A 137,260-nucleotide genomic window follows, 5' to 3' on the forward strand; every position below is an offset into this window, starting at 1 on the left:
CCACGTGGCGGTCCCAGGCTGCTCCTCAAAGGCCCCTGTGCGGAGCTGGTCAGCCCTCAGCGCTCCCCACGGCGTCTGCCAAGCGCTTCCCCTGTGCCGGGCCCCCTGCTGGAATCAGAGGCGGGTGATGGGGTCGTGGGGGGGCCGGGCGGGTCGTGGGCCGCCCCCTTGCCCCAGGTGGCCGGTGTGGTGGGAGAAGGTGCGGGTGGTGATCAGGTGGAACCTCCAGACCGTCTCCTAGGCTTACTGGCTCCTCCTTGCCCTTGCTCTCCTCCAGGACACCTTCCCTGACCGCCAGGATGAGGCCGGGGCCCCAGCTAGTCACCCCTGTCTCCTCAGTGCCAGCTTAGGCCCTGGCGGGGGGCGGGGGGGGCGGCCGATGTCGTCCGCAGCGTGGGCATGGTGGACAGCAGGAAAGCCGGGTGGGCGGGCCCCTTTCTTAGACAAGCGGACGGTTTGGAAGGCGAGGGGGTCCTGGAGGTGCCACGGGTGGGGGGGGCCTCAGGATGACCTCAGGGCGCCGGGCGGGGTGTGCTGGGAAATGCTCATCAAAGCGCTGCCTTGAAGCATTAGCCAGCCAGACTTCGTGCCCTTGTTGGGAAGAGGAGGACACTGTCGGCCCCGAGCTGGTGTGAGCCCACCCTGCCCCCCACTGGGGTGGGTGGGGGTCCGCAGACACACAGCGTCTGTGCTAGCGGTCTTCCTGGGGGCTCACATCCAGATGGGGCCCCTGCTGCCTCGCCGGCTGGCAGACCCTAGCAAAAGAGGGGGGCCAGTAGACAGGGCACTGGCCTCTCCAGGCAGCATTTGGCTGGAGCTGGCGGGGCTGTGGTGGCCAGGGACCGGTGGGCATGTCCCCCAAGACCTTGCCCTGCCTTTGTTACCCAGAGGCTCCAACCCTCACGGTAGGCTGTAAGCAGGTGATGCGCTGGGGTTTCTCACCTCTGGCCGGCCCTGCCCTGTGCCCTCCGTCCGGGACGGCCTCCCCACCAGCTGCCTGGCTGTCACACCTCCACCTGGCCCCCCTCGCCGTCGTCCACTCTGTTTAGTCCCTGGCACCCCTTGCCGCCCCCGGGGCCTTTCCTCAGTCAGGAAGGTCTGGCGAGATTTCGAGTTTCTCGCCAGATACCTAATGCCTCACCCCTCAGTTTCTGCGCCTGTAAAATGGGAACAGCGAGGTGTGAGGTCAGTCACATGGGCAGACGCCGCCCTGGTGCTCAGAAGGTGTGCAGAAAATGCAACTTCCCTCCTTCCAGCCTGGGCCGTCACCGTGGCACTGTGGCTCCTTGTTGGGGGCAGGGAGGGTTCCTAGGATGTGGGCGGTGGTCCTCAGTGGGGCCGGCACCTTCCGGGTCGTAAGGTGGTTTGGAATCTGGCTCCAAGCAGCCAGTCAGGCATTCCTTTCTCACTGTGCCAGCAAACTTGAGAGCCTACTGTGTGCCAGGCCCTGGTGAGCTGTGCTGGGACTGCCCTAGGGCCAGCAGTGAGTCGGGAGGAGGGAGATGCACCAAGAGCTCGCACACACGCCGGGTGCAGATCACTTCTGGTGACAAACGCGCTGGGGAGAAATGGGATAGGGTTGGGGGCTAGCAGGTGGCGGGGAGGGCGGCCCCAGGCAGGGCTGGTGTGGCTGTGCCGGGCCTCGTCATACCCTCCCTCGCTTGGGACGGCGATGCGGCGTAGCCGATGGGGCCGTGGGTGCTGCCGGACGTGTGTCCAGGAGCTACTCTGCCAGGTACCGAGGGCGGGGCTTGGAACAGAGGCGGCCCTGCTCTTGGGGCCCCTGCCCTCAGCGTCGGGTGTTCAGGTGGGTGGGGGGGAGGGCCGCGGGGCCCGCTGGGGGCCCACGGCTCAGCCTCTCCACCTGCTGTTTTCCTGACCAGGAAGCTGGGCCCGGGGGGACTCCGAAGGCCAGAGGGAGTGAGCACAGATTCCTTTGTGCAGAACGTGGCTCTGTCCACGTCCCCACGGACCAGAGTGTCTTCCTCCACCGCCACTCTGGGAGGCAGGAGTAATAGCCCAGCTTATAGGTGGGGAAACCGAGGCTCAGAGAAGGCAGTTGCCGGGGCGTGCTGGGTGCCTGCTGTGTGCCAGGACCCTGTCCTGATCTACACCCGTGGCTATGGGAAGCAGTGTCCACCTGTCCTACAGCAAAAGGCCGAGGCTCAGCAAGGCTCCTCGCTTTCTGAGGTCACGTGGCCTTCAGGTGGTGGTGGCTGAAGGAGGGAGGCCCCTCTGTCTGACCCTGCGTCTAGCCTGGTGACCCCAGGCCCTCGGTGGGCTGGGAGGTGTTCCTGTGGGTGGGCTGGAGGGCCGGCCCAGGTCAGGGTTGGTGGGCGGTGCCCGGCCAGGCCCAGCTCCCGCCGCAGTGACCTCTCTGCTACCTGGCTGTCCTGCCCTGGCCTGGGGCCCATCCCCGCCTCTGCCCAGGCCTCAGCCGGCCGCCCAGGAAACGGGAAGGCGAGAAGCTGAGTGCGCGTCTCGAGCCAGGCAGGTGTGGTGGGTCCTCTTGGATATGGGGGCTCAGTGGGCACGGAGGCGGCTGGAGCCTCTCCTCTCTGAGGCCACCGTCCATGGGGACGGCTGGAGTTGCTCTGCAGCTTATCAGCCGTCAGCGCTGTGCCCTCACGCTCGTCCTACAGCCGTGGGTTCTCGGGCCTCCAGAGACACTGACCCCTCTGTGTCCTGGGCCTCCCGGCTGCCACCGTCACTGTGTTCCTCCCATGTGCCCAGCCCGAGCTCGGCGGTGTCCTACATGGGATGAACTCAGTGTGCAGGACCCTGGAGACTCTTGCAGGCCAGCAGGGAGGAGGGCCCTGTGTCCTGTGCTCAGGACCTGTCTGGTGGTGAGGGGCCGCGCCTGGAAGGTGGCTTCAAGGTCTTGCTCTCCTGCTGGGTGACCCTGGGGGTGGGCGCCATTGCCAGAGTCTCTGTTCTCCACCAGCAAATGAGGGCTGGGCCAGATCAGTGAAGGGGCGGAGCAGAGCCTGCAGGGGTGTGGCTTCCCTGAGGTATGGTCCTAGAAGGGGGAGCCTCAGGGGGACGGCCCCCACTGTAGGGAGTCTGGGGGGCTCGGGTGCACGGCTGGGGGCCGATGTGCTGGCTGCCAGGGCACAGACGAGGACAGGTCATTGGCTGCATGGCTTTGGGCCAACTCTTCTCCTTTAGGGTCTCGGTTTCCCCCTCTGCAGACGGGGGGCTCTGACCTGCCGTCTCCAGCTCCTCTGTCCCCACAGCCCCCCCCCCCCCCCCCCCCCCCGGGAGCTGCAGTCGCTCGTTCCCACGGCCTCCCTGGTCACAGAGACCCCGAAGCCAGGGCTGGCCCGGTCAGTGGGGGCGGGCGGACAGGCAGGCGGCCCTGCCCCGTCCGCTTCCCATGGGACTGGCGCTCCAGCCACTCTCCTGGCCCTCGGGCCCCTCTTGTGACTCAGGCTTCCTGGAAGAGGCGCGGGAGCGCACAGAGGATTCCCCGCCACCCCACCCGGGGCTCCCGCCTGCCGGCCCGCCTGTCCCGTCACCGCCCCCGTGGCTGCACGCCGCCGTGGGCTCCACCTGGTCTACTTTCCTCCCTCCCCCAGAGGGTGCTCCTTTCTGCTGGCGCCCCTCCCCCATCACCTGCTGGTGTGGGCACACTGGCCCCCCCGGGCAATTCCCAGGCCCCTCACTCTCCTGCCTGGACCGGGGCCTGGGAATTGCCATGCGGGATTCAGGGGGTGCCTGGGGTTCCCCACAGTAACCTCACTGTCCCTTCCGCATGGCCCTCGGGAGCCCAGAGCCACGGTCCCGGCTCTGCCAGGTCTCTCTGGGTCACCCTGGGCCTGCCCCTGTGCTTCCTGGGCCTCGGTTTTCTTGTCTGGAGAATGGGGACGCACCATGGACCTGGCGGCAGACTGGGTGGGAGGTCAGACCAAAGACGGCAGCCTCGGTGGTGAAGCTTCGGCCGGCGGGCCAGGCTGCTGCCTCCAGCCCTGCGTCTGCTCTGTGTCACCAGGCTCTCGTCTACCCTCGCCGGGGGCCCGTGACCTCGGGAGGCGAAGCCCAGGTGACTTGGCTTCTTCATGTGTCCTGTGGTGCTCTTGGGCCTGGGGGGGCAGAGGCGGCATCTACTGCCCCAGGGGCTCACGTTGCTGGGGGGGGGGGGCGGCTCTCAAACGGGGCTCTCGTAGGTCGTTACGGTTTAATCCAGATTTAGTGGTGGTTCTTAGAAAACTTCAAACAGCCCAGGCAATTATAACCGCTGTGGGCGCTGGGTGTGCTGGCTTCCCGGGAACAGGCTGCCCGCACGCATTCCGCATTTCACTGGAAATTTCCCGTACTGTCGACCGTGGATCTCTCCGGAGGCAGCCGTGGACCCCGGCCCCTGGGTCTGGACGGACCCCTGTTGATTGATCAGTACCCGCCCCATGATCTCCATCTTGGCTGCTGGGTAGTCGGATGAGCAGCACAGCTTACTGGCTTGGCCCGGCCTCTGCCTCCCCGTGCCTCTCAAGGGGCCGCCCAGGCCTGCACTGGCCCCTGCTGGGGGGCTGGGGGGCTCTCTCTCTCAGTTAGAGAGAGGTGGTGCGGAGAGGGAGAGACCAGGGGTGAGCAAGACCCCTAGGAGACGGCAATCTCTTTCCTAGACTGTGTGGCCCTCAGACTTTGAGGAAGTCAGGGCGGCCTTCTGGAAGGAGGAGGCGCCTGGCCTGGGCTTGAGGGTTGTGGGCACCACAGTAGAGGGAGGGGCTCCCGAGGCTTAGGGCCCGAGTTAACAGTGTCACTGCGGCAGCTCCTGGGTCAGCCCGCTCGGGGCGGTGGGTCGGGGAACGGGCAGGGACGGAAGGCAGGTGCGTCGTGCCCAGCGCTCCGTCGGCCGGGCTTGTGTGGTCCTCGCCGAGTGGCCTGGAGCCAGGACTGTCGGCCCCTCCTTTACAGGTGTGCGTGGGGAGGGGGGAGCAGACCCCATCCCAGCACAGCCACCAGCCCGTCCTGCCTGGCAAGCCCTCCCCTCTCTGGCCTCAGTTTTCCCCGTCTCTGGAGTGGGGCTGAACGACCTGCCCCAGCCGTGGTGGGGGGAGACTGATAAAGAAAGGGCATCTGGTGAGCAGAGATCTGCTCTGCTTCTGGCCTTTGGCCTGACTTGTCCGTCTGTGCCTCAGCTTCCCCCTCTGTAAATGGGGGCGGGAAGCCCTTTTGTGGGGATGTCGGGAACCGAAAGAGGGGCAGTGGGTGCGGGCAGCCTGAGCCGCGTAGCGGGTGCCCCGCCGATGGGTGATGCGGATCCCCCGCCGGCTCTTCCGTGACCTCGGCGACTGGGACGTTCCCACGGCCGGGCAGCCACAGGAAGCCATCTGGAGGCCTTGTTTACCCTCCCCCGGCCGCCCTGGCAGGAAGTCACCGGAAGGGCTGTCCCGAGGGGCCCCCAGGCCTGTGAGGACAGCCGGTGGCCGGGGGTCCCCAGCGGGGCACAGAGGACTGACGGGGCGGAGCTGGGTGCTCCGGGGTCCCCTGTGGCGCGCGGGCTGGAGTGTGGATGGAGATGTTCATCGAGTGTGTGCATCTGTACGTCCAGCCTGGTGGCTACCCCTTCCCCGGCGTGCCTGTGGCCCCGTGAAGTCACAGCCTCAGCCCCGGGTGGCCTGCGTGATGGTCCGGGAGGGGTGGGGTCCAGGGAGCCGGAGGAGGGGCCCCTAACGCAGGGGGCAGGGGCCAGAGGGCGAGCCCTCGAGGCAGCTGAGGGTCCAGGAGGAGGTGTGTAGGGGAAGGGGGCCGGGAGACGGTGCAGGTGCAGGCTGTGGCCTCTGACGGGACTGCTGAGGGCGAGGGCGTTGGGGTGACGTAGAGAGGTAGGCGGGGCCTGGGGGCACGGATAGTGACGAGGGGTGGTCGTGGCCCGAGACCCTCGTCCCTCCACCCCCCTCCCCTACACCACCCTCAGCTCAGCCTGCAGCAGGGTCAGGGCCTGGGCCTCTGCCCCTCGGGACGTGCCCAGCTGCCCTGGCATTTGCGGCCCCGATGCCCACCGACCGGCCTGAGCGTGGCTGGCTGGGCCCGGAGACAGTTCCCACGGACGCTGCCAGCTGGGCTCGCCCGACCCGAGGAAGGACGCTGACCCCGGCAGGGCCTTGGCTGCTTTGTGCCTGCCCGGCCTCCCGCCTTCAGAAGGAGCCTGGTGGGCCCGGGGGTCAGACGGCCCTGCCTGGCCAGCCGTGGGGAGCCAAGGAGCACCCCCGCCTGGCTTCTTCCTGTCTTCCCTCCACTTTCTCCTCCCCTCCCTCCGAGTTCTCACTGCTTTCCCTGCCCTGTCCCCGCCTCCCCCACTTTGGAAGGCTCTGTCGCAGGGTCCTTATGGGCAGAGCCCTCCCCGAGAGTGTGCTGGGGTTTTGGGGGCAGGGTGAGTGTCTCCCCCACCCTTCCTGTGCGGAAGCGAGCGTGAGAACCAGGGCTTTGGGCGGGATCCGGGACCGGGGAGCACGCTGCCGGGGGTGTGTGTCCACCAGCCAGTCCTGGGTGAGACTGGATGTTCCAGAGGCGTCCCTGGGCTGAGGACGGGCAGCCGTGGGCCTGTCCCAGGAGGGTCACCGGCTGCTGCCGAGTGCCCGCTGCGTGCCAGGCCGACTCGTCTGTAACCCGGCACACAGCTGCCCCTCAGGTGTGGGTACCCCGTTTGCAGAGCCTGGGCCGACCCCAGGTCTGAGCGGCGGTGGCCTTGCCCCCTGCCTTGTCACGAGACACCAAGACCATCAGGACAGGAAGGGAGGAAGGGTGCAGTCTGTAAAAGATGGTTGCCGCGTGCGTGAGCAGGTGTGAGGGAGGCGGTGGCTGGTTCCCTGGGCCTCCTGGAGAGGCTGAGATGGTGGGAGAAGCCTGGAGGGGCGCCGGGGGCTCTGGGCCAGGAGTCCAGAGCCTGGGGAGGCCGGCCTCGGGACAGTGGCTAGCCTCAGCTCCCCAGTCCGCTTTCTCCTGGGTGCGGCGCGCTCTGTAGATGGTGCGGGACAAGGCGGGGCCCTCCGCCCGCCTCCCCTGCGGCGAGGGGGTCTGCGTGGCGGCTGGATGGAGGAGAGGAGATTCTCAGTGTGTTGGGGGGTCCTGTTGGGCAGCGGCTCCTTGGCAGCTGAGAGCCCCCTTCCTCTCTTGCTGTTGCTGGGGTCGTGACTGGTGCGCTCCCCGCCACTGGGGTCATCGCCTGGTCGCTGTGGCCAACTTTACGGTCATGCCAGGGATCGAGCTCTTCTCCCCATGAGTGCCCCTGGACCCAGAGCCCGGCCACGGCATCTGCTAGGTGCTCCTAAGGGTCCATGAGCTGGTGAGTGGGCCTCCAAGGAGGGGGGTTTGGACAGATGGAACCAGGGAGGAGTCCTAGGTAGCTGGCAAAGGCCTGGAGAGACAGCAATGGCGGTGTGGGGGCAGAGAGTGCTCCCGGCACGGGGCACAGTGAGGGCACAGGGCCGGAAGCAGGACCACGCACGGAGGCGGTGTGTCTCCAGAAGGGCAGGAAGGCAGGTGGGGCTGGAGAGTGGGGGAAGGCAGCCCAGCGGTAGGGCCTTCAGGGAGGGAGGCTTGGCTTTTTCCTTCCGAGTGGTGTGCCTGCCACTGAGGGCTTCGGCCCTGGAGGATGGGGTCAGCCTGGGTGCTGCCACGTAGGGAGGAGGGGGTGGGGCGGGGGTACCCACGACGCCACGGTGGGGACTAGCTCTGGGCACATACTCCCCAAACTCTCAGTGACCTCAGGTGGCCCGGGCACTGCTGTCTCACCTGTCACCATCCATGGGGACTCTCCTGCCCCACAATGGGGATTCTGGGGACTTTCTGTTTCCTCACCCGGTGCTTGATTCTGTGACACACCTCGATCTGGGCTTGCAGAGACCTGCCCGTGCCCTGCAGCGATTCTGAGAACCGGGGTCCCCCGAGCCTGCCTTCCCTGGGGAGCAGTTCCCTGCGGTCTCCCCTGAAGCCTGGCTCACCTTTCTGCCCCCTGCCTTTTCCTGCCTCCTGGCCTTTACTCAAGCTGTGCCTGGACACCCAGCCCTTTGCCCTTCTCAGGGGGATCTCTTGAGACAAAAGAGGGACAGCGTGTCCTTCCGTGTCCTGCAGGCCACCTGGTCCGGTTCTCCAGGGATGCCTGCACCTGCTGCTGGTGCCCGCATGTGGCCTGGACTCTGGGCAGTCACAGGTGCACGTGCAGATTTGTGTCTGACAGAGAAGGTGGCCCCTGTGGTGTCACCCCTTACAGCATCACTCGTCTTGCTCTCCTGCCTTGTTCCGGTGCTCCGTCACCACGGGCTGGGAGCACTCGGTGCCCTGGACCCTCCTCGGAACCGGCTTTGCCCCCTGCCGGCTCCCTGGCAAACGAATAAATCCTTGACCTGTGCTCACTCTACGTGTGCTGGTTGTGTTTGGAACTTCTAAAGTTGCTTTGACAACTGTCCTTTTTATTTTATTTGTTTTAAAGATTATTTATTTTTGAAGGAGAGACAGGGCGTGCAAGCAGACAGGGGAGGGGCAGAGAGAGAGAGAGAGAGAGACAGAATCCCAAGCAGGCTCTGTGCTGTCAGCGCATGGAACCCGACTTGGGGCTCAACTTCACGAGCCGTGAGATCGTGACCCGAGCTGAAATCAAGAGTCAGAGGCTCGACTGAGTGAGCCACCCAGGCGACCCTCTTTCCCATCCTTGAAGGCCAGCCCCGCCTGGCCTGGGACCCTGGAGGCGCTCCCCCCCCCCCCCCCGCCGCTTACCTGCCCGGCTGCCGGGACCTCTGTCCCTCCCTGGCCTGCCCGGTGCCCTCGGCAGCCTGGTGCACCCGAGGAGCCCGGGAAGGGGCTGACCAGGTGCTCCCACCCCGTGTGGCGACGCCCACAGTCCCGCTCCAGTGTGGGATCTCGGCAGAACGGACGCCTGTGGCTGTTTGTCGACCGGCCCCCGTGTCGTGTCCCGCACCGCTCCTGCTGTGCGCCGTCCCTGCGGGCGAAATGAGAACAGAACTGGAGGTGACCCGGACGCCCGTCCGCTGAGCACAGAAAAGCAGAGCGCGGTCTCCACATGGCGTAGGGATTCTCAGCCACGAAGAGGGTGAAGTCCTGACCCGATGACAGCACTCACGCCCCTAGAAAGCATCGTGCTGAGCGAACGGGGCCAGATGCCGGAGGCCACGTGGTGCCTGATGCCACTTATGTGAAACGTGTGCCGGGGCAAATCCGCGGGCGTGCAGTCCCGGGCACCGGACTGGCTGCCAGGGGCGGGCGGCAGGAGATTGGGGCCGGGCTGCGACGGGTGTGGGGCCGCCTGTTGGGGTGACGGAAATGCCCTGGAGTCAGGCGGCCGTGGTGGCTACGCGGCACCGTGGAGATGTTAGAAAATGCCGAGTAGACAAGTAGCGAAACGGCACGTGTCGCGTTCCGTGAATTTTATCTCGGAAAACAAATGTAACCAGCTCCCTGCCCCGCAGAGTCTGGCCTGAGCGGGTTCTCAGCTAAAGTCTGCAAAATAGGATTAGCCCGGCTCGGCCCCAGGGCGGCCAGTGCGCAGGGACTTCATTAGCGCTTGGAGGGGAGAGTGACGACGGGACGCCCGCGGGTGCTGGGCCGTGGCGGGGCTCAACGAGTTTGGGGAAGCAGGGTCGAGCCGCCCTCCTCCTGCCTGAGCACGGTGCCCGGCATCGGTGAGTCTGGCTGAGAGCGCGAAGTAGGCGGCTCGCGGACAGGTCTGTGTCGTCGTGCGGTCTCCTGCCCTCCCTCCTCCGTCTCCTACCGCTGCGGGTCTGCAAAACCCCGGGCGGCCGTGCACAGGGGGGTGGGGCTGTGGGGCCAGCCGGCCCAGCACCTCAGGCCCGTGCCCTGTACCGGGGCTCACAGAGCTGCTGAGGGGTCAGGCGAAGCCGAGTGGGCACGGGCTTTGTCACCTCGGAAGTGCGTCCCTTGCCCCCTTCTGTCCCTGTACGCTTGGCTGGGTCCAGCGAGGAGGGGGCTGCCGTGCCTGTTCACTCAGCCGCCTCTGGGCACTCCCGCCTGATGTGAAGAAGGGGCGGCCCCGGGGAAAGCGGGGGGCGGCGGTGGGGGGAGAGCCGGCAGTGCCGTGCCAAGTACGGGTCTGCCTGCTGGCCTGGTGACGCGGCCCGACCTCCTGCTGCCCCTGCTGTGCCCACAGCGGTGCCCAGAGCTGCCCGAGGGAGCCAGGGCCTGGTGAGGACCCTGGGCCGGAAGTTGCATCAGCCTCTCATTCATTGCTGGGGGGGGGGGGGGGGCTTCTGGCTCCCCGTGGGGGGCCCTCGAGGCCCCGGAGAAGAGGGGTTTCCCTTGGGTCGTTCTGCTGTGACGGTTCCCCACTGCGTCCTCTGGGAGCTGGACAGTGCAGGTGACCGGGTCCTGATGCCCAGCGCCCCGGGACGTGCCTTCTCTCTGGGAAGGCAGCTCGGATGGCGTGGGTGGGGCTGCAGGGGGGGGGCGGGGGGCAGCAGGGGCAGCGGTGGGGGCGGCATGGCTGAGTGCCTAGTGGGTGCCTGTAGGGTGCCTCCCCTCCCGTGGCCGGCACCTCCTCGCTGCCCTCTCGGGCTGGGCATCCCGCCTTGCTGCCCTCACGGCGGCCGATGTCTGCAGCCAGGAGCCGATCCCGCCACCCTCAGGTCGCCACGCATGACCAACACGGGGACGCCGGGGCAGGAGACTGGGGGTGGTGGCCGGTGTGGCCCGGCCCGGGCTCTGCCTCCGTCCCTGCGTGGTGGTCCCTCCACTGACAACCAGCCAGGCTAGAGATGGTCCAAGCCACATAAGATGAGCAGGAGGCAGGGAGGCCGGGCCGGGAGGCTCTCCTACCTTCGAGGCTGGGAGGCTGGAGCCTGGGCCTGGGCCGAGGTGGGGTTCTATGAGGTGCCCTCGCTGCTAGTGCGTGGTGTCAGAAACGTTCTGGAAGGGTGCCACTGGCTGCGCCCCTCCAGATCACTACGTCTCTAGAGGAATATGGGCTCCGGGACATTCTGCGGGGAAGAAGCCCTCGGTGTCCCCAGAATCGCCATCTTGAACGCGGGTTCTCCTGCGGGGCTCAGAGTCCCGTCAGAGCCCGTGGGGGTGTCTGGCACAGCAGAAACATTCCAGGGATCCAGACGAGGCTGCTTGGAAGGGAGGTGTCCTTCCCATTTTACAGATGATCAAATGGAAGCACAGAGAGGTTGAGGGATGTGCTCAGGGTCACACAGCTTGCCATGGGGGAGCCAGGACGGGAACCAGGCCAGACTCCCAAGCCGTTGACACTCTGGGAATAGTGGTCACAGCCTGAGCAAGAACGTGGGCAGAACCTCACCTGGGTCGGGCTGATGGGAGGGAGCTGTCCCCTCCCCTGGGCCCCTGGAGGCCCTGCCTGGCCTGGGTTTGAGGGGGAGCTCCGCTTCAGAGTCTCACGGCCTCTCTGGGCCTCAGGTTCCCGGTGGTTGGATGGTCACTGGCACCCGCAAGGCCGTGACCTGTAGAGGGTAGACGGAGGCTCGGGTTGGAGGCCGGGCGTAGTGCTGGCATCTCTGGGGTGTGGGCTGCACCGCGTGGGGTTCCAGCCGCTGAAGCGCAGGAAGCAGTGCCCCTCCTGCTGTTTCAGAGATGGGACACGGTTCTCTGTCCAGCCCGGGGCTCGGGGTGGCGGCGATGGCCTGGAAATGCCAATGGAGCCAACTGACATGCTAATGATGCCGGACGGGCTTCTGGAGAGGGAGAGAGGGCTCAGAGAGGGAAGGTGGCAGCTCAGGGGGGACCTGTGGGTCCCTCTGCTGTGTGTCCTGGGTGCAGCGGCCCGCCCCTCTCCGGTCCTTGGGGGGCGCCGGCGGGCGGGGGGCCCGTGTCTCACTGCCAGGCCGGCCCAGAAATAGCCGTGACCTTCCGCACCCAGCTTGGCAACGCCCGGGGCCGAGGGGCCTACGTGCGCCCGGCTGAGTCCTCACAGGGCGGTGGGGCCGGTTATTTTGGACGTGGCCTCCCGAGGCCAGGTCAGAGCTCTTTCCCGTGGCTCCCGAAGGCCCCTCTGACGCGCGTCAACCAGGGCCTTGGCCGGCAGCCCTGGCTACCTCCAAGATCTGGCGCCCCCTTCCTGCCCGCCTGACCCCCGGCGACCCCGGGTGCTGGGTGGGGGCAGGGCGGGGATCCCAGGGATGAAGCAGGCGCTGGGTGACGAGGCTTCCCGGAGCCCTGGCCTCAGTTGGAGGGCTGGGCCTCGGTTTCCCCATCAGGGGTTGGTTTAAGGAGAAAACACATAGAAAGTGTCCACCCGGGGCTGGCTCTGAATCCTGGCTCAGCCCCCTCGTAGTTGTGTGGCTTCAGGCAAGTCACTGACTGCGTGGCCAGCGTACTTATCCATAAAATGGGGCCTCAATGCACTTATCCGTAAAACGGGGCGATGGGTGCCTCCAGGACTGCTCTGAGGATGAACGTGGGCCAGGGCCCGTGCTGAGAGCGTCGTGTGAGGCTATGACATGGCAGAGTCCCTGGGCCTTCCCCATGTTGCCCTGGCGGATACTGGGCTTATCCCTGGGATGTGCCAGGAGTGGTGATGGCCCGCGGACCTGGGTTCCAGCTGGGCCACAGTCTCCTCTTCTGTGACACGGGCCGAGTGTGATGGCTGCTTCTGGCCAGGCTGCTGTGTGCGGGGGTGAGAAATGGCCACCACACCGTGCTGCCCCGAGGTCCGGTCACGCCGGGTCACCGCTGCAGACAGTGTCCCGCCACGGGTACACGGTGCTGGATGGGCACGGGGGATCGGCTGCTCTGTGGGCAGAGCCCCTCCCCTGCGGGTGCTGGGCTGGCATCTGATCCTGCTTCCCAGTTGGGATTGGGGTGCGCCGGGTGCAGCAGGGAGGGGCGCACCGTCTGCCTGGTGCTGGCTGCATGCTGAGGGGCCCCTCCCCCGGTCTCCTCACCACCCTCGGGGGCCCTGTCCTCGCACCGTCGGTCCTGGGCCCGAGGGGAACCCAGCGCGGCTCCTCCGTGGAGAGGGGCCGGGGCCCACGGCCCTGCTTGATTCAGGCGGGCAGCCCCGGGCCCTGCCCTCCAGGCCGTGTGACAACTCTACGGGCACCCGGGGGGATGGCACCCAGAGGGTGGGCCCCTCAGGGGGCAGTTCTTGTTCCCCTACCTTGTGAAGGTCTGTTATTTCCACTTTGTGCTGATGACTCAAAAGGCCCAGAGAGGGGAGGAGATGGGCCCAGGGGCACACAGCAGCCACAGGGAGGGATTCCTCAGTTGCCAGGGGTGTCTTAGCCTCCTACCAGCTGAGGACCCCCGGGGGACCTCCAGCTGATTCTGGCGGGAAGGGACTTGACCAGCAGCCTCCTGTGTGAGGTCACATTGACCTTGAGGGCTACGACACCCACCCCAGTTCTCAGAGGACCCCAGCTCCCTTTTGCCTGTTGAGGGTCCTGTGTGTGTGTGTGGCACAGGAGGAGCTGGGGTCTACCTGGTGGACTGGGGAGGCCCTGAGCTCTCAGGACGGCAGGGTTGGGGACCTCCGCATTCCTGGCAGGGGCTTGACCTGGGGCCTGGAGGGTGCAGGGGCCTCTCAGGGACCATTAGCTCCAAGTGGACCCATGAAGCGCCATGCCCCTCTGGGACGCCATGCCCGTTCTGGGCACCGGCCCTTGGGGACCTTGGGGACTTGGTGGCATGGTGCCGGGAGTCAGCGCCAGCCCAGGGGGAAGGCACTGGGGACTGTGGGTGCAGCTAGGGCGGGCTTTCCGAGCTTTTCCTCCTGTTAGAATCCTGAGGCTTAATAATTCCCAAGCGGACACCCTGTGCTCCAGAATAGTGGGCCGTGGGCTGGCGGGCAACCAGGCCTCTGGCACTGAGGGCAGGGGTGCTGGGGGCAGGGGGTGCAGCCGGGCCTGCACACACTGCTTCCCGCCACCCAGGGTCAGCCGGGCCTCGTGTGCCGATGCAGACGCCGGGGCCCCGGAGGGGGAGGCGGAGCCCGGAAATTTTGGAAACACGGATGAGTCCAGCCGTGTCCGTTCCAGGACAGGTGGGCTGGGACCTGGGGAGGGGCAGTGATGGCCCAGGGCCCACGGTGGGGGCTCCAGCCCTGCGAGTACAAAGGCAGGACACCGGGTCTCAGGAGGGTGGACCCCCTACCTCTGTGTGGAGGCCCCGGGCAGGGAGACCCTCGTGGTCTGACTTCCAGCCTGGGCAGAGTCCTCCGAGGCCCAGAGGAGGATGGAGCGTGGACCAGAGAGCATGGAGGGTGTGGAGGGCCACGGGGCGGGGGGGGGCCCTCGTGGCACAAGTGAGTGTCCGCATGGACAGAGCTGCTGCCGGGCTCTCGGTTACACTGGGCGGTGGGAGGTGAGTTCGAGCAGTCCTGTCTGCTGTCCTGTCCGCTTGGCGGCCCGCGTGGCCCACTTGTGTGCACTGATCCTCGGGCTCGTACCCCACCTTGGGCAGGTCCAAAGGGGACCGGTCGTGGCCCTGCCCTCCGGGGGCCCAGAGTGCTGGGACCTGGCCTGTGGGACTGGTCCAGACGGAGGGGAGGGGCCGGGAGGTGGAGAAAGGGCTGTGGGTGAGGAGAGGTTGGTGCAGTGAGGTTGGGAGAGGCCAGAGGGAGAAGAGCAGCCAGGTGGAGGGACAAAGGACGCAGGCCGGGTGTCGGGCGTGTGAGTCACAACACCTGGCCGAGGCTGTAGGAGGCACAGTGAGGGGCAGTAGAGGCGGACGGGCTGGGAGGCTACGGGGGGCTTTGGGGCCTGGCCAAGGCCCTGGGGAACCTCGATGGGTCTGACCGAGCCTGGAGAGGGCCTCCATCTGGGGTGGGATGACTGCTGGGCAGGTGCCTGGTGGGAATCCGGGGCACGTGGATGGGGGGATGCCTGGGCAGGGGGTGGTGATGGCTCTGGGCCATCGGGGTGGCCGGGGGTAGCAGCCCCTCCTACAGCCAGGAATTACCCCCACCGCTCACCTGGCAGGGAACAGGAGTTAGCCTGAGATGCCCCTCCCACCCCTATCCAGGGTCTGGGGAGAGGGGGCAGAGCCCTGGTGGGAGCAGGCACAAGTGACTCTGGCCGTCAGGGGCGGGGACAGCCCCTCCCCCTCTGGTGGGATTCCTGCTTCCTCAGTGCTCGTGCAGGGCCTCGAAGGGGGGGCCCAGGCTTGGGTGGGATGAGCTAACCCACCAGTTAGCTGGCTTCCTCACTTCCTCGTGGAGGAGACTAGGACAACAGGAAGAACTGAGCACTGAGCTCGTGAGGGGGGGGGGTCTCACAAGGGCTCTGGGTAAGCTGCGCAGCTTTCTGGAGCCCCAGAGCAATCTGGGGAGGGCACTGGGGGGCTGCTTAGGTTGGGGGCAGCCCGTAGAGGGCCAGGCCGTTTCTGTGTGGGGGTGTTGGGGTGGCAGGGGTACAGTGAGCACCCCGTCAGGCAAGGGAAGCGACCTGGAACCCCCTTCCCAGCCTGCAGCAGGCAGTGGGGGAGACAGGCCAGAGACCTGGGAAGCCCCAGGCTGTCCCTCTGACCCTTCACTCTGCCAGCTGCCCGGCCTGGGACTCTCCTCTCGGCTGGCTCTGCGCCCGCCCCTCCTGCCCCCTCCCTGCTCTGGCTGCCTTTGGATACAGGGCCCTGGGGACCGTTCTGCCTCCTGCAGGCCCCAGAGTCAGGCTCAGCGGGGGAGGGGGGCTCTCCTGCCCGTTTCCCGGGAACAGGGTGCTCGCCTCAACCTCAGACCCTCGTCCCAGCCCCACTCCCCTGCTGCCCGGCAGCCCTGGGAGGCGGGAGGAAGTATAGCAGGGGCCAAAGGCTGGGATCCTTCTGGGGCTGCCCCGGCCTGCCCCCGCCTCCCAACACAGTTTACCGGCCCATGATCTGGGGCCTTTGACGCGGGAGGGCGGGCAGCCAGGCGGGGATAAAGCTGGGCGGGGGCCCGGCGCCCCGGGACTCCAGGACCAGGAAGGTGGGTGAGTGTGCGTGCGCTCCCCGGCTCTGGGTCTCGTGGGGGTGGGAGGTGTGGAAGGTGGGGCTGGCGGGAGGCCTGGGTGTGGCTGCCCTTGGGACAGACCTCAGAGAGGGTGCGGGGGGGGGGGGGTAGCCGGGGGTTCCCGGGCCTTTGCTTGCTCAGCTCGCCTGAGCCTCAGTGGTTTCCTCCGTCAAATGGGGCCGGGGTGGCCCTGGTGATGGAACCTTCTCCTTCCAGACCGTGCCAGAATGGACACTGTCCTTCCAAGCTCTTTGATAGTTCAGTGACCCCCGGCCAGTGGCACAGGGGAGGGTGGCCTACCCTCCTGGCCAGCTGCACTGTTGATGGGCGGTGGGGTCCAGCCTGGCTCTTCTGCCCGTGGGGTGGGGATATGCCGAGCCTCTCTGTGCCCGTGTCCTCTCTTGTTAGAGGTAGGGGCCACATCATTGGTGATCATTTATTGTTAGCAGGGCAGTGAAAGGAGGTGCTGTGGGGCCGGCCCGCCGGGCCCTCCTGCCAGCAGGTGGGACCTGTGGTTGGTTCGGCCCTAACTGAGAGGCTGATCTGACCAGACCCTCTCCAGCAGGTGCCACGTTCTCCTTGACCCTTCCAGTGACTTGTGGGGCCATTTTAAACGCCCTTGTACAGAAGGGGTCCGTGGAGCTTCAGGGATGCAAGAACCCCTCCCCAGCGACTAAACGGAGGAGTTTATGGTCTATTCGGCCCTGAGAGTCCCTGGGCTCCGTCAGAAAGCAGGCTCCCGCTAGCGAGCCTTAGCATTCGTTGTCAGTAAGCGGCAGCTTGGATGGTCACTGGTTGTCATCTTGGGTTTGAGTGACCGCCTCGCCTCGAGGGTTTTGGAAGTATCCAGAGCTTTCCAGGTTGGTCGTAATTGTGAGCAAAGCACGAGTCTCTGGGCCCTAAGTTGAGGACCTGGTGGCTCTTTTCGTGGCTGGGCCTCCTGGCATCTTCTTTGGCTGCTCTGAAGGCCTCGTGTACCCAGTACCCTGGGCCCCGCTCGGCACAGGTGAAGTTTGCAGGATTCATCCCGGGGGAGGGAAGAAGGAACCCGGTTCCAGGTTGCTCTGCTCCTCCTCTGCCTGGCCTCCGCGTACAATGGGGCCCACGGTCTTTGGCCTCAGGTGGGAGTGTGTGTGTATGTGTGTGTGTGTGGAGAGGTGGGGGTGGTGGAGACTTGGGGCGTAAAATGGGTTCCAGAGCCGGCAACGGTGGTGGTGGGCACTCTTCTCCGGGGCTCCTGGAGGGGGGCTGCTGCGATGCGCATGGGGTCGTCCTGCGTTTCTCCCAGAGATGCTCGGCTCTGCTCACCTTTTCGGAGAGCCTCCCCCCAGTCTTGTTTCTGTCTGATGCCGTCTACTGCCTGCTTATTGTGTGTCCCCCTGATGGGGTTTTAGGGTGATGGGGGGGGTTCAGGGCTGACGGCCAAGAAAGAACTCTTGAGACGTCTTTGGTGCAAAAAGGTGGTTTTACAAAAGCATGGGACGGGACCTATGGGCAGTAAGAGTTGCCCTGGGGTTGTGACAGGTGACTCATTATATACTCTCAGGTTGGGAGGGGTCGGGGATAGGGTAAGTCTCTAAAGAATTTTGGAAGCAAGGTTTCCAGGACCTTGAGGGGCTAGGACAATGCCATTTATTACCGTTTAATAAAACCTCAGTCATGAGACCCTTCAGATGCATATCGGGGGCCATAAACCTGGAGTATGATTGCCAGCATATATCTTGGGGCAGTTGAGATAAAGGAAGTTGACTTACAGGGTCCTCGAGGTTGGGGCAATGTTAAGCCAAGCTTCCCTTTTGTCCCGAGCAAAGTGTCATCATCGAGGCAGCTGAGCTCCCAGAGGGAGGTCACCCTGCCTGTTTCAAGGACTTGTCAATGGGCCGTAGGCAGTAAGGGAACTTAGTTTTTCATTTGTCTTAGATTCCCACATCCCGATGGCAAGCACTTAAGCCCCTTTCCTTTGTTCTTGGGCAGCTAGGAGTGTCTGAGGAATATCCCACACATCCCACCTAGGGGGTGCCAGCCTGTATTTTTCCCTCTGCCTGCCCCACGCTTCCTCATCACCCCCACTGATCTCAAACCCAGACAGTGGACCCCCAGAGGGTGGGGTCATGGGGGTTCATTCACCCCTGATTCCCGCCCCCCCGCCCCAGTGCTCTCAGCACGGGGCCTGGAACAGAGAGGGTGCTGGGTGTGTGCACGTAGGAATGAAAACTCAGTGGGGAAAACCCCAGCAGTGAAGGCATCCAGGGCTTCCTGGAGGAGGAGGGGGGGGGGAGGAGGAGAAGGCCCTCACCTGGTCTGGAGGGTGAGGAGTATCTGGGGGCATTCTGGACAGAGAGAAAGGGTGACTGGAGGCACGAATCCTACAGGCCCCTCTCTACCTCCTCCTACCTGTGAGCTGAGCGTGGGAGGGACAGGGGCCAGTGGGCCAGGCTGGAAAGTCAGAACTTGGCTTGGGGCCGTAGGGAGCCACAGATAGTGTGTGAGCAGCAGCAGCAGCAGCAGCAGCAGGGGGCCGCTATTCTATCTGCTGGTCTCACTGTAGCGGGCTGGGGTGCTCGGGTGGGTGGGTGACATGGGCCCTTGATCCCAGGTTGAATCTGGGGCTGGAGGTGGCGTTGTCTTCATTGAAACCCACAACGAGCTGCCCTTTGAAAAGCGATGGCGTGTCATGTCCATCCTGGTGGGGAGAGGGGGCTGGCTGGTTGGAGGAAAGAGAGAGGGGGATTAGGGTCTGGAGACCCTCAAGGTCTCCGTCCTCGGATGGGGGAGCAGGAAACGTGGGTGTCCCTGAGTCTGTGTCTCAGGTGGGGTCCTGAGCGGTGCTGGGGTCGCAGCGGCTAGTGGCCTGGGCCTGCCTCTCAGGCCTGCATGGGGACGGGGTCAGGGACCTCGGGGGACGGCCAGGCCTGAAACTGTGGAGGGACTGTGCCCGGCTGCGTGGGATCCCGTTGGCACTGACAGCTGGGGCTGTGGCCGCCCCCGGCCCTGTCCTGTGCGCTTTTCGTGACTGAGTTCACGATTCCTGACAGTGTCCTTGTGAGGCAGCTTCTGTGGTCCTTCCTCCTTGCAGATGAGGGGACAGGCACAGAGAATAAGTGCCCGTGGTCACCTGGTCAGTAGCAATCTTGCTGAGGAGCTGGGCTGCTGTGGGTACAGGGACAGGCAGTCAAGGCTCGGTCAAGGCATGGGGGTAGGAGGGTCCCTCGGGTGGCCCCCGCTCCGTGAGGATCAAGCTGGAGCCAGGGGAGGGGAGGCTGGGCAGGTTGAGGTCCCCGGAACCCCAGTGGCCAGCTTTGCGGGTGGGCCAGGTGTGACTCAGGCAGCTCAGTGGCGGGCGGTGCTGGGAAATGCCACATCTGAACCCCGTGTGCGACAGCTTAGGAAACTGAGGCACAGGATGGAGGGAGGTCTCTGCGAGGAACCCAAGGGGCTTAGCTCCAGGAATGGGGTGACCCCTGGCTCAGTAGTGCTGCCTGCATGCGGGGTACCCATGGGGTCAGGCTTCTCAGGACAGGGGGACGGAGGGGTGGCCGGCAGCCCCATGTGGGGGGCGGGAGAGGGTGGGCAGGCTGCCTGTTCCGGTGGGTGCTTCCCCTGTATTTCCGATCAGCTCCGTGCCTGGCACTGGGAGATGCTCAATAAATATTCGTACATGGGATGAATGAATGAATGCATGACTGTGTCCCTTCCCCCTCAGGGAGTCCTGAGGTCTGGAGTCAGAGCAGGGGAGCTTCAGGGGCATGCAGGTGGCTGAACACACTCAGAGCCCGCGCTGAGGTGGGGGATGGGCAGTGGGGGTGGGGGGTGGGGCTCCAGACAGAAGTGGGCAGTCCCTCGCGTGCTGGATACACGGTGGCCGGTGTGGCGCCGTGTGATGTCACAGGCAGCCCGTCAGCGGTGGCCACACCTTCCAAGCCACAGAACTCCCCCATCCTTGTCCCCTGCTGGGAATGCCCAGGGGCGGGGGCGTGGACCGGGCTGGCCATTACCAGGGAGGTTCTTCTGGCACCTGCTGGGTGAGTCCCGTCTAGGCGACGGAGGCCTACGGTGGGCCTGCCAGGCTCCGGATAGCCACAGGGTCGAGGAGTCCCAGGATGCCCGGTCTGGCTCACCCGGCTGCCTGCCCACCCAGCCACTCTGTGCCCGCCGTTCCTGACAGCTGGGGTGGAGCCCAGCAGGCTCGCCCGAGCTCTTGGGGTGCCCACCTGCCTGCACGTGGGTCCCTGGTGGAGCTGCGGCCTGCCCACCCAGTGCTGGTGGCCGACGGTCCTCGAGGGCGGCCTTGGGGCCAGCCGCTTGGTTTGCTGAGCCAGCACCACGCCCCCCGGGGCACCATCAAAGCCTCTGGTGTGATGAGGGGGGCCCAGCAAGGCTGAGGGGCAGCGGGCCAGCTCTGGGGAACCTTCTCGCTGGGCTCTCCTCCACCTCGCGATCCTGGCGGGTGGGACAGGTGGCCGCCCCCGTGGAAACCGAAGCCTGCTCTCCACGGCTCTGCCTCCAGGTCGTCGCCTGGGTGCCCCGCGGTGACCGGCTTGGAGCTGGCACCGGCTCGGAAGGTGGCTTTCCTCCCTGGCAGTGTCTCCGTTTGTAGAGGAGGCCGCGCGCCCCACAGAGGGCAGGCCCTGGCTCCGGCTCGCACGCGGGGGGGTGGGGGGTCAGGGCAGCGGGTCAAGCCCTGATGAGGCTCCAGGCGTCAGGAGCGTGCCGGTGCCCCTGCTGCTGGCCGGCTGCTGCAGGAAAGCCTTCCCCGGTCACCTGAGCCTCCGGCTCTGCCCTCGGAAAGGCCCACTGTGCTGGCTTACTCTGCTCGGAAGCTCTCCTCCTGTTGGTCCCCATCCCGGCTGTGGGCACTCGGCAGGCACTGGAGGCAGGAACCGGTTGTTGGGGTTGCTGCCTGAAGGCAAAGAGGCACTGCCAGGGAGTAGTAAGCTCCCTGTCGCTGGAGGTGTGCAAGCTGGGCATTAGGTGGCGTGCATGACCTTTGAGTTTCCTCTGGACCTCACGGGGCTGAGATCCCGTGATGGGTTCTGGACATTTCTCACATCTGGACCTCCGCCCAGAACGCTGGGTCATTTGCTCCTTCCGTAAACAAGTGGGGAGCCCTCTTGGTGCCAGACGCCGTGCGGGAGGCAGGCTGGGCCTGGGACACTCTGCTCTGAAGGGCATGTGGCCGAAGGGAGAGTGGGCCGGACAGGGAGGGGGAAGAGGGTAGCAGTGCTTGGTCAGTGAGGGCGGCTGGCCCCTCCGTGCTGCTGGGTGCAGGGGCGGGAGGGCTCGGGGAAGGTTTCCTGGGGGATCAGGGTGGGCTCGGCCTCTCGGGACCCCCCTGCTGGCCCCCCAGCAGCATGTGGACTTGGGCTGGCTCTGGGAGCCTTCCAGGAACGGCTCCTGCTCTGATAAAAATAGACTTCTCCGAAGGGCTTGGTGTTGTGCCAGCTGCCGCAGGTGCCCCCCCCCCCCCGCCCCCCGGCCTGGCAAGAGCGGGTGCCCCAGACAAGGGGGGAACCGTGCTGCTGGGCCCGGGTTTGCCTCCCGCGCGGCACGGGGCTCTCTGCGTCTTGGGTGAGGTATCGAGAGCGCGATGGGAACTTGTAAGGACAAGGAAGCAGACGAGGGTGGTAGAAACAGCCTGCCCGGGGGGCCCTTCTGCCCGAGGGCCAGAGTCGGCGTGAGCAGGCTCTTTGCGGCTCAGCAAAACGCGGCCCCAACCATGGTTCTTCCGCTTGCTGGCTGTGTGACTTGGCGAGTTACTCAACCTCTCTGACCTGCTACGTTGTATCAGTACAGCGAGGCCCACGCGTCTTGCCCATGGGATGCAGCGTCCGGCACAGCATCGGAGGGAGCAGACCTTCCGGAAGTGGCCAAGCTGGGATACCGGTGGTGGTGGGGGTGTCACTGGGCGCCCAGAGATGGCCTTCTGGAAGGTGCTGCTAGAAGTGAGGTGCTCAAGCATGTTGGTGCCGGACGGAGGCAGGAGGACAGGAGCCCTTGGCCTGGGGTCCTCGAGCTGTTGGGCGGGCCCCGGGCTCGGGGCGGGGGGGAGTGTGTGTACCTGTGTGTGGGGGCTCCTGTGGGGCCTTTGCACCCAGTACACAGTCTTCCTGCCTGCTTGCCTGGCTCAGGGGTGCGAGGAGGCCAGGGTCACGGGCATGGCTGGTGCTCTCGTCCCCAGTGTGGGGACAGCCTGCGGGAGTGGGGGGGGGGGGCTGTGTTCTGGGCAACCCCCCTCCCGCCCCTGCCCGGCCCCGAGGCTCTGACTGCTGACTGCAGGGGCCAGGCTGGCTGCTCAGCTGGGTTCCCAGTGAGGCGAGGCCTCCTGGGACCTGGTGTGCCAGGGCCGCCCGTCTCTTCTGGGGGCCTCTGGGCTGGCTGGGGCAGGTATGGCCTTGATGTGAGGCCAGCCTCCACTCTTGAGGCTCGAGGTCTGGGGAGCACTTGCCTTCCTTACGTGGTGCTCCCAGGAGGCGAAGCCAGGACCCTGCTGGTGGGGGTAGGCCGGGACACCCAGACGGTCTCACCTGGGAGCGTCACAGAGGGGCTCTCCTGAGGGGAGGTCTGTGCTGAGCGTTGGAGGATGAGGGGGACGTGGAGACAGCTCTCCGTGTGGCCTTGCGTGGGCTCCTAGCCCCCGTGCCTCAGTTTCCTCACCTGCACACACCAAGGGGGTGGGCTGGATGACAGCCCCCCCACCCCCACCCCCCCAGCAGTGGTGAGGACTCTGGGAGGAACAGCAGTGTCCCGCACACAGCCAGGCCCTCAGGAAGTGGGAAAGCCCTCGGGGTGCGGTCCGGGTGCTGGGCAGGGGTCTGAGCAGGTCAGGCGAGGGGCTCGGCCCTCACCTTGTGGGCGTCCCTGCCCCACGGAGTGCCCCACCTGCAGGCCTTGGCCGGTGCCCAGGTCCCCTCCGGCGCCAGCCTGTGTAGTCCCCTTCCGCCGTGGGAATCCCTCCCGCGAGATGGGGCCCTGGGGAGCCCCAGAGGGTGCCGCAGAGGGCCGGCGCGGGGGTGACGGGCTTGGGCTCCCGCGCACGGCAGAAGGCAGGCGCCTGGGCAGGGGCCCCGCCTCGCAATGGTCAGCCGCCCTCCCCTCTGCTTGCATTTCCCCTTCCTCCTGCCGCTTCCTCTCCCCTGCTCGGCCCTCCGCAGCCCCTTTGTTCGCCCGGGCACGCTGGCCGCCCCACCGTTATATTTAGGCGGCAGGTGTGGGAGCCACAGCAAGTCGGGTGGCCCTCCTGGGCACCAGCCGTCGCGCCCACGTGATGCCCGGGAGCTATAAATAGCTCCGGGCCGCGGGGCGCCCAGCATCCCGGGGAGGCCGACGAGCCCCGAGCTCCGAGCTCCCAGCTCCGGGTCTCGGCCTCCGCGCCCTGCCCGGCCCGCGCACGGATGGAGGCGGCGGCGGGACGCCTGCGCGCGCGCGCTTGAGCCGGGGTGAGCCGGTGCTGGCGGGGGGCGTGCCGGGAGGACCTCAGCGGCACCCCGGGGAGGGGGCCCGCACCCCTGGAACAGCTCCCCCCTCCCCCCGCGCCTCGGGGCTCACGCAGCACCGGACGTGGTGGCCCCCACCCAAGACCCTACGGGATCTGCCGGGTCCCAGCCCTGCTCCCACACTTCTGCTTTACTTCTGGGACCTCGGCTGAGCTCTAATCCTCTCGAATTGCCCCACATTGGGCAGGGGCCTGGGTCCAGAGGGGCTGGCCCTCGCCGAAGCGGATGCAAACTGGGCAGGCTGTGACCAGGAATGAGGGCTGTAGCCTCCCTGAATCTCTTAGAAACCGGGGTGGAGGTTGGTTCTTGCCTCCTAGACTGACTGAGAAAACCCACAGAGCCTGTCTGGTCAGGGCCCAGAGACCATCCTGCCTTCTCTCCCTGGCCCGGTTACTCATCTGCAAACAGGGACAACCACATGGTCCCCTAACTGGTCTCCAGCGGACGACCGCTGTGAACGCTCAGAGGGTTCAGTGCCAGCAGGTGGGGGGAGGCCGGCTGGGTCCCACGAGCTCAGGTGTGGGGCCACTGGCAGGAAGGCCCATGGGGAGACACCCAGCTACCAGCAGGGCTCTTGCCTCATGGTGGTGGGCGTGGGGAATGGATGCTGGAGAACTTGGTCGCCCCTGCCTAGGGGCCCTGGGGCCTCACTGAGGGGGTGTGGCTGGGAGGAAGGGCCTCTCCCTGGGGGGATGGCCACAAGGCCTGGTTGAGCTTTGTGGGAGCACCTGGGGCAGCAGGGGTGAGGCATCGTTGCCTGCTCCCCGCTGGGAGTGGGGGACCCAGACTCTGCACAGACCCCACCCCAGCCTGGGCAGTGATCGTCCGACCTCAGCCCAGACCTGTGACCCCATTCTAGCCTATATGCTGCTGCCTGTTCCCAGCCAGTCTAACCCCTCAGCTCTGCCAGTCGGGGACAACTTCAGGCTCAGGTGGATGGTAGTGTGGCCTTTCCCCGCCCAGCAGCCTTCAGCCCTGAGGACCTGTTCGGGGATCCTAGGCAGCAGGGCTGGGCCCTATGCTGGGGTCTCCCCGGGTGCCCAGAGGCCGGGGGCAGTGAGGGGGCAGGTCAGCCCCTCAGGGAGAGGCTTGTAACCCTGTGGTTCTTCGGGCCTTTTTTCTTCTTTCTTTCTGGTAAACACACACACACACACACACACACACACACACACACACTCGGGAACATCCTGCTGCCCCAGGAGGAACAGGTGTTTGTGTGTTCAGGGCGCCCGCGGCTCTCTCCTTCCTCACCTGCACTCCAAGCGGAGGCTTGTGCTGGGACAGCTCAGGTTTGGGGCCGCGGCTTCCTTCCCTCTGCCTTTCTCCCCCTCCGGGGACACTCCCCATTCGGCCCTCCTACGGCCATGGCACAGGACCGAGTGTGAGGTGTGGCACCTGCCCTAAACCTGGGGACACCTTTCCTGTCCGGGGGCCCAGGCCTTGGGCCCTTGCCGCACCTAGGCCGAGCCCCCATGGGCTCAGCTTGCCTGGCGGACGGCTGGAGAAGGGGGTGCTGGGACGGGGGCAAAGGTAAGAGGTGCTGGGTTGGGGAATGGAGGGCCTGCCCAAGCGAGCAGGTAGGGTGCGGCCGGTGGGGCTGGGGCCACTCCCAGTGGCCGGAGGGGTCCGATGACCACTGGGTCACAGCCTGAGGGGCTTCGGGGGTCATCTTGTATAACCCCTCATTGTGCAGATGGGGAAACTGAGGTCATTGGTGTGCCCGCGGTGTCCCAGCCCGTGTGGGGGGGTGGGGGTGGGGGTGGGGTTGGGTGCTCTTGCTGGGACCCCAGCCCAGGAACTTTGGGGCCCAGGGAGGGAGAGGGGGGTGGGTGGTGGTGCTCGATGGTGGTCTCTGTGGCCCGGCCGCTTCCCTCCCTGCGGCCATCGCAGTGTGACCCACTCCTGGCCACCTGCGCGGTCACACCTTGGCAAGCGTCTCGTAGCCAGCTGGCCCTTTGGCCGCTGTGGTCTGCCTCTGCTTCTCCAGCTCCCCGCGGGCAGAGCCCGGTTTGTTTACTCCCGCGCCCGGCCGGCCCTGTGGGTGAGCGGTGGAGACAGCGGAGGGGTGGAGGTTCCCATGGGGCACCCGTGAGACATGTTTAAGGTGGTTTGCAGCTGTGAGCCGGGCCGCAGTCCTCTCTCCCCGCTGTTTTCCCCGGTCACTTTGGCACCCACGCCTGAGCCCCTTTCCCTGGGGACTGGCCGCCCCGGAATGATCTGGGCTCAGAAATTCCACAGAGGCCCGGGATTCCACAGAGCAGTGTGGCTGGGGTGGGGGTGGGGTGTCTGCTGGTCAGCAGAGGGGCACCCAGGCTGGAGGGGGGGCAGCCTCTGTTGCTATGCAGACGGCCCTGAAATCTGCACACGGGGTTAGAGCCCACTCGTGCGGCGTGTGTCCCTGGGATCCCTCCCTCTGTCCCTTTTCACTCTACGCCGGTGGCAGTCGGGGCTGTGCGCCAGACCTGGTGGGAGCTGTCCGTCCTTGTGATCCCAGGTGGGGGAAACTGAGGGCAGAGGAGGGTCACTCGCTCAGCACGGTCCTGCGGCAGGGCCCCAGGGAACCATTGTCTCCCTCGCCGGGGTGGGCAGACTTGCACGTCTCAAGGAGACGGGGGCTCCCGGTGACGCCCTTTTCTGTTCGTTTCCTCTCCTGCAGACGTTAGCCTGCTGCTGAGCGGCCTGGGATTTATGGAGAGGACCTCGGGGGGGCAGCTCTGAATTCTGCCCGGGCCCAACATCGCCGCGACGCCTGCTGCCGAGGGGGCCTGCGCGCCTCTGGCCCTCACCATTGCCCTCGCCCGCCGATGTTCCCTGCTGTCCGGCACAGGGCCGGCTGTGCCGCCTGAGCCCCCGGGCGCCCTCCAGGACTCGCAGTACCCCGATGGGGTAACGTGACAGAGGCCCTGTGTGTCAGAGCCGCCCGCCCCCGCGGCCGCCGCCCGCCCCCACTGCCGGTCCAGTTCAAGTTCGGTTTTCCTTCGGCCCTTGAGGGTCTGGGGCCCGCCTTTGAGCGCAGGGGGCCGCTTGCCTGTCCACCGATGCAGAGGGGGCGTCCCCAGAGGCAGGCAGTGCTGGACGGAGCCACGGCGGCCCATTCGCTCCGGGCTTTTTAAAGTTTTCTTCGCTGGGCTTTTGGTTGCCCTTATTTTTACTTTTGCTTCTCTGGGGCCCGTGTCTTTCCTTTGCTTTGTAAGGAGCCGGACTCTGCTACTCAGCCCTTCCGCCTCCGAGGTGTTTGCAAAGCATCTCTGCGGCTGGGGCGGGTTTGCAAGGGGTTTCTGTGTCTCGATCAAGCCCAGGGATCTCGGTCTCCTCGGGCTGTGGGGGGGGGGCAGGCGGGGGCTTCTCCACTGCAGACCCCAGCCCTGTGTGGCCCCTCCCTGGGCCCCGCCCGGTCCTCGGAGGAGCATGGCCCGGATGAACCGGCCGGCCCCCGTGGAGGTGAGTTACAAGAGGATGCGTTTCCTGATCACGCACAACCCCACCAATGCCACGCTCAGCACCTTCATTGAGGTAGGTGGGGCCCGGTGGGGTGTCCGCAAGCCTCCCGAGAGCCGGCGGGGGGTGGGGAGCGGTGGACTTCGAGCCGTCAACCCACGCACTGCCTTGGGGAGCAAAACTGTGGCCCCGGTTATAGGGCCCCAAGCGGGAGCCCCGAGTGTCCTGGGGAGCTCGGTGGGAGGGCAGTCCTGGGGTCAGCAGCTCCCTGGAGGCCTGCAGGGCAGGACGGTGTAGGGCAGGGGGTAGGTGCTCCGTGCTGTGTAAATAGAGGCAGGCCCAGAGGTAGGAGAAGCGGGCATCACGCCCTCAGGACAGCACCTGCGCTGGAGCAGAGGCTGCACGGGAAGGAGGAGGGAGGGGTCCCGACGTGGGAAGTGGCTGTGGAAACAGCTCGAGGCAGGCAGCGAGGCCCACGGCGGCAGGCGGAGTGAAGTTCCATGGCCAGCCCAGGCTGCAGGAAGCCCGCTGGCTCTTAGGGAGCCCTTGGGTTAGGACCGGCGGGGCCGGAGGCTTCAGGGTGAAGATCTGTGGGAGAAGGGGCTGGGTAAGGGTCTGAGCTGGCCACAGGAGGAGTGGCCACCGTTGGCGTGACCAGAGGTGTTTGCAGAGCTGTGCATGGGTCTCAGACCCTCCTCCCTTCCCTCTGTGAGAGCCGCCCCGACCCCATGGTGCTTGTCATAATGAAACAGGGGCCTGGGCAGGAGAGGACCCGAAACACTGTATAGAGGGAGGCAGTGGGCGCCCTGCCATCAGGGGCCTGGGCCTAGACACTGCCAGGGGCCCTGCAGACGAGGGCTGCCCCTCTTCACAGCTGACACCCTTGAGGTAATAGCAGGACGTGGGGAAAGACTCAGCCCAGGACTCGGCACAGGACCCAGCCTGGGGTCAGGGTCTGTGTGTGACCGGGGTCAGGGCCTAGAGTTGCCACTCTAGGGGGCAAGGTCGTCTGTGGTGAGGGTCAGGGCTCAACCCTGGGCTGTGTGGCAGCCCCTTTGCCACATGCATAGAGGAATTCGGAGGTGGCCCTATGGCCTCTGGGCCCTGTCCACCTTCCTGTGCCCCCCCATTCTCAGAATCGCTGTCCTGCCTCATTGTGTCCAGTGTCCCTACCGCACGATGAGCAAGGTCTAGCAGATGGATGACTCGTCACTGCTCCCAGAATAGCTCTGGAGCAGGTGTGGTGGGAGTAGCCCCTGCTCGTGGCCCCCGTGGAGCGGACCCCCCGCGTAGAGGATAAATATAAACAGCCTGGCTATGAACTGCCTTGACCTTTCCTCTGGTAGCCTGGGGCTTCCCCGCCGCTGGTGCCCGGGGTCTTGCCTCCCGGCCGCCATCCGAGCAGGTGCCGGCCCTGTGCACCGTGAGGTCCCCCGCCCGCTGAGGCCTGCCCCCCAAGAGTCCGAAGGCCCTCGTGTGGGGTCCAGCTGTGCCCTCAACTGGACCCGTCCACGAGAGCCTGGCCAGGAGGGCAACTCAGAGTGGGGACCATGCAGGACCACATGCGGACCACAGTGTCCTGTCCCTGCTTGGGGACCCAGGAGCTTTGTCTGGAAAATGCTGGTACGGGGTGGGGGCGAGGGGGGGTTCCTGAGCACCCAGGATGATGGCAGAGATGTGCTGGGAGGCCAGGCTCATGGCTGGTTAGCCGCGATTGCAACGAGGGTAGGTGGGGACACCCTGCCCTCACCGGGTGGGCCCAGGGACCCTCGCCCAGAAGCATCAGGAAAGCCTCTTCTACCCACAGCAAGTCGTTGGGCCTGAAAGGCCACCCTAGTGGTTACTCTTGGCATCGGCCTTTCTGTTTTGTTGCGGGGGGGCCGCGGCCCTGCCCTGGGGGCCCCAGACAGGGGGTACCCACCCCGGACCCCTCAGCCCCAGCCCGGCCTGCCTTCGTCCTCCCTCCCTGCCAGGACCTGAAGAAGTACGGGGCCACCACCGTGGTGCGGGTGTGCGAAGTGACCTACGACAAGGCCCCTCTGGAGAAGGACGGCATCACCGTGGTGGTGAGGGTCTTGGGGCCCTGGTGGTGCTGCTGCTGCCCTGGGGGGGAGGTGGGTGGGTGGGGCCGGCCTGCATTGTGAGCTTGCCATGAGGTGGGCCTGTGGGGCCTCGCTAGGGCCACCTGCCCCCCCACCCAGGCGTGCTGGCGCCTGGGCCACGTGGCGTTTGGGCACATGTCTGGCCAGTGGGGCCCTCGAGGCAGGAGCACGCGCCCTGTGCACGTCCACAGGCATAGCTCATGTTGCCAGACCCTCCTGGGTCTGCCTGGGCTGCCGGGCACCCCCCGCCCCCCACCGTCACTGCACGGCAGCCCCCGCGTGGGGCTCTGTCATGGAGAAACTGAGGCTCGGGTCAGTCACCGTCTGAGGCTCAGCCAGAAGGTGCCAGAGCTGGGACCACGTGGGGGGGCACCTTCAGGATAGCACCCCACCCCCATCAGGTGGCGGGCGGGCGGGAACGAGGCCTCACCCTGCAGGGGTCCGAGCAGGGTGGGACAACCGGGGGTCCCACGGGCTCCGTGCCGGCTCCTCTGTGTCCGGGCCGCCTGGGGGCTCATCTCGGGCTTGTCGGTGTGGGAACCGTATGGGGAGGAGGGTAGGGCGGGCACTCCTGTGTGGCCCGTGGGGAAGCCATCCACGGAGGCCCGGGGGAGGGAGCCTTGGGGCTGTTTCTTTGGTCCCTTGGTCCCGGGGACCCGAGTCCAGGCGCAGGAAGGGACGACCGTGCTGCCACACGCCTGTGGGTCAGGCCACATGTATATGGCGCGTCCCCTAGCGCAGGGCTGCCCAAGGCATGGGGTGGCGGGGTGGGGGCAGCTCTGGGTCCCGTGGCCTCGGCCTGGATCCTCGCCAGAGGATCCCTTAGTTACTAGCTTCCCCTCAGCGAGCTGCCTCCCGGTCCACCTCGGGGGGCCCACGCGGATTCACCTTTGGTGCCCGAGGAGCGGTTCCCCTCTGCCCCGCGTGAATCTCCTTCACTGGGACCTAAGTATCTCTGTCTTCACGGCAGTGCCCTGGGCTGGGCCCTTGCTCCGGAGGCTCCCCACCTCTTCTAGAGCGCTCGGGGAGGTGGGCAGCACAGCTAATTTTTCGAAACCAAATTAATCCCTGAACATCTGGAGAGGGCCCAGCTGTCACTGTTCTGGAATCCAGCTCCCAGAACAACGGGTCTCACCCCTCTGCCCTCTCTTCACTCCTTCCTGGTAGCTGGGCTGGGCCTGCTGTGTGCGGCTGGGCTGGGAGCTGGGGACACAAAGAGGCACCTGTCAGGCACGTTTGTAGTCTACGCCCCTTGGGCCTGCCCACCCAGAGTCGCTCAGGCTGTGACCCTGGAATGAGAGCGTGGGCTGACAGGGAGGGGACATGGTCACCGTGCTCGGGAAAGGGATGGATGGGGTGTTCAGGGAAGGCTTCCTGGAGAAGGGGACATCTTCCTGGAGCAGAGAGGATGAGGAACCCCTCCGTGGGGACTGCCTGCCTGGCCAGCTTCCTGCCCTCTGGGGCCTGCTGCCCCTCCCCTTCGTGGGGTCCCTCTGTGCTTCTCAGAGAGACGATCTTGTCTGAGCCACAGGCTGGCTGGCCCCGGGGGCCTCTAGCCTCACCGGCTGCTGCCCTCTGCAGGACTGGCCGTTTGACGACGGGGCGCCCCCACCTGGCAAAGTGGTGGAGGACTGGCTGAGCCTACTGAAGGCCAAGTTCTGTGATGACCCTGGCAGCTGTGTGGCCGTTCACTGCGTAGCCGGCCTGGGACGGTGAGCCAGCGGGCGCAGGGTGGGGCTCACGGGGACGTGGGAATCCCGAGGTCCACCTTGATCTCGGACGTGGGTGCTGGGCCCACATCACACGTGACCACGGGGTGGGAGTCCCTCCCCAAGTCTGATCCCTCTCCCTGCTGCTGGGTTGCGACTTTGTCCCTGTACTCGAGCCGGAAGGAGCTGCCACCCGCCCCCATCCCCGACCCAAAAACCCATCCCCCCAACAGCCACGTATGACTGTAGTGATCCGGGCAGTGGCCCCTCGGTTTCAGGGCGAGGGCTGGCAAACGGGGTTGGTGGCAAGTATCAAGCCCTCATCCCAGGCCAGATGCACGCCCTGCGCTTTGCTCCTCCTCTGGCTCTCCTGCATGTTTACACGTGGGGAGCCTGAGGCTCAGAGAGGGTGACTGGCCCACCTGGGGCTGCACAGCAGGTGGTGGGGCTGAGCTGCTGCCCGTGCCCTCCACAGAGGGGAGGTGCTGGACAGCTTTTTGGTGGATGTGAGGGTGAAGGCATCGCTCTGCGCCCTCGGCAGGCGGCCCGTCGGGGGAGGGGTGGGGTGCTGAGGCTTGACCCAGCCCCGGGTCTGTCCCCAGGGCTCCGGTCCTCGTGGCACTGGCTCTCATCGAGAGCGGAATGAAGTACGAAGACGCCATCCAGTTCATCCGACAGTGAGTGGCCGGGGGTGGGGGTCGGGGTGCAGGCCAGTTGGTGTGCATTTGGGGGTCTGGGTTTAGGGGGTCCTTATCCTGGACTCCCCACCCTTGCCGGCAGGCACTCCCAGCCCTTGGCCACAGGGTGACCTCCGAGATGCCCCCAGTCCCACGCAGCCTCATTCTGTAGTATCGACTCATTTGTGAGGGCCCTGCAGCCAGGCCACGTGCCCCAGTGGGGACCGGTCCCTGTGTGCGGCCCCTGGAGCTGGGGGTGTGGGGTGAGGAGGGGCCCCAGGCCCTGTGGTCCATGGCCGTGTGAATGTGGACAGGCTGTGGCACCCGGCAGGTCCAAAGCCCAGCGACTCAGCACAGCTTAGACTCATCCTTCACGCATATGGCCCTTGGACGTGGTTACAGGGGGCTCTGCTCAGGGAGCCTGGGCCCCCAGGGGGGCAGCCCTTCTCCAGCGATGCCTGTCTCGGGGCCGGAGGGGCTCTGGAAGCTTTGCCTGCAGAGTCTCCTGCACTCCCATTTTGTGGGCCCCAGCAAGCGCGTGGCGACGCCTGAGGTCGTGGGTGGGTGGGTGGGGACGGTTGACTTCCTGAAGTGCTTGGTGGGCAGCCTTAGGGGTCCCCATGTCCTGTCATCTGAGGCCCTCACTCCCTTCCTGGCTGCAGGGCTGCCCGGGCGTCACCCTGTGACCCTGTAGGAGCCCGTGGCCTGGGGGTGGGGTGGTACCAGGTAAACGAGGAGGGCGGGTACCATGGGGGGACAGGGCTCGGGAGCTAGCCTGCAGGAGGTGACCCCAGGCCAGGTGAATACTGGTAGCAGCGACAGCAGATACGGGAAGGGTGACATCAGCACTGGGAAGGGCCCGGGAAGGGCCTGGAGGTGAGGCGAGCTCTGCCTGGAGCTCCCCGGGGCTGGGCAGGTGCTGAGCGTGCCCCCTGACCCCACCCCATCCCGTCTCCCCAGGACCCTGGGGCTGGCTGGGCAGGTGCTGAGTGCCCCCCCCCCCCCCCACTGACCCCACCCCTGTCCTGTCTCCCCAGAAAGCGGCGTGGAGCCATCAACAGCAAGCAGCTCACCTACTTGGAAAAATACCGGCCAAAGCAGAGACTGCGGTTCAAAGAACCTCACACACACAAGACCAAGTGCTGTGTCATGTAGCCCAGGGCCTCCGAGCAGGGGCTCCGCGCCCGCTGCCGCCTCACCTCCTCTCCCGGCACCTCGGCACCCCTGTGTCCCCTGGGCCCAGCTCGCCCTGCGTGCCCTCTGCCGTCTCTTCCCGTCTGGTCATCCCTGTGTCTCCGTCTGCCCGTGTCTACCACTTTGCAGACCTGCCCTTCCCTGTGTCTCTGTGCCCTGCGTCTCTGCGTCTGGGTCCCGGAGCCCCGTCTCTCTCTGCGTCTCTGGGTGTCTCTGCCTCTCCCCGAGTCTGATGTCTCTCTCTTCCTGGCTCTGTGCCTGCAGCTCTCTCTCTGTCTGAGGCTTAGCTGGGGCGCCCCGGCCCAGCCCTCCCACACTGTCCCCTGGGCAGCTTTCCTCTCAGGCTCATTTGTTAGGGGGCAGGTGTATTTTTTAGCCACTGGGCCTGACCCCTCCTCCATCCTGACCTGTTCTTGGCACTTCCAGTTACTGGGTCTGGAGACGGTCAGATGTCCTGGACACCGAAGGCAATAAAATAGGACTCTGTGGCTGTGTGTGCGTTGAGAGTGGGGTGCGGGGCCGGGCGGGGTGGGGGGCGCCTTGGGAGACTGGGTGGGGCCCCTGGAGGCCACTGCCCACCCCCTGACCCTGACGCCTTCCTGCTGGCGGCACTGGGGCTCCCCCTGGTGTCTGTGCTGGGTCCCTGCGCTCCCTGGATTAGGGGCCCGGGCCGCGTCCCTGATCCAGCAGAGTGAGAACCTCTCTGATGTGGCCTGTGTGGGGCCCTGCCCAGTTGCCTTGACATTTTGGGGGGGGTGGCAAGGCCGGGTCACCAGGGCTGCTCCTCTGCAGGACAGACGGGGACTCACTCGGTAATTCCTCAGGGCCTCGTGTCCAGTGGGGCGGCTGCTCCTGCCCCTACCAGGTGCCCTCGTTTCAGCCTCAGAGGCCGGGAGAAGGGTGCAGGCGGTGGTGGCCACTTGGCTGAGGTGGAGGGACGCCCCATGCCATCAGCGCAGGGTGGGGAGAGGAGGCCACAGGGACACGGGGTGAGTGAGTCTGAGTGTACAAGAGGCGGAGGCCGGGGCCTGCCTGGGATTGCCGTGCTCAGGTCTCCCAGAGCTGGGGGCCCCTGCCTGGCTGAGGAAAGGGGCACGGCCAGAGGAGGGGCCCAGGGCTGGCCCGGCTGGCTGGTGTGGAGCGTCTGGGGGTGGTCTGTGCCCGGCAGGTGCTGGGAGCCACCTGTGGATACCACCCAGAGGCCTTCACGGATGGCATTTCTCCCAGTTGCTGGGACCCAGTGCCCATTTTAGGGGTCACAGCCCCGGGCCTGGCATCCAGGCCGCCCCGTCCTTGCGTCTGCCTGGCCTGAGACTCCCTCCATCCCACTCTGGGATGGGTCCGTGGGGGAGGGCTTACCTAGCTGTCCGGATGTCACCCCTTGTCTGCTTCCCAGGTTGGAGGCACACCCAGGAAGGGCAACGTCAGGGCCTTGGCACAGATTTGCATCCTTGGAGGCGGGCGTCCCCTGCTAGGGGCCATCCCACTAGTACTCGAACAACAGGCCCCGGTGAGGGGGGCGGTCTCTGGGGGCTGCTCCCTTCTCGGGGACCAGGGGTGTGGCCAGCAGGGACACAGGCCCAGTCCCTCAGTCTCCCCACTGGCCGGGCAGTGAACGGTTGCCACTGGTGTCGTTAATAGGGCACCGCCTGTGCGCCCGGCTCTGTAGAGCCCAGCTGCCCTGCTAGGTAGGAGTTGGGACCCTCCCCGGTCCCAGACTCAAGGCTTGCCTGGCACCGTTGGCTCCAGGAACCCACCGGGTCCAGGCCCACCCAGCTCCAAGCTTTCTTTCCCTGAAGCAGACTTCCCGGAGGAGGGTGTGCAGGGGCCAGGCGGTGAAGGGGGTGGGTGAACCCAGGGAAGGTCCCCCTTTTAGGGGAGATCGCACCCGTGCCCAGAGACCACACCCACCAGGCTGGAACTAGGGGACCCTGTAACCCGCTCCGTGGTCCCTAAGGAGCACATCCCCCATGCCCAGCCAGGGGGTTGGAGCACCCAGGGAGACCCGTGCACAGGATGAGAGTTGTGAAAGGGAGAGCCACCCCAAAGTCGCTCCTCAGGGGGCTTTATTCAGAGACGGACCGACGGGTAGGATGAGGGCCGCAGGCCCCAGCCCTCTCTGGGCTCCTGGGTGGAGAGGGGCCCCCGGCTCTATCAAATGGAACACACCTGAGAAGGCTAGTAAATGCGTGCTCCAGGAAGGTCGCTGTATTTTTTTGACGCACCATCCAAGTTTTGGGGCCCCCTCTGTGCCAGCCCTGTGCACCCGCATCCCTGCCCCAGGGCGCTCACAGTCGGGGGGGGTGGTGAGACAGCCTGGGAGTTTGGTGCAAGGGTTGGGGGGGTGCGGCTTAGGCTCAAGGTGGGCTGAGGAGGGGCTGAGAAGGGGGCTCCCTCTGGGGGGGACATGCAGGCTGGTCCTCGAAGGATGGGGCAGTGTGGAGGCCCCTGGGGGAGGAGTGGGGGAGGTGCTCCGGATGGAAGGAGCTTCCTGAGCAAAGGTGTGGAGGGGCTGTGTGCGCACTTGAGAGACAGGGTAGGTGGGTGGCCGGCTGGTCGAGTGGGGGGTCCTGAGAGACTGCCTGGGACTCAGGCCCTAGGAGGAACTTCGACAGACCGGGGAAAGGCCCATCTGCCCATTTCACATGTGGGAAAACCAAGGCTGAGAAGGGAGGGCCTGGCTGAAGGCCAGGCTGGTCTCCAGGTGGCTGCATGGGAGGTGGGGGTGCTTGCCAGAAGGACCGTCTTTGGACTCAGTCCTGTGAGGGGTCCGGGGAGGGAGGTCTTTCTACCCATTTTACAGATGGAATAGCTGAGGCTCAGAGAGCTGAGACCCTTGCTTCGGGCCATACACAGCTCACCCAGGCCCCGCTGGGGGGGTCTGGCTCTGGCCCAGCCCTGACTGGACTCAGGAGGCAAGGGGTCATGGTGGAGGGAGACCCTGAGTCACCTGGACTGAGGGAGACCAGCCAAAGGACCGTTTCCCCACGGCCCGCTCCTCAGTGACTATTAAGCTCCAAACCAGAGACAAACTGAGGACTCAGGGGTGGGGGTGGGGGGGCCTTGGTAAACGGCTCCATTCCACGGTGGCTGCCCTTGGACAACCTCCTCAGTACTCAGACCCTGGCGGACCATGGCTCCACCTGACGTGGACTCCACCTGATTTCCGCTAGCTGTCATTTGCAGGACCCTGCACAGACTTCACAGTTTGCCTCTGGGATACCTGGTCTGCCCCCTCTACTCTAGGCCTGCCCCTGTTCCCTAGTCCTGCCGGTGTCCCATGGGCTTGCCTCGGTCCTCTGGGGTCACGAGATGGCGGGCAGGGAGCTGGCAGGTGTGAAGGTTCTTGTTGAATCTACATCTTTTTTTCAAATGGAAAAATCTTATGCCTCCAAGCTCCGTGTGGACGGGGCAGGGTTGACCAATTCGGTGGGCACAGGGGAGGAGGAGGGTGAGGGAGGACGGCTGGAGGTCACTGCGGTCTGGCGGCCATCTCCTGAAGGAAAGACAGCTGCCTGCTGGCAAATTCCCGGATGCCGGGCTCTGGGTCTTTTTTGAGATCTTCAAAAGCTCCAGGGGAGGAGAGACAAGTCAGAGGTGCCCCGGGGTCCCGTCTGCCCGCAGCCCCACCCTGGTGGAGGGAGTCCGAGGGCCCATGCTCCCGGACAGCATCCCCTCCTTCCAGCAGGGGTGGGGGCGTGGCAGGACCACACCCGGACCCCAACTCCTCTGCCTCCCCAACCCCACCTATTCCTCGCCCCTCACTTTTGGGTGCCCACCCACAGCCTTACTTTATTGGAGCCTCGGGTGGAGTGAGTGGGTGTGAGCCCCATCCCACAGGTGCCCATCTCTACCTCTGGAGGTGTGGGCTGGGGGTCCAGGGCGGGGGGAACCTCCAGAGGTGGGGTGGGAGGTGTGGGCTGGGGGTCCTGCGCGGGGGGACACGGGGCTGCTTACTGCAGAGCAACAGGTTTGTGTCCATGCTGTTCACCACCTGGGACACGGCCTGGGGGTGGTAGCAGATGTTGTACCCTGCGGGACAGATAGAGGAGCCCGCCAGTGGAAGAGGGCTTGCTGGCGGGTGAGCGTCAGACCCTCTCCAGGCCTTCCGGGGCCCCTCACCCACCACCTCTCCTCTCCTGCCAGCAGACCTCGAGCTGCGCTTGCAGTAGCCTGGCAGGTGCTGGCGGGCCAGACCAGGGCAGGAGAGGGTCAGGATGCTCAGGCAGGGCAGGCAGGAGGGTCCCGGAGCCCGGCCGCCCCTGCTCACCTATGAAGAGCGCAGCCCAGGTCTTGATGTGGTGGTGGCGGCTGTGCAGGTAGCTGAGGGCCTGCGCCAAGTGGATGCTGAACTCCTCCTGGCTGTGGGTCATCTGGCCGGAGGACAACGTGCCCTGCTTGCTGGAGCAGGGACTAGTCCAGAGCCCCAGCCCAGCCCCGCCCCTGCCAGCCCCGGGAGCTGCGGGTGCCGTGAGGGACACAGCGGCGCGCCAAGCCTGGAGCCTGGCTCCTGGCCCCGCCTCCCGGCCCCGCCCCGGCCCCGCCTCTCGCCCCCGCCCCAGGCCCTATCCGGCAGGCCCCGCCTCCCGCCCTCGCCGGGGCCCCGCCTCAGCCCCGCCCCGGCCCCGCCCCGCCCCAGACCTCTCCCAGGCCCCGCCCCGGCTCCGCCTCCAGGCCCCGCCCCCGCCCCAGTCCCCGCCTCCCTCCCAGCGGCCGGTCCCGCGCGCCCCAGGCCCCTCCTCACCAGGCAGGTCCAGAGGAAGTGGCGGGCGCTGAGGCCCCTCTCCCAGGCCAGCGTGCAGAAGAGGGTGTGCCGAGGCCGCCAGCGGAGCAGCACCGCGCAGCGGTACAGGGCGAACTTGGCATGCTGCGGGGACAGCCGCGGGAGGGGTCACCTGCCGCCTGGGCTGTCTGGGCTGGAGGTGTGTCCCCCCCCGCCCCCCTCAGACCACGAGCTTCCGGTGGGTCTGGGGCCCGATGCCGTCCTCCCCCGCTGTAGTCTCAGCCCACCCTCGGCCTCTGGGGCAGCCCCGGCTCCGGCCTCAGTGCCTGGCTCCCGGCTGCTCCCAAGGCAAGTCTCCCATTCATTTTGGAAGCTGCCGCTCGATGCCTCTCTTCGGCCGCGCTGTGTCTCGTTGGCCTCAGCACGGGGCACGGCTGGCACATGGGAAAGCCTGACCATTGCACCAAGTTCAGCGAGCAACCCGAGCCCCCGCCACGTGGCAGGTGCTGCGGACACGGCAGAGACTGGAACAGGCCGGGTCCTGCCCACACAGAGCGCGCGGCGGCACGCGTGCACGTGCGTAAGCGCTCGTATGCACGTGTGTGCGTGCGCGTGCACGCGCACGGGGCGGACCTCAGTCATGGACACCAATGCCGGTGGCCACACCTGCTGCCCGAGAGCAAGGCTGCTCCCTGCCGCCATCTGCACACCCTCAGCCCCGCCAGGGGGAAAGCCCGGCAGCGGGCACTCACCTTGACGACGGCCGGACAGCGGTCCTTCAGGTGCAGGAGCAGGGGCACCAGGCTCTGGTGCACCTGGGTTCGCAGGCCGATCAGCTCCCTGCCTGCCGTTGCTGCCACCAGGTCCCCGAACAACGCCATGGCCGCCGCCCGGATCCCGTCCCGCTCCTGCAAGACGGGGGCTCAGAGCCGCAGCCAAACTTGCCTGGGGCCCCCACCCTGTGGAGGGGATGGGGCTCAGGTGCCTCAGCCGAGCCCTCTCACCGGGTCTGGGGCCCCTGGGCAGGGCCGTGCCTCCCTCTCAGGGCCCTTCGCGGGTCCCAGACCCTCCACCAGGACCTGAAATCACTTCTCTCTCCCTCGCAATCTCACCCCGACCACCCGAGTGTCACGAGAGTGGTGTGTGTGGGGGCGGGGCGTATCCCCTCTAGTTCCCCAGTGAAGGGACACAGTCACCGCCAGCTTGCGGGGCGCTTCGGGAAGGTGCAGCGGGTGGGGCTGGAGGGCCCGAAGGGCGATGCTCTTCCAGCCTCGTGGAGAAGGGGGCCGAGCGCCACCTGGCGGCCAGTGGGCCCAGTGCGGCCCAGGTGCGCCGGGTGCACATCCAGGCGTCCGCCTTTGGGGCTCCTCTCCCCAGCCCCCAGGCCAGAGGGCAGAAGGGGAGTTGGGGGGGGGGGGTCCCTCTGCCTTTGAGGACCTGGGGTAGGCACAGGAGGGGGGCATAAGCAGGGCGCGTGCCCGCCTCCGCCCGGGCACACTCACGTCGTCGAAAAAGGAGCGGGCGTTGATGGCCACCCGGAGGCTTTGCGCGGCTGCGCCGTTGGTGCCCAGGCGGTGCAGCACGTCCGACACGGTGCCCATGACCCGCACAACCACCTGCTCGCTGTTCTGGAAGAAGCCGTTGAGAAAGGCCGGCATCTGTCTTTGGAGCAGGCTTCCCTGGGGGGCAGGGGCGCCGGTGAGCCGAGGGTGCCAGGAGTGGGGGCTCCTGCGCCCTACCCCGGCCCTGTGGAACAATCTCAGGCCCTCCCTCCGATGCCCCTCCCCAGCCCCCATCCCGGCTTGGGTGTCTGCCCGGCATAGTCCCCCTAACTCCGCTGGGATCCCGCCCTGGCTCTGCACACAGGGCAGCTGTGCTCCTGCCCTGGTCTGCCCCCCAGGAGCAGTGTGGTCATGGACAGGGCTTTCCTCTCTGAGGGAGTCCTCCTGGGGTTAAGGGATATTAGCCCTGTGTTGGGTGGCTCCCAGCTCCTTCTTTTTCCAGTCCCCATGCTGGTCAGAAGGCCCCCCACTGGAGACCACTCTTCCCTTCCTCCGCCTCACCCTGCCTTCACCCCTGTTCCCGGCCTCCCAGTGGGCCAGCCAGGGAGGGCCCGGGGACAGGACGAGACAGGGTTGGTCAGCTGTGCACAGACTGAGGTCACTGGTTCTCTAGTCACAGGGAACTCGGGTGCACAGGAGGTGGTTCCGGACCTCCTACGTTACAATGACCACTTCCCACTTGCCCACTACTTTAAACAAGACTGAATTCATTCTCAGCCAGTTCTGTCTGTGCCTCTTGTTGGCCTGGTGCTCGTGAATTGTCCAGATGAACGGTTGGAGAGCAGCCTGTCGGCAAAAGGATGTTTCCTGCCGTTGGGCCCCTTATCAGTGATAGTGTGAAAACCAGGGTGATTTTTACAACTTTAAAACAAGTTTTCAGCCACCTCATTGGCTTCCTGAGCTCTGTTGGGTTTTACAATATTAACTTTTTAGCAAATGACTCATTTCACAGTAAAAACACTTTCTGCACACCTACAAGGTACAGCCAGGGTGCTGGGATGGGACTCGGGTTCTGGCAGTGAATGGGCAGAATGGGACTGTAATGGGAAGGACCAGAAAACAAACAAAGCACGCATAACACAATGAGTGTCAGAGGGTGACGAGCAGTGTGAGAGAAGATAAAGCAGAGGATAGAGTGAGCCATGGTGGAGGCCGTGGTGGAGGCTGGGGTTGTTACAAAATTTAAGTAGGATCAGAGAAGATGTCACTGAGAAGGTGACGACTGAGGAAATTCTTACAGATGTGCTGGAAAGGCAGTCCAGCAAAGGGAGCAGCATGTGCAAAGGTCCTGAGGCAGGAGCATGCCTACCCTGCTTGTGAGCAGAGGAGAGACTGGTTCACATCCTCACAGGAGGCTGCTGGCTGCTGGGTGAGCCTACACTGGAAAGGAGAAGGGGCAGCCATTGGGACCAGGGAGAGGGGTGCAGTGGGCTGGGGCAGATGCTGGTGACTTCAGTGAGGGCAGCAGTGGAGTGGGAGAACAGTCGGATTCTGGGTCTGCCTGGGATTTCTTGATCGCCTGGACGGCCCCCAGGTTTGGGGTCCCCATCAGCTGAGATGAAGGTTGCAGGAGGTGCCTATTTGTGGGGGGGACAGAGTTTGCTGTGGATGTGCTGAGTTGGAGATGCCAGCTAGGATCTGAGCAGTGAGTCAAGGCTGGCGTTCAGGTCTGGGGTTGGGATGTGGATCTGGTGGGCAGTGGGCCAGTAGATGGTACTTAAAGATCGGAGAAGGCCAGCAAGGGAGCGGCAAAGACGGGGAGGAGGAATGGACGGGAGTCCCGGGGCGCCATCCGGTGCCCGGCCAGGGACAGGAGAGACCAAGGAAGAGGCCGCCCAGGATGTGGGAGGGAAACCAAGCGAGCGAGGTGTCCTGGGCCAAGGGGATGGAAAAGTCACTCGGTCTGTGTGCTGACGGGCCCGATAAGGGGTCCCCCGGTGGGAGGTCACAGGACACCTGCACGAGAGTGCTCGCAGGCTGGCAGTGGGGGTGGGGGACGCTGCCTGGAGGGCTCCCTGCTTTACTCCACGGCAGTTGAGTATTTCATTAAGCATTGTGTTCGTGGCATCGTCACACAACCTCCAACGAGCACCAAAGGGCTGCTGCCAGGAGGGCTCCTGCCACAGCTGGCCACGTGGTGTCTCCGTGCCTCCTGGCAGCCCGGGGCGACCGCTTGGCCAGTCGGACTGGAGCACCTGTGGGTTGTGCCCTCAAAGGGTGGGGTGTGCCTGCTGGCTGGAGTAAGGTGGTGGCCGTGCAGACCCTCCCGGGAGGGCAGCGCCCAGGGGCAGGGGTGCACAGCGAACGAGGAGGAGCAGATCAGGACGGCCGCGTCCCTGGAGAGAAACGCTCGTCCACCCTGTTTACGCCGCAGCTCACGTGGGTCTTGGGCACGTGCTACATTCTGGCCTCCTAGTACACGTGCCGCTACCTTGCCGGTGCAGTTTGTGTTTGGCGGTAGGCGGAGGTGGCCACGAAGGCACGCACCGCTGAGTGGGAGTGGTCCTGTGGGTCCTGCAGAGGGCGCTCCTCTGGTGTGGGGGCAGTGACCGCTGAAGACCCTCAGCCCTGGGCCCTGCCGCATCCCTGCCCGGTTCAGCCTGTGCCGTCCCCACACCAGCAGGCCTCCTTGGCTGGCAGTGCTCTGGATCTGCCTTGTTCCCCCAGCCCCGCTGTGGCCACCGGCTCCCACCCCACTTGGGAACCATGCCCCCTCCCTGGCCCTGGCCGTCCTGGTCTGGCAGCCCTCCTCCTGTCTTATCCACTCCCCACGGGTCCCACCTGGTGTGGGGCATAGAGGAGGCACACAGAAGCGTCCTATGACGGGCCTGCAGGAACGGCTGGAGACGGGTGTGTGGATGACGGACCACTGACCCACTGACCCACTGATCCACTGACCGACTGACAGAGTGAATGAATGAATGATAGAGCAAATGGGAATAATGGAGTAAGTGAATAACATATAAAGAGTGAACAAAAGAAATAATGAAATAATGAGTCATAGATGAAGGGCCCAAGGAGCAAATGGATGGGTGGATGGGCAGGTGGATGGATGGTGGATGGATGGGTGGGTGGGTAGGTGGATGGATGGGTGGAAGGGTGGATGGGTGGGTGGAAGGGTGGATGGGTGGGTGGGTGGATGGACAGATGGTGGATGGACGGACGGTGGGTGGATGGATGGGTGGATGGATAGGTGGATGGATGGATAGATGGATGGATGGATGGGTGGATGGATGGGTGGATGGATAGATGGATGGGTGGATGGCTGGGTAGATGGATGGATGGATGGATGGATGGATGGATGGACGGATGGGTGGTTGGCTGGCTGGCTGGGTGGGTGGGTGCGTGGATGGATGGATGGATGGATGGGTGGATGGATAGGTGGATGGATGGGTGGTGGATAGATGGGTGGATGGATGGATGGGTGGATGGGTGGGTGGATGGATGGGTGGATGGATAGATGGATGGGTGGATGGGTGGGTAGATGGATGGATGGATGGATGGATGGATGGATGGAGAGATGAATGGGTGGATGGGTGGGTAGATGGATGGATGGATGGATGGATGGATGGATGGATAGATGGATGGGTGGATGGGTGGGTAGATGGATGGATGGATGGATGGATGGATGGGTGGATGGATGGGTGGAGGGATAGATGGATGGGTGGATGGGTGGGTAGATGGATGGATGGATGGATGGATGGATGGATGGATGGGTGGATGGATGGGTGGGTGGATGGATGGATGGATGGATGGGTGGATGGGTGGGTAGATGGATGGATGGATGGATGGATGGATGGATGGATGGTTGGCTGGCTGGCTGGGTGGGTGGGTGCGTGGATGGATGGATGGATGGATGGATGGATGGATGGGTGGATGGATAGGTGGATGGATGGGTGGTGGATAGATGGGTGGATGGATGGATGGATGGGTGGATGGGTGGGTGGATGGATGGATGGATGGGTGGATGGGTGGATGGGTGGATGGATGGATGGATAGATGGATGGGTGGATGGGTGGGTAGATGGATGGATGGATGAATGGATGGATGGGTGGATGGATGGGTGGATGGATAGATGGATGGGTGGATGGGTGGGTAGATGGATGGATGGATGGATGGATGGATGGGTGGGTGGATGGATGGATGGATGGGTGGATGGGTGGGTGGATGGATGGATGGATGGATGGGTGGATGGATGGGTGGGTGGATGGATGGATGGATGGGTGGATGGTGGGTGGATGGATGGCCGGAGGGGAACCCTGTGCCCAGACGTGTGTTCTCAGCCCGGCACTCATGGGCAGACACTCTTACGCCTCCCATTTCACAGATGTGGACACTGACCCAGGCCCAGAGAGCTGAAGAAACTCGCCAGCTAGCAAGTGCTGGAGGACAGGGTGGCCCTGGCGTCCTGGTGTATCACCTGGGCGCTTAACCACTGCACGGGACCCTGGGAACCCACCGTGGGGGCAAGGTCGGGCATCCAGGGCCAGAACGATTTTTGCCTCTTTGATGATGCCCCCCACCATTCACTATGGGAGTGGGCTGTTCCAGTGATGGTGGGTGCTGGGGGGGGGGCCAGAAGGGGATGGAGAAGACAGGTGAGCAGTGGGTGGGAGGGCCCCCGTCTCTGAGATTCTCGGGGGCGCTCCCCTCTGTGGACTGGCCTGGGTGCCACCTGTGGGCTCCCCCTAGGCATCTGTCATCGGCAATAGCACTGTCCCTCTCCGGGTGTGGACGATACAACGTCCCCAGGGAGCAGCCACTCTACCCCTTCCCCAACCCTGCCAAGGAACCATCCCCAACTGCAGTCCACCGATAAGGACACCGAGGCTCAGAGAGGTAAAGTCATGTGTCCCCAGCCACACTGCCGTGAGGGACGGAGCCAGGATTCCAACCCGGTAGGCCTGGTGGGCACGTGTGTGTGCGCACGCCAGCTCTGAGGCCCCTCGGGCCCTTACCTTCTCCGGGTGGAAAAGGATGTTTCCGAGGCCCTGTAGGCTCAACACGCAGACCTCGGGGCTGGGATCCCTGAGGCTTCGGGCCAGCACAGTCAGGACGGCCTGTCTGGGGAGCACCTCCAGCAGCGTGGGGCTGTAGAGGAACTGGGGCAGTCCCCGAGGGCGGGCGGGTCAGGCTCTCGTAGGGAGCCTCCGCGTGTGTCCGGGAGCAGGGCTCCAGGCCCGGGGTCTGGCAGGGGTGTTGGGGAGGGCAGCCACCAGCACCCCCGGGGGTATCTTGGTTAACAAGTAGTTGAATCCTCTTTCCCAGCTGGATCAACTCTTTGATGTCTCGCTGCGGAAACTGAGGCCCAGAGGGGGAAGGGGTCTTGCCTAATGTCACACGGCAAGACTGGGGCCAATGGCCTGGCTCACGGGACACCTGTGGGGACAGAGCCCCGGGGAGGGTGGCTTGGACCTCCCTGCTGGTGGCGGGTGGGGTGGCGAGTGGCAGCAGGCTTTGACTTGGGTTTCTCCCCACTGAGGTCAGTTAGGGACATGCCACACGGCACCCCCCCCTCCCCACCCCCTGCCCAAGCCCTGCCGTGGCCCCTGCCTCAGTTGCAAAGTCTGCCACGCCCAGCGCCTGTCTTGCTCTAACCTGTGCCCGGGCCACTGACGGGGGGGCTGCTAAGTGGGGGACCCAGCCCCAGACTGTGGACCGCCCTGGAGACGGGAGCGGGAAGGAACGGGTGTGAGGGGTCCATCTGGCGGGGCCTCCGCCCACGAAAGGTCCTGATGGGGCACCGAGGTGGCTGGAGGAGGGGGCTGGGTCTGAGGGGCTCCCCTCCCCCTGTCCAGGCCGCTACCTCGACGAGGATGAGGATGGCCGTCTTCCGCTCCCGTTTCTCCTTGCTCTGCAGGCTGGACAGCAGCTGGCTGGTCACTGCCTTGATCTGCCTGCAGTGGTTCTGAACCATGGCCCTGGGGCGAAGGGAGGAGGGCAGGGGGAGGGCAGGGGGAGGGCAGCGTGGCAGGCTCGACCTGGCGTCCACCCTCCCACCATCACCTGACCCAGCTGGGGCTGAGCGGCCAGAGCTGTCCCTGCGGGTGGGTGGGCCCCCATTCCCTTATGTCCCTCTGTACCCGCTGGCCACCCACTGGGTTCCGGGCCCGGACTGGGCCTATGGGACACGAGGAGCAGGCCCCTAGGCGGCCTCCGCAGGGGTGGGGCTGGGAGAAGACACCCGTGTCCACAGGCCCCCGGTGGGCGTGCACGTGGCCAGGCACCGGGGCACCGACTTCCGTGCCAGAGGGCCGTGTGCGCGCACGTGTGAGTTCGCGGGGCCATGCTCACAGGCGGACCCGAGGCGTCACTGTGGTCGATACACCCAGCTTCCTGGACAAGCAGTGGCCCGGCTCAGGCCCTGGCCCCTGCCCTGGCCCCGCTCCTACCTGGCGAGGAGACCCACGCCCTGCGGGTAGGTGCGGGTGGTGGCAAAGAGCTCCCAGGCGCCCCGCAGCTCAAGGTGGGCGAAGTCCTGCCAGTGCCCCGTGGTGGACAGCAGACCCTTCAGGGCCTCCAGCGACGTCCTGCCGGGGAGCAGAGGGGGTCACCGAGCCAGCCCTGCCCCCGGCGAGGGTGCCCTGCCGCCCTGGATGGAAAGGGACATTCCGGCTCATGTCTGGGCTCAGGGCCCCAGTGGCCTGGAGGCCTCCCTGGGGGTGAGCTGTGCTGGGGGAGGGGGCAGCGTGAGGACACTCGGGCCCGGGCCTGTGCCCTATGGTCAGTTGCCGGGGCCAGGGCCTGGAGGGTGCCCCCTCTAGGAGGGAGGGTCTGAGATGGGATTGGTGCACAGTCAGGGTCAGGTGTGCTTGGAGAGCCTCAGAGGACATGCATCGCGTCCGTGGCTGGCTCTCCAAGGCTGCAGCTCGGGGGACAGGGCTGGAGGGTGCTTCGGAGATCGGCGGTCTCCCAAGTCACAGGTACAGAGGGTCCCGGCTGAGCCTTAAAGGGATGGTGCCCTTTGAATGTGGGGCCAAGAATACAAAGAGGGCGCTGCAGGGAGGGAGGAGGAGAGCTGGGGGGTGTGGCGTCACAGAAGCCCAGACAAATGTCCGTTCGGCACTCCTGACACCCCTCTGCTTTCAGAGGACGCAGAGAAACCAGGTTCCGCTGGCCGCATGCACACGCGAACTCAAGAAAGTTTGCCGGACACACGGCAGAGCGGGGTGGCGAGCTCGAGATCCAGTGCCCTGTCTGTCCCGGTCACACGCCTGGCCGGGGGCAGCAGAGGAGAAGAGCAGCGAGGCCCCTGGCTCCACACCTGCACCGTGACACCTCGGTCACGGGCCTAGGGCTGTCCAGGCACTGCAGGCAGGACACAGGGCGAGGGCCCAGGAGGGCAGGCCCGGCCCCCCCCACCCTGCCACCCTGCGCCTCGTCACATCCGTCCTGGCCCCACGCGACAGGTTCGCATCGGCCTGGATGTGTGAGCCGGCTCCCGGAACGAGGCTATCAGCGAGGACCAAGCACGATTCTGAGCAGATTTGCCAAACCGAGTGTCCCGGGGTGGAATTTCCAGGGGCCCCAACCCAAACCCCGGAAGTGGGGCTGCTGGAGCCCACGGGGACCCTGTTTGATTCCGCGTTTTCAGGAAGCGCCACAGTTTTCTGAGCGGCTGCACCCCTGTACGTTCCCGCCACGGCGGTTGTTTTCTCGAGGTGGCCTGTGTCACCGGCCTCCGCCGCCTTGGCCGTGCGTGCAGATGGGCCGAGGCCAGCAGGGAGGGTGCAGGGGTGAAGCCTGCCCTGGACACTGGGCTGGATTCGTGTGTCTGACCTGCCGATGCCTCAGGCCCCGACTGCTGCTGTTCCCAGGAACACGACGCGGAAATGAGGCCCGGCCTCCTCTTTCCGACCTGGAGTCCAGACGCCCTCTCGGGAGTCCCCTGGTCACATGTTAGCTGCAGGAGGGCAGCGCTGGGTCTCCCTCACCTGGACATTGCCCACTCTGACCACCCATCCCCAGTGCCAGTTGGACCCTGCCACTCCCTCTGCATAGAGCCCTCCGTGGCTCCCCACTGTTCGGTGTGGAGGCCGCTTTCAAGGCCTCCTTCCTGTTCCCGCCCCGCTTGTCCCCTCCCCCCAAGCCTCTGTGCCCTCCCAGCCCCCACCCAGGGACCTCAACCATCAGTGAGGTCTCAGCCCAGGTGCTGGGTCCTCAGGGACTACACGATAGGTGGTCATCCTCTGTGGAGGTGATGACTCTCCCTCAGGGCACTCTGCACAGTGTGTCAAGCACCCAACTGTCACCGGGCTGTCACCCGACCCCCATGTGCGTTTCCATGGGGCTGTGAGCTCCCTAGCAGAGGGTCCCGCCTCTGGTGATGAGCGTGGTCTGGGACACAGCAAGCACCCGTCGATATTTAAGTGCTGCCAGTGGGGCACACAGTGGTCCCCCTGCAAGTGCTGACGAGGTAGCCCTTCTACCTCTCTTTTCCTCCAAGAGCCGCAGGGAGCATGGACGGGAGGCAGGGGCACCGCCGAGCCAGGGGCCAGGGGCCGGGCTTGGCCAGGAATGGAGGCGGGTCTGGGCAGGGCTGTGGGGGCCCCGGGGTGGTAAGGAGAGGACAGGCGGGACCGAGTCCTGTGCCTTCTGTCGGCCCCTCCCTGCTCAATCCCTGGGAAGTCACATCTCCCTGCAGATCCCAGGGCCCCTGCCCGCCGGGCAAACGGACAAGAAGATGCTGGGCCTGGGGTCATGCCATCAAACCCTTCACCTTCGCCTTGACCGAGGCCCGGAGTGTTGACCACTCGTCCAGGGCCGAGTGCTCACAGGGGAGGTTAGGATGAGGTCTTCGATCTCAGATCCGGGACCGAAGAGCATATCGTTATGAATTGCTCGTTTGCTCCTTGTCAACTGCCAAAAACCAGGACTGTGAACAGTGTTTTAAATAAAGAGCTTTACCTTGAAAGCTTAAAGTTTAAAAGACAACAAATTGGAAGGAGGTGAGAAACAAAAAGGAAGCACCAAGTACTGTAGGGAGGTTCCGAATGTTAACTTTACATATGAGCTTCCTAGAAGCCAGGGCAAAAAGGAAAATATGTTGGCTGTACTTAGAAGTGGTCCAAGAGAGTGTCTTTGAAATAAAGAGAAATCAGATGCCCCATGAGAATGAGAGAGTTGGTCCATGATGGAGAAACTAAAGGGATGAGAAGTCCTTCATGGGGCAAGACGGGTCCCAGAGGAGAACCCAGCCGAGAACTGACCAAAGCAGTTAACTCTCTAAAGAAAGAGGCTTTGTTTGTCAGAGATCCAAAGGAAAGGGACCCAGAGGGAGGGCGGTGGTGTCTTTGCAGCCCTGCTGGGGAAGGGGTGCCATGCCCACCCCCCACTTGCTGGTCCCAGAGGCTGGCCCAGCTTAGCAGGGTGTCAGAGACTTCAGAGGCTTGATCCTGCCTCACTGGGGTGCTCCCTGGTATCCGGTGCCACCCCCATGCTGCTGGGGGCACCACAGACAGGAGGCCTCTCAGCAGCGGGTGCCCCGATCCCCTCCTTGGCCTGTGTCCCCCTTCATGGTGCCACATCCGCCGGGCGTCAGACCCTGGACTGCAGCGGTCGCTGGGTAACAGTGGCTGCCCGTGTCCCCACCGTCCCGGACTATTTGCTGGCCCTGCTGCTGGTTGGCCTGCCCTTCCTTTGGGCCCTTCGGGTTTTCCTCCGGGCAAGGGGGGCTCAGGTCCTGTCCCAGCCCCAGGGAGGGTGTGGGAGCCCCACCCGGTCAGAGCCCCATGTGCCCCCGTGGCCGAGGCGATTGGCTCACGGGTGAGCATGTGATCCAAGACCGGCCAATCAGAGCCGGTGGACTATGCCAGGCAGGGGGGTCGGAGAGCCTGTCCCTCAGTTGCTTGGGCCACCTCCCTCCTCCCTGGAGAGGACTTGTCCAGAGAGAGGCTGCGGGGCTGAGGTCCGGGAGGGAGAGGCCAGTGCTGCCTGAGCATCTCCAGCCAGCTGGCCTGGGTAAGAAGCTGACAGGTGCCCCGGGGAGATGGACAGATACCCCCTCCCTGGGGGAGACAGACAGATATGTCCCTTGGGGAAACCCCAAGTCAGACAGACAGATACCCTGGTTCCTTGGGGGAGACAGGCAGGCCCTCTGCTCCCTGGGGGAGCCCCAAATCAGATGGACAGACACCTCTGCTCCCTGGGGGGGACAGACAGACACCCCCACTCCCTGGAGGAGCCCCGGTGAGACAGACAGACACTCTGCTCCCTGGGGGAGCCCTAAATCAGACGGACAGGCACCCCTGCTCCCCCCGGCGAGACAGACAGACACCCCGGCTCTCTGGGGGCTTCCGGTCTACGGGGCACAGATAACAGTTGTCAGGCAGTGGCCCTGGGAGGGGGAGCGGCAGGGTAGAAGTAGGACCACCGTTTTAGAGAAGGTGGTCGGAGACCCCGGCAAGAAGTGAGGGTATCGGGGGGAGCGGGAGCAGGGAGTGAGAGGCCCCGAGGCAGTCACACGCGGGGTCTAAGGAACAGTGGGGAGACGTCAGAGGCTGGAGCAGAGGGTGTGAGTGAGGGGCGTGTGACAGGAAATGAGGTCCCGGAGGCGGCAACAGGGAGCCAGAGGGAGAGGGGCCTCGGGGCCACTGCGAGGATCTGGCTTTTTCTGAATTAAGTGGGGAGAGGCTGGGGGTCATGAGGCCTTGGATGTGTTTTGACTGGGATCGGGCTGGGGCGCGGAGGGCAGGAGAGCGGCGGGGGGGTGGGGTGGGAGGTGGGGCAGGGGAGCTGGAGGCTGGACCCGGGTGGGCAGGGGCAGGGCTGGGGGGGGGGGGGTAGCAGACGGAGGGAGTTGGTTCATTGCAGCCCCCTCCTGGCCCTCCTACGTACGTTCTGGGAGGAGAACGTTTTTATTAGCTTATTAGGGAAGATTCATGCGTTTCGCACGGTTGATGTGAATAAAAAAAGAACTTTATGCACATTCGAATTCAGAAGCAATACGAGAAGAAGTGGCATTTTTTTCTCAGTGACGCGCCTTGGGGAGAGCTGTTAAAACTGACAAATTACGTGAAACACATCATAATACAAACAAATGAAAAGAGTCGGTCCCCGTGGGTTTTAAAGACTTGCTTGTTGGGTTTCTCAAGACACGACCTGGCGTGGAGGGAGGGCGCGGCAGCCGGCCCCAACCGTGGCTGAGCGCCACGGGGGCGCGGACCCTCCGACGCAGGCTCCGTCCACGCCGCTCAGGCCACACCCGCCCACGTCGGTGCAAAAGTGTACAGGGCTCAGAGCAATGCGCAAGGCGACCCGGAGGGGCGTCTGCCCTCACGGGCTCAGCGGTGGCCAGGGGGACACCCCTGCCATCCCACGGGCACTAGCTCAGCAACTCGAGGGCATTCTGTGTGTCTCTGGAAAAGCCTCTGACCCTCTCTGAGCCTCGGTTTCCTCATCTGTACAATGGGGGAGGACGAGAAACATCTCGCCGAACCCCCACAAGGACCACATTCAGGAAAGACCCGGTGCCCTGGTGTGGGCAGACGTTAGGTGCTGTGTCCTGTCACAGCGACCCTCGGGGAGCAAGTAAAGCAGCCACATGCCTGCCCTGAGTCCCTCCGCGTGACTGCGGCGCTGGCCGTGACGGTGCTCGGGGGTCGACTCTCCCCCCTGCCCACCCCAAAGCTATGTCCAGGTCCTAAACCCCATACCTGTGAGTGTGGTCTTAGTTGGAAACAGGGTCTTTGCAGATGCAATCGAGTTAAGATGAGGCCCTTAGGGTGGCCCTAACCCATCATGACCGGTGTCCTTACAAGAAGAGGGAAACTGAGCCAGAGACACATGGCCGAGGACACCAGGTGACAAGGGAAGCAGAGGCGGGAGCAACGCGTCCACAGGCCAGGGACACGGAGACTGCCCGCAGAGCCAGGAGAGGAAGAGGCAGAAAGCGTCCTCCCCGGCAGGCTTCAGAGGCAGCACGGCCCTGCCGACACCTTGAACTCGGACCCTGGCCTCCAGAACTGGGACAGTAGGTGCCTGGTGCCGTGGGGCGTGCCCCTGCTTTCTCAGCCCTGGGAGGTCGGGGTCTTTGCCTCACCCCTGCAGGCGGAGCCTGAACGCCCCCCTACCTCTGCGGACTGGGCGTGGCCAGCGGCTGGGCCTCCTGGCGGGGCTGGGGCTCCTCGGGCAGGTTCAGCTCCGAGATGTAGTGCGTCTGGGTGAGGAGGGCCAGGAGGAGCTCTGGGTAGGCCTCCTGCACCGCCTTCTTGAACTCTCCGGCAAACTGCAGCTCATGGAGCAAGTTCATGGCCTGGCAGGGGGCAGGGGACACGCTGTAGCTCCCGAGCCTGGGGACGGCGGCCCGAGGCTTCCCGTGCCCACCGGAGCATTCGATCCGGAAGGTCCTCAGGGTGGGGGGACAGCGCTGAGCAGTCAGGACAGAGGGAGGCCAGGGCTCGGGGTGTGGAGGGACACAGACAAGACCCCCCTGCTGACCCCGTGCTGCTGTGTGGTTTCTGGTGGGAAGGGCATTAAGGGGAGGGATGGGGGGCCGCACAGGCACGGGGTGGACCCCCCCTCTGCGGCCACGTTCAGACGGAATCGAGCCTGGGGGCTCCGGGTGGGGAGGGGCACCTGCGGGCTCCGGGCTGCTGCTCAGGGGGCTTTAGGGGTGGGGGGGGTGTCTCAGCCGGGGAGACAACAGGGTCGGCCACGGCGGCTGCCTCGTCAGAGTCCAGCCGCGGAGGACAGGTGTGGCCGTGCTAGGAAGTGAGCTCCCCGCTCCTGCGGCTGTGTAAGGAGGAAAGCTGGGCTGGGGGGATTCCTACAGGAGGGCGGGGGGTGCAGGAGGCGGCCTCAAAGGTTCCTCCAAGATCTACAGCCCCAGAGCCCAAGTGTGGACGGAGGGGTTCTCCATCGCCCCCCCGCCCCTGCTCTTCCTCGGCCGGAACCTGTCTCCTGGAGCCCCCCGGGCTGTGAGGCCACCCACACAGCGCGTCCGGCATCCTGGGGACACGCCCGTGTGACCCAGGGCCCTCAGCAGCCCTGCAGGACCACCGCCGTCCCACTTCAGGGGGTAGAAACGGGCTCCGTAGCCCCCCCCCCCCCCCCCAGGACGTGCTCAGCCCTTGGCCGTGCCCCTTCCCCGGCCCGGAGACGGGGCTCCCCCTCCCCCAGCCTGGAGCACAGCGGGTGCCCTGGATGCCACCGGCGTCTGCACACGGGAAGCCGGTCTGCCTGGTGGCGGCTGGGGGCCGCGTCGAGGCAGTGGCTGCAGAGACTCACGGTGAGCGAGCACAGGTAGGTCTTATCCTCGGGCGGGGGGCTGCCGTCTCTGGCCCCGGGGGGCAGCGGCCGCTCCTGCAGCCAGGCCAGCAGCGTGGCCACCACCAGGCGGCTCACGGGGCGCTCGGCCCCCAGGGCCCTCCACAACTGGAAGGCATGGCTGTGGGCAAAGAGGGGCCGTGAGGCCAGCCCTGCTTGTGCTCGGCCACAGCGCGGGCCACGGTGAGCGGGGTCTCAGGCGCCTGGAGTAGTGGGGGAAGGGGAGGGGGAGGGAGGAGGCTGGGCTGGATCCGGGGGCCTGGGGGGTGGAGGAGAGCATCTCGGGGTGACCACCTTCACCACGAAGGGTGGTGTGGACGGGTATGTGTGTGTGTGTGTGTGTGTGTGTGTGTGTGTGTGTGTGCGGCCTGGGGGATGTGCCATGGACAGTGGGCCAGCTGCCCCTGGTCCGTGCTCCTGGGTCTCACTTTCGGGGTCTGTCCTCCAGGCTCCTCGCACCCCAGCTACAGACTCTGAGTCTGTCTGTCGCCTTCAGTGGCTCCAAAGTCCAGTTGACCCCTGCCCTCCGACCTCTGCCGCTCCGGGCCTCCACGTGTGCTGCGAGCACTCCTTCCCCGCCCGGCCTGCACCCGCTCAGCCGTTGGCACTTCTGCCTGGAGGCCTGCCCCGGCTGGCTCCTCCTGGCCTGGGTTTGCTGGGGTCCAGCTCCCCGGGCCTGACCTGGGTCGAGTGGGGGCCATCAGAGCTTTATGCTAACTTGTGTTCATTTTGCAGATGGGGACACTGAGGACTGGAGAGAGAGAGAGAGAGGACTGCCCTGATCGGGGCCCTGCCTTGTGACAGAGCAGCTGGGGCTGGGGGCCAGGCCTGCCCGGTCCTGTGACCTTTCCACTTGGTCCGAGGCACTGGCCCGTGACACCTGGCGAGGCAGGGTGTTGGGGCTCCCGAGAGGTCAGTGACCCTGACGGCCCTCTGTTTTCTGTGCTACGGGGTCTGTGGGCCTGCGTGCTGGGTAGAAGCGCCTGGAGGGGCGGGGGTGGGGTCCGGAGGCCAGAGCGGGGGCCTGGATGAGCCCCCACCCCAGTGTTCAGACAGCCCTGGGCTGGGCGGGCACGACAGCTCCGAGGCTTTCTGAGACTCTGAAGCATAGGGTGGGGCCTAGAAAGAGTGCGGCCCTTGCTGTCAGAAGGACGTGGGCCCAAGTCCCTGCTCTGTGCCCTCACGGCTGTGTGACTGAGGGCAATTCTCTGGGGGCAGAGCCTGCCTGGAGGGACTTAGGTGACAGGCTTCTTCAGGAGCGAGGGCACCCAGAGGCCACGGTTTCTACTTTGCTCTGTCGGCACGTGTGTGCTCAGCACGGTCACGGGTGGGCAGTGAACTTGGGGACAGAGCAGTGACAGAATGGGTAAAATCCCTGCCCGTGTGGGAGCGACCCCTACAGCGCGGCTCAGCCAGCAAGCAAGGGCACGTCAGACCAAGAGCACAGAGCAGGGGAGGGGAGGGGGCCGCAGGAGACAGCGGGAGGGCGCATCTGCTGTGCTCGGTTTCTAGTGGGGCAGCGGGGAAGCCGTCCCCAGGACAGGACACAAACAAAGACCCGAGGACGTAAGGGGGGAGCCATGTGGCCCTGGCCTCTGGCCCCGACTCAGAGCCGTTGTTGGTATGTTCAGGGCCAGCATGGTCGGGGTGGAGAGAGTGGGCCAGCTCACGACCTTATTGGCCACTGTCAAGGTTTTGGCTTTGACTTTGAGTGAGATGGGGCCACCGGAGGGCTTGCAGCACAGGAGTGAGGGGGTCCGACTTACTAGTGAAGCCCTGTTCTGGCTGCTGAGAGGGAGGGGTGGACATGGCCAGGGACTCCGTGGCAGCCAGCGATATCCTGACTAGGATGGTGACAGGGCTGGGGACACAGGGGTGAGGGGGAGGGTGTGCTGCTGGGATCCTTGAGGATGGGTCTGGGTGTAGACAGGAGAGTCAAGGGGACCCTGAGAGCTTTGGCTAGAGAAACTGGGTGACAAAAGGGACAATGCGAAAGAGAAAAAGTTAAGGCCCTACAACAGAAAAAGGAACCCACCCCCCCAAACACTCGAAAAACCCCAACTGGAGGACACAGGCCCCTTTCACTGCCATGAAGACACAGAATCTCCTAAATTATCTGGACTTTGCTACACTAAACAGAAGAGGGTGCCATTGAACTTGGAATCCTACAGAACACGCTACTAGGGTTTTATAGGAACGGGAACAAAACGAACAGGTCCACAGAGGTGTTGCAACAACAACAACAACAAAACCAAACCGAGAAAGACGGTCAGTTCACAAGAGAGGAAACCCCTCCCTAAAGAGCAGCCCGGGGCAGACAAGGCCGTGAGGCCACACGGCCCCTGCAGCCCCACGGACTCCAGCCGGCACCGACAGATAGGAAAAGCCACCTCGAATTGTCGCTTCAAAAAAAAAAAAAAAAAAAAGAAAAACCGCAGCGAAGAAAGGAAAAGGGAGTGGACTGAGTTCCAGGAAGAGGTGGGAGAGACGACATCATCTCACAGGTGGAAAAAACGCAAGACGCCCAGAGGGCTAAGACGGAAGCTGAGGGGCATTGAGGAACAGCAGAAAGATGGCCAGGGGAGGAGCAAAGAGGACAAAGTACTGCAGACAGAGGGCGGGCCAGGGACAGACGGACGGCACTCCGATTCCCAGTCTGGAAGGAGAAACGCAGCAGGGGATCGGAACTGATATTTGAAGCGATGACCTAGAGAACTTTCCAGAAACAGTAACAGCAACGGCAGAAGGCCTAAACCTACATAGTCAAAGAGTCTACCAGGTCCCTGCGAGAATTAACACAGAGTGATCAACTCTGAGACATTTCTTAATAAAACAGTTACATTTCGAAGGTAAAGAAACACGCTCCAAGGTGTCCAGGAAGAAGGACCTCTTGCAGGGGCGCCCGGAGGGCTCAGGAGGTCGAGCTTCCGACTTCGGCTCAGGTCATGATCTCGCGGTTCGTGGGTTTGAGCCCCGCGTCGGGCTCTGGGCTGACAGCTCGGAGCCTGGAGCCTGCTTTGGATTCTGTGTCTCCCTGTCTCTCTGCCCCTCCCCTGCTTGTGCTCTGTCTCTGTCTCTCAAAAATAAGTAAACATTAAAAAAAAAAAAAGACCTCTTGCAAAGGCAAACATATTTACAAAGGCAAAAAGATTACTGTCATTAGACTTAATAGAAGAAAGTGTGAACCAAGGATTTTATGACCAGCCAAGCTGTCCTTCAAGGCACATGACTTGTGACACGCAGGTGCCCAGGGCAAGCTGGAGCTGGCCCCCCCCCCCCCCAGCCTGTCAGAGACGGGCTCGTCCACTTAGGACAGGACTAGGGCTCTCCAGGGGAGGCGAGGGGGCGCGTGTCGGGGCCAGAGCTGAGCTGAGTGCCGACTTTGGCCAAGTGAACATGTGCAGCTGAAAACACAGGAGGAGAAGAGGGGTGGCACAGAGGACATCAGTCTCGCTGCTGGTTTTATGGGCAGGTGGCCGGGAGGTAGAAGGTACCCGTAGAAGATGGATAAAGCAGACTACGAAAGGTGAACCCATAAATGGAAAAAAGGATTAAGGATCATTTTCTTAAATGGAAAAAATGATTAAGGATCAAAGACCACATCTCCCGTAGAAAAAGAAATAGAACAAATAAAACACACACCAGGACGGGATATGAGGATGGGGTAGAGACTCCACAAGCCAGTCGTATCGATCAGTGTGGAGGAAGGACTTAGCTCCCTGGTTAAAAGAAACAGACTTCCAATTTGGATCACAAATCGAAACCGGGCTCCACGCTGTCTGTGGGACGACAGACACACGCGGGGCCGACGCGGAAACGTAGGCGAGCACAGGCGCACCTGTTGTCCCGAGAACAGACACAGTGGGCTGCGGGCCCTCGGAGCATTACATGTGACAGGGCAGTGCACTCGATCATGCCCAACGTCACGGCTGCTCAGGAAGCTGTGTGTCTGCACAGATCCCATGACAACCACCTTTACGAGGTAGAAGTTGCGGGAGGCGGAGGGGTCCGTGGATAGAAGTGCATTAGAAATGACTCCAGCGTGCTGTTCTCAGAACGAGACAGATCCAAATGGACATCGGTTAAATACATATACAACACAGTCAATAGGGCAACTCTGAGGATACGCTTCAAGCTCTGCGCCTGACGATGGAAAAGACACCTTCTTCTCGGGGGCCCGGACAACATTCGCAACGGCTGTTCAAAAGATCCTCAAATTCCATCAAGCAGGTGACATTCTCTGTTCCCAATGCAAACAAACACACACACACACACACAAAACAAAGCAAAACAAAACAGACCCTCCAGAACCCTCGAAATTACGAACAACAGCGTGGAAAGCGGAAATCTTTCTGGAAACAAGTCTCGGGTGCTGGGAGCTGGAGGGAGCTCTCTTCCGGTGCCTTCTGACTCCTCAGCGGAGTGGAAGCAAGGCTGGCAGCCGAGTGCGGTGTCAGAGGTGCGGGGGAGTGGGGGGAGGGTGTGGAGAGCTGCAGGAAGGTGGCCGGGAATGAAAAATGTGTGCTTTTTCCTCAGGGGCAGGTGTGAAGGTGGAGTGCAGGGTTGAGGGCGGGGTTTCTGGCAGCCGAGTGTGGCTGGCCCGCCTCCAGACTCGGGGTGGGGGGTGTCTGAGGGCTTCGAGAGAAAGCCAGCCCCACCCAAAAGGGCCGCAGTGACCACCGGGGTGGGGGAGGGAGAGGAGGAGTTGGCTGGGGTCTTTCAGGCGCGCCTGGGGTCCACGAGGCGACAGGTGACAGAGGCTGGGCCGGGGTGTCCTATGTGGCACGGGATGGTGGGCAGTGGCCCCCCGGAGCCGGCCTCAGGAGGTGTGCAGGAAGCGAACAGATACGCAGGCTCCCTCCCTGCACCCAGGCCTGTGGGGGTCCCTGTGGGCCGCTGTGAGGGGGCAGGCAGGAGGGAAGAGCTGGGGGTGGGGCCCTGTTCCCCGCCCGGGGGAGGATGGAGGGTGGGGCCGGGCACCTGTCCAAGGGTATGGAGGGGTCCAGGAAGGTGGCCACCAGCTCCGAGGTGTGGTTCCGGGCTAGCAGGGTGATGGCGTGCAGGGCGACTTCCTTGGCTTGGGGGATGTGGACAGAGCAGAGCTGCAAGTGAATGGCTCGGCCCAGCTTGGCAACCTGTGCAGGGAGGCAGAGGATATAGGGGGGAGAGCTGGTCTGATGGGGGAGGCCAGCCCTGCCCGGGGAAGTCTGAGGGGAGGCACGTCCCCGCCCCGGATGCCTGGTCAGAAGGGGAGTCCCAGGCTGAGGGGAGAGAGGTCCCACCACCTTTTCCCCTGGCACGAGAGGCCCTCCAACTCTGTCCAAACATTGCCCAGTCACCGGAAGGCTCAGACACACCGGCCTCGTCACCTCCCGAGCAGGCCACTTGGGCACACGCTGTTCTGGGAGCCTGGAACGCCCCTCGCCTTCCACTTTCGGTGCCCTTGCTCACCCGCCTGGGGCTTCCCCATCTGCAGGACGCGTCATCAATCGTCCTTTTCCCGGGGGCCACCCCCACCCCACTGGGTGCAGTTCCTATGTTGTTCAGTCCTTATCTGTCCGTGTCTGCCCTGCCCATTGGACCGGGAACTTCTGGAAAGGTCTGTGCCTTCTCCTCCCCCATGTGCTACGCCAGAGCCTGGAGCAGTTGTCCCATCAGCGCCCGTGTGCCTCACGAGCCTGCAAACACCACTCAGGGCCCCAGGACACCTGCTTGGGCCGTTCGTTCATTCGTTCATTCATTCGCTCACTCATTCATTCAGTGGAACTTGTCAGGGTGGGGTCTGTGGCTCCCCCATCGGGGCTGAGCTCGGGGACGCTGCCTTGGCCCAGAGACGCTGGCTTCAGGTGCTGGCTGCCGGGCGTCCCTCTGCCCCCAGACCCGTCCCGGCCCACCCTCAGCGGGTGCCCCGGCCCTCTCACCGTCTCCAGCTCGGCCCCGTGCTCCTGGATGGCGAGGAGCAGCATGTTGGCGGCCGCCTGCACGTGGAAGGAGCTGGGGGATCCCAGTCCGTCGATGGCTGTCCAGATGAGGTCGGTCAGCTCTGCCACCGTGAGATGCTTCATGACCTCCTGTACCGGCAGGAGTGAGGGCAGCCGTCACTGTGGGTCACGCGTGCCCAGGTGTCCGCTCCTGCCTTTGCTTTCCCTTTCCCTTTGCTTCAGGCCACTCGGGTTTCTGAGCACCCCGTAATTCTGAGCCCCTCTCCTCCGGGACCACACGTGATCACCTGCACATGTCTCTGAGCCAGCCACGGCCCGGGGGCAGGAAGGGAGAGAGTGATGCCCACGGTAGGGCAGAGGCATGGCTCCCTTCCTCACTCAGACCCAGTGCTTGTCCTGGGACCTGCACGGCCCCGCCAGCCTCCTTTCCTCCCCTCCTCTGCCCTGTCCTCGCCTCGTGGGCTTCCTCAGCTGCCAGCCTCCGTCCCGCTGGGTGCTTGCTCCCCAGGCCAAGCCCCAGCCCTCCTTCCATGATTTTAAGAAAGAGCACTTGAACTTCAGAGTTGTGAAGGGTCTTCAAGGTCACCTGGGTCACCCCCTAGGCCCAGAGAGGCGCGTGGATGCCCTTACCACGGCATAGGCTGGCTCCAGAGCCCAGGGCTCCCGTCCTGTGCTAGGGCCTCCCCAAGAGCCCAACTGGCCTCTGCCCGTGTTCTCCCAAGAGTGACTCTAAGTCCAGACCGTGAGCCGCTTGGGGTGATAAAGAGGCTCTGGAGGAAATGCAAGGTGGTGGGTGGGACCCCTGCTCCATAGCCTCAGACTATAGTCTCTGACAGCCCGAGGCTGGCCCGGGTGGAACCTTCCAGAAAGACTTCGAGCATTATTGCTCAATATGGTGGCCACCAGCCACACGTACCTATTTAAACTTAAACTTAACTAACATTTAAAACCTCAGTTCCTCAGCAGCACTAGCCACATTTCCAGTGCTCAGTACTGGGTACCTTGGACAGTGTGGACAGAGACACTTGTATCCTTTCGGAAAGTTCTACTGGAAGGCTCCGACTGGAGCGTCTGATAGAGGAAGATAGAATGCTGGTGACAGGGGCTGACAGAAAGGTTTGAAGTCTGAAAGGATGTTGAAGGAGGTAACATGTTTCTTTGCATGCTAGCCTATTTGGTGAAATGTTTGAAAGTCTGCTAGGATGTTTGTATTTTTATTGGATATAAAAATAAGTGTTAAATAACAGATGTTAGAATATTCATTAGAATCATTATTCTAAGATTTTGGTAAAATGTCTGTGAGAATATTAGGATTAGCTGCTGGTTAGAATGTTAAAATAATTTTAATAATTTTAATGGAATATTTGTAGCCCTTACCAGCTGCGTGCAAACGCTTCTTCATTTGGTTCAACTTGATGGGTATCTATCAAAGGCTGGCTCTACCACCAGGCCTCGCGCTGAGCCCTGGCAAGACCCTGCCTCTGGCCTGGAGTGCCCAAGGTCTAACAGGGGGAGACCGATCAGTACGCCAAGGACAGGGGTCTTTGTCAGTCATGGGCTCAACACCAGGAAGGGACGAGCAAAGTCACCAGGTGGAGACATCACGGACTGCCCACTCCGAACATGAGGCTCCAGGAAACATGGCTTGTCCAGTTAACGCCAGCATCCAGCCCACACTCAGTGCCTCAGACTCGCTCATGTTCAGAAGAGAACACAGATCAGGCACAGGATGTCACAAAGTTACGGGACCTCCCTGGGGTGATGAGAGGGGCCTTGGGGGAACTGCTGGGCTCCCCGAGGCTGCTGACCGAGAGGCTGATTGAGGTAGACCAGGTGACCGTGCAAGAGGAGACGTGCTCTGCCTTCATAGGAGGAGGGTCTGGCTTTCGGAGGGTTGAGAGGCCCCCCGGGAAGATGAGGAATTCAGGGATATTTCTGCAGAATTCTCATCCCGCAAAAGCCAGACTTACAGGGAAGGGTGTCTACCCTGGGAGCCGTCCCGACACCACCATTTACCGGGTGCTCATGGTGGCCAGGACTTTACAATGCCAGCCTGCTCATTTTACGGAGAAAGCTGGAGCTCAGAGAGGGGCGAGGGCTTGTCTAGGCTGCACAGCCGTGGGGGACAGAGCTGGGACTCAGGCCTGGGCTGCTGACCCCAGGGTCTGTCCCTGGTCTCTCCCTCCAATCCCCTCTCCCCCAACTCCCAGGTCCCAGGCCAGGGGCCACGGACTTCTCCAAACACTCTCAGTTAACCACCAGAGACACAGGTGAGATCCCGGCCTTGGTTTTTTAATACTTACTCCTGGCTCGGGGTCTGATCCCCCCAGGGGTGCAGTAGGGCCACCCCAACAGCTGGAAGCCCTGTGGTGGGGGGTCGGAGCAGAGCACGGCCAGGCCTCCCCCCACCCGGACCTACCCACCATTCTAAGGGCTTTGACCTTGATGACTTGGGAGCTGCCAAGCTGGAAGATGTGATCCTTCGGGAATGCCATCTCACGGGGGGTGGGGGGAGCTGTCTGCTGGTCTCCGCTGCTCCAGATGGGGGCCCCATCCTCGCTGGCCTGGGAGAGCTGCTTGGGGGCCTGCGCCTCCACGTTTGGAAGTTCCCTCGCTGGCCAGGGGCGGGATTGGGCGAGGGTGAGGGCGGGGCAGAGGTGGGCTGGGGTCTAGGTTGGGACAGGCAAGAGTTAGGGTGGGGTCGCGTGTAGCCAGGGTCAGGCCTGTGCCCTTATGGGGACGGGAGTGTGAGTGGGCCTGGGGGCGGGGGGCGTTCCAGGGCCGTGGCTGGGGTTAGAGGCGGGTTTGGGGGCAGATCTGGGAGGGGCTGTGTTCAGCAGTGTGGGTGTGGTCTCAGCTGAGGCTGTGGTCAGGGTGGCCGTGGGTCCACCGTGGTGGCCCTCGGAGGCTCACCTCTCTGGAGCATCAGGAGCTGGTAGAGGTGGCCCAACCCTTCCAGGCTGGAGTGCCGGGTGGCCTTGTCAGGGTCCTGGCACAAAATCCCCAGCATGCCCACCAGCTGCCCAGTCCTCCTGAAGTCCTCTTTGGCCTGCAGCGAAAGTATGGGAACCACAGAATCCAGACCCTACCGTGGGGTCTCCCCTCTGCTGTGCACTCACCCCAGCTCGGCCAGCATCAGAATGCATCCCCTCCAACCATGTGGCAGGGCTGGGACTCAGCTCTCGGGACCCCAGGCCCAGGCTCTGCCCACCCAGTCGGGCCGCTATAGTCAACAGCTCAGGGCACAACTTAAGGGGCTGACCCCAAACTCAGAAACGAAGAGAAAGAATACTTTAATGCAATATTTAGAAAAGTCAAAATGAATGTAATAATTCCTGATGCACACAGTTTCAAAACTGTACCTACAGACGGTCTGGCCCTGCATTACCACCACCTTACCTCATGGTGCTTCACTCTCCTGGCCCTAACCCCCGCCCTGGTTTCAATAAAACTTTATTTAAAACAACAGGCAGCCAGCCCACAGCTGCCGCCATTTGCTGAGTAGATTGCTTCAAAACACCACCTTATTTATCTTGATTGTGGGGTGTTTTGGTGTCTGGGTAAATTTTGCACCCCAGGTCAGCGCCTCACTTGCCCCGGTCGCAGTCCGGGTCCTGGGTTGCGGAAATCGATTTTGAATGAACTGCAGGCCCCTTGAGCCCCTCTAGAGGGGTCCCCCTCACCCTGAGAATGAAGGAGGCGTCTGTGCAGGGAGCGCTCCCTCCCGTCCTGCCCCCATGCCCACCCTCTCCGCCTTCATTAGAAACACACCCCGGCCGGGCAACGTTCAGAGAAACTAATTTTCTCAACGTCCCACGAATCTCCCTAAGGAATTAGTGCTGATTTTGGCTGATAAACGCGGAAGCGCTCATTCCCTGATGGTGCCGACTTCATTCAGCCCAAGGGCTCCAGCGACAGATGGCAGTTAGACTGTGAGGCATGACTCGCTGGGGGTCGCGGTGGATGGCGACTGTTGCCGCAGTCACCACTGACCTGGACTGGGGCAGGGCCGCACCCCTCTGAGGACTCATTTCCTCCCATTTCATGGGTGAGACCCTGAGGCTCAGCGCGTAGAGGAACCTGCCCGAGGCTTCAAAGCGAGTTGACAGGAGCCCAGCCTGCTGGGTCAGGGGTCCAGGCATCTGGGTTCAGAGCCCAGCTGGGAGGACCTGAGCAGGGGGCCCCAATCTCCGCCTGTTCCCTGGTGTGGTAGAAAGGGGGTTGCATGGGCGTGTTGTAGGGCACTGTCCTGGTGCCTCCCTGGTGGCAGAGGTCCAGGGGGCCTGGAACCCCACGAGCCCGAGGAGGGTGGCCTGGTTGGGGCCGCAGAGGGGCCGTGGGGCGCGGGGCCTGCGAGCTGGATACTCACATCCAGGTAGAGGTCGTGGCTCAGGAATCCGAGGAGGGCCACGCAGCTGTGCACAGCCCGCTGCCGCTCGTGTGTCTTCTCCGACGCCAGCCAGGTGTACATGTGCTGCGGGTGGGCAGGGGCAGAGAGGGGGTGCTGCAGCCGCGCACCCCCGCGTCCCCCGGCTCCGCGGGGGCCACCCCCTGCTCAGCCCTGGGCTCACCTCTCGGCTCACCTCTCGGCTCAGGCCCCGACCCCCAATCGGTTAGCTGGCCAGCAAGGCTCCGCCACACCCACCCTGGCCGAGACCACGCCCGGTCCAGCCACGCCCCTCACCTCCGGCCCGCCTCCTCAGCAGGGCCCTGCCCACCCCGACTCAGGCCTCGCCCACCCTGGTCCATGGCTCCCCAGGTCTTGCCCTCCCCTGTCCCTCTGCTCAGCCTCTCCTGACCCCTCTGCTCCAGACAGCTCTGCCAGAGAGGAGAGGTCGTTTCCTGCTCAAAGCCCCTGGAGGCCCCTGGGTTTGAACCCCTTTGGCGACACGCACCCCTGTACAGAACAGTGCTTTTCTGTGCGCAACATAATTGCACGGAGTCACAAAGGGATACAAACACATATTGAAGCAGTTACACTGAACAGTTTTAAGCCACATCTGAGCCTCTTTGTTAAAGCGACGGATGCTTATAGTCAGTGATTCTGACGTCGGATGCAGGAAACGGTATTTGGAGATTCTGTGACCCAGCGATGTCCTATGACCACATCTGTGACTTCCATCGGTGGCAAACACAGCCACTCCCGGCACTGCTGTGGTTTGTCGCCAACATTGCCAGGGGGAGGGGACACACTACTTTGCCGGTGGGGGGGAAGGGGGTGAGCGAAAATGCAGACATTTCCCCCACCCCCGCCAGGCACACACCTGACTTCCATCGGTGCACCCAGCTTGGGGGTCCCTGCTTCTGTGGCTCCCCTCGCCCCCACAAGGCCTCCAGGCTGGACCTAACCTAACCCAAACCCCCCTCCTCACCCTCAGCCGCCACCTTAGCGCCCTCCCCAAGCTGCAGCCATGCAGAATCTCTGTCTGTCCTGATCCTGGGCTCACACAGGCTGCTCACCCCTCGGCGGGGCCCTCTGCCTGCTGGGCCCTTCCCTTCCCTTCTCTACCCCATGACCTCCTCGGTCCTCATTCAGGTGAAGTCCACTGGCCCTGACTTCCAACCCTCCCAGCTGAGCCAGTGTCCTATCTCTGGTTCCTCCCCTGCCCCTGGACTGTCCCTGCCTGTTGACTGGTCTCCCTCCGGTCAAGGTGAGAGGGTGGGGGTGCTGGGCTTGTGAGAGCCCTCCTCACAGCTGGAGACATGGCTGCAGAACGAGGTCTCAGGGGAGGGAGGTCAGGTCCCAGCCTGCTTCCTCAGCAGCCCCCCTCAAGTGTGGCGCTCAAGGCCCACTTCCCACCAGGTGCACCTGCCGTCCTGCCCTCCAGTTCCCCCAAGCCGCTGTGATCCCTGAAGATGGACAGCCCTCAAGCCTCCAAGTTCATGGGCCACTCGCCACCCGGAGTTCAGACCCTGCCTCCTCCGGGCACCTTCCCTTGTCCGTCCTCGGCCCGGCCTGTGCCGGCCCCGCCCCTGCGCTGTGCCAGCCACCGCCCCTCACCGACAGCAGGAAGTGCAGCTCGTCGGCCGTAGGGTTCTGCATGATGAGGCTCTGCAGCATCTGGTCCAGGGCCTCCAAGGTCTTGTTGTAGAGGGTCTGTGCAGGGGGGTGGAGCAGGTCAGGGCAGCCGCCAGGCCCCGGCTGCGATTGCGGGCCAAGGCCTCCTGCAGGGCCCCAGTGCATTGGCCTCTCCCTGGTAGTGGTGCCCCTTCCTGCACACCCCCGTGGCCAGGCTGCACACCACGTGCGTTCACACCACATCCGGGAAGGGCCCCGGCACAAGCCCCATGTGGGCAGCTGGGAGATTGGGCGGGGGGCAGTCTGGGTCAGACCTGCCCAAGGTCACAGGTTTCTCTGTGGCCAAGGTAAGTTCCTTTGCAGCAGGGCTGGCTTCTCAGGCAAGCAACCTGCGCGAGACCTGGCACCCAGAAGGATCCTCGAGTGCTTGGTTTCCTGCTTTGCGGTCCCATCTTGAAATTCTTCCTAAGCTTCAAACAAGGGCCCACATTTTCATTTTGCGTTAGTTGGGGCAAATTACGCAGCTTGTCCTGCCTCCTGGGTCTCACACGAGACCCCCAATGTTTGCTGCTCGGCTCACCGGGCGTGCTCATGGAGGGAGCCAGCCAGAGAAAGTGCCCAGCCCGCCTCCTGTCAGGGTGCGTCAGAGCGGAGCCCTGGGCGCGGGCTGTCCACCCCCTGGGAGCCCTGGGGAACTCACTTCAGCTCTCTGAGCCCACCTTGGTCACGTGAGAACTGGTTGTGAGGTCAGCCCCACCTACTGGGTGCTGATGCACATTGAATGGGAAGGAGCAGGAGCCCCCAGCCTACCGTCTGGGACCCGGCTAAGCTCCCTAGGTGAGCCAGCCATGACGTTGTCATCTGGCAATGGGGGCACTTTAGGCTCCTGCAAGGTTGGAGTGGGGACAGGCCCTGGCCTTCTGGAGGTGTGGTGTTGTCCTGGGCCCAGGGCACCCCTTGCACTCTCCCCATCCAGAGTGCTTATCTGTCCCAGTCCAGTCTGGACCCGGCCAGGGGGCAGGAGTGGGGTTCTACCCCGACTCCCACACCAGACACTTCCATTTCTCTGAGCTGGTTTCCTTACCCTGTGGACAAGTGCTGCTGGGAAGGTGAGCTAACATACACACGGGGCCTGGCACAAAGCAGGTGCTCGGTTAACACCAGTTCCCTGCCCTTTAGGGTAAACACTCGGGTCGCAGGTGTTGGTGGTGCCCCAGGAGGATGGGTTTATGCCCTCTGCAGAGCCCATGAGGTGCGGAGGGGGGCATCCGGCCCAGTAAAGGATGGGCCTGCTGGGGCCTGGGTGGGGCGAGAGCAGTTAAGTAGTGAGACAGCTCAGGGCTGCTCTCTGGGCGGGCAGGGAGAGAGGTCACTTATACTCCTATTTGTAGAGCGCCCTGTGCACCAGACATGGGACACCAGTGTCCCCTTTTATCTGGAGAATTAAGTACTGTTAGCTCCACACTTACCACCCCCATGTCATAGTTGGGCAAATGGAGGCTTAGAGAAGTTAAGAAACATGCTCAGGGTCCCCAGCCCTATCCTATGGGGGGTCAAAGGCTCTGCCATCTAGCCTGCACCCCCTCCAAAGCCACGAACAGCAGGCAGAGCCAGATGCCTGCCCAAGGGGCCCCTCTCATTGGAGGGGTACATGGGCCAGCTTCACACCTGTATGTTGGGTGGCTCCAGGAAGAGGCAGGTGTGTTTCTTCAGGACGTCCATCAGTGGCAGGGCGAACACACTGCGGAAGCAGACGGACAGAAGCCGTGATTTCCTCTTCAAGTCCAGGGGCGGCCTCAGTTTACTGTTTAGAGGTAGAGGGCAGTGAGGGAGGGGTGTGGGGGCCGGTGATTGCAAAGGGGCCCCCAGCCAGAGTAGACCAGATTTGACAAGCCCCGAGCAGCAGCCCCTCACCCAGTTCTGTCCTTGACCAGAGACTCAAATATACACTTCTGCCTCGCTGGCCTACAGGGCCTCCTGGGCAGGTTGAATTCCAGGAGGGTTTGTAAGGGACTAGCATGGCCTGGTTGGGAGCAGGTGCTTCATAAGCCCTGTACCCCAGGCTCCCCTTTACTGGACAGACTGGTCTCATCCCAGCCCTGGCTACACCACTGGGACCTTCGGTGGCTCTTTTTGGGCAAATGATGCTCAACTTTCATTCTCTGAGGTGTGAATTAATCACAATAGCTATACTGTTTATTGAGAGCCTCTTACAGCCCTGAACTGGGCCCTGACCCTGGGTGGGGCTGGGGAGCGTACCAGAGGCTGGAGATGATGTGAATGGTCTGCTGGCGAGTTGACGTGCACAGTGTGTCCTGGGGTTCCTTCTCCATCAAGACCTGTAGATCCACAGGTGAAGGCTGAGTGACTCAGGCCTGGGCTTATCACACTTCTGACACCAAGTCTCATCCCTGGCTGAAGAACCCAGTGCCTGGCACCCCATGGCCCACGGGATCATGCTCCAGCTTCCCACCCACCCACGGGGGCCTCTGTGGCCTGGCTGCACTTAGAGAACTAGAGCACAGCCTTTAGAGTGAGACAGGTCACGTCTGCACCCTGACTGCCACATACTGGCTGCATGACCTTGAGCAAGTCTCCACACTGCCCCAAGCTTTGCTTACTCTGTTACTTAAATAACAGAGTGTTGTTGCACACATGTCAGGTGTGAAGCAAGGTGTGCAAAGCACAGTGTCTGAGTCACAGCAGGAGCTCAGTGAATGGGAGCTCAGTAAACTGTTATTTTATTATTACAGTTGTAATTGTCCAGCGGTTGTGTGTTTCCTCCACTACCCTGGGGTTCTGTAAGCCTGAAATCTCTAGTGAGCAGTGGTCTGAGCTGGGATGGTGCTAGCAGAATGGATGGTGCTGGCCTTTCTGGGCCTCAGCCACATCAGCTGGGAGGTGGACACAACTGGCCGGCTCAGGGTCACTGAAGAACCAAGAGAAGTGGGGGGCATGGAGCGCTCCCAGGTGCCAGAGCCTATGAGGGGCTTGGACACGCCCTAGAAATCCAACTTCTTTGCCCCTTTCCAACACCTGCTTCTTGTGGATGCTGCTGGCCTGAGGGAGGAGTCTCCTCCTTCTCATGGGTCCCCTTCCTCTGCCCCAGGACCTTGACTCACCATCAGACACTCAAGAAGCTCTGAGATCTGGGAGAACTCGTAGCTGTGGGCCCCCTCATTGCGGCTGATGGCCCCCACCAGCATGAAGATGGCGGTGAGGAAGCTCTGCTTCAAGGTCTCGTCCTGGCATGGGGGCATGGGGGTCAGGCCATGGAGCGGGGGATGGAGGGGGCATAGGACAGGCAGGAGAGAGCACCACCATCACATGTGGCTGCAGGGCATTCTGAGGGAGTACGGCAGAGATCTGCAGCTGGGCCACATAGGTAGGACTTTGAGGGGGAAGCTGTGTGGTTTTGTTTAAAAATGTGAATATGTTGACAACATGTCAAGGTCAGGAGTAAGAAGCCAATGTCTCGCCTCACTCGATGTGTGGCAACCCAGAGCCCAAAGATCTGAAGGATGTGATGGCCTGACCGGGCTGCCTGGTCCTCTTAGCCCCCTGGGGTGGACGCCCTGGGTGCAGAGTACAGAGTCAGCAGGCCATCATCCTGGGGAGGGGATGGGGCATCTCCGGGCCTTCCAACGCCCCAGAGTGAAAGCCAAGGAGAATGTGGGGGTGGGGCCACCACGGAAGCCCTCGAAGCTTTGGGTGGGACGACGGGGTGAGTAGGTGGGACAACGAGGAGGCCAGGCTTGGCTCCTCCTGATTTCAGAGTCAGGTAAGGGTGGGGAGGAGTGCCCCAAGGCCCTGGAAGGTCCTAGCATTCTCTGACCCAGGTTCTGGTGGGGCCTGAGCTGTGTCAAGGCTGGGCTCCAGAGGAGTGGCCCGGGGGAGCCATACCCAGGAACTGTAGTGGAAGTAGAAGACCATCCGTGACAAGATGTTGTCCACCCATGGGAGGATGTGCGCCTTGGCCTTGACCGCCATCTGACCGTAGGCGAGGAGTATGGTGCTGCTGACCCACCTCCACTTTGGGTCCTCTGATTTCTGACCCTGGTGGGGACAGAAAAAGGGCGTCAGGGTCCCCCTGGCCCGCCCCCGGGGGAGCGGCGACAGGAAGTACTCTGCACCCTAGCGGGTACTGCGGGCAAGGGTTCTGAGGGGTTGCGAGGCTCAGTTTACTGTGAGAGGAAAATAGGAAGAGTGGAATCGTCTCTCTGGGGGGTTGGAACGGGACTGTGGGGTCACCCGAGGTGTGTGCGAGGCACTCGGCTCTCCCAGAACTGGCCAGGGTCCTAGCCCCTCACGCTGCCTGCCTTGGCGTAGCCCCCTCCCCTGGAGCTGGGGGCCCACTTCCCCTTTGGGCTGCTGGGGGCCCAGCAGGCCATGCCTCAACCTAGGGAGATGGTAATGGGGCTCTGGACCTTCGGACCCGGGGTAGGCCCAGAGAGTGTGGGGGGACATCTGAGACACCTGAGGACCACCTGAGGTGGTCACCTGAGGACCACTTGCCTCCATTCCCTGTCAGTGACTAGGCCCCTTCTGAGGGCTGGAGATATGGGTTCCAGTCCCTGCTCTGTCACCTGCCGGCTGTGGGGCCCGAGGAGGTGGCCGGCCCCCGCTGGGCTGTCTGTCCTACCTGTGACTCTTCCCCCGTCTGTCCTGAGCTCCCTCATGCAGCCCCAGACACTGATTCTGCCTGCAGGAGTGACCAGGGGTGCAGCGAGGACGGGGGAGGGGGGGCATGCCGCCCATCAGCAGGGGCACAAGGTCGCCCTCTGGCCCTCGTCTCATGTTACAGGCAGGGCACGTGTCAAAAGGCCATTAATAAACACAGCGGCCAGCACAGCCACTGCGAGATGTCACCGGGGCACCTGCTGTGTGCCAGACGTTTCAAAGCCACGTTTCCATCCCAACGGCTGGGAAGGGAGGAATTGTTATTCAAGAGGAGAAACTGAGGCACGCGGGTCACGCTGCAGGTGGCACTGGAGGCCAGGAGGCTTGGTCCAAAGCCTGTGCCCCTAACTATCCCCAGAGGCCCTCTCGGACGCCCAGACCCGTGTAGAGGGTGGGGGTCCTGATGCCCAGCCCCTCGTTGAGGCCCCCAACCGCCCCAGAGCCAGAACCTTCAGGCAGAAGCTGTGGAGGCTCCATTTAACGGGTGTGCTCCGGCCAAACTGCTCTAGGACGGCCCAGACGTGGTCCAGGTGGCGGGTCGCGGCCAGCCCGACGGTGAGCGCGATACCCTACAGGTGCGGGGGAGCAGGGTCACCGGTGCCGGTCACAGGACCACGCCTGGACTCTCGCCTGGGGGTGTGGAAACTGAGGCCCAGAAAGGCAGGGGACTCGTCCAAAGTCACGGGGACCCCCTCCCAGCCCCCCCGCCCCTGCTCTTCAGGACATGCAGCTCTGGCCCAACCCTGTGAGGGCATCTCTTATGGGGGCGAGTAGGTGGTGTGGGAGGCAGGGGGGAGCGGTGACTCTCTGGAGGCCTGTAACCTCCCCCTGCCCCCACTAGCTCTGAGCCTGGGCCAGAGGAGGGAAGGAGGGTCCAGGAAATAGATGTGTGACAGAGGAGAGGACCCAAGTTATGGTAGGCTCAGTGTGTGACCAGGGTCAGGACTCAGGGTGTGAAAAGGATCAGGTGTCTTTGTCTGGCCCGACCAGGGCTCAGGGTACGAGCAGGGATCGGGCTAAGCTTGCGGTCAGGGTCAGGCGGCTGGGGGCTAGGCTGGGGGCCGGGTCCTCACCTCCCGCTGCTTGGGCCACTGGTGGGACGTGTCCAGGAGGGTTCTCAGGTGTGTCCTCACAGTGGTGGCATTGTCCTCAGTTTGAAGGATCAGCCCGTAGTAGATGAACAGAAAGGCCTGGGGGGAGGTTTGGCTTCTTGTCCTGGGTCTGACCCACCTCTGTCCACCCCGATGGCCTCCCTGGGCTCCTGTAGCCGTCCTCACGCCCCTGCTCTAGGACCCTCATGCCCCTGCCTAGTGTTGACGGGTTTCAACGGTGCCACATCAAATCTGGCTGCACAGGCCCCTGGCCCTTTGTTTCTTTCGGGTCTCAGTGTCCTTCTGGGGCCTCGGCCTTGCTTAGGTGGGCATCCTATGGACAGAGTCCCTGGGACTGTGTGGTGGGCACAGGGGCTGCCTGTGGGGGGGGCAGGGGATACAGGGGGCGATCCACCTTCTCCGGGGGCTGTTCCTGATGCGTCTGGTCAGGCTTGGTGAGGGCCGACAACAGCTCCCTGGACCACTTGTCCGTGTTCAGGAACTGGACGGACTTTTCCGCCATCTGTGAGCAGATAGGAGTGGGCAGGGCCGGGGTGGTCACTCCCTCCACCCCGCGGGCTGGGGCTGAGGCCTCCACCAGCCCCGGCCTGCCCTGGTCACTCAGAGCCCTGACTCCGTCATTCTCTTGCCTTTCTTCCTGAGTCTCCGGGGCCCGCCCTCTGATTTCCCTGAGATTCCCTTCCCTGGAGGTGTTCAAGGAGAGGCTGAAACCGGGAGCCTGCCCATGTCCCCGGCACCGGGCAGGGGCCCAGATGTCACAGATGCTCAGTGAGCGTCAGGTGAAGGCCGCCCGGCCGGAGTGTGGGTGCCAGGCCGTCTCCCGGCACCTGGAACTGTGCCTGGCACGTAGTCGATGCTCCAGTAAAATTGTTTTGAGTGAATGTGGGATCAGAGAAACGAAGGAGTGTGGCTTCTAAATATAAAGTCCTAGAAGTTTTGCTCTAACATATGACGACTACAAGATTTCTTTATTTCGGTGTTCCCAGATCCCACAGTTCAAGTCCGAGATTTTGATCCCCAGGTCCTTTGGGGCGGGGGTACCCCTTCTAGATATGATCCCAAGCCCCCAAATCTTTATAGAAAAAACAACTGATGGATGTGAAGGTAAACGTTTTCCGAAGTTTGTTCAGCAAAACCACCATAAATTCGGTTGAAAGATGCAGTAAATTGTGTTGCCTTGTGTTTTTGTTTCCTACAACCTCTTGCCAAGGGTTAATATCGATGATAACGAGCACTTCATAAGCTAGTAAGAAAAAGGCAACGGTCCGCTTAGAAATAGTGAAAGCACACACACGTGACAGGCTATCACCTCAACCTTGCTAATATCTGAGGAACGGAAATTAAGATGATATGAGATTGGCAAAAAATAAACTTGCTGGATGTCAGCAAGGAAGTGTCCTTCGGTGGGCAGGTGAGGGATCTCTATTTTTTTTTTTTTTGGTAAAGCCTTTGGCAGGCATCAATTAAAATTTAAAACGTGTGTACATTTCCCCAAGGGACTCCCTTTCTAGGAATTTATCCTAGAGGAGCACTCATAGGTGCCTTGGTTGGAGCACAAGGCACATTCTGTCGCGTGGCTAGATGCAAGCCCGCCGAGAGCGCCCCCTGCAGGTGGGACCTTTAGCGCCCTCTCCGGCGATGCTGGGTGGCGTAGGGTAGGGCAGGGTGGGGCGAGGCGGGGCGGGGGGCCCTGAAATGGCCTGAAATGGATTTCCCTCTGCTGTACTTCTCATCCCCGTGCCTTGCTCATTTTATAACTGGAGGTTTGCACCTCTACGTCCCCTTTGGCTATTTTCCCCGCCCCCCACCCCCCCTCCTCCGGCCACCAGCAGACCTCTTGGTGGTTGTGTGCATTTAGGAGTCTGGTTTGGTTGTTGTTTCCTTGTTCACTTGGTTTGTTTTCTTAGATGCCACATAGGAGTGAAATCATAGAGTATTTGTCTTTCTCTGTCTGACTTCCTTCCCGCAGCACAATACTCTCTAGGTCCCTCCGTGTTGTTGTCAATGGCAGGACCCCATTCTTTTTCATGGCTGAGTAGTACTCCGCTGTGTATAGAGACCCCTTCTTTATCCATTCTTCTGTGGACGAGCACTGGGGCTGCTTTCGTATCTTGCCCGTTGTAAATAACGCCGCAGCGAATGTAGCCGTGCAGGTATTTTCAGGTTAGTGTCTTTTCCCTTTGGATAAATACTGGATCATCTGGTACTTTTAGTTTTGTTTTTTTTGAGGACCCTCGGGGCTGCTTTCCACAGCGGCCGCGCCAGTTTGCATTCCCACCAACAGGGCGCGAGGACCCCCTCGGCTCCGTGTCCTCGCCAGCATGTGGTATTTCTGTTTTTTTTTGAGTCTGGCCATTCTGACAGGTGTGAGGCGGTATCTCATTGCGGCTTCGATTTGTATTTCCCTGACGATGCGTGATGTCGAGCATCTTTTCACGTGTCTGTTGGCCATCGATAAGTCTGGGTTTTAAGTATGTTTGCCGAGGGGGGCTTAACTCACAGTGTGAGGCATAGATCTTTCCCGAGCGGCACAACGAACTCTGACAGATGTGCCGACCCGTGCTCCTGTCAGCCCACCAAGAGCGAGAACACATTCCGCCCCCCCGGGGAGCTCGCTCACGGTCCTTCCTAGTCAATCTCCATCACTACAAAACTGCTTTGATTTCTATCACCGTAGATTGTTTTTGCCTCTTCTGGAGTTTCATAGGACGGGAATCGCGCAGTGCGTACCTCGTACTTCTGTGCATCTGGTGTTCTCAGCACGTGTCTGCCTCACGTGTCAGAAGTTCACTCCTCTCCGCCGTGTTTCTATCGTTCTGTTTCTCCTCTGTGGTGTCTTTCACTTGATTTTCAGGTGGACGCTTACCTACGGACTTTAGGTCTTTGCTGGGGGTCCTGCTCTGCCTGGCGCAGAGCACTGCTGTCTCCGGTCTGCAGCTGTTTGGGGTAGAGGATCTCCAGGGTCGTGGGCCGGTCCACACGGGCCCTGAGCTCTGCCCTCTGCGGCGAGCTCCGGTCTCACTGATGTCCTAGCTACACTTCCCTTTCATCTGAAAGCCCAGTCCTGTCCCCTGACCTCACTTTTGGGGTCTGCTGGATCAGTGCGTTCCCTCGTCCCCTGTTCCGGGTTGGGAATCTGCTGTTGTGTTAATCTGCACATGTTGTGTGTCTTGCTTTTTTATTTTTTAAAAAATTTTTCAGTGTTTATTTTGAGAGAGAGAGAGACGGACAGACAGAGTGCGAGTGGGAGAAGGGCAGAGAGAGACGGAGGCACAGAATCCGAAGCAGGCTCCAGGCTCTGAGCTGTCAGCACAGAGCCCGATGTGGGGCTCGAACTCACGAACCGCGAGATCATGGCCTGAACCGAAGTCAGAGGCTTAACCAACTGAGCCCCCTAGGTGCCCTGTTGTGTGTCTTGTTTTATAGATAAAGGCTATTGCTAATGGGGACCTTGGGACCCAAAGAGCCACAAAAATTGGGGGGTCTGGTCGGATCCTTAAAAACTGGTAGAGCGCCCGCCATGGTGTTAGGACAAGTTGGTCACAGAACGGGTTAGGTTGACTCTAGGTCACCTGCCAACCTCAAGACAATTTCCGTACAATGAAAACATGCACAGTAAAACATGCACAGTCCCCAACCTAGCAGCACATCCCTCTTGGGTATTACTTGGCTCTGAGAAACCCCAAAGGCTTAGCTAAAAAAAAAAAAAGCTCCTTAAGCCCCGAAAACTCAAGTGTGCCATCTTCTGTCATACCTGCTTATTTTATGTCTAAGAACTACGGTCCCAGAGCTATAAATATCTCCAAAAACGGCAAAATCTTAGTAAAAACAATCTAAAATTCCAATGGCCATTACGGAGAATGTTCAAATTAGGATTGTTTATTTCAGAAGTGGACTTGGAAACAAGGTTGCCCAAGATGACACGAACAGAATGGAATACTTAGTTTAATTATGATGCAGAAGCTTCCGAAAGGCTTCACGATTCCAGAAAAGCTCCATGCAAAGGTTCATTACAGAAAGCTAATGACAAATGAAAGACAGGTGCCCAAAACAAAAGGCAGGGAGCCTGACGCGACCCCTCCTGCTGGCTCCTTCCTCCCTGACCCGAGTCCTCATGCTTTGTGGACCCTGCAGACACAGTTACCTTTTGAAATAAAACCCCTGGAGGTCCAGGAGTCTCTCTCAGAGTCTTTTCCTCTTTGGTCAAAGGCCAAACTAAGGGCAATAGTTAAAGAAACTTCTAAGCCCAGAGAGGGTCCCCAGAAGTTTTCTGAAGAATTTAGAGTCCTTACCACGGGCTATGACCCAGGCTGCCAGGTCCGCGTCAGCGTGTGCACCTGCTGGTGGGCCCGGGGGGCCCGGAAGGGGAAACAGAGGCAGGAGGGTGTCATCCGAGGATGCTATTTCAGAGCCTCAGTCTTCGACATGGTCCCCTCATGGGCCACAAAAGAAGCGACGACCGCTCCCAAGCGGTGCCCAGAGCCCTCCCGGCCGCACTCACTGGTCTGTTACTCAAACGTGCAAACGAAAGACCGATCTGTGGCAGATTCTGAAGTCTGTCTGGAAGGGATCTTCCTACAGCATCCTGGGTTCCAGACAATAACGGAGGGCACCCAGCGTGTTCCAGCTTTTCCATTTGTAGGTGGATTATCTCCTGAGATTAGAGCGTTGATAAAAAGGCAGAAAATGGGACGGGAGGCCCCCTGCCTGACTGAACTCACGACCGGAGCTGGGGACTTTACCGTAAACAAAGGTCCGCCAAGCTGTTGGCCTGAGGGCTGCAGTGGCCTCAAGGTCAGGGGCCTGGAGCGGCACCTGGGCCTCCCGGGCACCCCGAGGCGCTGCCCCAGGGATTGACGTCTCCGCTGTCCCCGCAGGCCCCACGGGACTCGCCCACACCACCTCTCGGGTCCCCGTGCCCAACCCCGAGCCGGGGCCCCCCGTGGGCCTCCCAGGGCCGACGGGGATGGCAGGGTTCTCTGATCTCAGCAACCCCCTCCAGCAGCCGAGAGAGAGCCTAGAATTAAATTAGTGGGAAGCCTTGCCAAATTCGGGGATGTGCGAGAGCTACAGTCTCTCCTTAAACCCCGTTCCCCCAGGACAGCAAATCCCTCGGAGGAAGGTTTCCATAGTGAGGGCATCTGATCCAGTTTAGAGGGAGTTTCTGTCTCAGCCAGGGGCCTTTCCCTGGAAAACGCTCTCTTTTGTTGTGTGACCCAGGCCCTGACAACCTGTCCACCGAGACCTCCTTTCTAAATGCAAAGGGCCAGCTCACACGTTTTGCCTCTGCTGGAGACGTCGCCTTGGAATTTCCCGACCCACCCGAACCTTTTATGTTCTTTACAGTCTGTCCTTGACATACAAGAGGACAAACTACAACAAAAGTCCCTTAATTTAACTGAGGTGCCTGCAAGCCTGTGGGCCGCCTCTCAGGCTGACACTGGGAGAGTGAAAAAGGACAGAGTCTGTCAAGATCCAAACAGACATGGGATGCCTGGGTGGCTCAGTCGGTTAGGCGTCCGACTGGGCGTCCGGCTTCGGCTCAGGTCACGATCTCACGGTCTGTGGGTTCGAGCCCCGCGTAGGGCTCTGTGCTGACGGCTCGGAGCCTGGAGCCTGCTTCGGGTTCTGTGTCTCCCTCCCTCTCTGCCCCTCCCCTGCTCCTGCTCTTTCTCTGTCTCTCAAAAAACACATAAATGTTAAAAAAAAAAAAAAGATTCCAACAGACATAACTACACTTCTTCCCAAATTGCCTCAACCCCCATGAAACCCGAGGCTGTACAAGGCCTCGCACGGACGGCAGGGACCCCTGGTCGCCCAGGGGCTGATCGTCCCGCCCCAGCCCTGGGACAGGAGATCTTGCCCGCCCGCCCAGAAACCTAATGGACACAGTGGTGATGTGTCCAGCATTGAGGGCCGCTAACGAGACAGTTCCCCGTTTCCCAGTTGTTCCAAACCCGGACAGCGGACTCACAGGGGTTCGCTATTCAAAATGGTGGATTTGGCTCAGCTTCTCCGGCATCGCTGTGGACCCCGGCAGCCGATGTCAGTCAACAACATACCTGGACAGTTCCGTGAGGCCCCTTCTTATTTCCCCCGAGGGCCCCGTGGAGAGCGATTCACCCCCAGGTCCCTGGGAAATGGAGCCTCTACAAAGAGGAGAGAACGCCTTGCCGTGCTCAGCTCCCAACCAGATGTTCGTGAAGGGTTCCATGTATTTGCTTGAGGGACATAAAGCCCCTAGAGGGAAATCGCAACGCTCTCTAGACGCGGCTCCTGACCTAGGTCATGATCCAGGCGCTGACGGAACCCAGCTGTCCCCAGAAAGGATGAAACTGATCAGAGCATTTCCTGTAGGCACAGGACGAAGCCACAGCCTTGTGTATGTCGAGGCCCGGCTGCCTGTCACAGACCGTGGGCTCCTAATGTTTCTCCATTGGCTTTCCCACTCTCCGAACTTACTAAAATTCAGTCCCCGGACCTGTTCCTTGTGGGGGGGGGTGGTAAACACGAACAGGCTTTAGAGGACTTTAACAGCCCCCCCTCCCCCCCAGGAATGACCTGCCTCAGGCCCATAGAACTATTCAAACCTCTCCCCGGTTTGTGCCAGAAAGAGACAACCAAGTCCCGGGGATGCTCACACACAACGTGGTGGGGAGCACCGGCCTGTTGCTTGCAGCCTGGTTCAGGCGCTCCTGCCTCCCCGACGGCCCACAGCCTCTCGCTGGGGCAAGTGAGTAGAAGCCTGAGCAGATCGAATGCCAGGACATGACGCTCATTTGCAGACCGCTGTTCATCCCGCCATGTTGCGGGATGTTTTCTTTCTTTAAAAAAAATTTTTTTAATGTTTATTTATTTCTGAGAGAGAGAGAGAGAGAGAGGCAGAGAGAGAGGGAGACACAGAATCCAAAGCAGGCTCCAGGCTCTGAGCTGTCAGCACACAGCCCGACGCGGGGCTCGAACCCACAAACCGCGAGATCATGACCTGAGCCAAAGTCAGACGCTGAACCGACTGAGCCACCCAGGCGCCCCTCTTTTTTTTTTTTTTAAATATAATTTATTGTCAAGTTGGCTAACATGCAGTATGTACAGTTGGTTTTGGGGGTAGATTCCCATGATTCATCACGTACATACAACACCCAGTGCTCATCCCAACAGGTGCCCTCCTCCCTGCCCATCCCCCACTTTCCCATCCCCCCCCCCCCCCATCAACCCTCAGTTTGTTCTCAGTATCCCAGAGGCTCTTATGGTTTGCCTCCCTCCCTTTCTGTAACTTTTTCTTTTTTCCCTTTCCCTCCCCCATGGTCTTCTGTTCAGTTTCTCAAGTTCCACAAATGAGTGAAAACCTATGGTACCTGTCTTTCTCTGCCTGACTTATTTCACTCAGCATAATACCTTCCAGGTCCATCCACGTTGTTGCAAATGGCAAGATTTCCTTCTTTCTCATGGCCAAGTAGTATTCCGTTGTGTATACGAACCACAGCTTCTGTATCCATCTCTCAGAAAAGGCCATTTTCAAGCTGGAAATGCTGTTCCTGGCCGGTGAGCTGCTCAGGAGGGGGAGCCTCCCCCAAGCTAAATCCACCCACTCTGGGCCATCATCCGAGTGGGCCAGTTACCGGAAGGACAAACTGGTAATTCTCATGCTCGCAGCCGGTGCGCCTACAGGGTCGTCCATGTTTGGGGATGTTGTGCAAACAAATGGGTTTTCTTTGCGTCCCTTTAAGAAATTTCTTTGACTTGTACTCCAGATTTTATTATTTCTTTCCTTCTCCTTACTTTAGATCTCATTGGTCCTTTTTTTGGATAGCTTTTTAGTTTTCATTTTCATTTTCATTCATTAATTTTTTTCAGTGTACTTATTTTGAGAGAGAGAGAGTGCACACAGCTGGAGAGGGGCAGAGAGAGAGAGAGGGAGAGAGAGAATCCCAAGCAGGCTCCACGCCATCAGCGCAGGGCCCTACGATGGGGCTTGATTTCATAAACGGCGAGATCATGATGTGAGCCGAAATCAAGAGTCGGACGCCTAAACTACTGAGCCACCCAGGCACCCCGATAGCTTTTTAGATAATAGACTTTATACCTTTCTTTTCTTACATAGGCATTAAAAACACGAATTTCCTTCTGAGGTTGCTTTCTGTTGAACCCCACAAATTTTCACACGTTGTGTTTTATGATCATTGCGTTCAAAATCTTTCCTACTTTCTCTTGTGACTTCTTCTCTGACCCATGGGTTCCTTAGAAATGTGTTGTCTCCTTTCCAAATATTTGGGATTTTTTTCCAGATACATCTTTGCTATTGATCTCTGATTTACATTCTGGTCAGAGAATGTACTCTGTTTTATTTCAGTCCTTTTAAATTTATCGAAACTTGATATAGGGCCCAGCGAACGAGCTATCTTGGTGAATGTTCTATTTATGTTTGAAAGAAATGTCAATTAGATCAATTTGGTTAATTATGTCGTTCAAGGCTTCTCTATCCTTAGTGATTTTCTGTCTTACTTCTCTATTAATCATTAGCTGCTACTGTTACCACTGACGGAAACTATTAACTACACTGAACAAGGGCGGCCCGCGTACCGGGCACTGTGCATTACATCCTGTAGTCCCCTCTAAGCCTGTTTGCTCATCTGTGACAGTGGGACTCCTCCCTACCCCCCACCCACCTCCCAGGGAGAGCAGGTGCCCTGCTCCCCTGTTGCCCCCAGCGTCCCTCAGAAGGCCCCAGTGGCCGGGCTCCCCCCTACCTGGGCCAGCTGCTTTTCCCAGCATGCCTTCTGTCCCTTCTGGAAGATTGACTCTGTGGGAGAGAAGGGCCACGTCGCTGGAGGTCACATCTGACGCCCACGCTGGGGCTGGATCTCGGGCTCCTTCTCCCCCATCCCTCAGATACTGGACTGAGCCAGGGTGACATTGTCCTGCCTCTGCTTGTCCTGGCTTCGTGGAGGGCGGTGAACTGGGTGCAGGGTCTGGAGAGCTGGGCTGGACTTGTGGCCCTGCCACCCTGGCCTTGTGTCCTCAGGTCGGCCTTGTTGCCTCTTGGGGCCCCCGGCTCACCAATGGTGAATGGAGGGTTCCCTCCAGGCGTGGCCATTTGGAATGTGCCAGAATCCCCTCAAGGGTGGGAAAATAAAGCCCGGAGAGGGGTGCGTTGTGAGAATGGAAAGCTTTTATGGAACTTTGGAAATTCAACCTCGGAGGGAGGGCTGCCTTGGGGGTGGCCTGGGGGTCTCAGGGCAGCAGCATATTCCGCTCACACTGTGAGTGGACGAGTGTGCCTCAGTGACAGCTGGTGTTTGCCTCCCTCCGGGGGCTGTGAGCTCCTGAGGGCAGGGAGCCTGGCACAGGGCAGGTGCTCAGTTGGTTGCTTTGCATTATGCTAAACTCTCTCCTGGCAAGACCCTTCCCTATAGGGCCTCCCCCAGGGTCCTCAGAGACCCCACTGTCCAGGGCGACCCTCCCCACAACTCAGAGCCAGTGGCTGCTGTTGAAGCCCTGGGACCTGGACATCACAGGCCTGTGACATGCTGTTCCGGGCCTTCAGGCCCACCACACTGCCTCTGTGAGCTTGGTTCCTCTTCTGCTAGTGAGCAGGGGCACCCGCCTGTTGTGGTGACAGAGGACCAGGACCCTATGGCAGTGCTGGCCTCACGCCCATCCTGGGCCACCTCCTGGAGCCTCCTTGCCCTGTCCTGCTTCTGTCCAGGCCATTGTAGAAATGCTGACAGCAGGACCACGGGCCAATGGGGACCAGCTGGCGGGCTGGTGGTCTCCTTTCCTGGGGGCCTTGATGCGGCCCTGGCTGGCCATGGGGAGGGGGCTGTGGGGGGGGGGCTGGGGCCACATCCCGTTCCTCTGGCACAGACACGTTGTGCAGCCGATGCCTGGCCCTACGTGTGCCCCGCAGGTCAACTGTGTTGCCAAACCCCCTTCTGGATCCTTCTCTATGATGCCACCCTCGGGGCCTGGGGGCAGAAGGTGGCCAAGGCGAGGCTGGGGGGTGCCTCAGGCCTCTAGGGCAGGACATACCGTTAGAGGTCAGGATGCCCATCACGTAGAGCCGGCTGCGGTGCGGGAAGACGCCTGTCAGGACCTCGGTCTCCAGGTGCTGGGCCACCACCTGCCACGAGTGCCTACAGATGGCCAGCAGCACGTTGCTGGCCGCGTCCTGGTACACCTCTTCCAGCTCCTGGAGGGCGGGGGGCAAGAAGGAGGAGTGGGCACTTGGACAAAGCTTTGGCTTTTCATGCATGAGGTCTGGTTCGGTCGGCAGGGCCGCTGTGGTCAGCCCACATTTTGGATAGAAAACAGACCAAGGTGGCCCAGCATACGCCAGCTGAGCTTCTGTCCCGGGGCTGAGCTTCCCGGGACCCTCAGCACCCCTGGTCCTGGGATAGTTCCAGAAGCCCGCTGTGCTTCCTGCTTCTGAGCCTGGAGCACCGCTCCCGCCCACCTCGTCCATCCAGATCTAGTTCTTTTTAGAGCAGGCCCCGAGGCCCCCATGTGGGACGTGGGTCCTGCAGGCTCCAGTCAACTGTCCCCTCCGGACAATGTCACCTCCTTTGATGACCCATCCGGGTGAATTCAGAGCCACGGTTTCTGCCTCTCGGGCCTGAGGGCTCAGGGTCAGCTGCTCGGGGAAGAGGCCCAGCTGGCAGTCCTGCCTACTTACCACCAGCTAGTGGGGCGGTGGCCTCGGGCACAGGGGAGCTCGCTCTGTGTCACCACACCTGGGGCCTTTCTCAACAAAATTTTGGTATGTCTTTTGATGCTGCTCTAATCTGGGTTCCTCTTTTCTCCGAGGTTTAGTGGGAACCATCAGGTGCTGTCCACGGCTGCCGGTGTGAGACGGGAGGTGCTGTCACAGGACCACCGCCGGGTGGGGGCCAGGGGTCTGCCCTGCGTCTGGTGGCGTCTAAAAGCTAAGAGGTCTCGGGTCCCTCCCTGTGTGCCCTGCGATGCTGTTTCAATCATCATGTGAGATCATTCTGTCGTTTATAATTTACTCAAAGTGTGGGTATGAGGGCTTCTCATTAAGAGGGTGGATTGAAACTGCTTTTGCCCTTTCAAAAAAACACCTTGACTAGGCCACACTTAGGAGTTTTTTTAAAGTTTACTTATTTGTTTTGAGAGAGAGAGAGAGATTGCATGAGGTCTAGTGGGGGAGGGGCAGAGACACAGAATCCCAAGCAGGCTCTAGGCCGTCAGCCCAGAGCCCGACGCGGGGCTCGAGCCCATGAACTATGAGCTCGTGACTTGAGCCGAAATCTAGAGTCAGAAGCTTAACCAACTGAGACACCCAGGCAACCCCCCCCGCCCCAAGGAGATGCTCTAAGAAGTTCAACAGCAGCCACATTCTGGAAGCTGGAGAGCAAATGAATGACAGTAATCGGTGAGCAGTAGGCAGCATCGGGCAAGCCCAGTGTCACCTGGCCAGGTCTGCCCATGGGTGGGGGGGACTCCGCAGGGCACGTGTACCAGACCTCTGCGACCAGGGTGCCGGGGGAGGGTGCAGCGATTCAAGAAGGCGTCAGGCGCCCAGATGCTGTGCCCGCTGCACACCCAGAGGAGTTTGTCTCCAGAGGCTCGGTCTCCAGAGGGGGCAGGCGCAGGTCTGGGACGGGAGGCCAGGGCCCCAGCGCTGCCCCTGGGCCTCACACCTCCGGGCCGGGCACGGTGCTGGAGTCTTCTCTGGGAAATCTGGGCAGCCCAGGACGAAAGCCACAGAGGTTCTGGCACGGGTGGTGGGCAGCCGTGGGCTCCCTGGTGACTCTACAGTGGACCCCAAATCCTGGCACCCGCCGGTGCATTCAGAGCTCCCTATCACCGCTAACCACGGGCAGACAGCCACGCTGGAGATGATTACCATCCCCACACACCCGACGAAACCCGGAAAACTGCTACCGGGAGGAAACACAGGCCAAACGGAGAGATGAAAACTTCCAGCAAAGCTGTCTCTTTAATATCCCGAGAGATCAAAGCAGGTATTGTATCCACAATAAAACAGCATGATATGAAAGTGAACATTCTGGGCCCAAAATCAAGATCGTGGGACAGTTGAAGGCACGGGGCAGAGCTGGGGACTCCACAGAAGGTCTGGAAGACAGCGCGTCCTCAGAGAGCCGAACGGAGGACAGAGAGCTGGTGGAGGAGACACCAGAAGAAAGTATTAGGGAGGACTGAGCACCCCGCACCTGTGCGTCCCTGAAGCCTTGGGGCAGAGCAACGCGGGGGACAGACGATACTGTCAGTGAAATAAGTGAGAACTTTTCCAGAAGCAAAGGTCCCAAACAGCCAGCCAGACCGTGGGGGGCGGGGCCAGAGCGCACAGTGGCCACGGAGAGACCCAGAGCCAGGCGCACCTCGGGGAACCGCGGGGCCGGCAGACGCACGGAGGACTCTGCAGAAGGCTGCGTGCGGGTAAAGGTCTCATGTCCGCAATGACTTTGGAGTCTCTACGGTTGCACCAGAGGCAGTGGGGGGACCACAGGGCACCACTGCCAGCATGACAATGACCTTGTCGAGCAGGAAGGAACTGAGCGTCAGAGCAAACCAGCAGTTTATTTGGGGCCTTTAGGAATTCCAATCCGGGAGACACAGATTCAGGAGGAAACCGAGATGTGCCTGGAGCTGGAAGAAAGAGCTTACGAGGCCAAACCCCGCAGGAGTTTTGGAAGAAGTATGATTGGTGTAGGAAAACCCCGCAGAAGCTGTTTTGAAAGAAGTATGATTGGTATAGGAAAAATAACGTTGGTCTACACAGGATAGGTCGCTGTGCCGGTCGCCAGGTCGGAGCTCAGCAGCATCAGCCTCATTCTGGGAAAAACGCAACACGGTGTGGCCGTTTGTGGTCAACGTGGCCTGAAGTCCAAGCTGATCCAGGTGAGCACGTGCGTCAGACCAACCTCCCTGGTGGCCACTGGTTCTACCCTGGCCTTCCTGACTTCATTTCAGATGTTTCTGTCCTCGGTCTCCAATGCAGAGTCCGGGGCGAAACAGAAGGGAGAGATTTCCAGAAACGCGTGGTCTCGACACTGCACTTCCCAAACGCACACTTTCTCAAGAAGCTGCCGGTGGATGTGTGTCCCAAAGCAAGAGATCAAGCCAGGAAGGAGGAAGGCTTGGGGGACCGGAGACACCGTCCCCGGTGGGGATGGGCTGCGGGGGTCCCAGACTGGGCTTTGGACGCCCAGACGCGCTCGGCCGGCCGGGACCCAGGGGATGATGTGCCTGTGCTCCTCTGTGAGTCCTGGACCACGTCCTGGCACCTACAGGGGGGCCCGCACTGGCCCGCGCTGGAGAGCTGGCGGTGGGCCGCTGTGTGTGTAGAAGCAGGAAGTGCCGAAGGGCCCTGCCGCGGACCTGCCTCAGAGGCGCTCTTGTCCACCCCCAGGGAGGCTGGGTCAGGCTACCACCCAGACACCGGTGGGCCCTGTGTGTCCCAAAGCCTGGGTCACCGCTGCCTCCCCCGCTCTATTATTACTGGTTTGTAAACTATACACAGGTAACACACTTCACACGACGACTCAGGTTAAAAAGAAATCACAGGGACCCCTGGGCTCAGTGGGTTAAGCATCCGGCTTCGGCTCAGGTCATGATCTCGCGGTCCGTGAGTTTGAGCCCCGCGTGGGGCTCTGTGCCGACAGCTCAGAGCCTGGAGCCTGTTTCAGATTCTGTGTCTCCCTCGCTCTCTGCCCCTCCCCCGCTTGCACTCTGTCTCTCTGTTTCTCTCTCAAAAATAAATAAACATTGAAAAAATTTAATAAAGAATTTAGAGTCCAAATTTAGAATTAAAATTCTTTTGGGAAGAGAATACAGTGGCTTTGAACTTCGTTCCCTGCCTCTGTCTGCTGCCCACACCAGGAAGGAAGACTTCTTTGTTGGGAGCACGGAGATGGCCATTTACCATCTCATATTACTGCCTGAGCCTCGGTCCCTCCTTCCGTAAACGGGGGTCATAAATACCTGGTGGGAGTGTTAAATTATACCTTTTCCCACCCCGTGGAGTGCCGAGGCTTGGAACGTGGTGATGGGCCTTGGTGACTAGTCACTAATTTGCTGACTAGTCCACTGTGGGCAACCCTGGGCTGGTCTGTCTGAGAGCCACCGGCCCTCAAGTCTCTGGAGTCGAAGCCAGCCGAGGCGGTGGGCAGGCCTGGGCCAGGTCCCTGGGCAACATCCTGGGGTAGGCGCGGTTCAGAACCAAACCCGGAAGTGTCCACCAGGCAAGACTCAGGAGGTGGTCGTGGAGGCTGTGTTACGCCTGGAGTACGGGTAGGCCTCCTTGCGGGAGGCCTCCCAGAGGTTGGTGGGGGGGTGGGCAGCCATGGGAATCGTGAAACCGGTGGTGGAGGGGTGGTCCCAGAGCCCACCCCAGGGTGGGGGCTGCCAGGAAGGGGTGCTAAGGGGCAGCTGACATTTGGTTCTTCCACTTATGGGCCCTTAGACTCAGGCCATGAGCTCTCCAAATCTCACTTTTCTCAACTGTAAAATGGGTGCCTGAGTTTGTCCCTCTGAAGGGACTGGTGTTAAGAAAATGAAAATGGATAGAAATCACTTAGTCAACCACAGGCCGGGACATCTCCATTATTATTTGGGGGCTGGGGACAGCAGCTTGCATTCCCAGAAGTGGCCTATCTGCTGGCAAGGGAGGCCCACCGTGGACTTAGTCATGTTCTCCAAGGCCAGCTTCATGAACGTCTTCTCCCAGGCCTCCTCCAGGGAGTTGCTGGCTTCGATGGCTGCCTCCAGGGCCTGGAGCAGCCAGAACTTGTGCCGGCAGGACATCTGTGGGGGCAGAGTGGGCAGAGGCTCAGAGACAGGTGGGGTCCGGTCACACAGGGAGTGGCCACCAGGGAAAGCCTGGGTGTGGGGGTGCCGAGGGGGCTGAGGAGGCCAAAGGGAGAGGGTCACAGTGGATGCACTTGGCCATTCATCTGATAAGTATTTAGTGAACACACACTATAGGCAGGCCTCGAACGAGGTTCTGCAGAGACAGACAAATAAAAGTTTGTCTCTATCTCAAGAACAGTTATGGGATTTTAAAAGCATTCCACCTCTAAAGTCTGTTCATTCATTCATTCATTCACTCATTTGTTAAAACTCAATCAGATCTTCCCCCTAATTACCCATCCATCTATCTGCCGACTACAAACCCACCCATCCATCCATCTATCCATCCACCCATCCAGCCAGCCAACCATCCATCCATTCAACCATCCCTGCTACTTAATTTCTCTGTGACTTTAGGCAAATCACTTTCCTTTCCTAAGCCTGTTTCCTCATCTATGGGGGTCATAATATCTACATCATGAGACTATTCTGAGGGTGGTCAACACATGGTCCACCTTCTTCCCTCCCTGCTCAAGCCATTAGAGATATGAGGAGACTGACTTGCCCCAAATCAAGCAGCTGTACCAAAGAGCCAAGATTTGAACCTGCCTTGGGGTCCAGCCCTCCCTCTGCTTCCATGCATTCCCTCCAATGGCTCAAGCAGCTCCTACCTCTGGGTTGTTCACAAAGTAGTCATGGATAGTTTCCAGCACCAGGTTGGGGGCCTCGTGAGCCATGTTCTTGATCTTCTTAATGATGTACTTCAGGCCTCGAGGGTCTGAACCATTCAGGTCCTGGAGCATCTTGAAGCAAACGGCTAAAGGAGATGGAAAAAGGTGTGAGGGTGGATAGGCTGTGGGGAGGTTACACTGTGCTAGCTGGAATACATAGGCAGGGAAGTGGTAGGGCTGGGAATGGGAAAGAGTGCCTTGAAAATGAAGACTGAAGAACTGAATATATTGGGAATTCCTGGGCCTCTTGACTGTCCAAAGAGTCCTCCTGGAGTTTGAGATAGGATAAGAAGCAGGAAGACAGGCAGGTTTTCACACCCTTATACACCTGTACATATTTCCATCCATTCATTGATTCAACCACTTTTTCATCCATCCACTTATTCATTCATCTATCATCTACCTGTCCATCAATTCATCTCTCCATCCACCCACACATTCATCCATATGCCTATTTGTCCATCAATTCATCCACCTGTCTGTCCATCTTTACACTCACCTACCAGTCCATGCATTAGTAAATATATCCATCTATCCATCCATCACCCATCTGATCACAAATTCATCTATCCACTTGTCTATCCACTAATCCATTCATAAGTTTATCCATCCACCCATCACCCATCCACCCACCCACCCACCCACCCCTCCACCCCTCCACCCCTCCATCTATTCATCCTTTAACTCCCTCACCTTCCATGTTGTCATTCAACATTCAATGTTGTTCACTCTGTGTGGTCATAGGACTGTGTGTGTGGGCTCAAAGAGGAGTCAGGACCCAGCTCAGTTCTGAAGGAGCCCCCAGCCCATGGGAACCCTACTCAATATCAGTGGACTCTGGTTCTGTAGTTGTATAAAAGGCCCTGGGCACACAGAGAGGGCAAGGATAATACATCCGCAAAAAGATGGAGGGACATTCAGGACTGGCCACTTGGAGGAGGTGGCAATTTAACTTTGCCTAGAACGATGAAGTCATGTTACCCTTTGAATGAAGGGAGAAGCATTCTTGTGAAAGGATCAGGCCTAAGCTGAGGTCCTAAGGTGTGAAATGGTGTGGGAGAAAAATGGAAGGTGAGGTGTGAGGGAGGGAAGTTTTGGGCTTAGGATGGAGCTTGAGGAGGCATGAAGAGGCCAAGGAGGGTGTGTAGAGCTCTCTCCTGAAGGTCTCACTATGTCCACAAGATCCTTGACATCCCCAAGTTCCCCAGGTGGGTGGATTCCCTCTGGCCCTCATCCCTAACATTTTTGGTGCAGGGACATGATAGGGTCTGCTGGAACCTGACCGCCCCATCTCCTGCCCTGGTGGAGTCCCAGGGCTGGTGATCACCCGCACTGTAGGCTTCTTCCATGAACATGTTGTGCTCCTTGGGCCCCACGGCAGCCTGGCTGCTCTGTGACTTGCAGAACATGATGGTGGTTGGGTATCCCTGTCTGTCTTTGCAGGAAGTGTCCTGAGGTACCTTCAGGTGAGACAACTCCATGGATTTGGAGACATGGGAGGACGTTCTGAAATGGAAAAGAGGTCCAGGATGTATGTAGGCATCCTCATGTGCATTCATGAATGCAAGCCCAGTAGACACTGAGAGCCATGTTGGTCAGGATCAGGCTTGGCAACATCCTTGCATGTGTCTACCTTCTGTTCAATGGATTGGCTAAACCCTGGGAGTAGGGAAAGGGTCTGAAAGCCTCAGGGATGCTGTTAAGTAGGCAGCACTTACTGTGGGTCTGGAGAGGCCTGACTTCCCAGCAAGTGCTGGTGGCACAGATGTGGCTGACAGGACCTGGAGGGCTCAGGGTATGGCATCCCCAACTCTAGCTCTTGCACTGACTTGGGGAGCCAGTCTTCTCAGGGTCACACACAAGACTGTCCTGGCTACCCAGATATCACCGAGGGGGTCTCTGGTGGGGGTCCAAGGGCTACAGGGCAGGTGGGAACAGGAGCCATGAAGATGTGCTGGACTACAACACCGTCTGTGCTCCAGACCTCCCCCCACCTCCTGGTGCTTGAGAACAATTATGTTTGCATGACAGAGATACTGAGAAAAAAACGTGTGGCATGGGCAAGGAAGGACATCGACCCCTTGAAGCTGGTTCCTTCTTACTTCCTTTTTCCCTTCTCTCCTTTTGCAAATGTGGGGACAGGATTCCCTCAGATTGTACTCATTGCCAGAAGGGCCAAAAAAGGAGGTATCCTTCATTTTGGGGGTGGTGCCCAAGCTGTTTGTCTCACGACTTCCTCTTGGACCCTCATGGCAGGAGTGGGTCTCTGCTCCACCTGCTCTGGGATCCCATTTCTCTTTCACTCTCAGTTCCTGGTTCCCAAATACCGACCACAGGCAAGTCACGTTCTTTCTACCCACTGAGGATGTAGCGGTGAGCAAGACAACAGACTGTCAACAAATTCAAAGGGTACATTCATGATATATTAGAAGGTGGTTCATCTCTTAACATGTACCCATTAATTTATTCTACTATGTGAGAAACGTATGTCAGATCATGTAGCTCAAAACCCTCTTGTGGTTCCCCATTGCACTCAGCAAAAGGTCAAAGTCCTGAAGATGGTAAATACGACACCCATACTGCCCTTCAAGATAGAGCAACAGAAACCAGATTCCCCCTCCTGCCTTGAACAACTCAAAAATTGGAAAAACATATACAAACCCACTAATATCAGATATTAGGCAACAAGAAGTGCAAGATAAGTATTCCAGAGAGGTGGAAAATCTGCAGGGCCGGCCCCCAAATCGTCATTACTTGCTGTCTGGAAGTTTCTAATTTGCAGGATGAGGGAGCCCAGGAAGCTCCGTGGGCCACTCGAGTGGAGAAAATGGAGGTGGAAGTTTGGGGAGGCCAAAGTGGCTTGTGTTTGCAGGGAAGAGTACTAGGAGACAACTGCACAGTGAGAGAAAGTGAGCACTGGAGGTTTGAAGTCTCCCCCCCACCCCAAGTCCTCCTCTGAGTGCTGGTTAGTGCATGTGGGAAAAGGGCCACCCAACAGGAGCAGAGGAAACACTCCTCAGAACTCACACAGGCTGAGAATAATTCCTTTTTTTTTTTAACAGCCACAGTGGAAAACTTCGTAATTCATACGGCACTGGGCAGGGTACTCCGAGTGGTATTATCTTGGTGATGAAGGAAAAAACAATCATCCTTAGACAAGAATGCTTTGGTGCTGCCTAACAAAGCTTAAAAGCAAGCCTCAAAGAGACCAAATTGTTTTTAAATGAATTGTGTTCTAGAACAAAACTCAGGAATATTTGAAAAGCACAGAAATATCCAGCACCCAACAAGGTAAAGTTCACAATGCCTGACATTGAATAAAAAACTACCAGGCATGCATGGCAGCAAGAAAGTATGACCCCTAAGTAGGAGAAAAAAATTAACTTACCAAAAGCAACACAGAAATGACACAAATGATAGAATTAGTAGACAAGGACATCAAATGTTATTGTAACAATATTACACATGTTCAACATGGTAGATTAAAACATAAGCATGCTAAGGAGAGATATGGAAAACATAAGCAAGATGAAGAATACAACGTTTGAGGTTAAGAATACACTGGATGAGTTTAATAGCAGATTAGACACAGTAAAACAAAGAGTAGTGAACTTGAAGACACTGCACCAGCAACTATCTAAAAATGAAACAGAAATAGAAAAAAAGACTGGAAAAAATGGAACAGAGCTTCAGTGAGTTGTAGAACAACCTCAAAAGCCATGGTGTGCGTGTGTAACGTGAGTCCTCGTAGGAGAAGAAAGGGAGACAGAAAACAATATTTGAAGAAATAATATCCGAAGTTTCCAAATTAATAAAAACTAAAAATCCCACAGATCCAGAAAACACAATGAACCTCAACTGAAACAAACATAAAGAAAACCATACCAAATGGCATTGAAATATAATTGCCTAAAACCAATGCTAAGAGAAAATCTTAAGAAAGAAAGCCAGATATAAAGCATGCATTATATGCAAAGGTATAAAGATACGAGCAAGAGTGTGGTTCTAGTCAGAAACAACGCAAGCCAGGAGATATGGAACATTTCAAAGCACTAAGAGAAACAAACCTGGCAAGCTAGTCAGAGAAAAACATTTTAACAATGGATGGTAAAACCAAGCCTTTATCATATGCACTAAAACTGAAAGAATTTATAACCAGCAGACCTGTGCCATAAGAAATGTTTGAGGATGTGTTTCAGACAGAAGGAAAATAATACCAGATGGAAATATGGACCAAAAAAAAAAAAAAGTGGAAAGGGTAAATATGTAAGTGAGTATAAAATATTCTTTCTTATTGTTCAAGTTCAAAGTAAAAATAATAACGCCTTGTGGGGCCTATAACAAATTTAGAAGTAAAATATATGTCAACAATACCATAAAGGCCAGGAGAGGGAAATGGAAATAAAATGTTGTAAGATTCTTATACGCTGAGTGGCACATTATCACTTAAAGGTAGACTGAGATATTGTAAAATTGTAAACTATAAGCACGAAAGCAATCACTAAAAAATCAAAGAGAGAGTAAACCAAAATATATGTAGTAATAAGCCAACAAAAGACATAGAATGGAATCATAAAAAATACTCAGTTAATGCAAATGAAGGCAGAAGAGGAAAAATAGAGCAAAGAAGAGAAGAAACAAAGCAAAAACAAATTGCAAGACAGTAGATTAAAGTGAAATCATATCAATAATCACATTAAATGCAAATGGTTTAAATATCTAAATCAAATAGCGGAGACTGTCAAGTTGAATAAAAAATCAAGACCCAAGTATATGCTGCCTATAAGAAATACATTTGAAATATAATAGACACAAATCAATGAAAAATAAAGGATGGAAAAAGAGAAACCACACTAATAACAATCTGAATAAAACTGGAGTGGCTATATTAATATCAGACACAGTATATTTTAAAGTATATAATAATATAGCCATGGATAAAGAGAATCACCTCAGGGGCACCTGGCTGGCTCTGTCGGTTAAGCATCCAACTCTTGATTTTAGCTCAGGTCATGATTCTAAGGTCATGGGATCCAGCCCTACATTGGGCTGGATGCTGAGCTTGGAACTTGCTTGACATTCTCTCTCTCCCTCTGCCCCTGCCCTGCTCATGCACATGCGCTCTCGCTCTCACTCTCTCTCTCTCCCTCTCTCAAATAAAAAAAAAGAAAATAAAAGAATCAGTTCATAATGACAAAGGGGTTGTTCATCAAGATGACTTGGCAATTTTAATTGTTCATGCACCTAATAACAGAACTTCAAAATACATAAAGCAAAAGAGATAGAACTGAAAGGAGAAATAGTTGAAGGATAGTAGAATCATAGTTGAAGATTTCACCACCCCTCTGTCAATAATTGATAGAGCAAGAAGACAGAAAATCATTAAAGATATAAAAGAGTTGGACAATACTCTTAGCTAATGTGATCTAATTGGCATTTACAAAACTCTCCATCTGAAAGCAGAAGAACAAGTATTCTTTTCGAGTGCATGTGGAACACCTACCCAGATAGATCATATTCTGGGCCATAAAACAGTCTCAATAAGTTTAGAAGGATTCAGATCAAACAAAGCATACTCTTTGGCCACAATAAAATTAAATTAGAAATCAATAGCAGAAAGATGTATGGGAAATTCCCAAGTATTTTGAAACTAAGTAACAATTGTAAATACTGCTTAGGTCAAGAAGAAACTGAAACAAAGTAAAAACTACTTTGAACTGAATGAAAGTGAAAACACAACATATAAAAATGCATGGGGTGCAGCTAAAGCAGTACTTTGAGGGAAATTTACATCATGAAAATTTATAGTATTAGAGAAGAATAGGGGTCTGAAATCAGTGACCTAAGTTTCCACCTAAAAAACTAGGGAAAAAAAGGGAAGATTAAACCCAAAGAAAGAAAATAATAAAAGAGCAAAAATCAATGAAGTAGAAAACAGAAAAGCAATAGAGAAAATCAGTAAAACCTAAAGCTGGCTCTTTGAAAAGAGGAGTGAATACATTTGATAAACCTCCAGCAGGCTTTATTAGGGCAAAAAGAAAGAAGACACAAATTATTAATATCAAGATTAAGAATAGATACACCATTAAAGATCCTACAGACATTAAAAGGACAATGAGGGAATATTATGAACAACTTCATGCCAATAAATTTGACAACCCAGATGAAATGGATGAATTCCTTCATCATAAGAGGACCAAATGCCGAAGCTCAATCAAGAAGAACTAAATAACCAAAATAGCCCATCTATTATAAACAATGAATTTGTAGTTGAACGTTTTCCCACAGGAAAACTTTAGGCCTGATGACTTTACTCTTAAACTCTACCAAGCATTTAGGGAAGAAATGATACCAATACTCTAAAACTCTTTCAGAAAATTAAAGATGAGAGAATAATTCTTAGCTCATTCAGTGAGGTGAGGTGAGCCTTAATATCCCGATACCCAAACCGAATAAAGGCCCTGCAAACTTTCTTCACGTAAAAATCCAAAATATATGGACACACTCATTCATCTACCATGACCAAGTGGGCCTTATCCTGGGCATGCAAAGCTTGTTGAACATTTGAAAATCAATGTAACTCCCAATATTGGTAGATAAAAGGAGAAAACCATATTATCATCTCAACAGAAGCAGAGAAAGCGTTTGAGAAAATTCAACATCCATTCCCAGTGAAAATAGGAATTAAAGGAACTTCCTCAACCCAATAAAGAATACCTACACGAATCCTATAGTTAATGTCATACTTAATGGTGAGTAACTTATAGTTAATGTCATACTTAATGGTGAAAGACTGAATGTTTTCCCCACATAATTGGGAATGAGGAAAGGGTGTCTGTTCTTACCACTTCTATTTGACAGGGTACTGAGGGCTTAGTCCATACAAACAGGTAAGAAAAGAAATGAAGAGTGTACAGACTGCAGAGGAAGAAACAAATGATCTCTACTTATAGAGGATGTGATCACCTAATTAGAAAATTCCAAAGACTCTATAAAAAAACCACCAAAACTGACCCGGGACTTTAGGAAATTTGCAAAAATAAAGTCAATGTACAAAAATCAGTCATATTTCTCTACACTAGCAATAAGCAGTTCGGAATTGTAATTAAAAAGGTGCTGTATAGGTAGCTCAGTTGGTTAAGTGTCTGACTCCTGATCTTGGCTCAGGTCAGGGTCTCACAGTTCATGGGATCGAGCCCCTCATAGGGCTCTTCCCTGGCAGGGTGGAGCCTACTTGGAATTCTCTCTCTCACTCTCTCTTTCTGTCCCTCCCCCACTCATTCTCATTATCTCTCTCTCTCTAAGTAAATAAATAAAGTTAAAAAAAGTTACCATATATAGTAGCATTAAAGACATGAGATATTTAGGTAACAAATAATTGCAAGGTTTGTGGGCTGTAAAATATAAAATAGCAATAAAAGAAATCAAGAAGACTTTAATAAGTGGAGAGATACACCATATTCATGGATCAGAAGACTCAATGGGGGGGGGGCGGGTGCGCCTGGGTGGCTCAGTCAGTCCAGCGACTGACTTTGGCTCAGGTCATGATCTCGTGGTTCATGGGTTTGAGTCCCGCGTCGGGCTCTGTGCTGACAGCTCAGAGCCTGGAGCCCGCTCCGGATTCTGTGTCCCCCCCTCTCTCTGCCCCTCCCCTGCTCATGCTCTGTCTCTCTCTGTCTCAAAAATAAATAAAAACATTAAAAAAAAAAACCCAAAAAAGCAGACTCAATACCGTGAAGATGCAATTTTGTCTAAATTTATCTAAATAGTCAATGCAAAACAGAGGCCAGAAAAAGACTCACACGTACAAAGCCAACTGATTTTTGATAAAGGCGCAAAAGTAATTCAATTAAGAAGTGTATTCGACACATGGCGTGCAATGATTGGATATACACATGCAAAAAATGGGCCCCACCCCATACTCCACACTGTGTACGAAAATGAACTCTAGATCGTAGACCTAAAATTAAAACCCGGAGTTCCAAACTTCTAGCAGAAAATACAGGAGAAAAGCTTTGTGATCTTGGGCTAGACAAAGATTTCTTAGGTGTGCCCTCCAAAAGCACCATCCATAGAAGAAAAAAAAAAATGAACGTTAAATTGGATGTCGTCCAAAGTAAGAACTTCTGCGTTTTGAAAGACATCTAGAAAAAACCAAAAAGGGAAGCCATGGATTTGGGGGGAAGATTTGCAAATCACGTGTCCGATAAAGATCCATGTCCGGACTACATACACGTAACTCACGAAACAAAAACTCAGACCCCAGCGCAAGCCATCTGATGAAATACAGACAAAAGATCTGAATAGACACCCCACCCAAGGAGATCCACATGACAGGTGCTCGACGTCATTCCTCATGAGGGAAACAAGTCAAAGGGGAATATTGCTACACGTCTACTCGAATGGCTAAGACTGGGGGGAAAAGGCCTGAAAATTCCAAGTGCTGGTGAGGTTGGGGGGTAACTGGCCCTTTCGTGCAGTGCTGGTGAGGACGAAAACTGCACGGCCGCGTGGAGAGGGGAGCTTGGTGTTTTCTTAGGAGGTTCCCCGCGCACTCTGCTGCCCCACTCCCAGGCATTCACTCCGATAAAATAACAACTCCCTTTCACACAAAAGCTGTACACGAATGTTTCTCACGGCGCTACCTGTCCAGCCTCAGCCAGAAGAAATGCACGTCCTCTGCCTGGTGAGAGCCTAAAGAAACTGTATTACATCCGCGGAAAAACTCACCGGCCACAGAAAGGAATGAACTGCTGAGAAACAACACGGGTGGGTCTTGACTGCATCCTGCCATGTGACAGGGACCGGCCCCTGAGAGCCGCGCACTGTATTGTCCCCTTCTTATGACTTCCTGAAGAAGGTCCAACTAAACAGAAAACAGCTTAGTGGTTTCCGGGGATGGGAAGCTGGAGGAGGCTTGGCTGCCTAAGGGGCATGGTGGATTCTGGGGAGGCAAAGCTGTTTCCTCTCTTGCTTGTGGTGGTGGTTTCACGTCTGTGTGACTTTGTCAAAACTTGCAAAGCGACCCACTGAGGACGGTGAATCTTACTGTGCATGAATTATAGCGCAATAAAAAAGAAAGCAAGATCTCTAAGAACAAAAATGATTTCGCCCCCTCTCCCATCTCATTTCTTTCTGCTTTACTCCACCCCGGTCACAGTGAGCTCCCGCTGCTCCTTAAACCACCAGGCACGTTTCTACCCCAGGACCTTTACACTGGCCGTCCCTTCAGTCTGGGGAACATCCTTCCTCCAGGTAGCTGCTTGGGTCAGTTTCTCACCTCCCTTGAGTCCCAGCTCAGTTGTTACCCCCTTGAGGAACTTATTTAAAATTGCAATGTACCCTTCACCCTGCCCTCTCTACCCCCCTACCCTCTCAACTTTCTTCCACGTCACTTTTAACCTTGTAACATTATATAATTTACTGTATTACACGGGTGGCGTATTGACTGTTTCCCCCATGGGAATGTAGCCACCAGGGCAGGGATCTTTACGTCTTGTCTCCAAGTCTATCCCCTAATGCTTGGAGCAGGGCCTGGTACCTCAACAGGTTCTCAGTAACATTTGTGGTCAGGCCCACCCTGATTTCTGGAGAAGCCCTGTGACAGCCCCCAGCTCCCCAGGACCCTGGGCCCATTGCCCGGAGCATGTGTCCTTCCTGCCTCCTTCCTCCTCCTCCTCTATCCCGTCCTCTTCAGGGCAAGGCACAGATGCCCCCCTTCAGCCTTCTTGGCTTGCAGAGAACATCCCGGGGTGGGGGTGCCTCCCTTACTGCTGACTAACCCCTGGCCCTTCCCCTTCCCCAGTGTCCCTGGGGACGCACTGGCCGTTCTTGGGTCCCCAGCATGTCCCAGGGAAGGCTGTCCTTGAAGGTCCACTGAACGAATGAATGAGAGGCTGAGTCCGAGGGCGGGCTGCCGGGAGGGCCTTCCCCACACAGTGGCTTCCTCCTCCTCCCGTCCTCCTGGGGCTGTTCCCGGCAGCCCGGCCTCCTCCAGCCGCCTTCCCGAGGGCATTCATGGTCACTCCACCCCATAGCCATGCCCCCTCCCCGCCATCTGCCTCTGGGAGCCAGGTGGCCACTCAGGGGACACTCCTGGGGCTGCCAGAGATGTTGCATTTCTGCACGTCGGAGTGTGGGTGACACGGGACGCAGCCAGCCCATCTTCAGGATGAAAGCATTTTCCGAGGTGCCGGGAACAGAGACGGGGTGAGGCCCTCGGCCTGCAGTGGCTGGCCACCTTCACGGTTCCCAAGCCCTCCCCGGGGGCGGCCTCGTTCCTTCAGGGAGGATTTATTACGTGCTTACTGCATACCAGGAGATGCTGCAGGGCCTGGGGGTTCGTCTGAACAGGACACACGGAAACCCCTTCCCTTGGAGAGCTTGTGTCCTGGGGGAGAGGCGACGGGCGGACAGGAAGCCGGGTGCCGTGCCGGCTGGGGACAGGGAGACCGCTGGGGTGCAGGTGTCTGACAGGTGCCTGGTGCGAGGGTGTGGGGTAGCCGAAGGGCGGAGTGGTGGATAAGTGAGACATTCTGGGGGGATGGCCACCCGCCCCGCTGCACGTGACGTCCTGCTGGGGAGGGGTGGGCGCCCCCTGGTCACCTCACCTCCGCCCCTCCGCCCCCCACCCCCATCACATCCGTGCCGGCCGCATACGCCAACCCCACGAGGTGCCGAGACACAGAGAGGTTCAGTGACCTGTCCCCGCACACGCAGCCTCTGCAGAACGACTCTGGTTCAGACCCAGCGCGAGCCTGAAGCCTGCAGCCTGGGGACCGTGGCCAGCAGAGCTCAGCGCACACTTGAACCTTCCTGGACGACCCCTTCTTCCTACCACCGGCCAGAAAACCAGCCGCTTCCCTGCCACTCCCAGAAAGTGCGGCCTTTCAGACCGAGGCCGGCTGGTGCCACCTCTGGGGGCGTCTCAGGAAGGGCTGGAGTCCCCGGCGCCCCTCCGCACCCGGAAGGCTCGTGTCACCCACAAGCACTTGGCCCGTATCTTGCCCTGAAACGGCCTCCTCGCCCTGTGACGGCCAAAGTGGAATATATTTTTAAATACAGAAGGCGACAGAAGCGTAGTCAGGCAAACAGCTGCAGAGGGGAGCGTTTTCTCGCCTTAGAAGAGATCCAAGATGCGGCAGAGGAGAAGACAGGCCTGACAACACACACGTGGAAACGACTGCACGCACACAAAAGTAAGTGAGTTCCAAACAAGCACAAAGCTGCTCCTTCTGGAACAGCTTCCCACCACGGGCATCGCACGCAGGACTCCTGCTTGGGAACCCGCCCAGGGATGGTCTGGGCGCCCAGGGCGCCCAAGGAGGGCCCCCCGGGGTCTGGGGAGGCAGGGGAGGGAGCCCGCCGGGCCCCGGGCACGGGAGGTGGAGCCGCCCTGGAGCACCCGTCTGGAGGCCGGGAGGAGCCTTCCCTAGGACGCGCCTTGTCTTTGCCGGGACGCTGGCCGTTGTACCACCGTCCACTGTGTGGATAAGAAGCCGAGGCTCGGGGAAGCAGGCAGACAGTCCGTCGGTCCCTGCGTTCACTCATGCAGCAGGCACGTGTGGACGGGGACAGTGACACGCTTCCAGCCACACCTCTGGTCCCCACAAGCTGTCAACCACCACCCCGCAGGGCGATGGCAAAGCCAGCACTTGGATCCAATATCCCCCCTCCCATCCTCCTCTCCACCAAGTCAGGAGCTGCCAGGGGGGCTCAGTCCCTATCCTACCCTCTCCCCGGCTGCTCCTGGCTGTAGGGACCCCTCTTTTCTTGGCTCAAGGCCTGGGGCTCAGCGCCAGATGCCCCCCGGGGTGCCCCTTGCTGCCCCGCAGGGAAGCACTGTCCCGAAAGATGGAGGGGCCGGGGCACCTGCGGGAAAGCAGGACATAGAGTGTCCCTTCTGGGGACACGTCCCCTCCTACATGTCCCAGCCTGGTGCTGCGCTGACCTGGGGTTCTGGGACACGGCTGATGACGTCCTATCGGCCGAGGCGTGGCTGTGTGACTTTTCTGAATTCTGCTCGTCCATGTTGGGGTGCAGTTCGGAGAACCCACAGGCCCCAGCTTCCAGCTCTGTCCTCATGCCCAGCGGGGCAGCCTTATCTCTGGGTACCCCCTCCCCACCCCAGCCAGCCCTGACCTCACCCCTGAGGTCACAATGGCTCCAGTGCTCAAGGCACCTTCCCAGGGCCAGCGCTTGGGCATGGCATGTGCATGTGTGTGCATCTGTGCTCCTGGTGTGGCCTTGGGCTCAGCCCTTCTGTCTCTGGTCCTGAACTGTCCCCTGTGAGATCCACGGAGCCCGCCCCGGCTGACACCTCGGCTTGTGAGGAACCCTGAGACCGAAGACCCAGCTAATCCTGGATTCCTGACCCGAGACACTGGTGAGATAGTGAATGTGCGTTGTAAGCCCCTAAGTTTTGGGGTCATTAGTTACACAGCAATAGATAAGTCACCCATGCTCTGCACTGGGGAAACGTGGCAGAATTAGGGTTCTTTGTGACCGCCCACCGCACTGGGCCACAGTCCAGTCGCAAGGCTGCAGGGCAAGCGTGGTCCAGAAGGCTGGCCGGGGACACCAAGCATGGCCCCTTGTCACCATATCCGGCTGTTGGAGGCCCTGCGGGTGGGGCTGGTGAGTGGAGGGCTAAGAGCCAGGACGCTGCAGGGATAAGGGGCTCTTGTGGGCCAGGACCTGCTGCTGAGGCAGCGACCTGCACCCCCATAACCATCTCCCTCAAGGGGTCCTTGAAGCCACACTGTGCACTCAGCCCCTGCGTTCTGGGAACAGTCTGTGCCCGGGACCAGGGCCCTGCTGGGGAGTCTCAGAGACGACAGCCAACCAGGGCTCACCCCTGAGGCCACGGGGGCCTCAGCACTGGCCCCTGGGGTTCAAACTCCAGCTCTGGTACTGCCGGCTGGATGACTTCTCTGAGGCCGTGACTGCTTTCAAACAGGGCGACAATGCCCACCCTCCCCCAGCTGGTTCTGACGTTCAGACTGCTTTTCCGTGAGAGGTGCTTGGTGCGGAACAGGTGCCCCTGCGGCACGGAGGCTGGGCTTTGGGGGCGGCATCCCCAGGTCTAACTGGGGTCCTGTGGGCCGGGTGTTTGGGTCCCCACCAGGTGGAGGGAGGAAACTGGCCGGCAGGGGCCAGGTGAGGAGGGAGCGTGCTACGTTTATCGGGGCCTCACCGGGTCCCCGGCACCCTTCTGACTATGTCACCTGGAGCCTTAAACCTTCCCGCAGGCCCAGGAGCTGGGAGCTGGGGTTCCCTCCGAGGCCCAGACAGGAAACCGCGCCTCGAGTCGCTCTGAAATGGAAAAGGTCAGCACGTATCCGGGTTTGCCTGGAGCCCTGAGCTCGAGTTCCTCCCCCCCAGCACCCTGAAGCGGACCGCTGAGAACCAGGCCCGTAAACTCCTTCGTGACCGAGGGGCCCTGCTGAGCCCGATTCTGCGAAGCTGCCAGACTGGGTGTTTGTAAGAGCCCCGTCTGGGAGAATTGTCCTCCACAGGCCCCGGGGCTGTGTCCCGGGCACCTTTGTGGCTGGTGGACTTTGCCGGGGATGTGCCCCAGCCACCCCCAAAACGGCTTGCGTGACTGTTCCTAAATACGCAGCAATTTCGAGAGTTGGTTGTTGAATACAGCCACAGCAGCTCACAATTAAATGCATTTTATTAACAACAGGTAATAAACACCCCAAACTCATCACTTCCTGGTCACTGGACCAGATCTCACTGTGCCCTAGGGGTGATCTACAGCTACGGGCCTAGCTACCGTGAGCCACCAAGCACCTGAGCGACTCCGTGAACACTGCCACCATCAGCCGCGGGGTGGGGGGATACTTTCTCCATGGACACCAACGATGCCACGGGCAGGGCCCTTTGGAGAGCTCCTTTTTAGATACTTGCCAGGCTGATTGGGCAAGATGGCCCGACCAGTCTCCCCTCCACTCGGGATCTTGGAATTGGGGCTGAGAGTGAGACCTCGGGGCTGGGAGTGGGGCCCCCTTAAGGCCACCCATCCCCCGCTCAGGGGTCCTGGCAGAAGGGAAGGGACAGAGGAGGGTACGAGCCCTGGGGGCTTTGCAGGTTCTGGCCTTGACCTTCCCAAGGCCCCAGTGGGCCTTTGGGGTCCCTGCAACACTGTAGACTAAGTTGCCCCCGGCCAACCTGCTGAGGCAGGTTTTCTGCAAACTCGTTTCCGAGGGAGAACTTTCCGGCAAGTCTGGCCCAGGTAAGCTGAAGGAGCTGCTTCAGAGGTCGTGCACTCCCGCCTCGGCAGGATTTGGGGGAGGCTGGATGTCTGGGGAATTCAAGCGTCACATCGGGGCAGATGGCAGAAGTTGAGCCTCTGTGGCTGGACCTCGGCCCCAGGGGACACAGGGAGGGATCCCTGCTGAGATCTGACCCTTGTCCGTCTCCCCTCACCCCTCACCGTGAATACGGCAAGATGTCAGGGGTCCAGTGCCGCTGGCTGGGCCGTGCCACGTGCCTGTGTCCCTTGGAACCTGTCAGGAATTAGGGAGCAGCGCCGCGGCTGGATGTGGGCTCCTAGACTGCTGCCTGCTTTTCATAGCTGGGCGTGCTCACGCCCCTGGATTGGGATGAAGCTCAGAGAGGGTGAGAACCTGGCTGGAGGTCACCCAGCAGGCAGTGGTGAAGCCGAGTTCAACCACAGGGCCCCACCCCCTCCCCCCACGGAGCTCCAGCTGGGGGTGCGGATGAGGCCTGTGGACAGTACGGAGCAGGCCCCAAGAGGCGCCCGCCTGTGCCTCCCCACGCGGCCGGCAGGTGGCGCTGCGGGCCCAGGCAGGCCTCAGGCAGCGTCCCCGCAGCTCTCCCAGCCCAGAAGGCGTCTGGGGAGGGGACCGTGGCATTCCAGGCGGCTGGGCAACCTAGGGTTGCTACCCACCGGGGGCCAGGCAGCTGTGGGAGAGCGCCAGCTCTCTCCCACCCCCACGCCCCTGCACAGGCTCCCTCCAGCTCCACTTCTGCTGGGCCCACCCTGGGGCCAGCAGCCCAGCCCCTGCTCTGCTACCCAGGCCCCTCCTCCCACCTCCTCCCTGCTCCCAGCTGCAGCCAGGTCCGCCTCTGAGGCTTTGTGCAGTGCCCTCCCCTGGCCCCTGGAATGCCCTTGACAAGATTCTCTGCTTGATCAGGCTCCAGAACCTTCTCCCGGGCCCATCTGCGCCCTCCTGCGCCCTCCAGTTTCAGCAGGGAGCTCCCATCCTCCGCTGCCGACATCTGGCCGCCCTCCACATCTGACCGGTTTCCTCATCCTGCCCCCCACCCCCACCTCTCCAGTGGAGGTCTGACCACCTGGCCTGGCTTCAGCAAGAATCCTGGCAGGGGGGTTCAGCCTGAACGCCTCCACCCCGGACGTCTCCTCCTGTCCATCCGCCGACCCATAGCCGCTGGTGCCTGGACGTCCCACGGCCCCTGCTTCATTCTGATGGAGACAGTCTTCCCCTCCCACGCGCAACCCCAGCGCCCGGGTCCCTGCACCTGCTGTGATAGTGCTCCCTAGAATAAATCAGGGTCTTCAACAAGTGTCATGAATATTTTTTTTTCTGTAACGCCCAATCCCTCCCCACCACACACCTGCTTTCCTAAAGAAACTCCTTGCACTCTCCTATTTGCCCTCAGAGACCCCAGCCCAGGTCACCTCCTCTGTGAGGCCACCCCTGCTTTCCCTGGGCTCCCATAGCACTCATCCTCCCTGCTCAGGTTGCTTCAACATCAACTCTTGGAGTGCCAGCTCATGCTGGGCCCCTCTGCGAGGCAGGGGTGTTGACAGAAGGTGCCAGGCAGACAAGTTTCTCTCCAGAGGACCCTCCCCCAGGAGCATAATGGCTACATCTGAACCTCGGACCTCCTCCCATGATGTTTAAACCCACGGAGCCCAGCGAGCCGGGCCTCCAATGGCCTCAAGTGCTGGCTGGGACTCCAGGCTTCCCTTCCTCTGGGCCTTGGACTCTGTGCCTCCAATTCTGGCCCCAGCATTTCTTGGACCAGGGAGTTACCCCTTCGCTGAGCCTCCTGTGGGTGCCAGTGAGAGGACCCGCCCACAGGCCCCTGTGGACCCTGGTCCCTGGGGTCAGTCGGTGCTGCCACCACACCAGGCCCACTCTGCTCTGCCCACACATGCAGCCCTCTGCCTGCTGGGACCCTTCCTGTCCCCCATCACCTGTCACTGCTCCCAACGCCTTTTGCTGATGGCCCTGGCCAGGCTCGTGTCTCTCCCCAGCCTCCTGGTTCTGGGGATCCCCCTGTGGGTTCCTAGCCATGGTCTCTCGCTAGACCCTCTGCCCCAGGAGGGTCCCCAGGGACCCTGTGTCCCTGCCGAGCTCCAGCCCGGGATAGGTGCCCATCACATGGGTGAAAGTGCCAGATGTGCATGGTGGAGGCTGCTCCAGGAGGGGTCCTGCTCCCTGTCTCTGGTCCATGTGGCGGAGTCGGCCCAGGGTCCGCAGACACCCTGGGTCCCTGCGGGTGCACGACCCAGGACACCCCCCACCCCTCCATCCTCTAGGGTCCGTTCCTCTTTCCAGACTCCTCTCTGAATCTTCCACAGAAAAAAACGGAGAAGGGTTTTCTCCTCCACTTTCTGAAAATGAGATTTTAAAAATAACTCAGAGGCAGTGGCGGAGACAAGAGGGGATTATGTGGGGGTTCGAGCCACACCGGGCAGGTCAGCAAGGCCTGCTCGCCCCTCCCCCTCGGCTCTCCCCACCCCGGGCCTCTCCCGACGTGCTGCTCTCTCTGCCTGGCCCCCTGGCCGGCCCTTCCTCAAGGAGGCGGGCATCTCCATCTCTAGTGATGGGGAGACAGCAGTTGGGGGGGTCTGCTGAGAAGGGAGGTGGTCCAGGTGGTGGGGCAAGGAACGTGTGGGCCGTGACTCTCAGCTGGAGAAGGGACTGAGAGTCCTATTGGTCTTGCCAGTCTCCTTGGTTCTCTCCCTTCTCTGGTGAGCTCACAGCTCACCAGCCCCATGGCCTCCTGGACTATTTCTTGTTCCTCAAACATTGTGTCTTTCCTGCCACAGGGCCTTTGCATAGGTAAAGGGTTTCTCAGACTCTCTTTCCTCTCCCTTCACGTGCTATACTGCCCTTACCCTCAGCTTCAATGTTATTTCCCCCAAGAGACTCTCTCTGTCCACAGAATAGTACAATAGGCTCTTTGTTACCACGGCCCTCCCACATCACCTGGGCACTCACTATTTCTGTGTGTCAGTCCCAGCCTATCTTCTTTGAGGGGCTCTGTGGCCACTGGCTGCAGGTGCCAGGTCATCAGCCGGTGGGATCGAGCCTTGGCGGCTCCCCGAGAGAACCACTTGCCTGATAACGCGCCCGATCAGCCTCCTTCCATCCCCTCCAGTGTGCCCTGGGATTGCGTCTCAAGTGACCTCGCGTCCTCAAATCATTTGCCTTAACGTCCGGTGGCAGGCTGAATAACGCCCCCCACCCCTTCCCCCAAAATGTCAACGCTCAAATCCCTGGAACCGGAAATTGTTATCTTATACAGCAGGACAGGACTCTGCGGCTGTGATCCAGTTAGAGATCTTCAGATGGGAAGATTATCCCAGATTTTCTGGGTGGTCCCTAAGTGCAATCGCACGAATCCTTCTAAGAGAGAGGCAGAGGGAGTTTAGATACACAGGAAGAAGAGGAAGCCGCGGGACCACAGAGCAGAGATTGGGGTGACGTGGCCACAAACAGGGAATGCCAGAAGCCCCCCCCCCCCCCCCCCCCCCCCCGGCAAAGCTGGGAGAGGCGAGGAACAGATTCTCTCCTGGAGCCTTTGGAGGGAGCGCAGCTCTGAGGACACGTTGATTCCGTCCCAGTGACACTGTCTGGGGGCAACTTGTTAGAATAGGCCTAGGAAGGAATACAGGGTGCTTCTGGGAAGCCCCAGCTAAGACACACCCGGTCTTGTCTTAATTATTGTGGCAGACTGGACGCTGTCACTCCAAATGCTGGCACCCGACGGCTCAGGTGAGGACGACATTTCCCAGCCTCTCCTGCGGCCAGGAGGGGCCGCGTGACTAAGTCTCACCCTGGAACGAGAGAACCGAGGGCAGTTTCCCCTCCTGTTCTCACAAGGAGGCTGGAGCCCTGGACTGCCCCTCACCCTCTCCCCGGCTGGGACACGATGGGGTGTGACGTCCCTCCCGGGGACACCACCGAGGGGGCGCAGCCACGGCCGGGGGGGGGGGGCGTGGGGGTGGGGGGCGCCCTGTGGAGCTGAGCTGTCTGCAGGCCTGGGACACGACGCTCCGTCTCATCGAAACTGCTGTGTCGGGGGCTCTTTGTTACCACGGCTTACATGTCACCCTGACTAGTACACCGTGGGGTCCTGGCCCACAGAGGCGCCCCGTGAAGGTCCGCACAATAAGAACGTCAGCAGCAATGGTGTTTGTTTCTCCTGTATTTGTTACCCCGTGAGACGGATGGCTGAGCCGCCACCAGAGCCGCCGTCTGCCCCGAGAGCCGGCGTTGAGTGGCCCCAGTGCCTGGAGCACGGGATGATGGGAAACGTGACCTGTCGAGCGACGTCCGGGCACCCACTCGCCCAGCGCGGACTCGGAGGCCTACGACCGGCTGTGCTCCTGCCCCACGGGTGCCGTGAGCGCCAGGCCCTCAGCCGCCCTGTCCAGCGGGGCCCGGCCTGGCGGGGGGCTCAGGAGGCGCTGGCGGGCGGGAGGCAGGGTGTGCCCGAGGAGGGTACTGTGCCGTGTGGGGGCCGACCGGGCACCCGGTCGCTGCTCCTCAGGACCCCGCAGGGGCACTCAGGGCCTAGACCCTGGAAACACGCGATGGGGCGTCCTGGCACTGAGCCACCGTCGGGGGGGACGGCTGTGCTCTGGGCCCACACTGGAGGGTACCCGGGGCGGAACTGCGTGATTCCGACTCCTGCCGGCTGGAGGAGTACGGGCAGTTCTGTCATTTTACGTTAGTGAGTGGCACACGCACACGAGGGCTTGCAGGAAAGATCTGGAGAGGGTTCCAGCCTCAGTCCCGTCGGCTGGCAGACTGGAGGTGCTTCAACCCCGCGATCCTGTCACGAGGCGGTCAGGAAGCCGGTCCTCAGGGAGGGGGCAGTTCTTTGTGACCAGTCGCGTTCCCGCTTTGCCACATTATACCCCCTCCTGTGCCGCACCCTAACTCTTCACTGACGTGCAGGCAGGCGGTTTCAGCCCTGTCTTACAGATGGGGAAACTGAGGCCCAGGGAAGTAATGTGGTTGGCCCAGCCTGCGGTGAGCGAGGCCTGCTTCCGCTCCTGAACCCCGTCCCCGCCCTGCCCCCTCCTCAGCTGCTTTTCTGAGAGTGGTGGCAACCAGTGAGGTGCAGTTCATTTGGGGGAGGGGGGCTCAAGGCCCTCCCGCTGGGGCTGGGCTGACCCCGCCAGGGCTCTGGGCTAGAGGAGGTGTCCAGGCCCGCTGGCGGGGGGGCTCCCAGGAGGCGATGAGATGGAACAGGAGCTCGCCGCGGCAACCGTGGCCTCCCCAACCTCTCACTCATGCACCTTCCTGGGCCGGAGGGTGGCGCTGGACCCAAGGTCTCTAAGCAAGGAAGGGAGAGTCCCCGGTGACTTCCAGAGGGAGGGCCAGCTGGGCCTTGGGGGGCTCTGAGGGGTATGGAACAGGCAGAGAGGGCTTCCTGGAGGAGGCAGCGTGAGCGAGGGCCTGAAGGATGGGTTTGCATTGTAGAGGAGGGTGGTGCGGAGGTGTGGAGATGCAGGAGTGAACCTGAGAGTGGCCAAGGGGCCAGGTTTCCAGAAGACCCCCTTTCCTCCCGCTGTCGCTGTGCTCTTCCAATAGTGGGCTGAGCATTATGACACACGGGCCTCGGCACGTGCAACCTTCGGTGCTGACGGGAGTTCATTTCTTGCTCACGTAACGGTCTGAGGCTGGGGGTCTGGCGCTTTCCGGTCTCCCTGAGAACGGCCTCAGTGCTGGAGATGACGCATCCCCGGGGTGAACCTTCCAAGAGCGGGGTGGGGGGGGGGCTGTGAGGCGGGGCCGAGGCCCTCCGCATACACCATGCACGTGTCACGGGCTACCTGCCCTATGATGACTCATGTCCCCACTCCCCTACCGGTGCTTGGGTCCATTTTGAGGGAACTCGAACTCATCAGGTCCCTTGAGGCCAGGGGCCTGGTTGGACCCATTTCAGGGGGGGTGCTGGAGCTGCCACTGATCCACGAGCCCTTGGACCCTGGGAATACTCGCGGGCTGCCTGCGGGCTGGCCAGGCTCGTCCCGGCTGGATTACGGCCTCTGTGGCCCCGTGAGCGTGCAGGGTGGGGGCCGTGGACAGCAGGCTGCGCTGTGCAACAGGGGTAGAAGGGGCGTGGGGGCCCTGAGCCGGGGGGGTTGGTTGGGAGGGGCTGAGAGGTGTCTGAGTGCCAGGGCGGGGTCGGATTGTTCCTGAGCAGGAAGGGGTGAGCCGCAGGGGTGCAGGGGGAGGGGGCCGCCAACCCTCCTTGACCCTTCTCCCTCCTAGCCCCAGCCCGCTTTCAGGTGGGGCCCCTTTAAATGCAAGGTTCTCTCCCCCTCAGAAGGCCCCTCCCCTGGTGTCCTGGGCAGCCAGGTAAACGAGCCTGACCCCCAGGTTGCGGGCATGGCTTCCCCTCATTCCGGGGCCCCCAGCCCGGCTGGTCTGGCCCCTCCTCCTGCAGCTCCTCCCGGTGAGTCACATGGCGGGGGGAGGGTTGGAGGAGAAGGGGTGTCCCTGGCATCCGGGGCTCTGAGAACGTGGGAGAGGAAGCAGCCATCCCACCCCCTCTTCCTGGGTGGGGGCCCTGCCAAGGTCACACAGAAGGACAAGGCCAGAGTGGGGGCACTGACCTCACCCTTGACGGCCCCTTCTTCCTCTAGGACCGCTGCCCTGCAGCCCTCCCAGGGGTCCTGCCACCCTTGGACCCCTGAGCCTGGAGGTGGGCCAGGGTTCTCCTCACTCTTCAGGGCCCCTTCCAGATCATTCTCTGCCCCCCCCCCCACTGCCTTCTTAAAACCCCAGTGCTGGACCCCCACTCCTCAGGAGTCCACACCTCCTACCCCTACTGGAGAGGGCAGTCATCTGTCCCCTTGAATTCTGGACTCCGGCCCTGACCCTCTCTCCATCTCTGTGGCCATCGCTTCGGTGATTCCTTCCCTCACCCTGGCCTCTCGGTTCCCCAGACTCCCCTCGAGCACTTGTCCCCTTTCCCCCACACCCACCTTTGCCCTGGTCATGCCCTTGGCCTTGCCAGCATCCAAACTGCAACCTGGCCCTGACCCCCTTCCCGGGAATCTCGGGAGCTGAGGGGCGAGCCACTGTCCACTGTTTCCAGCACATTCTTCCTCCTCCCACCTGCCCTGCCTCCCTCCCTCCCTTCCTCTGCTCATCCAGCTCTGAGCTCTGCCGTGATTGTCACACCCGCACACACACCCCCTTCCCTGGGCCCTCTGTTGTTTTATTGTACCAGCCTGGCAAACCCCCAACTCCCCGCCCCCGCCCCGCCTGCACCCATACAGCTGAGCCGAGCTGGGGATAAACTCAACCACTAATGCTCTTCAAATTCCTGACTGCGAGCCTAAGGGGCCTCGGTCTTCACATTGCACTCCTCCCTCTGTCCATGTCTCCCTCGCTCCAGGCCCCCACCTCCCCCCTTCCTCCTCACACTCGGCTGCTGGCCCTGCTCCCTCTTTCAAGAACCCAAAGCCATGGGAAGAGGACTCCTACGGGTCCCCAGCACCACGGGCACCTGCCCACCTGCACCTGTGTCCACGGTTCTGTCTGCCCCGGAGGCTCCTGTGATGCCCCATCCCTGCTCCCGGCCAGGCCAACGTTCCTGCCCACTCATGGCCACCCCCACCCTTCCTCTCCAGTAGCGTGACATCTTCTCTCCTTGCTAGATCTTTCCAGCAACGTAAAAGCTTGCTGTCGTATCCTATCTCTTGGCCCCATGTCCTTTTCAGCTATCGCCCTATTTCTCCGATCCCTGTTTATAGCAAGATTCCTCATACTTGCTGCTTCCTAGTCTTTCCTCACGAGCCCACTGGAATCCGCCCTTCATTAAGCAGCTCTGCTCAAGGTCAACCGTGACCTCCACGCTGCCAGACTCTGGGGGCAGCTCTGAGGCCTCATCTGATGGGACCCGTCATCGGCAGCTCTGGGCTCAGGAGCTCCCCTCCTCCTTGCCCTCTGGAGCCCCACGCATTTCCTCCCGCACCACTGCCTGCCCTTCCTCCTCTCCCTGGCCCTGCTGACAGGAGGGGGCCCCAGGCCCTTATCCCTTCCCACGCTCTGCCCCAGCTCCATATCCCAGGGGTCTAGCTCCATCCTGGAGCCCCTGCCCCGACTCCAGACTCAAAGCCAACTGTCCTCCCCTCCTCTTCTTCCTGGCCCGTCCAAAGGCAACCAGCTGCCCCAAATGGGGCCCCTTGCCCCAAACTGCTCCTCTCCTAGTCACCCCACCTCACCTCCTTTTTCTCTGGTTCCTTGGGCCCAGCGTGTTCTCCCTTTCTCGCCTCCCCCCCCCCCCCCCCCCCACCAAACTGTCTGCATCAGCAAACCCTGCCCTTCCTTCCTCAAGCCACATTCGCGGCCTGAGCACTTCCCACCACTGCTCTGGACGGGCACAGCCCCTCACCTGCATGGCTGCCCTGGCTGCCACATGGTCCCCTTGCTGCTGCCCTTACCACCTCACCTGTTCACACGCAACAACCAGGCTCACCGGGCCAAGTGCCAGTCAGAGAGTGGCATCCATTTGTGTGTGCCAGGGCCCTCCCCGCTCCTCTCCAAGGGGCTGCGTCCCAACTCCCCCCTCCCCTGCAGCTGTTTCTCACCCTGACTCACAGCAACACCCCACAGCCACTGGCACTGAACCCCAGCGGCTCTCCCAAGAAGTCTGCCCGGAGGCCGGCTGGGGGGCTGAGACACTTACCTTTCCAGCGGGGGTGGTGGGAGGCCCCCCGCCAGGCGGCCCGGGAGCTGTCCGTGGTGCTGACCACTTGGGTCCCCCTCTGGCCTCGCCCACAGCCCAGGCCCACTCCCACTATCACCGGGTGCCGGTGGCTCTGGGGCATCTCTGGGGCAGAGCTAGGAAGTCACTGTCCAGTGACACCATAGGTGTCACCGTAGGTTCATCAATGCCATCTCATTTGTGAGGGTGGCACAACAGGTTTGATTGTTCCCAATTTTTAGAAGGGGAAACTGAAGCCCAGGAAAGTTGTGCTCCCATCAGAGGCTTTCCAACAGACAGAGAACCATTTCACCTTCCAACCTGATCCCTCCATCCCCTGGGGCTGCTCGTCCCCCTGGGTCCAGGGTCACGGTGTCAGGCTGGGAACCGGCTGTCACCCCCAGCTCCTCCCCACCTCCATCTGCAAGGTCTGGCATTTGCCCCTCTGTTTCCTCCCAGCTAAGTGCTCTGCTGGCAGTGTCCTTACTTTGACCTCACCGGGCCCAGATCCGACCTCCAGGCTGGGCTCCCACAGTCCACTCTGTACTGGGAGTGACCACATCACCCCCTGCCCCATCCGCTGCAGTCTGTGAGCCCAGCCCAGCCTCCGGAGCCCGTTCAGGAGGCCCTGCCAAACTCCCCAGGCTCCTCCCTGCCTGGAAGGTTCCGCCCAAGCAGTATTGAGTGGCCTTCTCTTGTCTGCACCCTTCGGTGCCTTTCTGCCCTCCTAGCTGTCCGGGCGCTGTCCCCTCGGGGATTTGTCTCACGCCTCCCGAGTCAGTCCCGGGACCCCACCTCTGCCCTCCAGGCCCTCCTCGCCCCCAGGCAGGTTCTCGGGGTCCCTCGCTCTCTCCTCGCCCGCACACGTGGCCACTTGCCCTCTGTCGCTCCCGCGGCCACGGCCCCGCAGGTCCCGCCGCGGCCCCGGAGCCCCCCTTCCCGGACATCTACGGCGGGGACGCGCAGCTCTGGGCGGCGCACTTCCGCGGCATCGGGCGCGCCTACCGCGCGCTGGGCAAGGAGGACGACTTCGCCATCCGTGTGCTCACCGAGGACTTCACGCTGCCCTTCCCGTTCGCCTGGCCTCCGGGGCCCGACCCGGCCCGCGGGCCGCTCTTCTACGACCCGCACGACCGCGCGGGCTTCGACTTCCTGCTGCGAGGCCCGGGCGCGCCGCCCCCTGCGCTGCTGCGGCCCCTGCACGCCACGGCCCAGGCTGCGGTGCGCAAGCGGCGCCTGGAGCGCCTGGCCCTGAGCTACGCCAGCGCGGGCGCGCCCCGGCCGGGCCTGATGCTGCTCCCGCCTGGGCCCGGCGCCGCCTTCCCGGGGCCCGCGGGGCCCGAGCCCGGCACCCCTGGCACCCCTGGCGGCGCCCCCAGGCTGGGCTAGGCCGCGCCCCCAGGCCAATAAAGAGTTTCTCTGCTTCGCCAGCCCACGCTCTTTGCTGGACACACGGTGGCAGCTGGACCCCCGGAGCAGGGCGAGGGGCTGGGCCCTGCCCCCAGGCCAGGCTTGGTCAGCCGCGCTGCTGGGGAGCCACACAGGTCTCCAGGGGAGTGAGTGAAGGAGTGAGATCGAGATGACATCCGGGCAGGCTAAGGGACGGGACCTGGGATGGTGATGCTGGCGGCCGGCCCTCCACTCACAGTGCCTACACTCTGGGATCCTAGCCCCGGCCCCGTGGTGGGGAGTAGCGTGCCCATCCCACAGATCAGGACACCGAGGTCCTGGCTGTCCCAAGTAGCATCTGGGATCTGGTTCCCCATATATCCGACGTCCAGTTCAGCCGTGTTTCCGTTTTCCAAGACAGAGCGGCTTCTGGGGATCTGGGAGAGGGGAAGGGCAGCAGGTTAGCAGGGCAGAGAGAAAGCCCCCACCCCCCCAGCAGTGGAGAGAGTACAGAGCGGGTGGGGGAGAGGCCCGAGGGATGCCAAAACAGGAAGGTTGGGGGCACAGTCCCCACTCCCACTGCTGCACCCCTGTTGTCCTCCCCTGTTGGCTCTGGGCAGAGAGGGTGCCTCTTACTATGCCCCCCAGTGCCTCTTGGGAGCCAGAGCAACCACTGGTGAGCCGGCCTCCATCCCAGGGGCATGTCCCTGTGTGGGTGACAAGCCCTGGCAGAGGCCTGTCTACTGCGGGCCGGCTGTTAGCTGGGCACAGCCACTGCACGGGGGCCCAGACGGACGGTCGGCCTGGGTCTCTTCCTGTGGGGGTTGGCATAGTCCAGGTGTGCTGGGAGGGTGTGTTCTTACTCCAGTGCCATGGAATCAGAGTTCTTTTCTCCTTTCTTCTGATCTGGGAGTTATTTTTAGCTTCCCAGTCGTGGGCAGGAATGGTTTTTCCAGAGCCTCACTTGGTTTGCTGGAGAACCGGTGGCAGGAAATGCTCACCTCTGGAGGAGAAGGAGGTCTCTGGGCTCTGGAAGAGGGGCGTCCAGCTTCACTCTCCTCCACTGGTGGTTCCTTTAGATCCCTGCCCCCCCCCGCCCCCCCCAGCCTCCATCCGCCTGTGGATTTTGTCTTTTCCATTTCATTGAGATGCACAACACTTACTTTGTAATATTTATGCATTTGGCTCACAATAGGGCGACAGCAATTATGACATTAGGTATTGGATCTCCTATGTTATGTATTGATTGTTTAGGTTCACCCAGAAGCTGTCCCAAATCATGGGGTTGCGTGCAGTTTACTTGAGAGGTGACACACAGGTAGGGGAGTGAGGAGGTGACAGAGAAAGGAAAGAAGCAGTTAAGAGGCGTGATACCCAGCAAGTGAACACTCTGGGTGCCTGGGGATCCCGCTGGGGCATCAGCACTGTCCCGCCCCAGGGGCAAGAAAGCCAGGGATGTGTCACTGCCTCCTGGGGCGGTAACTCTGGGGGTTCAGCCTGCCCTGGGGGGGGTGTGTGAGCTTGCCCCTCTCACTAAACCGCAGAGATGGAGTTACCATTTAAAAACTCTTGAAACAAGTCGACAGAGAAATTTTATGACGATAGAGTGTAGTAACAAGAAAGCGAGGTTTCTATCTAGCGTTTCAAGTAGAAAAATCTCCTAGAAATGTACTTCCCATGTAGTTTATGAAACTACTAGTCAAGGACAGATTGGGAATAAAAACGCTGGTCCTTTACCACCACTAGTGTGAGAGGCATTGCCCTAGAGGACAAAGACCCTCAAATGAGTCCTCTAGGGAAGAAACAAACATGTTGAAAAAGAAAAAAAAGTGAGACGTTCAAGAAGTACTAGGATGAAAATGAATAGGACACATGGTATTTAAAACAGGGTGGTCAGGAAGGGCCTCTTGGAGGAGGTGGCATTTAAGGGAGATGGGAGGTTGGAAGAATGGGGAGGAGCCAGGCATGCGCACTCTGGGGGAGGAGCCAGGCACGTGGACTCTGGGGGAGGAGCCAGGCCTGTGCAGTCTGGGGAAGGGCCATCCAGGAAGAGGGGACAGCGTGGGCGAAGGCTGAGCAAGAAAAAAGAGCTTCAAGGGTCTAAGGGCTGCAGGAAGGGGCTGCGAGACCAGAGCCGCGTGCGCTGGAAGGGAGCCACAGGGACGGACGAAGAGCCATCGTCTTTACGTGGCCGCAGGGTTCTCGGGTCCCTTTTACAGGCACAGTGTCACCTCATCCTCTCTGCGCTTCCTTGAGGTCAGCAGACAGATGAGGACACTGAGGTCTAGAGAGGGGACAGGGCTTGTCCAAGGACACAAGCCCATGTGTTATTAGAACTCTGTGTTAAAACCATGGCCTGGCTCCAACGGGCTTAAAAACTACAAAAGGTTCAAAACTGGCTTATGTATCTGGAGGGTCCAGAAATAGACTGAGCTTCAGGTAAGGTTGGATCAAGGTCTCAAGGTTTGATTCATGCATTAAGTGGCTCAGCCCTGCATTACCTGAACAAATCCCCGTGGCCAGCACGTGGGGTTACCTTGGCTGGATTGTAAGAATTAAGGCCCGGAACACTGTGGTAGCCTAGGTAGGGGGAGGATGTCAGGGAAGATGGGGAACGACCACCGTGTCCACTCAGTCAGGAGGTGTGAGCACCAGGGCTGACATTTTCTGCCAAATCACACCTTTTTTCTTCCGGTTAGAAATGCTGCTCCCATGGAGAAGCACGGCCAGAAAAATGAATGTTTGCCCATTAGTGTAAAGCAGGGTTGAGAATCTAATTTGTTTTTTGAGCACCTGCTCAGTGCTGGGTCCAGTTCTGGGGCTGAGTGTTCAGGGAAGGAAAGACACTGCCTGCATCAAGGAGCTCAGGGATTGGGGGTTGGGAGGACAGCAGGACAACGCCCTGCCCATTGTCCCTTAGATGAGAGCTGCTCTGGGGACTCAGCTTCTCCTGCCTCTTTTCATTGCACAGGGAAAGCCATGGAGCCCTCAATTTGCCCTTTTTGCTCTGGCTGCTGGGATGCTCAGAGCACATTTGTGGCCCGATTGCTCTAACTGTCCTTAGGCACGATCCTGTGGGTCAGTGTGCCTCTCCTGTGTGGCTTTATTGTCCTCCTCGGTTGGCTGGCTTTCAAGTCTTAGCAGCTGGGGCTAGAATTCTAAGAATGACACTCGTAGTCATTTTTGTCAATTGGAAGGAAACGCCTTTTTGGTTCCAGATCCTGGATCCGGGTGGCAACACTTCACCCCACCTTCCTCCCACTGATTTGCCAGAAGACACTGCCCCCTTCTGAGAATCAGGCCGGGCGGTCTGTGCCGGGATGTTGTGGCTGTTGTGTCAGTGGCCTACTGCTGTGACACGGGGCGTGGTGTTCGCTGGGGTGGCAGTGGCTACAGGCAGGCTTTGGGGACGACAGACCTTGCTGGGATACTGAGTCACCTCCTCACTCGCGACCCGTGGCCAGCTTTTCCCCCGGGGCCTTGGGTCCTCAGCTGGGAGGGGGAGCATGGTCATGGGGTCTCCTTGTGGGCTGTGGGGGGGGGGTGTGGATCTCCTCGGTCGGGTCCCTGGGCTCCGCCTGGCCCAGTGGGATCCCGACAGAGAGAGGACAGCTGTGTCCACTGGGAGAGTGGACAGTCACTCGTGCCCTGTCTTAACCCAGCGTGGTCACCCCTCCTCTGTCCAGGGTCCTGCTGATGCCCTTGGGGCTGAGATGGCTGGCTCTTCCTCCCCGGGGACACACCTTCCTCCCACTGCCTTGCTCGGGGTGACTTCCAGCAGCCTTGCGGTTGGTGAGCATCACCTTTGGGGTGACAGCCCCTGGAGGGCAGGGATGTGACCTGTCAGGTTCACCGGGGAAGCCCCTGCTTCTGGGGCCCTGCTGGCAATAACGGGTGCCCAACTGGTAATCTCTGAATGTGTGAATACGGCCTTGCTGAGCGGAGGGCCGGGGTCCCCCCTCCCGTTCTGGGTGCAGGTGGGGCCTGCGGGGGAGGGTGGGGCTCAGAGCCCCCAGGCTGGGTCTTCTACCTCAGAGTCACCTCGGGCTTCCCCAGGGAAACAGGGGCGTCACACCCTTTGATATTTAAGGGAGGCAGCTCCCCGCTTGATTCCTGGGCTGCTGAGAACAGGGGTCGGGGCACCCCCACCCCCCGCCTCTGCTCTAGTTTCCTCTGGAACAGACTCTGAGGAGCAGCGAAGATGTTTAATTAATTGCAATTACAATCTTCAAAGGAAGCCGAGAGTTGAAAGTTGTTCCTAATTACTGTGTTATGATGTCGGCCGGCTCCCCAAATTGATTGTGTTAGAATTTCCGATGGAGGATTAATTGAGTCGCCGTGAGGACCCACTTGTGTCCCTCCCCCGTTAGATAACGCCCCTGTTCGGCCTCAGGAAAGGCGCTGGCCTGGAATGACAATGAGCCCTGGGCTCTTGGAGGCTGGAGGCAGCTGCCTGGATGAAGGGCTTACCGTCAAGGTCGAGGCGCCAGGGTATTGGGTGTGGGCCGGCCAGAGCAACTCCCTGTGGTTGCTCACATAGTTCACCAAAGGCTTCCGGTTCCTGCCTTCCGGAACTCCCCAGGGTGGGCCCGGTCCCCTCCCCCCACCCCCTCTGCATGGCGGGGTGACTGTTGCTGGCTCCCGAGTCCCGGTGCCATGACATCCGTCCCCTCCGGGCTCGAGCGTTTCCTGGCAGTGTGAGTCCCTCTGCCCTGGGGACTGGTGGTCCTGGGGATGGTGGCCTCCCCCACCGTCCCGAGGCCCCAGCGGCTTGTCCCCTGGTAGGTTTGGAGCAGAGGGACCACTCAAGAGCCCCAGAACATGCCTTCTTGTGGGGGCGGCGCCAGTCTGCCTCTTGGGGACGAAGAAGGCTTCCTCCTCGTGTGTGCGGCACAGACGTGCACACAGGACAGACAGGTGTATGCGTCATCTGTGGGTGAAAATTTCTTGCGGCAAATCAGGAAAGTGTCTGAAAGGGCCCCTTGGGTGTGTGGACTCACAATGCAGGAAAGGTTGGGAAGAAAGGTCTGGAAGGCTTAGAAAGATTGTTTGTCTGCTGTGAGTTGAAGTAGATTTGGGGGCGGGCACAAGCGGAGGCCGAGCTGCCAGGAGAATCCGGGTGAACCGGCTGGAGATTGGAGCGGAGTGGGTGGGCGCAGGGTTTCCTGAAGGTTGGACGGGAAGCGGAGGAGGAGAGCAGTCCAAGTTTGGGCTGGGGCGGGGGGAGGCATGGAATTCCACGAGCCCAGGTGGGAGCCCGCTGAAGAGGTGTTCTCTGCACGGCGAAGGCCTCCAGGCTAACAGGCAGGCTGAGTGGCTCAACGACCCTGGAGAGGGGTGCGTGGAGCCCTTCGGGTTGGGGGGCCCTCAGGCTTCTCGTCTGAGAAATGGGCCCCCTGACACCTGTCCCGGAGCCCGGTTCTTCTCTGCAGGGTGGGGACTGTCCCTGGCGGACCCGCTGAGGTCTGTTTCAGTCCCCGGGGCTGGGCCGTTGCCGGAGTGGCGAGTTCTTGTGTGGCCCTTTAATTACCAAGCACCACTGAGCCCCGAAATGACGTTAAGAAGAGGAGCTTCCGGCCCCAGCATCCCTTCTTTCCCCAACACGGGAGACTTGACAGCAATCTCGGGGACAGATGGGGGCCAGGGGGGCCGGAGAGCATCCTGCACCAGACCGGTGGGGCGCCATTGTTCCCCCATCGCTCTGTTGGGGAAACTGAGGAATGCCACGGTGACCGGGAGGACAGAGACCCAGCGGGTTCCTGGCTCCCGGTGCCGGCCCTGCGCGGTGGCCAAGCCCCCTGACCTTCTGAGCTCTGGCGTCCTCGGCTGTGAAGCTGGGGGATGGTGCCGTATTAAGCCGCCGTGGGGGCCGAAGGCGTGGGTGTGTGTCCATGCTCAGCCCAGGTCTGGTTCATCCGGGTCTTGGCCACAGGGCTCTGGGCAGCTGTGTCCGACGACGGGGAGTCCCCCGTGTGGACGGGCGAGCCGCAGTCCGCTGACCCCGGTCCAGTCGGTCGTCAGGGCCACGCCCGCGTCTCAGCTGGTTCCCAGGCCGAGCTAGGGCTGGAAAAAGTCCCAAGGAGCCTCCCCCACTCCCCTTGAACGTACATTTGTTCCAGATCCATGAATATGCGATTGTCGCCCACCTCCTCCCGGGAACTGTGAACTTCCTCCACTTCTGCAGTGAAGCTCTACATTAATCACGGCTAATTGCTAGCGGGAGTCGTTTATGTCAAGAGCCTTATTCCTGGGAATAAAGGGGAATAAAGGATGGCTCCTTTCAGGAAGCTCGGCGTTGCCCGGGAAGGAGCAATGCCAGACCCGGACAAGGCCCGGCCCCGGCCCCCTGCCAGGGGCTCCAACCGCATGTGACAAACGTGGGGCCTCTGGCCTTTGCCGAATCTTCAGGGAAATGAGCACATTCATCATGTTCACGCGTTTTTCTGAAGTTGTTGTGAGTTTCCTTGAAACCAAGGAGGGTTTTTTCTTTCTTTCTTTCTTTCTTTTTTTTTTTTTTTTTTTTCCTTTTTTTGGCAACAACAGCTGGGAATAAGTTGACACTTTCTAAAAACTGCCACTTATTGCTTGGGAATGGGGCAGGGGAGGCGTGTGCTTGCCAAGCCCCAGGCCCAGATCTGAGCTCGCACACCAGGGTCGGGTCTCCCCTGGCTTTTCTGGAGGCCCGTGCCGGAGGGCTGGTGGCGGAGCGAGTCCCGGGCAGGTGCGGGCTGGGCTCCAGGGCAGGCTCACCCACCAGAATCCAGAGGACAGATCAAAGGGACAGTGGAGAGGAGTTTCTGCATGTGCCTTGTTTTTCTTGGAGCCTGTCCCCCATCAGTTAAGTGCAGCACTGGGTCGCTATCTTCTTATAATCGGGGTGTGTGTGTCACGTCTGTTAATCCTGATGGAGGCCACACCTGTGGAGGCTGGGGCGTGAGAAAGATGAGCGTGCAACGCTCCGAGTGCCGTGTGCAAGAACTCGCTTGTGTCGGTGCACCTGCCTGTGAATGCTGGTGGGCTTGCTAGGGTGGATGCGTGTGTCTGTACGGGCACACAGGCGTGCATGTGTGTGCATATGTGTGTGTGTGTGTGTGTGTGTGTGTGTGTGTGTGTGTCGGGGCACCTGTGCTGGCCGTGTGTTTTGTATGCAAACAAACTTCACAATTCTGGAAGCCCCGCCCCCTCAGCCCCTCTCTGTTGCTGCTCTGTGATTTGAGGACCCTCTTACTGATGAGGAAACTGAGGCCGAGCGGGATGTGGGGAGACTTGCCTGGGGCTCCTGACGGGGAACGGCCTCCTCGGGGACAGCTGTGTCTGCAAGGCCACAGGAAGGGGCAGAAGTGGCAGAGGGGTGGGTGCGTGGGCAGAGCCATCACAGTGTGCTCGGGCCCCTCGTGCCTCCCTGTGTCTCTCCCTCCCTGTGGCACACCGGTGCCACCAGCTCTGCCCTGGCTTCGAGCCTTGTCGAGGCCGCCTCCCCCCCCACCCCTCCGCCCCCGCCTCAGCCCCGGGGCTGTGATGCTGGGCGTACAGCTGCAAGCCCCACACGTGGCCCAAAAGCGAGGTGTGGTGGCTGTCCTCCCTGGACCTGCTTCCCCGCGGGGGCCCGTCTCCTCGTGGACGTGGGGAGTCTCTGGCTCCACCGCACCCCCATACCCTGGGCACCCCCCTGCTGCCGTAGTGTCCCGATCGCACCTCCTCTAGACCACCTCCCTGGGTCCTCCCACACCCCAGGTTGGGATCCCCCAAGGCTCACTCTCCAGGGACATTCCCACTCTGAGTGACTGTCACTCTGTCACATGCCGTCTGCTGCTGGCAGGGCTGAGGCTGTGTGCGCGTGCACAGAAGCAAATGCTCTGCGGCCCGTGTGTTGGGGGGGGAAGCCGCCTTCCAGAACCCCAGGCTGGGGTAGGAGCTCCATTTCTTGCCCTCCACGTCACTGGGGGATGGCAGACAGGTTCCCACTGTGACCGATGCTGGCTGGGGGTTCAGTGAAGTGCGGAGAAGGGCCGGGATGCCACCTGTCTGTGCAGGGGACCTGCGCCCTGGAGATGTCTGCTGTGGGTGCGGGCCTGTAAACCCCCTGAGGGCCGGGTGGGCAGTCCTCTCTGCGTGTCAGTCCCAAAGCAGGGGCAGGGGGGTGGAGCTTGCCCAGCGAATGGAGGGGCTGGAGGAACAGTGGGGGACTGGCCTGCGTTCGAGGAGGTGCTGGTGTATCCCCTGGGCCTTCATGGGGCGGGTTTAGCCTGGCTCCCCGCTCCTCTGGGGCGGGAGATGCACCCCCAGCAGTTCTGGAGCCTGAGCGCCCGTAGTTTGGGCAGGAGCGGAGGACCTCCCGTCCAGACGCTCGGCCCCGGCCCCCTGGACAAGGCCCAGCCCCCAGGGGCATCTCGGGAGGCCTGGCAGCCCTTCCTCATCCTAGGGGACAGTTTGTAGAACCTTTTCCATACATCCCCGTGGCCGTGACCTGGTGAGAGAGAGCAGACTCCCGCCCCAACCACAGAGCCGGGCCCCTGCATCCGGACAGTGCCGGCCAAGCTTCTTCCATCCCATCCCCTGTCCTCCGTTGCAGCCCCGTGGGTCGGGGAGGCTGCCCTGGATCCTTGCCTCTCATCGAACCCCGTCCTCCCAGGACAGAGCCTGGGCCTCTGAGGCAGGAAGACGCAGGCTCACAGCCAGGCGTCTTCTCTTATTAGCCGTGCCGATCCAAGCACGTGTCTCCCTGCCCCGGCCTCTGTCTCCTCATCTGTGCGATGGGATTACACAAAGCCCGGGTGCAGACAGGACCCCCAGAGGACTCGGGGGCCCGGGTGGGGACCCCGGACCTGCCGCTCTGCCGGGAATCTCCGAGTCCCCAGGCAGTCTGGGCCACCTCCGCGACGCCTCAGAGTCTCAGCGAAGGACCAGATGGCGTTTTGAGCATTTTAATAAGAGCTATTTGCAGTGTTGCTGCCGTAAAAAAATTCCTGCTTAATGAGCAAACGCACGTCGGGAGCGAGTTAAAGGCGCTTGGATGTTTTAAATATTATGTACGTCGCGCTCGTGTTAACAAACCTGATTTTTAATTACACCTTCTCCTGCTGCCTGGCTGGGCCGGGGGTAGGGGAAGGGAGAAAAAAATCAGGCAAAACAAGTGTGGTTTTCTGTCAGAAGCGACAGCCAGTTTCTCGAGTTCTCCGCTTTATAGACATTCCACGGATGGCCACGTAGACACCGAGCCTGGCAGGGATGACCTCTGACCCCAGTCACACTCTGAGGCCTGACCTGGCTCACATGCTGAACCCTGCTCCTGGATGGAGGATGCACCCTGATCCCTGGTTGAACACTGAGTCTAATCCTGGTCAGGTACTGAGCCCTGGTCCCAGTCAAACACTGACCTCTGACCGAGGTCATAGACTGAGCCCTGACCGTGGGGACTAATTGAGCCTTGACCACAGTTACACACTCTGCCCTGTTCCTGGCCATGTTCTGATCCATGATCCCAGCTGTGGACTGAGCCTTGATCATGTTCATAGACTAAGCCCTTCCTCGTGCACTGCTGACCTCAGCTCCCAGGGTAGGTAAGTGTGGTGGGTCAGAGCACGCAGGGAAGTCCTGTGGGCCCAGGGAGGTGATCTAGGCCTCCGGAAGGTGTGCTGGGATGGGCTCCTTTGCTGATGGCTGACGTGACCCCTGGCTTTCCAGACACCAGAATGTCTCCCCACACTCTGCCCGTGACACTCCCTCCTGCTTCCCCGAAAGGAACCTGCGGTCTCATCGCTGGGGGCAGACGGCACTGTCACTGTTGTGGTGTGTGTGTTTAGTTGACCCGTGCGGGAGTGCGTGGCTGATTCCTCCAACCTCCCCGCCCCCCCCCCCCCCCAAGGGATTATCCTCCCTCCTTTCACAGATGATGAGACAGTAGCTCTGGGAGGTGAGCTCCTGGTCAGCACGGCCACCCTCAACTTCACCGAGACCTGCACAGGGTCCTTCCAAGATGGGGCCCCAAGGTGAGTGGCTCCCAGGAGGCCAGGCCTGTCAGTCTTGGGACAGAGCTGGGCAGGGATGAGGGGTTGATGCAGGGAGGGGTCCCTGGGTGAGACGGGGACAGTCCCACGGCCACCAAGCTTCCCCACCCCCATGTTCCTGGGGGAGTTCTGCTGAGTGTGCGGCCGGGGGCAGGGGCCTGGGGCTCTGTTCCAACACTGCCTGTGTGTTCTAAGATAGTGGGCTTTGGGTAGAGAGGCTTCCGCATGTTTCCTCTTGCTGGCCGTGTGAGCTTGGGGAGGCTACAGAACCTCTCTGTGCCAAGGTTTCCTCTGTTTGAGGGTTAACAACCACGCCCCTCCCTCATGTGGCGGTTGTAAGTGACAGGGAAAGCACACGGGTGACCCGTAAACAGAGCCCGGCCCTGTAGGGGTTCAGTCCCTCGGCGAGCCTGTGTCCTGGGCTGGGAGCGCATGCACGCTTCTTAGTGTCCCCAGGCCCCCAAGTGTGACAGAAAGGCTGCAGGGGGCTGCAGGTGGGTATTTCCCTTCTGGTAAAATGGCTTCTCCTGAGGGTGGGCTTGTTAGGGAGAACTGAGGGGTTGGCGGAATTTCAAAATGGTTCATACCTTTTTCATACCTTCCCAGGCCTTTCCTCCGACATCTACTGTGAGCATCTACCTGGCAGGGCTCCTTGGGGGCAGCAGTTCCTGGGAGTTTTGCCCCTGGTTCCTGCAGCAAGCAGAGTCAGGCACGCAGTGGGTCCCCAAGAAGGAACAGGTGCGTCCTGTCTTTCCCCCTTCCCGGTCCTCCGTCCCCACATGCTCACGCGGGCAGTGCTCCGTGCGGTCAGCAGTGACCGCAGGTGAATTTAGAACAGGGTGTTGGGTGCGTCTGCCCGGGACCAGCCACCCGGGGCCCTCAGGCTCAGTTCTTCACGACGGTGGACTCGGTCTTTCCGTGGGCATTTTCTGAGCACCTACTGTGAGCTGGCACGCCTTAGGTCCTGGCGACATACCGTGGATGCAATGCAGCCCCTACACGCCACATTCCACCCCCCCCACCCACCCAGTGCCCGCCTCTGCCGATGCTCCTGGGCCGTGGTGATGGCCGGGAGGACAGATGGAGGCTGCAGGGGGTACCTGATGATGTCACCTTGCAGCTGAGCCTCAGTGGGCAGAAGGAGGCACTGGGGACCCAGCATCCGGGCACAGGAAGAGCGGGGCGAATGCCCGAGGGGAGCCCGGAGGCCTGGGTCCAGGCTGGTGTGTGGCTCTGGGCCCCACATCGCCAGGCTCTGGGCTTGGATTCCACACGTGTGAGCGGGGGTGATAACTCACTCAGCCAGCCCCTTCCGCATGCCAGGCGCCGTGCCAGGAGGGACCAGAACAAAGATCCCTGCCCTCCCGGAGCATCCCTTAATCCCTCGGTTCTCAAAGTATGGCCTGTGGAACCCCGAGCGGGTCCCCAAGATGCTTTCAGGGCACGCACGGGGTCAGAACCCGCTTCACGTGGAGACGTTGGTCTCTTTTGAGTTGAGTTGACATTTGTGCAGAGAGTGGCCGGTGATGTGAACTGACGCGGGGGGCACAGGTCAAAGCCCTGGAACCGACCTTGGCTCACAGACGCCACGTTCCCAGGCGTGCACACCCACGCACAGCCCCAAACCGGAGTCCCTTTGCTTCAGATTGCCCGTGCCAGTGCAAGAGTCTGGGTCCTGAGCGCCCGTGTGTGTAAGCGTCCTGGGTGAGGCTCTGGGTGGGGTCCCGGCCGCTGAGTGGCCTTTCTCCCTCCGGACAAACCGTGCCCTGCTGGCTGTGCGGTGTGGCCTCGGCAACCAGGTCGTCAGCCCTGCCTCTGTGGCCTGGGTCCAGGGGCCACGGAAGGCAGGCCGGCGGGCAACAGGAGGGCGCCGGGGACAAGCCCGCCATCAAAGGGACCTGCACTTAGACCGACCGCCAGCAGTCCAGTGGCCCTGGCGGGCTCTTCCCGGGGGCCCCTCTCTGTGTCTGGAACATGGGGTAACTCCACCTTCCACCCGGCATTCGTAGAGGCTCTAACAATGGCCCCGATCGCACTGGGAATGGCACCTTCCTGTGAACCTTATGGAACAGGCCCTGGTGTCTGTTTTCGAGAAATTGAGGCTCAGAGTGGCCAGCTGTCCTGCCCAGGGCCCCGCGGGGAGTGAGGACTGTGGCCAGGCCCGCCCGACGCCCAGGCCTGTGACCCCTTTCTGAAGGGCGCCTGGTGACCCTCCCTGCCGGCTCTCTTCAGTGGGGTCCCCCCCACCCCACTCCGGTCGGCGGCTCAGGCCTCCGCAGAACTGTCTCTCTCCGGTGACTCCCCCTCAGTGCTGGCTCCCCGGCCGTTGCCATGGGAACCGCTTTCTCATCCCCACACGCTCGCTCGGGCTGCTGACGGAGGCTGGGTCGGACCGGCAGAGGGAAGACGGAAGACGGGCCGAATGAGCAGGGCTGAGGGGCCGGGAGCGGGGCGGCTTCCGGGTGGGCCGGGAGGGGCCGGTGGTCTCTGTGTCAGGGACAGGCAGGGACAGGCTCTCGGGGGCACGTTCCCATCATCGTGCCAGGAGTAAGGAGCCGCGCAGGCTGACCTCAGGGGGAGTGGCCGGGATGAGCAGTTGGCGTGGGACATCTGGGTCGTCACGGTGCTGTGTGATTTCAGCCGGGGGTCCGGGAACCCCCAAAGTTCACCCGCCAATTACTGCCCCCCTACCCCCACGGGGATCACATAGGCTGGACACGGATGGAGGTAGGGTGAGGACAGCGGGGCCACTCGGTGGCAGCTACCCAAGATCTCTGCGATCGGCAGGCTCTGGGCCAGGCCACGTAGGGCAGGTGGCTGGGACGTGAGCCCATGTGGTGGGGAGGCTTGTGTGGGTCAGGGAGCCAGGAGCCGAGGCCACTGAGATGGGAGCTGTAGGACAGGTGGCCATAGGACAAAGCCCACGAGGGGCAGCCTGTGCGGACGTGGGCATGAACTCAGGGGACAGTGAGCAGTCCCGTGCACAGGTGCTGAGGGGCCAGGCTGTGGGAGGCCTCGTTGGCCATGGGGAGCTCTGGATGGATGTTTTTAAAGGGTCACCTGGCTGCTAGGTATGGGCACAGGGCAGGGTGAGAGCAGGAGTGGGGCAGGGAGCCCCGGCCTGGGGTGAGGCTCTGCGGAGAGGGAAGGCAGCAGAGTGCGTGGGACGGCCGGGGCGGTAACAACAGCGGGGGGCTCCCTACGACCATGTCATGGAGGTCTCTCCCAGTAGCCCTGAAGGTGGCCTGGAACCAGGCGGGGGCCGCTGGAATGGACAGACCAGGGACAGGATGGATTGAGGATACCAATCCAAGGTGTCAGAACCCTCGCACAGACAGACGGTTGATGAGAGGGGGGTGCTGGAGGAAAAGGGACAGTCCTCTGGGCGGGCTTCCCACCGGGCATGGCGGGGCCGTAGGTGGGAAATGCACCTGTTACCCCTGGGGGAAGCCCTGGATCCCAGATTCCTCATCAAGTCCCAGGGGTGTTCCCCTGCCCCTCCGCCCAACCCCTCGGGAGACATTTCCAGCTCCTTCTGAGCCCCAGGCACCTTTGACCAAAACAGGGGGCTGGCCAGCTCTCCATGGTGGTTGGCCAGTCAGCGGGTCTGGCCCTAGAATCTCTGGAGGATGGGGCTCCTCTCCCTCCTGCCTCTGGACCCAGCACATGTATGGCTGTGCGTTGCCGTGGAGGTGAGGCCACTGGCTCAGGACATGGTCCGGAAGGCGGCCTGTGTGGGGAGAGGTCCTGTGTCGGCTCTGTTGGTGACCTTGGGAGTGACCACGAACCCTCATTGCCTAGCAGGTGGGAACCTGCCAGTGAAGGGCAAGAGAACAGCCCTTCCAGCCTTGTCTCCTGGGGTTTCAGGACATTTGTGGGGCCTGAGGTCCAACTGCCCCTCCTTCCGGCCATAATGGGGTAGGGCTGTCTCATCCCTGGGCGCCAGCGCTGCTGGAAGATTCTCTTTCAGAAGAAACAGACTGAACAAAAATAGCAGCCTGGAGGCAATGAACATATGCTGCCTCTAGGGGGGTGGCGGGAGGGACCGAGGCCCGTTGACGGGCTCAGAGCTGGAGGCCTTGAAGCTCGGGGGGAGGGCGTCTGTGTTGCTGGCACTGACGTGGGGATGGCAGACAGGAGCTGGTGCTTATGAGGCACCTACTGTGTGCCAGATGCTGCTGTATGCTGTGAGTCACTTCCCAAGGACCTGCCAGGCAGGTGCTGTTGTCCTCTCCCCCAGGCAGGGAAACTTAGTGGAGGGAGGCCAAGTACTGCTGGGTCACAAAGAGGAAGGGGCAGAGGTGGGCTGGTCCACCTGACCCCAAGGAGGATGGTGTGCTGTTGGCATGGGTGAGACAGGCTCACTCATTCACCTACCCACCCACCCACCACCCATCTGTCCAACTATCATCCACCCATCCATCCATCCATCCATCCATCCACCTACCCACTACTCATCCATCTATCCATCCACAACCTATCCATCCATCCATCCATCCATCCATCCATCCCCCACCCATCCATCATCAACCTATCACCCCTCTGTCCATCCATCACCAACCCACCCACCATTCATCCATCTATCCATCCACCCATCCATCCATCCATCCCTCCATCCACATACCCACTACTCATCCATCTATCCATCCACAACCCATCCATCCATCCATCCATCCATCCATCCATCATCAACCTATCACCCCTCTGTCCATCCATCACCAACCCACCCACCATTCATCCATCTATCCATCCACCCATCCATCCATCCATCCATCCACATACCCACTACTCATCCATCTATCCATACACAACCTATCTGTCTATCTACCCATACCCCACCCATCCATCATCAATCTACCTCTACCTCTGTTCATCCGTCACCAATCCACCCACCATCCATCCATCCATCCATCCATCCATCCATCCATCCATCACTGGCCTAGAAGCTGAATTCTCATCTCAAATGGGCCTGGCTTACTGTGTACCCTAGGCCCTGCCAGGGGGTTTTCTGGGCCTCAACTTCCCCATCCATGAAATGGAAGAGGTTGAAGTCAACAGGCAATTCACCAGAGCCCTGCAGAATTCTGCACACTCAGGCGCAGAGAGTGAAAGTCACCGCACGTGCCCTGCCCCCTACACAGGGGGCGGTCCAGCTCCTTAGCTTAGATCCAGAGCCCTGTGGCCTGGCTCAGCCCATTTCTCTCCTCCTGCCCTGCCTGCCTTTCTCTCCATCAGTCCCCGGTCAGGCTTCTGCTCGCTCTAACTGCAGGGTGTGCTTTCACCTTGGGGGGGGGGGGGCTCTGGAGTGCCCGCCAATGAGGTTTTTCCTCCACCCCTCCCTCCGTCTTCCTAGGACAGAGGTTCATGGCTGGCCTTGGAGCCAAGCTGCTCGACTTGCCTTCTGGCTCCGTTCATTGATCTCTCCGTGCCTCATTTTACCCATCTGTGAAATGGGGAGTTCCCACCTTAGCAGGCGTTGGGAAGATTCAGTGAGCCCATGGACCTGACATCCTCACGGCAAACCTGGTTCACACCGGTGCCCACACGTTGGCTGTTGTTATTAACATCCAGCATCTCCTGGGCACCCAGTGAGGGCTGGGCCCAGTTCTGGGGTCCAGGGATTCAGAGGTGAGTGACCCTCATTACGCCCCACCTTCGGGATTTCAGGTCCAGCTAGGAGCCTGACAAGCTGGGGGACTTCAGCCGTGCAGTGTGGTTAGTGAGTGGAGGCCAGGTGGGCAGCCCCACAGAGGGGCACCCGGCTCGGGCCAACCCTGCTCCATCTGGCCTAGGCTGCCTGCAGGGCTCAGCATTTAGAAATGGGAGTTTGTGTTGGTGAATCCTGGGCAGGGCTGGGGGGCTGCTCCGGGCTGGGGCTCCCCCGGAACGGCCCCCCGACTCTGCAACACTCCTGGAGGTATGGGAAGTCCGTCTGTCTATCTATCCCGGGTTCTACCTGCTGCCTCCTCTCCGGAAGCTCATTACGAGTTGGGGAGGGTGGGGCACGTTCTGGGGCCTCCTTTCAAAGGCTCTTCCGGGGGCCCCTGTGGCCTGAGCTGCTAATGAGAAGCCAGAAGCCACATGACAGGGAGGGATGCAAGGCTTTCCATGAGAGGGGGCCCCTCTGTGGCCTCCTCATCCAGAGTGGGGTTAGGAGGGTGGCGGAGAGTGGTGTCATCTGTTGCTCCCATCAGAGGAGGCTTATGGCAGCAGGGACTCTGAAGGAGCACCCTCAGTGTCTTCACAGCCTGTCACCACCTAACTCCCGTGAAACCTCCCACCTTTACCCTGGGGGATGTGGTGGCCCGGGTCCTGACTCACGGGGTGAGGAGCTCAGAGGCACCAGAACACCTCCTTCGCCCAAGCAGCCCCAGACTGGTCTTCTAGGACCTCAGAAGCCATCTAGAAAGATGATTTCCACACAGGAGGTCAAGCCGTGGGGAACTTGGGTGACGTCCCCAGCGCGTTAGGCCAGAAAGGTCCCAGAAATCACCGGGCTGCATGCTCTGGGCAGGGGCGGGGATGGGGCCAGCATTCAGTGGGCTGACCAGCTGTGGGGCTGTGTGTCAGATGGGGAAACTGAGGCTTAGAGGGCAGAGGCCGCTGGAGGGGACCGTCCCCTTGTCTGGGGGAGCAGTGTGTGTGTGAGCTGAGCAGGGGCTGGGGACCTCCTCCCACGTGTCAGGAGCTCACGGTCCGCATCTCGGTTCCTTGGCGACAGTCTGGTGAGACAGGTGCCCTTGCATCCATCCACCTTCTGGGTGAAGAGATAGAGGGCCGGGGGCTGTGATGTCCACCCAAGGTCACCCAGCTGTGCGTGAAGGACAGAGGGAACGTGAACCCACGGTGGCCGGGCCCCGAGCTTATGCCCTTTACACACACAGGCCCACAAACACACGTGGACACACACACGGATGTGCACTCACAGCCTCGCACATGCTGACACACGTGTGCGAAATTAACACCGACCACGCACACGCCCACACTCCTCACACACACGAACACGGGCACACACACGTACAAGCCAACTCCACATCTACTGCGCATTCCCAGCACAACGTGCACACTCACATCCCTCGTGGCACAGGCACCACACACGCACACATGCACACCTCATTCAGAATGTGCGCTTTGCCTGTCACACATGCCCAGAACACACGCGTGGACAGACAGACCACACGCGTCCCCTGAGATGGCAGAGACCCGAGTCTGGCTCACCTGGCTGGCCCGCAGGTGCATGTCAGTGAGCAGAGGGTGTCACCTTGCTTCCTTTTTCCCAGTGGGGTTTTTGGACACAAGTGGGAGAGGGGCGCTGGGAGGGGGGCAGCCTCAGGTGGCCCACAGCCGCTGCCTCTTCCCTGAGGGCTTCACCTTTGTCCTCCTGTCCCTCCCGTGACAGCTCAGACCCCAGTGGGCTCCTGTCTGCTAGAGGCAGCAGGTGGGTGGGCAGGCCCGGAGGGAACCAGCCTCATGCTGGACGTTTGTCACCCTGCCACTAGGTTTTCAATCAGCCAGCTCTGTGCGGTCTGGGGTGCTGAACGGGGAGTCCGTTTGGGGCACACGTGCCCCCCAGTGCCCTTTCGGAAGCCAACACTCTTGGAAAGAACCGGCATCCGTTGCTGGGCACTGACATTGTTTACTGCTGGAGGCCAAGCTGCCGAAAATGTGAATTTCTAATTAAAATAGGAATTAATCCTCTCCCCCAACTACCTGCTATCTCCAGCCAGATGAGCAAAAGTTTTATGCTGCTAATTAATGTAATCGCCCGTTAGCTTTATTTACATAAGCAGATATAATTCACACGGCTTTGCGGGAGCTGATGGAGAAGCGAAACACAGTTTTTTTAAGTTAAAGAAAATTAATTACCTTGATCCTCCCTCTTGTATTCTAATCACAGGCTTGCAGGGGTCCCTCTTTGGCGCTTCCTGAAGCCCCGGGTTGGCACCTTCTTTGATGAACGGGGAGCTTGTTCCAAAGGCAGGGGGGAGCGGTGAATTGCCGTGGCACAGCTTGGAGGGGACACCGCGTCCACACACGAGAGGCCCGATGTGTGTGATGATTATTTACGGTTTCTGGTGCTGGGGGTTTTGTTACCCTGTTAAATAGACTCTAAATACCACATTAAAATCTTGAAAAGTTCCTGGCAGATTCATAAATCACATCAACCGCTCTGGCATTCGGCACGTGTTCGGGGAGGCTCGATTGTGTTTGGAGACGGTGGCTTCCCTGGAGGGTCCGTGCCAGGGAGCCTCCTGGGAGAACAAGTGACAGCCGAGGTCTCCTCCCCGCAGGGCTGTGGGTGGGGATCCCTCTCTGCCTGGAGACTCAGCTGTTCAAACAAGCTGCCAGTTGCTGGTGGAGGTCTTGCCTCAAGAGTGCACAGGAGTTGTGTCCCTGGGCTGAGATCAGTAGAGCTGGTCTATTAGTCACCAGTCAGTCACTGGGGGGACAGCGCTCCTTGGGCCCCGGTGGGCACCACCGAGTCACGTGCACCGGCTCCCTGACCGTCGTGGTTTGAACCGTGCCCCTCCCCAAACCTGCGTCCAAGCACTAGCCCCACAGCCCAAGGGTCAGGGAGGGCTTCCCGGAAGAGGGAGACTGGGCCCCAGGCAGACGCGCTCTGCCCCATGTGGCCCTGGATCCCGTCCTACTCCTTCCCAGCCCCACACCTTTTCCTCGGCCACACCTTCCAGCTGGCCGCCCAGGACTGAACCCCTTACTGTGATCTGAGCCCAGCTGACGCCGGCCCGATGCACCTTCTCCGAGAAGCTTCCCCGAGCAAGGGGCCTGGTGAGCGGGGGGGGGGCTCTCCTTGCGTATCCCCGGGGCTCTGCTCTGGCCTCCGGTGCCCACGCTGTGATTTCCAACTGCCGTCTTCCCTGCCGCCTCCCGCCGCGTCCCAGTCTGTCCCCCGTGGCACAGCGGTGTGGCCTGCCGCACGGCCCAGCAGGTGCAGAAGCGGAGCTCTCCGAGGTGCTGGCCCGCTCTGCCCAGCACTGGGCACCAGGCTTCGCGGAGGCCTCCCGCCTTCTGGGCCTCGGTTTCCACACCTGTAATGCGGAGGAGGCGCCCTCGTCCTGTGTGCCTCGAGGCGGGGTGATCGGTGCGGGCCGAGGCCCCCGCCGAGTGCCCCCTCCCTGACGGTCCTTTCACCCCTGCCTGGGAGGTCACTGCCCCGGCTCCTGCCCACCTGCTGGCCTGTGTCTGGGACCGAAGTTCGCCGTGTGCCCTGAGGCCCCGCTTCCAGAGCGCCCCACGGGGTGAGGAAGGACGAGGCTGCTCTCAGGGGACGAAAGTCGGAGTAACTTTGAAGAAGCCCGGCCCCCCTTGCGGAGAACAGCTGCAGAGTCTCAAAGAATTTCCTCCCCCCACAGAGATTCTGGGGTGTTTTTTCCCCTCCTTGAATGAGGGAAAGAAATGATGCTGAGTGGCAAGTAATTACCCAAATTGAGGCGGAAATCAGCCATGAAAGGGGACAAATGAAGAGGAAACGTCCCCCCTCGGCCCTTCCTCTCTGCGCCCCACCTGCCGCTCTGCCTGCTGCCCCAGGCGACAAGGACGCCGTCCTTCACCCTTCGGAGGCCCCCGCCCACCTCTGGCGAGCCCCCGGTTCTCACCGCCCCACACCCAGAGGCGCAGCCCCCTGGCATCCCAGTCCTACGTGGTCTTAATTAAACGGTGGCACCCGTTCTTCTGTTTCCTGTCATGCTGGTTCCACTGGACACCGAACGTGAGGGCCCCCCAGCCCCCAGCGCACGTCCCTAGAGGCCTCCCCGGTGTGGAACCCGAGGCGCGTCCACAGGGGCGCGGGCACAGGCTCTGGAGAAAGCTGGCGTGCTCACGTGTGCGAGGGCTCACTCGGCAGGCCCCTCGGAGTCAGGCTGCTTAACTTCGAAGAAAACAGCTTAAATTTGTCTGAAGAAAGCTGTTTAACATTTTTAAAAATAGCTTTATTGAGATACGCTTCACGGACACCAGACGGTCCACCCATTTAGAGGGTGCGGTGGAGGGGATCTTAGTACATTTCCGGGGCCGTGCAGCCCTCGCCTTGGCAACTGGAGAACGTTTTCATCACCCCAAAAAGGAGCTCCGTTCCCTGAGCCTCACCCCCTCGTGCCGTTCCTGGCCCCCACCCGCTTTGCAACCCCGAGTCGGCTGACTGCCTCCGTAACGACGGCCCGTTGGGGACGTTTCGTGCGAACGTGGCCTTTTGTGGCCGGTCTGTGCCGCTCGGCGTGATGCTTCCCAGGCTCACCTCTCTGCAGCCGGTGCCAGGGCTGCGTTCCTCACGGTCAAGCAACCTCCGGGCCCCTGGATGCACCACCGGGGTTTTCCTCGCGTGGGGCAGTTGACGGACTCTGCCCCCGAGGGGCTGGGCCTGCCGGGAGCGCTGAGACACCTGTGCCTTCGGGTCTCGGTGCACACGAGCGGCGGTGCTGCTGGGCCACGCGGCAGCTCTGTGTCTCTCCACGTCCTCCCGGCACTCGGCTGTAGCCACCCTGGAGGAAGCGGGATGCGGGACGGATGCAGCGGCCCCCTTCCCGGGATGCGCCGGGGGGACCGGGGCACCGGCACGGCTTCCTGAGGGGAGTCGCGTCCAGGCCCTCACGGGGTGGCCCTCAGCGGGTCAGGTGGATGCAGGACTGAAGGAGGAGGGTGTGTGACAGTCAGGGGACTGCCCTGAGGCTGGAGAGGAAGACGGTGCTGGAGCGACGAGGAGGCTCAGCGGCTGTTGTCCCCGGAGCAGCGGCCGGCCCAGCGTCCACCGCGTCCTGGCTTGTCACTCTGACAGGCCCAGCCTCCGTTTCCCTGCCTGTAAAACAGAGGCCTCACAGGCTCGTTCTCTTAGGTGGGGCTCCCCTAAAAGCACGTTCTAAGCAAGGAATCGAGTGCACGGTGCTTATTTTGGGGTGTGCGGGATCCCAGGAAGCAGCAGTAGGGGGGCCCTCCCGCTCAGCGGTGTCTGGGGGGCTGGTCGCTGAGGGGTGAGCTGTCCGTGCGGCTGACGGTAGTGTCCGGTCCCAGGGAGGCGGGATGCCGAGGTGGGGCATCCAAGAGGCCTTCATGCTCTGTTTTGTTCCCGGGCAGAGGCTCTGGGGCGGGGGAGAGCCGAGCCTGCTGGAAACCCAGGTGCCCGATGTGGAGGCCGAGGGCCGTGGGGAAGAGGGCGCCAGCATGGGGACCTCCTGTAGGGCCACTGGCAGAAGGACTGGCTTTGGAGGCGGTGCTCAGGGAGCCCACGCCTCCTGGATCACTGGCCAACCTCAGTGATGGAGAGAGCAAGGTGTCTTTCTCGCTCAGGCAAGTTGGGCTGCGGGCCTGCAGGGGTGCGGCTAGGTCCCACTGGAAGGAACTGCAAGTTGGCTCCGGGCTTCGGCCCAGAAGTGACATGGCATCTCGCTGGTAGCCCGTGGGGAGAAGGGGGAGCAGACAACATTTGGGGAGCTCCCCTGCTCGAGTCACACGCGGTGGCCCGAGCCAAGGCCTGCCTCTGGAGCCTGCTTCCTTAGCTGCACGGTGGGGACACGGTCTCCTGCTGAGGCTGTGACCGAACACAATCGTGGTGCATTCAGCGGGTGCCTGATAAATGCTCAGTGCCCAGCACTGCGGTTGGATGTGGATGGGGGGAGCCCCGGAGCCCGGTTCTGCCCCTGAGTGAGGAAGGGCCTTGGCACCCGGAAGGCCCCTGTCACTGGCGGTGGGAGGGGTTCGGGCTCCTCTCCTCTCCAGAAAGTGACATTTGGAAGGAGGCGGGCCTGGGGCTCACTTAACATTTGAGTGCCACTGGTGAGTGCTCCCCGGGGCCAGCCAGACGCGTTCGCGGGGACATTAGCTAGGCTGCAGGAGCCAGCACAGAATGCACGGGCGGGACTTCGGGGCTCCAGAGGTGTGCTTAACGCTGGCACTCCGCTTCATCCTCCTGCCGAGCTCGGAGGCGGGGAGGGGTGGGGGGACAGGGGGCCGAGGAAAACGGCCTCCGAACCCGGCCCTCTCTCCTGTCTGCAGCCCTGGACCCCTGGACCTAACTCTCCAGGGCCGCACGTTGGGCGAGGGCCGACGCCCCAGCCCCACACCCGGCCGGCTGTCACCCCAGCCTTCCACGTGGCACCTGGCCTCCTCCCTCCAAACCCGGCCTCTCCCCTGTGGCTGCGGGCAGCTGCTCTTCTCCCTTCTCCCACCCTTTGGATTCTCAGGGGTCTTCTAAGCTTTGGGGTCCCAGGGAGTGTCTGCACTGCGGTTCCACAGGACTGCAAGGAGACGGGGCCAGTGGGAGGCCTGAGTCGCAGGGTGGCTCCCCTCTCTGTGCTTGACTCCTCAGGGGCATCACGGTCCTGCCCTCCCTCCAGCACCCCCTCCAGGGCGGCCCTAGGTGTTCTTCCGGGGCACCTGGAGGTCCCACGGCTGTGCACTCTGCTGGCACCTGGCAGGTGCTGGTGAGAGAGACAGGGTGGGGGGCACTGCTTCCCCAGCCGGGTGTGGCCCGTGCTGTGCCGGGTGCCTGTGAGACCAGGCCCTTCTAAGTGGTCTCTGTCAGCGCCACGTAGAGCCTGGGGGCTTCCTCAAGGACACAGAGGCTGATCAGTGGCCCGAGAGCAAAGGGCTTGGTGGCTCTGCAGTGGGAAGAGCCCTGTGGGCACCAGCCTCCTGTTCCTGCCTCGGAGAAGGCGGGGCTGACATCGCACCAGGCCTCACCTGCCTGCCCGGTTTCTTGTCACTGCCCAGAGGCACCTACGGTTGCAGGTAGGGGTGAAACGGGGGGCCTCTGCTGCCTCTGCGTCGCTTCTGCTGGGACACATTCCCCTCCCAGCTGGCAAGCAGGGCCAAGCATGCCTCGCCTGTCCCCGGCTGAGCCCCTGGGGACTGGGGACAGGTCCTGGCCTGTTGGTTCCGCCTCACGAAGGTCTGGTGGGGTGTGCATCACCCTGGAAAGCCTCTTCCTCTGTGTTTCCCAGGCTGACTGCCGGTCACTGCTGGTCACTGCTGGTCACTGCTGGTCACTGTGGCCTCACCTGTATCTCCAGAACCAGGACCTCCAGGAGAGAAGGCAGCACTTTGCACAGACCCTCTGTGGGGTCCCCATAGTGGATCCAGAGGCCTGTCCATTCCTGTCCACAGCAACTCTGACCCTCTGCTCAGGCCCTGGTGTGGCCTCAAAGTGCAAGGCGGGAGCCTCCCTCCTGTGACTCAGTGGGCCTGCCCAACCCCTGCTACTTCCGCAGGAGGCCCTGCCCCCTCCTCTGCAGGCCCACGAGGAGGGCCAGCTGCCCTAGGCCTCCAGGCCTTCTTCCAAGCTGATCTCTCTGCCCCCAGCACTGTCCCTCATCCTCTGCCCACACAGACCAGTACCAGGTCACCTCCTTCGGAGGCCTCATCCCGGCACCCGTGTGGGTGAACAGGTCCCTCTGCATCCCGCACGTCCACAGCAGGGAGCATGGAACACCGAGTGTCCCTTGTCCCCAAGGCTGATGGCACCGCCTTGCCCACCGGCTGCCTGCATCTGGGGCCTGGTCTGGATGCACGCGATCCTGTGGGTCAGGCCCTGGCCGGGAGCCGGCAGGGCACAGCAGCGAGCAGGAGAAACAGGTAAATGGAGTCGCGTGGAGGGCCCAGCGAGCAAACGAGCAAGGATTCCCCAGCCAGCGGTCAGTGCAAGCAGGGAGAGAGTCAGGGCGGGCGAAGGAGTCGGGGGAGGGCCTCTCACCTCTGCCCACCGCCGAGCACAGCCTGCAGGCAGTAGGCGCACAGGGCAAGCTGGGGAGTATAGGCTGTGCCCCGTCAGAAGGGCCCATTTGTCCGCCTGGCACCGGCCAGGGCCCCCTGTGCTCCGGGAGACACCAGCTCCCTGCCTGCCTCCCTCTTGCAGCCTCTTGTTTCCTGGGGCCCGGGCTGCACCCTGTCCGCCTTGGTCCTGGGGCCCGGGCTGTGCACTTCCACCTCGTTCCTGGGGCCCGGGCTGCACCTTGTCTGCCTTGGTCCTGGGGCCCAGGCCGTGCACTGTCTCCCTCGATCCTGGGGCCCGGGCTACACCCTGTCCGCCTTAGTCCTGGGGCCCGGGCCATGCACTGTCCGCCTTGATTCTGAGGCCCGGGCTGCACCCTGTCTGCCTCGGTCCTGGAATGCGGGCCGTGTCCTGTCCGCCTCGGCTGCACCCACGTGGGATTCCACGAGAGCCCAGTTGACCCCTTCTGGACTTGTGGGGTACGGCTCGGACCAGCTCCTGCTTGCTCTGCTGTGGGGTCCCTGCTTCTGCACCTGCTCTCCCTCTCTCCTCTCTGGATGGCCTCTCTGCCTCTCCTGGGACCCTCTGGCCCCAGGTCTCCCACGGGCTCCCTGGGGACCCCCAGCCGCAGCTCCTGGCTCTGCCAGGCCCTCCTCCTGCTCCCCTTCTGGAGAACAGCGGAGCCCCCCCACCCGCCTCCTGGGTCCTTCCCAACGTGTTGCCACGTCGAAGTGGGTTGCCGTGTCAAGCTGTCTGCTGACTCATCCTCCAATTTAACCTCATCGCATCTCGAGGTGAGTCACGGAGTTGCTCTGTGCGGTTTCTTTGCTCGGGTGACCTGAGCGCATTGCTCCACGCGAGTGGATGGCTGGTGGAGAAGGGCTTGTCCGGCTCCGAATCCGGGACGGCGCCCCTCCTGCTCATCTCCCTCGGAGCCCCCCTCCTTCATCCCTGGGCCCCCCGCTTCCACCGCCTCCTCACCTGGCTCCCCCGGCCAGCTCCCTAGGGACTCCCTGCTACAGGACCGTCGCTCCAGCCGCCCCACCCGCACCGGGGCCGTGTGGCCCTGGCTGACCCATTAGATGCTCTCCGGGACTCCGTGTGGAGTAGAGGGTGAAGACACCCGATCAGCTGGCAGCCCGGGGCACTCAACGGACGATCACCCGGTTCTTGCTAAGAGCCCCGCCTCCCTTCTTTTGCTCTGGGCAAAAGTGTCTGCTCTCTTTTGATTAGTATTTGAACTTGCAGAATGAATTTGCTGTCCTAACTCGAGCCAAATGGACGTAGCAGTGGCTCTAGACGATTCCGTTTCGTATCCTGCTCTCTGGTGGGGGCTGATTTTCATCTCATTGTGTGACACCCTCACCCCCCAGGGAGCGAAAGCTGCGTGGGCGGGTGCATTTGAGCGTGAGCCTGCCTGCCGTGCACACGCACGTGCCAAGGGGGAATAGTGTGCGTCTGAGTGTGCGTGTGCACACGTGTGCAAGCCTACAAGCAAGGACTGGTGCGTGCCTGGGCTGGAACGTGTGAGCGTGTACGTGTGGGGGTGTGTGGGGGCACACGCCCTTGTGAGCACTTTCCGCGGGGCAGAAAGCAGTAGGGGGTGCTCCATGGAAGGGGCAGCACCCCCAGCAGGACTGGCAGACATGAGGGGAGGCATCCCGGGGGTCAGGAGCCCTGGGAACCGAGGGGTGGGGTCAGCACCTTTTGACGAGTTGTAGCGTGACAGAGACCCCATCTGTCCCCCAGGTGGACAGGGGACTCCGCTTATCTACCGGAGCCACCTTCCTCACTGTCCTCACCGTCACTGTACCCGTCACCCACGGGCGGCCCTTCCCGGTTCACAAAGGGGATTTGCATCTGCTGTCCCATTTGCGTGTGCTCCTTTCGGGCAACGGGGCCCGCGGGGAGGGCGCCACACTCACTGTCTGCATACAGACCCTGGTACCACAGAGGGGTGATACTCCTTCCAGAGGTGGAGGCCCCCGGGCACCGTGCTGGACTGCCTCACAGATGGGCACTGAGAACGGACGGATGGACTGGGGAGAGCTTCCTGGAGGTGGTGGCTCTGGAATTAGGCAGCTGAGCGCCGAGGCTTTCGAACCCCGGCTCTAGCCACCCTGCTCTGGGGCTTTGAGCAGTGCTCTCCGCTCTCTGGCCTCGGTTTTGCCACCTGTAATGTGGGTATGACTTGCGCTTTGCCAAGGTTCTTCCTGCTCTGGGGTTTTGTGACCCGACCCTGGGGCGATGAGATGACCCAGGGCCAGCGGGGGGAGCGGGGGACCAGCTGCGGGCAGTGGGGCCGTGGCACCCGGGAAGGGCCAGTGCGGTTGTTCTCAGGAGGCTGCTGTCCTGAGCGAGCTGGGCTGGGCTGGTCCCCCGCCTGGTGTCTGCAGGCCGTGCTGAGGACGGGGAGGAAGGACGCCCCGGAGAGGCGCCGTGAGGGAATTCTCTCTGCTCTTTGCGGTTGGCAGCTGATTGCCTGGGGACGCAGGTGGCTGGGTGGCTGACCCGTTCAGCTCCCCGAGGGATCTTTCCACAGCCGTAGACAAGATTAAGTGCAGGAGCTGGGGCCACCCGTGTGGATCTTAATGGCTAACTTCAATTTGTGGAGCGTGAGCAGACCCAGCAGGGTTCAAAGAATAATCCATCTCAGGGGAGAAAGGTCTGACAACCATGTAGGCAGAAAGGCTTCTGTTTGGTCTCAGGGCTGTCGGTGACAACGGGGAGGGATCTGATTTCTCTCTCAGGGCGAGATAGTGGATTAGCACACAGAGCAAATGTTCAGGCCGTCGACAGAGTCTTGGAGACACTGTGTAGGACTACCATGTACAGTTGCTCAGGTTGTATACCTCACCATCCTAATGTGAATAACAACCCCCGTGCCATGTGAATTTGTTTTGTATGAAGTTTGAAACCACGGGCTGACACGTATTCTGCTGTGCCAGTAACTGCTGACGCTATGCTTCCTTTGGGCCTACTTTAGGCCCACCCAGTTCAAATGTCCCCACGTTCTGGGAAGCTTTCCCCGAGTCCTCTGGGTAAGGCTATGCTTTTAAAAGTTTATTTATTTTGAGAGCGAGAGCGAGCAAGCACAGGAGTGGGGCAGGAGCAGAGAGAGAGGGAGAAAGAATCCCAAGCAGGCTCCACACTGTCAGTGCAGAGCCTGATGCAGGGGGCTCGATCCCACGAAACGTGAGATCACGACCCGAGCCCAAATCAAAAGTCGGACTCTTAACAGGCTGGACTGCCCAGGGGCCCCAAGGCTAATTTTTGCCTTCTCTACTGTGATAGATCAAAAACGGCCACAGATTTCCTTTCCTCCTGTATCTTTACCCTTTCAGCGTGACCTTGTGGCCCTGCACATCAAGAGACAGCCAACGTCTTACCACTTGAATCTGGCCTTGGCTCTTTGGTTGATGGGACAGTAGCAAATGTGACATAAAAGAAGCTTGAAAACTGCTTGAGTATTGGCACTGTCCCATCTTTGTGCCCTTGGGGACCCAGGAACCACCACTATGTGAATGAGCTTGGGCTAGCCTGCTGGTGACAAGCGACATATGGCCCCAGTTCCCTCCATCACCCTGGCTGGCTGCCAGCCAGATGTCACACATGGGAACGAGGCCAGCAGACCTGTGTGCAGGTGAGCCCATGGAGCATCTGTGGCACAGACATGAGCCATCCCCCTGAGCCCTGTTCACATGACCAACTTCAAGGGTGTGCACACGTGAACGGTTATTATTTTAAGCCACTTAGTTTGGGGTTGGTTGTTACACAGCAGTAGCTAACTGGTACATCTGT

General features: G+C 60.7%; 3 protein-coding genes and 1 long non-coding RNA gene across 7 annotated transcripts; 3 read left to right on the forward strand and 1 right to left on the reverse strand.

Annotated features, from left to right (window-relative positions):
• Positions 1–26,811: 26,811 nt before the first annotated feature.
• On the forward strand, positions 26,812–33,011 carry PTP4A3 (protein tyrosine phosphatase 4A3). 2 transcript variants are annotated; one of them, XM_042924160.1, is made up of 5 exons: positions 26,812–26,916; positions 28,815–28,907; positions 30,525–30,655; positions 31,255–31,329; positions 32,367–33,011. In XM_042924160.1, exons 1-5 carry the CDS (start codon positions 26,812–26,814, stop codon positions 32,482–32,484), a joined length of 522 nt encoding a protein of 173 aa, XP_042780094.1. In that variant the 3' UTR covers positions 32,485–33,011. The 2 variants fall into 2 exon arrangements, with proteins under 2 accessions (XP_042780094.1, XP_042780093.1); XM_042924159.1 differs by lacking the exons at positions 26,812–26,916; positions 28,815–28,907 and adding an exon at positions 29,064–29,285.
• A 2,840-nt stretch (positions 33,012–35,851) lies between these two features.
• LOC122211017 (maestro heat-like repeat family member 5) lies at positions 35,852–97,505 on the reverse strand. 3 transcript variants are annotated; one of them, XM_042924075.1, is made up of 31 exons: positions 97,341–97,423; positions 94,121–94,256; positions 86,718–86,896; positions 85,331–85,476; positions 84,486–84,614; positions 79,857–80,016; positions 78,575–78,627; positions 70,222–70,329; positions 69,789–69,905; positions 69,165–69,284; positions 67,939–68,091; positions 67,158–67,280; positions 66,295–66,374; positions 65,704–65,839; positions 64,018–64,113; positions 62,386–62,490; positions 60,930–61,065; positions 60,458–60,630; positions 57,996–58,145; positions 57,055–57,209; positions 52,036–52,195; positions 50,880–51,061; positions 45,201–45,338; positions 44,615–44,729; positions 43,767–43,910; positions 38,749–38,925; positions 37,999–38,154; positions 37,268–37,390; positions 36,794–36,896; positions 36,481–36,555; positions 35,852–36,093 (listed from the first exon to the last, which is right to left on the reverse strand). In XM_042924075.1, the coding sequence occupies exons 2-31, from the start codon at positions 94,174–94,176 to the stop codon at positions 35,996–35,998; spliced, it is 3,846 nt and encodes a 1,281-aa protein (XP_042780009.1). In that variant the 5' UTR covers positions 94,177–94,256; positions 97,341–97,423; the 3' UTR covers positions 35,852–35,995. The 3 variants fall into 3 exon arrangements, with proteins under 3 accessions (XP_042780009.1, XP_042780010.1, XP_042780008.1); XM_042924076.1 differs by lacking the exon at positions 97,341–97,423 and adding an exon at positions 95,706–95,728; XM_042924074.1 differs by lacking the exon at positions 94,121–94,256 and having other exon boundaries at positions 97,341–97,505.
• A 62-nt stretch (positions 97,506–97,567) lies between these two features.
• Positions 97,568–100,693, forward strand: LOC122210819. Its single transcript, XR_006198280.1, has 3 exons — positions 97,568–97,775; positions 98,641–99,080; positions 100,555–100,693. It is a non-coding gene; the product is annotated as an uncharacterized LOC122210819 (long non-coding RNA).
• A 5,293-nt stretch (positions 100,694–105,986) lies between these two features.
• On the forward strand, positions 105,987–109,759 carry LOC122210830 (homeobox protein CDX-1-like). The gene is made up of 2 exons (XM_042923737.1): positions 105,987–106,084; positions 109,254–109,759. The coding sequence occupies exons 1-2, from the start codon at positions 106,018–106,020 to the stop codon at positions 109,730–109,732; spliced, it is 546 nt and encodes a 181-aa protein (XP_042779671.1). The 5' UTR covers positions 105,987–106,017; the 3' UTR covers positions 109,733–109,759.
• Positions 109,760–137,260: the final 27,501 nt, after the last annotated feature.

The sequence above is a fragment of the Panthera leo genome, chromosome F2, assembly GCF_018350215.1.
Source record: "Panthera leo isolate Ple1 chromosome F2, P.leo_Ple1_pat1.1, whole genome shotgun sequence".
Lineage (NCBI taxonomy): Eukaryota > Metazoa > Chordata > Mammalia > Carnivora > Felidae > Panthera > Panthera leo.

What these genes read in the sequence shown, in the direction of transcription:
- PTP4A3 (XM_042924159.1), top strand. Translation starts at nt 29,079, where the DNA reads ATGTCTGGCCAGTGGGGCCCTCGAGGCAGGAGCACGCGCCCTGTGCAC. An exon ending in TGCGTAGCCGGCCTGGGACG is followed by an intron (nt 30,656 to 31,254) that starts GTGAGCCAGCGG and finishes GTCTGTCCCCAG; the next exon opens with GGCTCCGGTCCTCGTGGCAC. An exon ending in GCCATCCAGTTCATCCGACA is followed by an intron (nt 31,330 to 32,366) that starts GTGAGTGGCCGG and finishes CTGTCTCCCCAG; the next exon opens with AAAGCGGCGTGGAGCCATCA.
- LOC122211017 (XM_042924074.1), bottom strand. Translation starts at nt 97,474, where the DNA reads ATGAGGACAGAGCTGGAAGCTGGGGCCTGTGGGTTCTCCGAACTGCAC. An exon ending in ACTTTGTGAACAACCCAGAG is followed by an intron (nt 84,615 to 85,330) that starts GTAGGAGCTGCT and finishes CTGCCCCCACAG; the next exon opens with ATGTCCTGCCGGCACAAGTT. An exon ending in CTGGGCTGCGCTCTTCATAG is followed by an intron (nt 36,556 to 36,793) that starts GTGAGCAGGGGC and finishes TCTGTCCCGCAG; the next exon opens with GGTACAACATCTGCTACCAC.
- LOC122210830 (XM_042923737.1), top strand. Translation starts at nt 106,018, where the DNA reads ATGGCTTCCCCTCATTCCGGGGCCCCCAGCCCGGCTGGTCTGGCCCCT. An exon ending in TCCTCCTGCAGCTCCTCCCG is followed by an intron (nt 106,085 to 109,253) that starts GTGAGTCACATG and finishes ACGGCCCCGCAG; the next exon opens with GTCCCGCCGCGGCCCCGGAG.